This window comes from Caloenas nicobarica, chromosome 27 (genome assembly GCF_036013445.1).
Source record: "Caloenas nicobarica isolate bCalNic1 chromosome 27, bCalNic1.hap1, whole genome shotgun sequence".
In the NCBI taxonomy this organism is placed as follows: domain Eukaryota; kingdom Metazoa; phylum Chordata; class Aves; order Columbiformes; family Columbidae; genus Caloenas; species Caloenas nicobarica.
In genome coordinates this window covers 4,302,943-4,443,972 of record NC_088271.1, presented here as the reverse complement: position 1 = coordinate 4,443,972, position 141,030 = coordinate 4,302,943, and the positions used below count along the sequence as shown (strand labels likewise).

General features: G+C 50.7%; 2 protein-coding genes across 2 annotated transcripts; one reads left to right on the top strand and one right to left on the bottom strand.

The window, feature by feature from the left end:
- Positions 1-2,250: 2,250 nt before the first annotated feature.
- Positions 2,251-19,912, bottom strand: LOC135999290 (unconventional myosin-Vb-like). Its single transcript, XM_065652861.1, has 37 exons — positions 19,886-19,912; positions 17,115-17,225; positions 16,448-16,610; positions 16,211-16,355; positions 15,533-15,689; positions 15,201-15,341; positions 14,891-14,972; positions 14,584-14,691; positions 14,230-14,342; positions 13,851-14,116; positions 13,569-13,650; positions 13,121-13,261; positions 12,926-13,048; positions 12,041-12,124; positions 11,278-11,427; positions 11,044-11,141; positions 10,822-10,908; positions 10,632-10,743; positions 9,751-9,962; positions 8,951-9,107; positions 8,634-8,873; positions 7,699-7,908; positions 7,474-7,567; positions 7,212-7,357; positions 6,837-6,977; positions 6,260-6,487; positions 6,080-6,177; positions 5,336-5,522; positions 5,035-5,128; positions 4,668-4,823; positions 4,345-4,496; positions 3,977-4,066; positions 3,629-3,779; positions 2,958-3,228; positions 2,706-2,880; positions 2,489-2,569; positions 2,251-2,409 (listed from the first exon to the last, which is right to left on the bottom strand). The coding sequence occupies exons 1-37, from the start codon at positions 19,910-19,912 to the stop codon at positions 2,251-2,253; spliced, it is 5,232 nt and encodes a 1,743-aa protein (XP_065508933.1).
- A 32,610-nt stretch (positions 19,913-52,522) lies between these two features.
- LOC135999287 (fibrillin-2-like) lies at positions 52,523-140,113 on the top strand. The gene is made up of 64 exons (XM_065652858.1): positions 52,523-52,692; positions 65,277-65,359; positions 67,848-67,946; positions 72,236-72,331; positions 74,826-74,921; positions 88,492-88,689; positions 89,502-89,627; positions 96,713-96,838; positions 103,085-103,237; positions 103,894-104,091; positions 104,748-104,891; positions 105,525-105,644; positions 106,988-107,113; positions 107,592-107,714; positions 108,414-108,689; positions 109,165-109,218; positions 110,516-110,641; positions 111,204-111,329; positions 112,157-112,276; positions 113,267-113,404; positions 113,487-113,537; positions 114,533-114,658; positions 115,096-115,323; positions 115,437-115,562; positions 115,915-116,043; positions 118,928-119,053; positions 119,343-119,468; positions 119,799-119,921; positions 120,602-120,727; positions 120,859-120,984; positions 121,092-121,214; positions 121,615-121,737; positions 122,114-122,239; positions 122,636-122,758; positions 123,004-123,126; positions 123,708-123,869; positions 124,332-124,400; positions 124,663-124,788; positions 125,081-125,206; positions 125,655-125,804; positions 126,218-126,289; positions 127,077-127,202; positions 127,668-127,793; positions 128,635-128,760; positions 129,431-129,547; positions 130,085-130,213; positions 130,621-130,740; positions 131,110-131,235; positions 131,316-131,468; positions 132,440-132,505; positions 132,795-132,920; positions 133,149-133,268; positions 133,691-133,813; positions 134,601-134,732; positions 135,275-135,400; positions 135,620-135,826; positions 135,907-136,032; positions 136,140-136,262; positions 136,638-136,754; positions 137,019-137,147; positions 137,748-137,867; positions 138,083-138,314; positions 138,833-139,001; positions 139,739-140,113. The coding sequence occupies exons 1-64, from the start codon at positions 52,523-52,525 to the stop codon at positions 140,111-140,113; spliced, it is 8,622 nt and encodes a 2,873-aa protein (XP_065508930.1).
- Positions 140,114-141,030: the final 917 nt, after the last annotated feature.

Genomic DNA, 141,030 nt, shown 5'->3' with positions numbered 1-141,030 from the left:
CACCGCTGCGGGGGCACCTGGGGGCAGGAACAGTCCCCGGAGCAGCAACAACCACTATAACCTCTCTGCTGCCCTCCTCAACAAAGCCCCAGAGGACTCCACCGATTACGTTGACCTGTCTGAGGAGATGCTCGTGCAAGAGGCCCATCGGCTGTTTGGTGTCACTCCGGCTACAGTGCAGGTCACCGAGGACGGTCCCAGAAGGAGCCCCCCACCTGGGAACACTGGTGGCAGCAGTGCAGAGGGGAATGCGGTGGCCACAGGCCCCGCGTTGTTGCCAACAGCCATGCCCGGCCACCAGCAAAAGGGCGAGCTGTCCTCACAGCTCAATTCCTCTGGCACAGCCACCCCCGTGGCGAACCCCCTGGGCAGCAACGTCCCGTCCACCCCCTCCGCCGCCGAACAAGCCTCGGCAGACCTGGCAGTCGACCTGGCCATCCCAGAGGATGAGCTGCTCCAGGAGGCTCTGCAGCTACTCGGTTGCTCCCTGGGTGCGGTGGCGTCCAGCCAGGATGGTCCAGGCAGCAGCCCTGTGCCTGGGGACCTGGGTGACAGTGGCAGAGAGGGGAGTGCGGTGGCCCCGTCGCCTCTGGAGCTGCCAGTGGCCATCGATGGGCAGTGGGCACCGCTGAGCATCCCAAGCACTTCAACCACCATGGAGACACCTCCAGGCAGCACCAGCCCCCCCAGCCCCTCTGCCGCCCCCCAACACACAGCTCCTGGGGACCCAGTGGGACACCCTGCAGTGATTGAGGAGGTGCCACTGCAAGAGGCCCTGAAGATGTTCGGCTGCTCCTTGGATGTGGTGGGGGTGGCCCAGTACGCTCCTATCAGCAGCCCCAGGCCAGGGCACCCTGGTGGCACCAGCTCAGCCGTCCCCCAGCCTGACTTCTCATCCCTCGCGCTGCCCGAGGATCTTCTGAGCCCAGATTACAGCGTCCCCGAGCTCAGAGAGGCCGTGCTGAGCACGGCCGAGTTCCATGTGCTGGGCATGGAGCCCCCGCAGCTGTGGAGGGACGCGGGGATGGAGCTGCCACCGGCCCAGGCTGCCCTGGCAGAGCAGCGGGGGCAGAAGCGGGGGCAGAGCCCCTCGGCAGAGCCCCCCAGCAAGCGCAGGGCTCTGGCAGGGAGCAGGGGGGTGGGAGGGGGGGATTAGACCAGAGCAGGGGACACGGTGGGGGGGGTTGGGAGACAAGGGGTGCAGTATTTGGGGGTGGGGGGGTCTGGGGGTGTGTGGGAGGAGGGGGAGTGTGTTTGGGGGCCTGGGGGGTTGGAGGGTGTGGGAGGAGGGTGGTGGGTTTGGGGGTGGGTGGGTTAGGGGAGGTGTGGGAGGAGGGGGGTGCTTGGGGGGGTGTTAGTGGGTGCGGGAGGAGGGGGTGGTGGGTTTGGGGTGAGGGGCTTAGAGTAGCTTTGGGACCTTTTCTCTTGTTTTTCTATTAAATGCTGTTTCTCCAGAACTGCTCCGTGCCTGTGTGGGAAGGGGAGGGAGCGCAGGGGAACAGTCCCCAACCTGGTGTCTGCAAAGTTGAAATCCCCCATCAGGAGAAGAGCTTCTCACCCAGAGACTTCTCCTCTGTGCTTGTACAACAAGTTCTCTGTGCTTTGCCACAGCCCATGTGGGACTCTTGCTATTCTCTAAACTGCCTCCAGGCCCTCTATGGGCCCAGCTGCCCTTTGGGGAAACCTGAAAGAGCATTTTGATTGGATTTTAGATTCAGAGTGGACTTGAGATAAGTGTCCTACAATGAATGTGGTAGGACTCTGGAAGAGGTTGCCCACAGGACTTGTAGAAACCCAACCATGGAAGCATTTTAAGTCAGGTTGGATGGGACTTTGAACAATATTATCTAGTGAAAGATCTCCCACTTGCAAGGGGTTGGAACTAGGTGACCTTTAAAGGTCTTCTCCATCACAAACCATTCCATAGCTCAAAAAAAAAAAAAAACCCAACCACATCCCAGCAATGGTCTTCAAGCTCCCTCATTGTACCCTGCAAATAGCACAACCACCCCAGACACCAAAGTTATCTGCAAAGACATTTAATAACTTCAAAGGATTAAAAAACAGCCAAAAGCTCCAGTGCAGGACTGCCGTGGGCCCTGGCTGTGCCACAACATGCACCTGAACTCCAATAAATAAATAGCTTAACAGAAGAACGACACGCGTAGAAGTGCTGCCCCCAAAACCTTCATGGCCTCCCCACCCCTGGGGTCTGAACCCCTCTCAGTGTAGCCCAGGGCCGGGCTGGGCTCAGAGGCGGATGAGGAAGGGCAGGTTGAGGGCATCGGGGATGTGGAGCTCGTCCAGGTGCAGGGAGGATGCAGCGAAGGGCAGGTGCACAGGGAAGAGGTGGCTGGTGTCCACCAGGAGCTGGCCGGGTCCCCCTCCATACTGCTCCTGCAGCTGCTTCTGTGGGGACACAGAGCTCATGGTCAGGGCTGCCCCAGGGAGGGGGCCCACGTGGGACAGTCCCCTGGGTCCCACTTACCTCCACGCTGCTGATGAAGCTGGGGCTGATGCGCTCCTCTAGCCCCACCGTTGGGGTGTAAGCCCGGAGGATCTTTACAACCTGGAGAAGATGATGGGGACCATGAGCAGGGACGGGCTGGGTGCATCATTGTGTCCCACTCCAGTGCCAGAGCATCCTCGGGGCACCCAAGGAGCCCCAGGAGAGGATGAGGCAGCAAGTTCCAGCCTCCCCATACCTGCTGGGGTGACAGCACTGTGCACAGGCTGCAGAGCGCTCCAGCATCCTCCTTCGTCACCTTCTTCACCTGCAGCAGCTGCGCAGCCTGGACCAGGGGCTCCAGCACCTGGTGTGCCCCGCTCTGCTGCAGCCCCTGCGCCCGCAGCCACTGCTCCAGCTGGCTGATGTTGTACCTGCCGGGACAGCGGGTCAGGCGGGACGGGCCATATCCCCGCTCCCCCAGATACACCCATCCTGCCCGGGGACTGACCGGAGCTGGATGCCGCAGCTCCAGGAGCATGTGTCCTTCCTCAGCAGCAGGTAGTTGAGGGTGGTGCCACTGACGAGGAAGAGGAGCTGGCGCAGGACCTGGTGGCCCACAGCAGGGGCCAGCCCGTGGCGGTCCAGCGCCGCATGGAAGGAGCCCAACTGCTGCAGGAGTTCGGGCAGCGTGTGGGCAGGGGCTGCTGAGGAGCGGCGGCGGCCGGGAGGGCAGGAGGAGGACAAGCCCTGGATGGGCTCGCTCTCCAGCATTGCGGCAACTGAAGGGTAGAAGAGGCTCATCAGAACAAGGCAGAGACCCGGCTTTGTGTTTCAGGCAGTCAATACACTGGTCCTTAGCCCTTGCATCCCCAACTGGGATACAGAGCCAATGACACCTCCAGGACAGGTGGCCCAGAGGCTGGCCCTGCTTTGTGAGTTTCAAAGCAGGGCACAGGGGAATAGAGCTCCTCATGGCTGCAGCCTGAGGTCCCTGAGGTGCTGAGGCCACTTTAGCTCCCCAGCCAGGCTGCTCAAGGAACAGATGGAGGGACCTACAGTTCAGAGCCCACCTTCCCCCTTTGGTGCAGCCCCTGCAGCAGAACCAGCAGCTCACACCGCTGAGCACAGCACTCCCTCCCTGAACCAGCATCCCCCAGTGCCCCCCAGCCCCGGCCGTACCAATCATGGGTTTGAGCCGCTTCTCAGCGGTGCGGATGAGCTGCTGGTAGAGCTGGACAGCCAGGGCACCCAAGCTGCGGCAGGAGTTCTGCGGGTCCACGTTCTGCAGGCGATGCTCGTTCTGCCGCGCTGTGTTCCCCTGCCAGTAGCTCTGCGGGCACAGGCTGGGTCAGAGCCAGCGCTACCAGGAGACACAGCTGGGTCCCCAAGCAAGAAGGGGAACCGAGCGCATCCCTGACTACCTGGGATCGGGGCAAAGAACATGCAGCCCCAGGTGGGGACAAACCCTGTCCCCACTAAGCTCCCACCCTCCCAGGGAGGTGACAGAGCCCAGCAGCTCAGCCCTACCTCATCCTGGCTGTACTGGCGCAGGCAGTTCTGGAGCCGGCAGGTGTTGGCGAGCCAGAGTGCCACCACATCAAAGTCATCACTGTGCTTCTGCGGGAGGGAACAGCACGGGGGTCAGCGGGGCTCTGTGGTGACAGCAGCAAGACCTCATATCCCATGGTAGCTCCATGAGCCACGTGCAGAACTGTCAGACTTTTTCAGAGGAGCCTCGTGGCACCCAGGGACACCCCTCGCCCCGGGAGATGCTCAGGCTGGCCACTGTGGTCTGGCACACGCTGTGTCCTGGGGGCTGCTGCCCCAGTGCCACCCCCATCTTGGCCAGTGAAACTCCTGCTCCTCAGCCCAGCCCACACCCCCAAGCCCAGCACCTTCATGACCCTCTTGATGGCATCGACGGCTGCATCCAGCAGCGAGCGGGCCCGCGGCTCGTCACTGCAGTGGTCTGCATGACGAAAGCACAGGAAGAGGACATAGGCCGGCAGGTCTGGGAGCGCCCCGGGGCTGCTCTGGGGTTTGTAATCTGCAGGGGAAAGCAGGACAGTCGGGATCCAGGCAGATATGGAAAGTGGGCGCTAGGCCAGGCAGGATGCTGCACCAGCAACACCAAAGGGAGGAGCACACACAGTGAGTGGCAAGAAACCTGAGCAGTGATCAAGCTGGGGGATAGAGTCTCCCTCTCTCCAAACCCTACCTGTGATGATGGCCTTGATAATGCGCCCTTCATCCTCCATCCTCCACGCTAGCATGGCCTGGGACATCCCAGCCAGGGATGGGACCATGGGGGACTGGGACAGGACCACAGCAGACGCTGCCAACTCCTGCGCTGGCCCAGTAGCCTCTCTCTTCCCTGGGGGAGAGGAGAGCAGGTCACGTCCTGCTGTGTCCTGGGCTGTGGGACCCCAATCAGGTCCGCTCAGCTCAGTCCAAGCTGATGTTCCCCAGCATCTCTGTCTGGGGTGACTCCGCTCCCCATGTTGAGGTTGGGTGATGCTCCATCCCCAGACCAGGCTGGTGACCCTCCAGCCAGCCCCACACCTCCCTCCCATGCAAGCACTTGCCTGTGAGCTCCTGGATCTGCTTGGCATAGGCTTTCAGCTGCTTCTGGAGCTTCAGCGTGGTCCTTTCCTGCTTCTCCAGCTTCTGGGCCAGCTCCTGGGCAGGGACAGCCCCAGGAGGGCTCAGCCAGCCTCCCCCAGCTGGACACCCCACCGACACCCCACCAGCACCCCCCGATGGAACAGAGCTGGGGGGATGCAACAGGGTCCCCCACATTGCTCCCTGCAGCTCACCACAGGACACAGGGGTGGAATCCAGCCCCAAGCCTGGTCCTGCCTGTCCCAGTTCCCCCCGCCTCCTTACCCAGTTCTCCTCCTTGAGTCGCAGGACATGTGTCTGCAGCCCCTCCTGCCCCTGGTGCCGCTGCAGGTCCTGGATGAGGGCTGCCTGCTGCTGGTTCAGCTGCTTGAGGGAGCAGATGTCGAGGTGCAGCCCTTCCACCTCCTCCTCATGCTGCTGCTTCTCCTCCCGCAGCTGACTCGCCAGCAGCCTGTGCACGTAGACCCAGGGAAACTGAGGCACCAGCCTCCTCCAGCTGCTACACAAGGTGTTCTTCCCCCAAAGCCTCAGAGCTGGGAACTCTCCCCCTGCCCAGGCACCCTGGGGGCAGCACAGATCCCACTGTGTTAACGGAGCATCTCCCTTCCAGCTGCTCGGAGCCCAGAGCACACAGGGCACAGCCCAGGGACAGGCTGCACCAGCCCTGCCCTCTTAGGAGGCTCCTGCTGAGCCCAGGGCATCCCATCTGCTCATGCTGTGGCTGTGCCTGTGCTCAGAGCAAGGCGGGGATGCTCCAGCCCCCAGAAAACACAGCCAGGGCTACCCCACAGCCAGTGGGGCAATGAGGGGCTGCCCACCCTTGCTCAGCTGGGGCTAGAGTACCAACAGCCCCTGAGGAGGTGGCTGCTTCAAAGAGGATTTGCAGCTGGCCAGCAGCACAGCAGCTGCTAAAACATCAAGGAAAGCACCACAAGCAGTGTGGATCCAGCAGCTCCTTGTGAGGAAACCAGCCCCAGCTGGGGACCACCTCCCTGTGACCACACTCACCTGTTGGCAACCTGCACTGCATCGTACGCATGCTTCAAGTCATCATCCGCTGCCACCTTCTCCGGGCTCCTGCCCAGCCCCAGCAGCTCAGCAATGTTCTGCAGATGGAGCAGAGCAGGATGAGGCCAACACCAGCAGCACAGACCTGGCCCTGCTCACGGCAGTGGGGCAGAGGCTCACCCTGCGCTTGAGGAACTCCAGCGGTTTCCTCTCCTCCGGCTCCATGGGTGCCTTGGACCTGCGCAGCTCCTCCCGGGTCCGGGCCAGCTCCTCGTTGACAGCACTGAGCTGCCCTAGGAGGAGTCTGTACGCCTTCCCGATGGGATCCTGCCCCATGCTGCCGTTCAGCAGCACCTCACCGCTGGGCTCTGGTCCCTCCATCACCGGCTGCCAGCGCTCCTCCAGCCCCTGCGTGCAGTGACAGGGTTGGGCATGGCAGCCAGTGCTCGACACCATAGAATCACAGAATGGTCTGGGTTGGAAGGGACCTTAAAGCTCCCCCAGTGCCACCCCTGCCATGAGCAGGGACATCTGCACCAGTTGCTCAGAGCCCCATCCAGCCTGGCCTGGGATGTCTCACAACACACCAACCTGGGCCAGTGTTTTAACACCCTCAAGGTCAAAAAATTTCTTCCTCATGTCCAGCACCAGAACACCTGCAGGCACCCCTCACCGTTGGACCAGCTCCCAGTCAAGAGCCCCAGGGCACAGCTGTCCCCATAGCCAGGGGAAGGGACAGTCCACATGTCACCCCCACCCCACTGTCCCCACCAGTGTCACCACTAGCCTCAGCCTGCTGGTCAGAGCCATCTCGTGAGGGAGCTGTGGACAAGGACATGTAGCTGCTGTCGGAGCCCAAGAAGCTCTCCGATGAAGGGGATCGTCTCAGGGTGCTTTGCTGAGTGGGGAAGAGAAAACAAGGTTGTTCCCCCACACCCCAAGCACCTGCTGGGCCATCAGCTGGGGCAGAGCAGTGATGGCCTCAGGAGGAGGCTTGAGGACCCCCCAGCACACGAGCTGGGGACCCCACTTCTCCCACAGTGTGTGCCCTGGACCCACCAGCACTGCTGCTCCCCACAGGGAACCCAGCGGGGTTTGTCCTGGTCCTCCCGTGTCCCCGCCAGCCCCTCACCCTGTGGAAGGCCACCTCATCCCGCAGGTTCTCGTAGCCCTGCTCCAGACGGGTGTACTCCTGCACCAGGCTCTGGTAGCGCGCCCGCTCCTCCTCCAGCTCCTGCCGCAGCCCCCAGCTCTCCCGCGCCGCACGCTGGTGCTGCTCTGTGGGGACAGACACAGCGGGGTGGGGACAGGCCAAACCGGGACCCCTCTGCGAGGGGACATGCAGGAACACATGGAGCCTGCAGCACCAGCCCATACCCAGGGACCCCTTTTACCTTCCAGATCCTGCGACTGCTCCAACATGCGCTGGATCACGGCGTCCTTCTCCTCCCCCAGCTGCAGCTTCGTGGCTTCCACCTCTGCCAAACGCTGCGGGAAAGCAGAGGGATGGGTACAGCCAGAGGCCTTCTCCAGGGACCACCCCACGGCAGGAAACACAGCGTGTGGCCAGGTCCCTTGAGAGCCCCAGAACAACAAGAGCATCCCCCAGACAGACCGACCTGCCTGAGCTCCTCAACCTCCTGGCTGAGGCAGCTCTTCATGCTGAGCCTCTCCAGCTCGGCCAGACGCTCCTGCAGCTGCTGGACCTGGCTGTCCCGGGCCACCTCCTCCCGCAGCCGCTGCACCTCGGCCCGCAGGTGCTGCACCTCCTCGGCATGGGCAGCGTTCAGCCCCGAGAGCTGCTCCACCAGCCGCTGCTTCTCCTGGGCCTGGGGGCAACAGGCAGAGCACGTCAGGCAGGTGGCCATGAACACATCCCCACACAACTCCCATCAGTGATGGACCATGCATACTCAGGCTGCTCTTCCGCAATGAACCTGGACACTTCATTTCTCACCCATCTCTTTGGAGCTCTTGGCCTCTGGCATCACCTCAAAGGAGGTCAGGCCTGGGAGAGCAGCTCTCCATGATATCTCACCCCACATGGAGCCACGTGAGCTTTGCTATGGCTTTATAGCCCATTTCCCACCTCCCAGCCAGCCCCAACAGCAGGATTTTCCAGGCCTGCTTCTCCCAACACCCAGAGACAGGGTCACACCAGAGGAACCTTCCTTCCCTCCCAACAGACACCCCCAGAAATGGAGCGGTGACACCCAGATGGCAACAGCAGATGGTGCTGGCAGGACCATAGTGGGAGAACACACCATGCTGAGCTCTTCCCAGTATGACACTGCTGCACCCAACCCAGCACCCAGGAGGGTGCCCAGCCCCTCCCAGAACCACCAGCCCCACATCCATAGGGAGCATTAGAAATCCAGGAACAAGAACCAGACGCACAAATCCTGCCTGGGGACGCATCAGGCAGAGTCAGCTCCGACCTCAGGGCTGGGAGCAGGCTGGAGGTAAGGGTAGACATGGTTTTGGCTGCACAGGGACTGCTAAGAAGTTGTCAGGGAAGACCCACCAAATGCCTAATCCAGCACCCAGCACCCACCTGCTCGTCCAGCCTGCACTGCAGCTGGATCACCTTGATCTCCATGCCCTTGTGCAGCTGCTTGTAGTGCTCGACCGATCGTGCCTCGAGACGCAGCCGCCGCAGCTCCCGCCGTGCCCGCGCCCGCCGGTAGCAGCACTGCAGGTAGATGACAGCCCTGCGCAGACGGCCGTAGTGGCTCCGGGCCAGCCAGCCCCTCACAGCGGCTTGGATCACCACGGCTTTCTGGTGCCACACCATCTGTGGGGGGAGATATGGGGCAGTGGCACAGCCCCCCAGGTGGGATCGGGGCACCCCCCGCCCTGCCAGGCTCCTACCTGCTGGTAAAGACGTCGGGCAAACAAACCCCGGGCAAAGGCTTGGATGGTGAGGGCGGCCTGGCGCAGGCGGAGGTAGGAACGCCGGGCCAGAACCATCCGCAGGGTCTTCTGCAGCGTCACAGCAGCCCTGGTCCTTCGCAGCAGCCTGGCCAACCTGCAGAGAGGACGGGGAGACAATGACTGCAGGGAGTGCAAAGAGCTGGAGAGAGGGTGACAAAATATTCAGGTCTGCAAAGATGCTGTGGGGTCTGGAACATCTTATGATGAAAGGCTGAGAGAGCTGGGGCTGTTCAGCCTGGGGAAGGCTGAGAGGGACATAATAAATATCTCCAGGATGGGTGTCAGAAGATGGACCAGACTCTGTTCAGTGGTGCCCAACGCCAGGGTGAGGGGCAGCGGGCACAGACTGAAACACAGGAGGGTCCATGTGAACAGGAGGAGAAACTTCTTTGCTGGGAGGTGCCAGAGCCTGGCGCAGGCTGCCCAGAGCGGGTGTGGAGTCTCCTTCTCTGAGACATTCAAACCCGCCTGGCCCGACCTGTGTGATCTGCTCTGGTGACCCTGCGTGAGCAGCACTGGGCTGGGGGATCTACAGAGGTCCTGCAACCCAACCAGCCTGGGATTCTGTGAAAACCTGCAAGGAGGGCAGAGCTGGGCAAGGGGTAACAAAGCCAGGAGCCCAGCCCATAGCACAGGGACACCCAGCTCAAAGCCCAGCCCAGAGCCAGCTGATCCCAAGGCTGAGCTCTGTCTCAGCTCATTGCAGCTCCCTCCAAGCCATGTTGTCCCCCGCTCACCTCCTGGCCAGCATGCCCCGGGCATGGCGTTGCAGACAGACAACCGCAGCGCGTATCTGTGCAAAGTGCCGCCGCGCCAGCCAGCCGCGCAGGTGCCGCTGCAGCAGCGTGCAGGCTGCCCGCAGCTGCCGGTGCCGCAGCTCCTCCAGCTGAGCCACCTGGCCAGCCCGGAAAAACACCTTGTTCTTCCCACACCGGTACTTGCTGGGGTCCTGCGTGCAAAGGTGGAGTGAGTGCCAGAGACAAAGCATTCCCCAGCCAAAGTCCCTCAGGAATAATGCTGCTCATGGCACCAACCTCCCCATTCAACTTCCCTGGAGGCCAAGCTCCTCCTCCTCTCACCCATTCCCATACCCACTGGGCACCCACACATACAATCATAGAATTATTTTGGTTGGAAAAGATCCTCAAGATCATAGATTCCAACTGTTCCCCCCACCCCTGGCACTGCCCCACGTCCTGAGAACCTCATCTCCGTCTGTTCAACCCCTCCAGGGATGGTGACTCCAGCACTGCCCTGGGCAGCCTGTTCCAATGCCCCACAGCCCTTTGGGGAAGAAATTGTTCCCCAGATCCAACCTCAGCCTCCCCTGGTGCAACTTGAGGCCGTTTCCTCTGGTCCTGGCGCTTGTTCCTGGGGAGCAGAGCCCGACCCCCGCCAGCTCCAAGCTCCTTTCAGGGAGTTCAGAAGGTCTCCCCTCAGCTCCTGCTCTCCAGGCTGAACCCCGCAGCTCCCTCAGCTGTTCCCATCACACTTGTGCTCCAGCCCCTTCCCTCCTCTGAACCCGCTCCAGCACCTCAAGGGCTTTCTTAAGACAAGCAGAAGCATTTGCAAAGGATGCTCTGGTACCACAGCTGCAACCCCCAGGCAGGACCCTCACTTGGAGCAGTCTCTCCAGGGCAAGGCTGCAGATCTGCTTCTTGTTGGTGCTCCTCAGCTCCTCTCTGCTCACCAGAGCCCTGTACCTCTCCAGGAACTCCTGGTACGTGCACCTGTGGGGGACAGAGCGGGGTCAGACGTGCTGTGGCTGGAGTGGGGAGCACCCAGGGTGCTGCTGAAGCAGGGGGTACCTGGACGGGTATCCCGAGGCACTGATCCGGATGGTCTCCAGGACTCCGCAGGCTCGTAGCTGCTCCACTGCCCTCCTGGAGTCAAACCTGGGGCAGAGAGGGGCTGATCCAGAATGGATCCCAACCAGCCTGGCACACTCCAAGCTATGCAGGGCTAGGGCAGGAGGGACAGACTGGGGGACAGCAGTGCCCCACAGTGTCCCCAGTCCCCCAGGCACTCACACAAAGGGCTGCTTCCCATCGTTGGGTTTGATGCAGCGGATGTAGTGCTGCGTGGTGCCGTCCAGCATCTCCATCAGTCGCTTCAGGGAGGCTTTGAACTGCAGAGGACAAGGCAAGCAGGGTCAGGGCTGGTAGGAGCATCCTGGGGCTTGGGGGGTTCCCCAGGCCAGGACACATATGGGTCCCTCTTGAGGCTCCCCCAGCCCCAGCACACATTTCCCCCACACCCCATACCTGGCTGGAGATGGACTTCTTGCTCTTTTGGCTAGTGGGCAGCGATCTGCGGCTAGCACGACCAGTCATCCTGGGCCCGCTGGACCTCCGGGACTGCAGGGACATGGCACCGTCCCCTTCCTCCAGGAAGAGCTCAGCGAGCAGGGCAGACTGCGAGAGCAGGGCTGTGAGAGCCAGGCAGAGCTCCCAGCAAGCATCACCCAGCATCCAGAGAGCTACCACCACCAGGAGACAGCCCCAAACCACCACAGGCTCCACAGATGCCAGCCCAGTGCATGGTCCTCCGCCCTGCTACAGCCCAGATGTGCCAGAAAATCCAGCCCAGATGTGCCAGATCCAGCTGTGCTGCTGGTGCTGCTTCCCCCAGGAAAAATTAAGTGCAAGCCACAGGCACCTTCCCAGATGCACTCGAGAATGCTCTAAGATGTCCCTTACCTTCTGCCAGGACCACGCAGGATGGAGGGAGGAGTGACAGCATTACAGACCTGGCAGCAGCAGGACCCTCCCTCCCCCTCAGCAGGGACATGGCCAAGTGTCCCCCAAGTTGGGGAAGCCCAAGGCAGAGGAATGGGGTGGGGAGCACCCACATCTCAGGACACCCTGACCATGGCCAGCGCTGCACAGGGCTATGCCAGCAGACAGACAGGGATTTACCCTGCATGGTTTGTACCTTCTACGCCATCATCGTCCCAGCCTTGGGCTCCTGGGCTCACAGGCCATCCAGGCTCTGCCCTACACAGCCCCTACTCGTGGTGGCTCTCACCTTGCTGGCTCTCAGCAGCCCCACCAGCTCCTCTGGGACAGTGTCCCTGTTCTTCTCCACAAACCCACCACACTGGTACTCCACCTGGTGGGAGATAAGGCCAGCACCAGCATTAGCCTGCTGCTTCCCCACCTGGTTTGGTGCAGGGCTCTGCTTGGACACAGCTTTTGGGAAAAGTCCTTGCAGGCACTAGAGCTGGTGGCGGCCACACTGCCCAGTTCCTGCCCTGCTGCAGGGCTGCTGATGGGAACCATCGCAGCCACAGTTTCCATGTTTTTACCCCCAGTTAAAGAGCTGCAGCCCAGCACTTAGAATCACAGAACGGTTTGGGTTGGAAGGAATCTCTAAAGCTCATCTAGTCCAATCCCCTGCCATGAGCAGGGACATCAAATCATAGAATCATTTCAGTTAGAAGGGACCCTCAGGATCGAGTCCAACCATAACCAAACTCTAGTACTAAACCATGTCCCTAAGAACCTTTTAAACATCTGCACCAGCTCAGGTTGCTCAGAGCCCCATCCAGCCTGGCCTGAGATGTCTCTGGGGATGGTTCATCCACCACCTCTCTGGCCAACCCGGGCCAGGCTCTCACCACCATCAGGGCCAACAATTCCTTCCTCGTGTCCAGCCTGAATCTCCCTCCTTTAGTGTAAAATCATCATTCCTTGTCCTATCACAACACGCCCTGCTCAAAAGTCTGTCCCCATCTTTGTTATCCACCACTTTTAAGCACATTTACAGCAGCAGAGCCAGCAGGACTCAGTCCCAGCCTGGGAGGTGCAGGAGCTGCCCCCACCAGCTCTAGGTAGGACAGGCTGGGTGCCCACTGGTGCGGAGCCCCTGTCGAGCCCCTGCCCAAGGCTGGGCTGCCACAGCTTTCCCTACCTTGCCAGCAAAGTGGCAGACAATGAAAGCATCCGTGGGTCTCTTCGGCTTCTGGAAGTGGGAGCTGCTGAGGTGGGTCTGGTAAAGCTTCTGGGCCCAGCTGCCATCACTGCCTTGAGGCATCTGAAAGGCAAAGGGGTCAGAAGGGAGGCTCTGGGTGGCCACAGCAGCCTGGCCCCAGCACTGCTTGCCCACCTTGCACTCCTCATTCAGCAGGTCCAGGATGCCAAGCCGGCCCTCGATGAGCTCAATGCATGGCTGGTTGTCACAGAAGTCAATGAAGACCCAAGGGATCTCCTCAGTCACGTACTCCTCCTGCTCCAGCTTGAAGATGTGCTGGAGGGCAGGAAGAGCAGAGCAAGACTGAGCCAGGAGGGGACAAAGGTGACCAGTCACCCAGCACACTGCAGGTAGGGGTTTCCATAAGACACCTGAGCGGCCCTTCTCCTGGAAGAGGAGCATTTTGGGAGAAAGGAGGGGACCATGCCCAGCTCCAGCAACCTCCCAGAGTCCCACATTTGCAGGGACTGAAGCACCAGCCACATTCCAGGCAGAGAGCATCAAAAGCAACATTACGGCAGGGATGCGCAGGGCCCACCCTCAGCTACCAACCAGCAAGGAGGCACATTTGGGTGACACCCACCAGGTTGAAGAGCTGCTGCAGCTTCTCATTGGCATAGTTGATGCAGAACTGCTCAAAGCTGTTGAGCTCAAACATCTCAAACCTGCGGACAGTAGAGACCTGCCTGAGGGACCTGCCGGGCAGAGCCACCCCAGCTGGACACAGGCACTCAACCAGCCCCATTGCAGGGACTGGTACTGCCTCATGTCCCAGCCGGAGCAGTTGGTGGCTCCAAACCCACAGCTGACACAGGACCAGGACCACACTCTTTCATACATCCCAGGAGATGGGATCTGCTCTTACCCATAAATGTCCAGGATGCCAATGGAGGTATGATGGCCCTCCAGTGACCGCAGGGCACGGTTGACCCTGCTCACCATCCACTTGAAGACCTGCCCATACATATGCTTGGCCAGAGCATCCCGTGAGTCGAGCGCCTGCTGCCTGGCGAGAGGCTTCAGGTAGGTCTCACCAGCAGTCACCAGCTTGCGGTGGCAGAGCCAGCGTGTCACCTGTGACGCCTCAACACCCAGTAGTGAGCAGAACATCCCTAGGGCCTCATCATCAGGCTGCAAGGGGACAGACACCGTCACCGCGGCATTGCTGAGATGTGGCTCCTGCAGCCAGCACAGGTCAGGGGACAGACTGGGACATGGGGTGCGGGCAGCAGGTTCTCACCCACCTCCACAAAGCAGCCGTCCCCTCGGCGGTCCCTCCCTCTGACCACGATGTTCCCCAGGTGCAGGATGGCAGCCAGGACGCTGAACAGCTCCAGCTGGTCAGCCTCGGGGACACCTGCGGTCACAACCCAGGCATGAGGGACCTCCCAGGCTCCCCCTAACCCATGCAGGTCTGACCCCCTGCATCACACACACACCAGGGCAATGGGAACAGCTGGTGACAACAGGGTTCCCAGCACCAGGGTGTCTGGCACCAGCAATTCTTCACCAGCATCAGGGTGAGGGTGGTGCGACAACCAGCCCTAGGGAGCAGCCCTGCCCGCCCCCTCCCCACCTGTGCCCACCCAGAACAGTACCCAGGAGTGAGAAGGCATGCCGTGTGCCGTCCAGGTCAGCCGCATCGCTGGTGCTTTGGGCAGCGGTGTCCTGGCCCTGGCAGGTGTAGTGGAAGGACTCTGCCCCACCTGCGGGTGACACGTGTCAGGCTGTGAACCAGCACAACCTGCCCTAGGGTCTCCTGACCACCCACATCCCACCCCGGGGTGCCCATCGGCAGCAGAACCTCCTCCAGCACCCGGCTGGAGGGCAGCGGGGCCTGGCACCGCCCAGCATGGGACAGGCCAGCATCAAGCTGTGACACGAGGGGGACATGAGGGCACTCACGGAGACCCAGGCCCTGGAGCTCAGGCAGGGTGGCTGAGGTGCAGAGCTGGTAGAAGATGTGATAGTTCCTCTCTGCTTTTGCCTGCGGATCATCAAGAAAAAAAAAAAAAAAATCACTGAGAAACCAGGTCACCTTGGGCCGCTCTGCTCCCCTGCACTAGTGCTGCAGCCCCAAATTTAGGGACAAGGGACACCTTCCCTTGCCCAGCTCACCCCAGCAGCTCTGAGGGATAACCAGCAGGAACACCCTCCTGCTCAGGGGATTTGGGCTCTCGCTCAGTCCTGCCCCCACACCACCCCAGAGACCCACCTGGAAGGTGACACGGGACTTCTCCAGCAGGTAGGTTTTGATGGTGGCCCCTGTGACACGCGCTTGGCTGAAGCCGATCTCGATGTACTTCCCAAAGCGGCTGCTGTTGTCATTCCTGGCTGTCTTTGCATTTCCAAAGGCCTGGTAGGGAAAGAGGGCAGGAGATTTTAGTACACCCCAGATCTCCAGGTGCTCCGGAATAGGTCAGTCCCTGCCTAACATTTTACAGAGGGGACAGATATGGCATCACAGCAGGGTACAGCCCATGAGGAGCACAGGGAGAGCCTGCAGAGACACCCCAGTTGTCCCCATGGATATCCCTGGGGACTCACCTCCATGAGCGGGCTGGAGGCCAGCACCTTCTCCTCCATGCTGGAGTCACCCAGGCAGCCCCCGACGGTGGTGAAGTATCTCATAGCATACTTGGCCGACGCCGTCTTCCCTGCGCCTGACTCACCGCTGATGATGAGGGACTGGTTCTTCCCAAACCTGGCAGAGAGGAACATGAGCTGGGGACAGCCTGCTACAAAAATGCTGAGGGTCTGAAGCATCTTTCTGATGATGAAAGAGAGCTGGGGCTGTTCAACCTGAAGAAGAGAAGCTGAGAGGGACCTTATTTGTGCTGATCAATATCTCAGGGTGGGTGTCAGAGGACGGACCAGACTCTGTTCAGTGGTGCCCAACGCCAGGGTGAGGGGCAACAGGCACAGACTGAAACACAGGAGGGTCCATGTGAACAGGAGGAGAAACTTCTTTGCTGGGAGGTGCCAGAGCCTGGCCCAGGCTGCCCAGAGCGGCTGTGGAGTCTCCTTCTCTGAGACATTCAAACCCGCCTGGCCCGACCTGTGTGATCTGCTCTGGTGACCCTGCGTGAGCAGCGCTGGGCTGGGGGATCTACAGAGGTCCTGCAACCCAACCAGCCTGGGATGCCGTGACCCGGCAGGACCACTCCCCACAGACACACCATGGTTCAGAGATGGTTCCAACCCTTCCCCATGTGACGCTCTCACCTCACCATCTGCTTGTACGCCTCCTCTGCCAGCGCAAAGATGTGGGGATCCATGTCCCCCATCTCACGGCCGCTGTAGGCATAAATCACCTCCTCCTCATAAATGGGCAACGGCTTGTAGGGGTTGATGGCAACAAGGATGATACCTGGAGGAAGAGCAAAGGGCAGGAGGGGCCACTGTCCCCAGGAGCTGCGGGAAAGGGGCAGGAGATGGGGAGCAGGAGGGTTTGGGGCTCACCACAGTAGGTGTAGATGGCGTTGGCCTCCAGGAACCGCTGGCGCAGCGAGTGCAGCACGGCCGGCTCGTGCAGGTGGCTCAGGGCCACCAGGTCATCGGCGCCCGAGAGGCAATCGGGGTTGCAGAGGGGTGGCAGCTGGGACTCGATGGGGTAGGCCAGCGCCTGCGGGGACAGAGATGGAGCAGGACAAGAGCTGAGTGGGGTCAGCCAGCCCCGCAAAGGCAGTATGGGCCTGCAGGAGGGATGTTGTCTGCAGGCCACGCGTGGGCTGTTAGTCATAGCATGTCTCAAGTTGGAAGGGACTCAGGAGAATCATTGAGTCCAGCTGCTGTCCCTGCATAGTCACCAGGAGCCACAGCCCAACCACAGCGAGCTGAGCTGGAGGCCTTTTGGGAATCAGGCAGGGAGGACCAGTTCACCAGGCAGTCAGGGACAGAGGACAGTCGAGGGACACAGGGCACAGTGAGCTAGAACTGGCCACAACAGTTTGGATTCCTGCTCAGACACCAGACAGGACACATCCAGGCAGTGTTTGAGCCCCTCTGCACACTGCTGAGGAGCCAGGCTGGTCTGGGGGTGCAGAGGTGAACCATCTCCCATCTGGGGGTGTTCAACCATGGGGGGAACACAGCAGGGACCCGCGGGGCTGCACAGCTCCAGCCTTACCGAGCCATCTTCCAGGCGGAGATGGAGAACGGTATCTCCTTCCTTATAGCCTCTGGTTATTTCTGCCACCCTCCAGACATCGACAGAGTCAGGGATCCACACCCGGGCACCCTGCGGGGACACAGGAGGGAAGGGACCGCTGCAGAGAGCCACGGCCAAGAGACGAGGAAAGCATCTGGCCACCAGCCTCCGAACCCAGCACCACAGCCCTCCCCACAGCTCTCACTTCGGACAGTCTGCCCGGTGCTCGGCATCGCCATAGTGGGGTGAGCCATGGACACAGCACCCAGCTGCTCTCCAGATGTGCGTGAAGGTGCCTTTGCTGGACTCCCACTTCTCCCCAGGTAGGTCAAACCTCTGCTGTCCTTGGCATGGGGGTCTCTGCCCCACTCCAAGGACACGACCACACCTGCTACTGCACAGAAGTTTCTGGACATATAGAAGATGCCAAGCACAGGCATTTCTGAACACCCAGCATGCTGGGGATGTGGCCGAATGGTTTGGCTGGGCAGAGATATCAGGCTTGGAAGCAGGTAGAATCATAGAATCATTTTGGTTGGAAAAGAACCTCAAGACCATCGAGTCCAACCATAACCCACCCCTGGCACTGCTCCATGTCCCTGAGAACGTCATCTCCGTCTGTCCAACCCCTCCAGGGATGGTGACTCCAGCATTGCCCTGGGCAGCCTGTTCAAATGCCCCACAGCCCTTTGGGGAAGAAATTGTTCCCCAGATCCAACCTCAACCTCCCCTGGCGCAACTTGAGGCCGTTTCCTCTGGTCCTGGCGCTTGTTCCTGGGGAGCAGAGCCCGACCCCCCCTGGCTCCAAGCTCCTTTCAGGCAGGTCAGAGATCAGAAGGTCTCCCCCCCAGCCCCTCAACAGCTCCATTCTCTTCTCTCAACTCGCTCCAGCACCTCAAGCGCTTTTATGTTGTGAGGGGCCTAAAACTGAACACAACTTCTGAGCGGATCCAGACACCGTCACCGGCTCTGCAGACCCAGCAACAGGCCAGAGAACAGGGACAGCAATAAGGAAAATCACCCTGTCGTCTTTTCACCCCCAAAATTTTCAGCTCCCTGGGGCCAGCCACAGCAGGCAGCCTCGTGCACAGGACCCACTGGTACCCATGGGACTCGGTGCTGCCAGCCTCGGTTTCCCCTCTGCAAACATTGGGTGCTGATCAAGTGGGAGTTCTGCAGCACAGTGAGCCCTGACTTCCCTCTGCACTCACACCTGAGTATTAACTCCTCCCTCACGCCTGGAAAAAGCCTCTTTGGAGCCACCCCGCAGGGAGCAGGACCCCATGCTAACACGAGCAGAGCAGCACAACACCATGGGGGTAGGGAGGTAAAAACTGGGCTAAAAAAACCTCAACCCCCTGCTGCAGGTACCCCATCAATGAGCAAGAGGGTGAATACTCAGCCCCAAGCTGGCACAGTCTCCCAGGCCAGGGAACCACAACTTTCAGGCTGAGATGGGAGTATGAATCTGCTTTTGCAAACTCCAGGAGCTATTGCAGAGCAGGAATGGGGCTCTAACACATCACCCCCTGGCCAGTGTGCTGGAGCCAGCCTTCCGCCAGAACCCAGGGCCTGAGAAAACACCCTGGTTTCGCCCATTTTGCAAATCCAGGGAACTTGGCTTGCAGCAAACGTTTCCAGGTCTGCAGTGTGTTAATGCATCATTAAAGCTGATCAAACAAGCACTGAACAGGCTGGAAATCTGGGGAGGGGGAAGGAAGGGGTCGAACTTCAGGTTCACACCCAAGGAGGATGACTGAAGGTCTGACTTTGCAGTTGAAATCAAGGGTAGGCTGGGGCCACAAGGGCTGCTCCGCAAAGGTGCAGCAGCAGGAAACCATTATCTTTTATGAGCAGTAGCCACTGGGGGAAGTAAAAATTGCACCATGTGCAGCTTCTTGGCAAGCCACTAACAGATTTGAGTCTGAAATCACAGCTGGACATAAGAGCATCCCTGCCATGGCCCAGCTCACCCCTCAGCCACTGCCCAGCTCCCCTCCAGGGGCTGGCACAGGCTGGAGGTCCCATCGCGGCTCCACGGGGCACTTGGCTCAGTCCTGCAGTCACTTCAGCCCCAGCCTGGCCAGTGGTTTGTGACAAAGCAACACACGATGCCTCAAGCAGAGAAACCCTCCTTGCTTTGCCCTGGCTGGCACCTCAATCACACCACGATGGTGGATGCTGCACCTCTGCAGAATAACGTTGTGCCCCCAGGGAGAACAGACCATGGTCCAGGTCTGTCCTACAGCTATAGCGATCATTTGTGATACAAAATAGCAAGAGCGATAAGCAAGAACCTGTCCCGCTACCTGCTCACAGCAGCAGCAGCACCTTCACGGTGCTGAGCTGGACCAAGGCGCAGGCAGGAGGATGCGGGTCAAGAAGCAGCCAGGTCAGCTGGGCAAGGAGCAGGACAAGTGGGTGCCTGGGCAGCACCCAACGCTCCTCACCTGTGAGGAGCAGCCCTGCGAGGTGCTGTGGCTGCCAGACCCCCAAGAGGAGCCCAGCTGGGGGGCAGCACCCACACAGGGCGAGGACCCCACAGCTGATGCACCACCAGGCAGCCTGCACCCCACGAGGTGCCACCAAGGAGGTGACCCGAGGGGACACCCAGCCCACGGCACCTGCAGCCACCCGCGGGGTTAACCCCCGGGGGAGGCACAAGACCCCCAGGTCTGCAACAAGCACCCCAAGCCCGCGGGCAGGGTCCCCCACCAGCACCCCAGGGTGGGACCCCCCGGTCCCCTCACCTGCGCGTACGGGTCCCCCACGGCCATGGCGGCCCCTCCGCTGCTGCCAGCGCTCCCACCCTCGCTGTCCGCAGCCCCTTTATGGCCGCTAATTGCTGTTAATTGGAGGGGAGGGGGGTTACGGGTCCCGCCCCGTTCTGCCTCTGGTTCTGCCCCACAGCCCCTCCTGGCCAGAGAAGCTCCTGGGGGTGCAGGGGCTGGTTCCCCCCCACTGCGGCACCCCAAGGTCCCTCCCAGCTCAGGCGCCCCAAGAGCCCCCTGTGCAGGGCACCCCGAGACCCCCCACTTGGGACACCCCGAGAATCCCCATAAGGGGGACCCCAAGACCCCACTTGGGACATCCCGAGAAGCCTCATCTGGAATGTCCTTTCCCCCAGCCCAGGACACCCCAAACTGCCCCTCCTCCCCACTTGGGACACCCCAAAAGCCCATCGAGGGCACCCAAAGACCCCTCCTATCTAGAACACCCCAAAACTGCCCTCATCCAGGGCACCCTGGGCCTCCCTGGGCCCTGATCACCTGTATAAGGAACATTTAATGAAGAACTGTTGTTTTTACAAAACTAAGGAGCTGGTGCCTGACCCCAGCAAGGGAGAAGGACCGAGAGACATCGGACTATGAATCCTTAATGTAAAACACAGTGCCTTCCCGGAGTACATACCGATACTTGTATTTCCAGAATGCATACTGATACCTGTATTTACAAGTTAATTTAGGGGGAAGGGTAGCCAAAGAGCCAGGAACCTGTATTTTAAATAGATCAATAAGGGGAAGGGTATCGTTCGGATTAGATGAACGAAATATGTAAACTGAGGCAGGCGTTGGGTAGTCTGTAAACCCTGAAGTACGCAACCCATGGGGAACAGGGGAGGGAAATTGTGGCCGGGGTTTGGGGGATATAAGTGGGGGCTTTTTTCCCTATTATGTGTGCCTACCTTTACGTAGAACACCCGGTGGTGTTGCAATATCGTTATAAAAAAAATTGCTTTGCTGAGAGATCCTGCCTGAGCCTATTGTTTCCTACACCTGCACCCCAGGACCCCCATCCAGGGCACTCCGCGCCCCCCCGTGCCACCACAGCACAGCCCCCACTCCCCTCGTTACAGAGGAACGCCAGTAACAAGGAAAACCTGTGGCCACACTGGTGGTGTATGGACAGCTGGCTGCCCGTGGGTCCCCATGGCCCACGGGTGCCACTGCCGGTGGGTGCCACTGCCAATGGGTGACACTCTGTGTGTCCCCACTGCCCACGGGTGCTACTGCCCATGGGAGCTACTGTCTGTGTGTCCCCACTGCCCATGGGTGCCACCGTCTGTGGGTCCCTACAGTCTGTAGGTGCCACTCTCCATGGGTGCTACTCTCTGCAGATCCCTGTTGCCCATGGCTCCTGGCCACCCATGGGTGCTGCTGCCCGTGGGTCCCGGCTGTCCCTGCACGCCTGCGGTGGCCCGGCCAGCCCCGCAGAGCCAGGACAAGGTCTGGGTGACTGGCTACCATGTGGAGGTGGCTGCTGGTGGGTGCAGCTGGGGACAGGGTGACAAGAGGATGCCCAAGTAAGGCGAGAGGTGGGGGACAGTGAGCAGCACCGCCTCGCCAGCAGCAGGAGCACCCTCGGGGACAAGAAGGCTGGACCCACAACAAGGTCACCCGGTCTGAACAGGGACAAATCTGCCTGTCAGGAGGAGGTAGATGTCCCCATCAGTTCTGGCTCTTGTCCCAAGCTGTCACTTGCTTTTTTCCCAGCTGGCTTCTCCGATGCGCCACCATGGCACAGCTCCGGAGGTGCCAAAGCCTCCCTAGAGGGTGCCAGCTCCGGTAACCCGGCACACTCCAGCAGATTAGCACGACAAGGTGAGCAGGGCAATGAAAACATTGCCCTTCCTCCCCGCTCCTTCAAAACAAAGTAAGCACATGCTGCAACAGAGAGAACAGAAAGACATTTTTCTGGTGAAAAAATAATGAATGCCTAATTGCCTAAGGGCTGTCAGCCGCATGTGGCTCGTTAACAAATCACGTAGGCAAGTTTGTGCCATGTGCAGCCTGTAGACACGCATTGGAGCTCCATCAATAGCCAAGAAACCCTGCGCCCGGGCAGCCGGTTCCTGCTCCCCAAAGGGGTCAATGGCACTTTCCGAAATCCGCATCGAAATCCCCAGCGTGGCCCGGGAGAAGCTGCGGTGACGGGGACATGCAGGGGCCCCGGTGCAGGAAGACAAGACAAACCGTGCTGGCAAACTGAGCAACGGTCGGCTGGTGCTGGACAATGTACCCAGGGAAGCTGCAGGGCCCCAGGGTGCTCGAGGGGAACATTTTCCCCATAGAAACACAGAACAGTTTGGGTTCATTTTTGAATTGTCACTCTGGAGTTTTGGGATCTGATCCCCTTGAGTTTGAGGTGGTTGCGTGGTAATTAACTCCTCACCGGTATCCGAACCTGCATTGCGTAATGTTGTTGGAGCGCTGAATAATTTTGGATAAACCCTGTTTGTAGTTGATTTCTGTCAAACAGCTCTGTTTGGAGCTTGTTGCCTGCCTAAAGTGACCTCTGGGGTGTCCCTGTGCCCCTCCTGTGGCTGCCGTGTCCCTGCTGTCCCCTGCCCCGGGGTCTGACCATCCTGCTTGTTCCTACAGGTCCCTCGAACGGGGCAGCTCTGCTGAGTCTCCGTGACATGGAGTGGCTTTGGGTGGTGGCTTTTGTGGCACCCGCCTGCCCCATTCCCTACAACAGCACTGGTGGCGGGGACAATGGGGATGAGGACAATGGGGACAGAGGTATTGGGGCCCATAGGACCAGGGAGGGACTGGGGCAGCTGGGATGGAGGTTTATAGAATCACAGAATCACAGAATGTCAGGGATTGGAAGGGACCTCGAAAGCTCATCCAGTCCAACCCCCCGCCGGAGCAGGAACACCCGGATGAGGTTACACAGAAGGTGTCCAGGCAGGTTGGAATGTCTGCAGAGGAGACTCCACAACCTCCCTGGGCAGCCTGGGCCAGGCTCTGGCACCCTCACCAGGAAGAAGTTTCTTCTCAAATTTAAGTGGAACCTCTTGTGTTCCAGTTTGCACCCATTGCCCCTTGTCTTACTGTTGGTTGTCACCCAGAAGAGCCTGGCTCCATCCTCCTGACACTCCCCCTTTCCATATTGATCCCCATGAATGAGTCACCCCTCAGTCTCCTCTTCTCCAGCTCAGAGCCCCAGCTCCTCAGCCTTTCCTCACACAGGAGATGCTCCACTCCCTCCAGCATCTTCGTGGCTGCGCTGGACTCTCTCCAGCAGTTCCCTGTCCTGGAACTGAGGGGCCCAGAACTGGACACAATATTCCAGATGAGGTCTCCCCAGGGCAGAGCAGAGGGGCAGGAGAACCTCTCTGACCTACTGACCACCCCCCTCTAATCCCCCCAGGTCCCATTGCCCTTCCTGGCCACAAGGGCCCAGTGCTGGCTCATGGTCACCCTGCTGTCCCCAGGACCCCCAGCTCCCTTTCCCCTACACTGCTCTCCAACAGCTCGTTCCCCAACCTATACTGGAACCTGGGCTTGTTCCTGCCCAGATGCAAGACTCTACATTTTCCCTTGTTATATCTCATTAAATTTTTCCCCGCCCAACTCTCCAGCCTGTCCAGATCTCGCTGGATGGCAGCACAGCCTTCTGGCGTGTCAGCCACTCCTCCCAGCTTGGTGTCATCACCAAGGGGTGCACTGGGGGCACTGGGGGGACTTGGAGACAGGCGCTAAGCCCGGCCCAAGCGCCGGGGCTTTGCTGGGCCCGGTGTGGCGCCCCGTGGGTGTGAACGCGGCGGCACCGCCAGGCGGCGCTGTTCGCACATGTGCGAGGCCGGTTGGCGACAGTGCCGCGGTCGCGCATGCGCAGAACGGCCCGCCCGGCACGGCGCAGCCTGCCCGGCGCATGCGCACTGCGGCCGTGGCGCTCCCGCCCGCGGGTGACGCGGCGGGTCCGTGTCCGCTCCTCGGGGCGCCGGGAGCCGCCGTCCTGTGTCACCCGGGGCCCCGCGCACCGTCTCGGGAGCTGTGCGCCTTGGCGTAGCCCTCTTGGAACTCCAGTGGTTCACCCAGATCCCTCAGTTTTTAATATGAGCCTCGTTTTGTCACTCATGCCCCTTCATAGAGTCACAGGATGGTTTGGATGAAGGGACCTTAAACTCCCCCAGTGCCCCCCTGCCATGAGCAGGGACATCTGCACCAGCTCGGGTTGCTCAGAGCCCCGTCCAGCCTGGCCTGGGATGTCTCCAGGGATGGTTCAGCCACCACCTCTCTGGCCAACCTGGGCCAGGCTCTCACCACCCTCAGGGCCAACAATTCCTTCCTCGTGTCTAGAAAAGGTGTTTTCAGGACTTGCCTACGGCCATCACGAGGCCTGCTGAGATCTTCCTGGTGCCCCACAGCCTTTTTTATCCCTCTTGTCCGCTCAGAACACCTCCTGAGGACTTTTTTTGTGCCCCAGAGCAGCTTTCGTCCCCTGTGCTACCTCACCATCTGTCATTTGTCCGTCTCAACCACAACAACCATCCCTGGAGGGTTGAACAGACGGAGATGAGGTTCTCAGGGACATGGGGCAGTGCCAGGGGTGGGTTATGGTTGGACTCGATGATCTTGAGGGTCTTTTCCAACCAAAATGATTCTGTGATTCTCCAGAGTTCTCCGAGTCCTTTTCCAGGCATTGCCAGGGCCCAGGCAGGATGCCGCTGCCCTCCAGACCTCCTTGGCGCCTTCACCAGCCTTTGGAGGGGCCCGTGCAGTATCCTTCTGTCCTTCAGAGAGCCCCAGATCCTTCGATTGGCTTCGCCTGAGCCCAGGCAGCGCTCACTGTCCTGAAAGGTTATTTTGGATAGGGGCTCGTTCATGTAATGCGGTGAAGTTCCATCTTGCTCCAGCTGATGGCACGATTGGGAGCATGTAGAGCAGAGTTTGCTTGTTGGTTTTTTCCCCCCCACTCCCCAGGAAGATAGACGGCGTGTTGGACAAAGTCCCACTTCTCCCGCTCGAGTATTTGCTATTGCACAGCGCGGGTCTCAGCCTCGCGCCACGCCGGTATTCCCACCAATAACGGGTTCGGAGAAGAGCCTGTTTCTTATAAAATGAGAAAATAAATACCAGTCAGGCCGAGTCACTAGGTCAGAGATGAGACAAGAGTTATCGGGAGGACGAGCAACCAGCAGTTTGAGGCTGTAAAGGACTTTTCAGCCACAGGAACGGGCTCCCACCAGCAGGAGTTAATGGCACATCGGTCCACAGGAGAGCTTCCTTCCACAGCACATGTGTTTGCGGCAATAATCCCTCCAGGGTTTCAGCTCCTTCTGTGTCTGACTTACAGCTGCGTAACCTTCCAAACACACAGCAAAGGCGTTTTTCTCTGGGAAAGTGTCAGCTCCCTTTGGCCCCACGCTGACAATCGGCCATTGTGCGTCTGTTCGGTGATCCAAACTGCGCTAAAAGAGACTCCGAACTGGCTGGACTAAACACCTGGGCTTTCCTGGGGCAATTGTATAAGCCAAACAGATTTTGAGTTAATACTGTGGGGTATGGAGTGAAATCGAGTCTCTGGGATGGGAAGTCTGTGAGGCTTAGAGCAACTAGCAGTCGTGTGTAGGTTAGGAATGCATATTTACAAGGCAAAAATTCATTATACATATGGGGACAAAAGTCCGCCTCCACATTTGCTTTGCATTTTGTGGATTCTGCTGTTTGAGGCTTAAAAAAATATTTGTGTTACTTATTTCAGGGAGGCAAAGTTACTTAATACTTAAAAGCCAAGACCAATTATGTTCTTTTTTTTCCTGGCTCTGTCACTTGCATCAGAGTGTGACCTTGGGAAGGACATCAGCTCTGGTGCGAAATTTGTGTATCTTTAGAAAGAAGGTAATAACTAAGACCTCACAGGGGCTGGAGTGGAACTGGTTTCATGTTCAAAAAGATCTTTAAGCTTTTTGTTGATACAGATCATCATAAAGCCACTGCTTGCAACACAACTCAGTTTAAAACAGCATAAATTTCACATTCTTTCGAAAATGTGATGGGAAATTCATGAGACCTTTTACAGGATGGTTCCTGACATTCGAACATCGTCTGTAGTTTTTGTTTGTTTTATCTTCGTACCTTTTTAAGAAGAAATCTTTGAATTTGGATTCTGGTTTAAAAACGTCCTTGGCAGGGCAGTTTTTTATTGTTGCCTGGCAGGTCTCAAAACTTTCACAGATGTTTCTCCATCATTTACATTCAGATTCTATTTCTGCAGTTTCCTCTGTAACCAAACTACGCCACTTTCTTAATTTCTTTGTGGAAGCTGAGTTTTTGGAATACAAAGCAACTGAGGCAGTTGGTGTGTCTGTAGCTGGAACGTGAGAACAGATGCCACTACAAGACCAGCCCTCTTAGGTCATAGAAACACAGAATCATTTGGGTTGGAAAAGACCCTCAAGACCATCGAGTCCAACCACAACCCACCCCTGGCACTGCCCCATGTCTTGAGAACCTCATCTCTGTCTGTCCAACCCCTCCAGGGATGGTGACTCCAGCACTGCCCTGGGCAGCCTGTTCCAATGCCCCACAGCCCTTTGGGGAAGAAATTGTTCCCCAGATCCAACCTCAACCTCCCCTGGCGCAACTTGAGGCCGTTTCCTCTGGTCCTGGCGCTTGTTCCTGGGGAGCAGAGCCCGACCCCCCCTGGCTCCAAGCTCGATCAGAAGGTCTCCCCTCAGCTCCTGTTCTCCAGGCTGAACAACAATGAAACCTTGGACCAAAGCTTCATGAGATCATTCTCCAACAGGTAGAGATTGTCCCGGAGTGTGTTGTGGAAGGGAATCTCTGTGACAGTGCATTTGCTTTTTTGTCGCTATGTAAAAACGTGATTTAGCTGGGATTTCCATGCCAGCAGCACAGCTGGTGGCAGACAGGGAGTGACTAAAACTGGGATTTGGTAAGAGAGGAGCCTGCATACCCTGACTTTCCTGGGTGGAGAGCTTGGCAAGTCCTCAGATTGTTCCTTTCCAGCTTGGGTTTTTCTTTCTCTCTGGCCTCAGGAGAAAGGGCCCACTGGAGAGCTGCCCTTCCCAAACCTTGTCTCTATCTTCCTGCACCTCCACAAAGCTCCTGTGTTTAGTCTGGACCTTGCTGTAGCTTAGCAGCATTAGGTAACTTCACGATTACCATAACCTGCAAGAAACTTTGACTGAAATCCCCTGTGTGCCAGGCAAAGGGGCTCCCCTGGGGAGGTGAGGGGATTCATGATGTCCTACCCTCCTTCTTTTCCTTTTACAGCACTTCGCAGTCTAATAAAAGCTGCCGATTCCTGTTTAATGGATAACGTTGGTTACTAACAAGCTCACCTCCCTCTTAAAAAGCTGACGTCGGTCTCAGGGGATCTAATTTAGGAAGCACATGGAAAGCAAGGGTGTTCTGGGGTGGGAGCCGCACCATGCAGCGCTCAGGCTGCCGGAGCAAAGGGTGTTTTTATCCACCAGCCAACCTGCCAGAGGCTCTCCCAAGGGCTCTGCTCCAAGGAACAAGTGATAAGATGAGAGGAAACGGCCTCAAGTTGCGCCAGGGGAGGTTGAGGTTGGATCTGGGGAACAATTTCTTCCCCAAAGGGCTGTGGGGCATTGGAACAGGCTGCCCAGGGTAGTGATGGAGTCACCATCCCTGGAGGGGTTGGACAGACGGACATGAGGTTCTCAGGACATGGGGCAGTGCCGGGGCTGGGGGAACAGTTGGACTCGATGATCTGAAGGGGCTTTTCCAACCAAAATGATTCTGCGATCTGTGGCCTGTTGTTTGCACGAGTGACAAGTCTGTGTCAGGACATCACGAAACTGTGACGTCCTCACCCACAAATGCTGTTGGGATGTGAGTGACGCGAAGCTAAAGGGGTCTTGGGTGTCCGGTGACATGAAAGCAGACAGCTTCACCCTGTTCAATATGGTCTTCTTTAAACTGTGTTTTTACTTCAGATTTGGGCTGCCAATACCTCATTCAAACAATGATCTAATGCCTCTGTGAATGTTTGTAAAACCTCACTGCTCTGGCAGGTTGAGCTCTTGCCAAAAAGCAATCACATGTAATTAGGTAGAAGCAATTTGAATATACTAGTTTTTCAGTGCAGCATATTTTCCAGTTGTGTTTGTACCATTTTAACTATCTTATTAACTGGGGTTGTGCTCTGTGTTGGGGTTTGTGTGACTTGCTTCTGACTTCAAAGGAATCAGTAGACAGCGCTGCCAAAAATCTGTCTAAAAACTGCCTGGGAAGTGGATATGAGGTACCTGTGCTGGGCTGTTCCCACATTTGTGCTCAATGGCATCACTGGCTTGACTTTTGAGGAAAGAAGTATATGAAAAACTCCTTATATACTTCCCTGGGGCCGCCACAGTTGTCAGATAAAGATAACAGGTAGCGGGAGCCTCTGAGAAAAAAGGCTGAGGTGTCCTTTGCCCACATGGGGTTAAAACTCCTTGTGCTCTCCCCTTGCACCTGAGGCCCCAGAGGGATTTGTGGTCATCTCAGACATACCGGTGTCTGAAACGCTGGGGCTCAGATGTGTCACAAGGGCTGCCCAGTGAAGGGGTGCAGCAAAAACCCTCTCCAGAATTGTCCGGTGCTCCGAGAGCGAACGCTGACCTGTTTGGAGCATCTCTAGTGCGATGGGGTAACCTTGGCCAGCCCCAGGTGCCCACCGAGATGCAGCAGGACGGGGGGAAGAAAATGAGGTGAAAAACTTGTGGGTCGAGATAAAGGCAGTTTAATAAAGAAAGGCAAATCAGACAGAAACCTCCTGTGTTACCTGCCCAGGCTGTGCAGAACCTCTGCAGGTATTTAGAATTGACAAGGAAGGGTCCGTTCTTGCTTGATCTCTTGGGTCCCACTGCCTGTCGTCTCTTCTCACCAGTAATTCTACAGGCAAACTCCAAAACACCTGGAGAATTTGTACAAAATCATGTTGGGTAACTCAGGAGCCAGGGACACGCACAGGGCAAGTCCAAAACCTGTTACTTATGGGAGGAATTTTTTTCCTGAATGTGAGAGATGAGAGGTAGATTCTGCTCCAGTGACCACTGGGGTTTGAAAGTCTTATTTCCAGCCAACAGTCATCACATAAACTTGTGCTGAAGAACCTGACCTAGTTTGAATAATTAGATGTAATTGTCAGCTCTTTCCAAATGACAAAACCCTTAATCACCAGCAGATGCTTAGTCAGGCTCACAAAACAAGCTGGAAACCTGTAACGGGATGGGCGATATTGTCCCAGAGGCACCAGATTTCAGGAATAGGCAGGAGTCATCCTGAGGGGTTTTTCCAATACATGGTCAGATGCTCGGGCTGTGGCACCAGTTCAAGCTCATGGACTGGGCATCTCTCCAGAAAATCTGTAAATGTGCCCAGAGCACATAGATGACACTGAAGTATCAGGGAGCAATTCAAGATGAAGCAACCTTGAAAGGGCGAGCTGAAAATTTGGGTTGCTCCGTGGGTTCCTGTTCCATATCCTTGAAGATTTCAGTGGAAACCCCAGAAGATCTCTGGAGATTTGTGTTCTGTCAGCTGAATGTGGGAACCTTGGACTTGAAAGGCTGGTGGTTTCCAGTCCATTTGGTTGGAAGGGGCTGGACTCCCAGGTCCTGGTGGCAGCAAGGGAGAGCTGGGGGAAGGCAAAACGCGACTGCGGGAGACTGGGAGCTAATCCCAGTCCTATCTGCGCACCTCACATCTCTGTGAACCAACCGTTTTGCGAACCGTGCCACCCTCTTCCCTGCACACAGTTGAGTTGGTGTCTCTAAAGGAAAATACTCCTGAGCCCCACGGTCCTGCCTTGGTGGGTCCCCAGACCATCTCTCTCCCCCAAGAAGTCTCCTTGACTCCTGCTGCTTCTTCGCTGTGACACACAACGGGTCACAGGCTGTGTGTTTCCATCCTTGTCACCCGGGGATCTCAGAGCGATGTTGCGCTCTGTGGCTTTCTTAACCTCTTTAAGCCCTCGCTTATTTTTCCAGGGCGTAGTTTCTGTGGAACTTCGACATAGTAGTGGTACTACTTCCATCTTTTAGAGCGTGAGATAATTGAGATTATTGTGAGCGTGTGACGGCTACACTCACATAAAGCTACACCAAGTTGCCTCAGGTGACACCATAACTGCCCCTGGAGTGGGAGTTATTAATATTTGCAAATAGGCAAAGCCCTGAAGAAAGGAGACGGTATCTGATGGGGGTAAGAGAACTGATGGGAAGAGCCGGAGACGTGGCACTACTCGAGATATCCCAGTGTTAGGTGGGCACCTGGGCGTGTATCAACGCTCTGTGTCAGTAAAATGGCCCTGAACCCACCAGAGAATTAATCTGGATTGCTAGTTCCTTCACGTTGACTGCAGGTGGTGGCCAGATAAGATTTGACGTATGCAAAATTTAGGAAAAACAACACTCTGAGATGATGTGAAGGGGATGGGTGGAGGGGAAATGAAGAGTTTCCTGATATGATGCTACCAGGTGGTGCTAAAGCAGAATAGCTTTAGCTATAATAGAGAGCGAGCAAGCCGGAGCGTCTGCAATACTCCAGGAACCAGGGCTCCCAGGGGTGTTTTGTTTTCTGTGCAATTAGCTGGTGGAGAGTATAGCAATGATTGTAAACCCCTGGAAGCGGTCAGAGCAAGGAATTGTCCCTCTGCCTTCTAGTGACAGATGTGCTTTCCAGAGAGAGTGCTGGAATGAAGCGTTACGATTGCTCTGAAGTGATTCTCGGCACATTTGGTGCGTTTTACAGCACACTAATATTCATCTATTCCTGTGTAACCTCCTGCAGCGGGAGGGATGGAGGATCCTGACTCTAAACCAGTGACTCCCTTGGGGATGTGACTGGGACAAGACTCATTCTGGGGGCTTTGAAGCGGCGTTAATGTGGAAACAGTGACACCGGGGCAGTACCCATGAACCAGGGGGTCTCCCGTGTGGGCACGGGTGTGGTGCTTTTCAGCCAAAAAAGGGCGAAAAATGAATCATAACACCTTGGGCGAGAGGTCAGTCTTCCCATGATGTGTTTGTTTCGGGCTCGGCTGTTGCCGCTGCCACCGCGGGAAGAAAAATCCCAGAGCAGCGGCACAGTGTGTGGTGATCAGAGCTCGTAAATGGGGATGGAGAGGATGAAGAAATCTCCTCTAGTCACACAAAGAATGACAGCAGAGCAGCACTTCCAGCGTTCTGCAAGGACATTCGCAGACTGGGGAGATCGCAGCTCTCCTAAATCCTTTTGTACATATTGTCTCCCCCAGGTCTTGCTGATGGTTTGGCAACACAGCAGAGCCTGTTGTGACAGGACAAGGGGTGATGGTTTTAAACTAAAGGAGGGAGATTCAGGCCGGACATGAGGAAGGAATTGTTGCCCCTGAGGGTGGTGAGAGCCTGGCCCAGGTTGGCCAGAGAGGTGGTGGATGAACCATCCCTGGAGACATCCCAGGCCAGGCTGGACGGGGCTCTGAGCAACCTGAGCTGGTGCAGATGTCCCTGCTCATGGCAGGGGGGGCACTGGGGGAGCTTCAAGGTGCCTTCCAAACCATTCTGTGATTCTGTGAACGTCCTGCTCTTTCCCACCTTGGGCGTAACTCGGGCAGGGCTGAGCTGAAATGGAGCTCCTGGCCCAGGGACAGGGTGGGAGTGATGTCCTGGCCGAGGCCGGTTGGGGACAATCACGACCTTTTAGCACACTGGAGACCCCGACAGAAACGCATCAGTCACACGAACTGGTTGTGGCCTCAAGCAAAGGCCGTTTCTCCGCCGCTGGCTCCTGCCAGATCTTCCCAGCCCAGACTCAGGGCCTCGCATACCCTTTCAGATCTGCTTTTCGTGTGTCTCTCCCCAAAGAAGGGCTGGGACGACGCCAGACTCCAGTAAACCATTCTGACCAGTCACCCAGCACTGGCAGGTTACTTTTGCTGGAACAAACTCCATCCATTGCCTCTCCACGATGCTTCTAGTCCAGACATCCTCCTCCACTTTTTACTGCCAGCATTGTAATGAAAAATGGCTCTTCTATTATGTCTGCTTCCATCTGAATCCCTCTAGGAAAGATCTCGTGTTCTCCAGCCTTTTGCTGCTGAAATTAGCACTGGCATCCTGCAGCATTTCAGGGCTTGACTCTCCCATCTAGCGCTGGGAAGAGTTACTGAGGCTGCAGGGACAAGAGGTATTTGAGAGCCAAAAGTGTCCGAAAGTATATATTTAATAATAACACAGCGAAAAGGAGGTGCTCCAGGAAGGCAGCAAAACGATCCTGCGAAGGATGAAAAAAAGTATATATATGTTCTTGGGGGCTTGTGCAATCCAGAAAGGGTTAAGCTGTGGCACAGCATTTGGGACAGCTGCAGAATGCTGGAGTGGGCACTGGGGTTGGAACCAGAATGACAGTTTTAGGTCACTCACAAAGCTTTCTAATTACGCTTTTTTGGAAAAAAAAAAAATGGTGTGTTTTATTCTGTAAGTGCTGAACATTCCACAATTGCTGTGTTTAATAAATACAGCGGGGGCTCCTAGGAGACTGAATGGGGCTGAATGAATGAAGTATGTGAGACATCTGAAACCTATTAGTTGGAGCAAACTGTTAGAGAGGCAGGAATTCTTCTCTTTTTGAAAATATTTATATATTTTGCTTTAATGTCAGGCCAACATCTTATTTGGGGTTATGTTCCAGTGGAAGGAAAGGTGTGTCGGGGGGAAACGCAGGGGGAGGGGAGGTACATTTTTGGTTCAGTCCCAAAAGGAGCAGAAGGGCTGTGTGGCTTTAGCAGCATTCTTTCCTTTCAGAATTGAACCCGGCGGATGGAGACATAAGGCGACATTGCCCCAGCCTCAATGGGGGATGAATTTCTTGGGACCCCATGAGTTTTGGGTAGTAAAATGGGCTCATCAGACCCAGAGCCCCTTGCCTGGGGCACCGGGAAGACTCTGCAGTCCTCCCAAGATTAGGTTTATGGATGACTTAGCTTGTTTAATCTGGTTTTGATATTTAGAGAGGGATTAGAGCGCACAGCCAGAGTCTTCTCCGACACCCGGACAGCTCTATGAAGTCAGACTGGTGTCCAGACCAGCAAGAATGACGCCACATCCCTTCCTGCTCTGTTCTCTCCGATGTGAGGTTTCCACCCAGGCTTTTCCTTCTAGTGCAGGAATTAGCTCATCTACTTATTAAAAGGCAAACAAATAGGGAAGATGGATGAGAAGAACCAGAGAATAAGCAGAGCTAACGGCTCTTTAGGACCCATTTCACGGGTGTCTCTGGAAAGGGGTTGAGCACAGAAGGAGCTGACAACACCCAGCTTCAGGCTGGACTTTGAGCTGAACTTGCCCTTGTCTAGTGGCAGCCTCAAGAGCAGTATGCAACAGGGAGGGGGTGCAGCGTTGTTTTATCTGTTGGACAGATTTTTCCACCCTGGATGTGTGTTAATGGGAGTGCCAGTGAGAAACACTTTGGAAAAAAGTGTCCTAAGTGTGAGCCAAGAGTTTCCTTCATCAGCCTTCTGCTAAGGTGTACGATTTATCACGACCTTCGCCTTGCTCATACATATTTCTGAAGGTTTGTCTCATCCAAGCCCCTTGGGAGCACCATTTCTTCGTCTCGTAGGATTGTCTGGACACGTTGCCCTGCAACCTCCCACCCTGCAGCTGGACTTTGAGGAGGGCGAACGCTCTCTTAGCTGGGAACAGGTCGTTAGGAGGTGAAGTGACCCATGTAACGTGATGAAGATGAGCTGGAGCCTCGATATTGAACAAAGCAGCTCTGTCAGGTGCTGAGCAAATGCTGAATTAAACACAACTCTGTTTAATTGGAAGCAAGTGAGAGCAGTGCTCGAGGTCAAGGATGGCAGAACTGCAGGCTTGGGATGATGGCAGGGAATTTAAGTGATGTCTCAAACCTTAGACACAGTGGCTGCTGGAGGACATTTAATGAAGTCGTTAGAATTGATGCAAAGGAAGGTCTGCAATGGTCATTAAGGGTTCAAAAGAGTGGGCAACACTCCAATCTGTTTTATGCGATAGGTAACTCCAGTATAGTAAGGAAAAGGTGTGTGACACCAAAACCATTAGTGACTCAAAGTCTGCAGCAGATGGATCGTGGTGTGGCTGGCAGTGCCAGACAGAAGACAACGTTTGCAAATAGGCAGGAACTCCAGTGGTTTGTGTGGCTTCGGGATGTGCAGGTGTTCGCGGTGTGGATCCCAGGCAGGAGAGGTTGGGAGGAGTCACTTTTCATAAGAAAAATGTCACTTCAGCTGGAGAGCAAACCCAACAGTTGTTAACCCTACATTGGGAGGCAGTTGATACCAAAGCTACTGACATTAGAAGTAGATTAACCGAGTGAAATCCAGCCTTACAGAGGTGATCTTTTCTCCATCCCCCAAGTCACACCACTTTAAAAATTTGTCCTGTTAAGAGATTAGAAGTGCAACTGGACAGACTCAGTGCTTTGGGAATTCCAGGGTAGGTGAACAACCAAACAGTGCTCATGGCTGGTTATCACATAGAAAAAAATCCATCCTTGATGCTGGGTAAGCAGCATTCAGCAATAACGAAAACATCGGTGTGTTATCAACACTGTTTTAGTCACAAATCCAAAACTTAAGTGAGCTACTCTGAAGAAAATTAACTTTATTTCAGCCAGAACCAATATAAGTAATTAATCAACAGGTGACCTCGAACTGAGGAGGAATCAAGGCAGCATTTCAGGTACAAGAGACGTGTTGCTCTTGTTACTGGATCTTCCAGATCTGACAGCTTTGTGCAGTGGCAAGATGTGGCCTTTTGGTGATTTTTGGCACTCCTGGCCACATGGCTAGTAGATACTTTCAGGTTTATTTTCACAGGGATATTCCTGCTCAGTGGGCACGAATTACCCAGATTTCCTGCACTCCAACTTCTATTATTTCTCTGGGAGTTCTCAGCTGTACATAATGCAGTGGAGTTTTGTGGTTTTCTTGCCTCCGTGGGTCAGCCTGAGTTTGATTCCAGCCCTTCCTTGTAGGGAATAACTGAGCCTGTCAGCACGGTAGCTGGAATAGATAATTTGCCTCAGAAGAAATAGTCCAAAAGCTTTGACCAGAAATGCAGCGCTCGTGGGCTGTGCACATCTTGTGCTCGCTCGCTATGCAAACAGCAAATTCAGGCTCCCTTGCTGCTTAGTTTTGTCTGAACACAGAGGCTAAATACCACGAGAATGGTTTGTTTTATTTCCACCTTGCCAGAAATGAGGTTCCTGGGAGATGTCCAAGCCCGTTGCTAAACCCAACTGGGTTTTGGTTGCTCTGTTGCATGTGAACCTGAAACTCTGGAGATCCCTGATGCCTCCAGCACTGCGATTGTCCCCACTCCCTCTCCTGGCATCACACTGACCCGTTCACAATTGCTCTGTGTTCACGCTTTTAATTTCTTTTCTATCCATCTTACAGCAGCTGGATATTTCTCTGGTTTCTCTCCGAGGCCATGAACCATATCAAACACTCTAATAAAGCAGAGAGATATGACTCCCAGTGCATTTTGTCTCTTCGAAGCTTTACTCTGTGAACAAAGGCAATTAAACTGCTTTCTCAGAGTGGTTTTCATGGGCCCCTATTCCCCCATGTTCTCCTAAAGCCTCCATTGCTTTGTTAAGTGTAGCTACAGTTGTCAGATTTTCTAATATGCTCTGTGCCTGCCCATGGCAGCGGTTATCACTGGCTGGTAAATATTCTTGTTGCATTATAAGCAGATGTGCCCAAAGTTAATGCTGGAAATTTCCCATTGGGTGATTTCAGGGAAAAAAAAAAAAGGAGACAGTGCAGTGGCTGAGTGTAAACTGCTCAAAAGGGAGCTGAAATCTGATGCAGATGATGTGGAAGTGGCAAAGGAAGTGAGAGGCTGACTCTATATATTTTTTTAGCAGCTTGTAACACGTTGGATAGATGCAACAAGTCCTTCCATACCCCAAACTGGCACAGAACGAATTTCCTACCTGCCCATTTTCTACCGCTCAACGGCATCTACATCGATAGAGCAACTGAAATGCAGAACACGCATCGATGGGTAATTTATATTTGTTGTATTTCTCCCGTTCCCAATATATGCAACAGGATGCATTCTGCTTGTGTGAATTATTAAAGACGGCGTTATTTTAAATTGAAGTCACGACTGTGTGTGTGCACCGCTGCAGATAGTTGCGAGGAGGCGATAATTGTGCTGCGACTCCTGGACCACAACAGGCTGTTCCTTGGCCGAGCTTGAAGGGACTTGCTGGGCATCGCTTGGGAGCTGGTTTGCCGTGTCGCAGTGGCACGTTGGGGAGAAAAAAAAAAAAAACCCAGCAGGACTTCTGTGTTATGTCCCTAGCACTAGAAATGCTCAGGCTGAGCCCAGCAGATCCAAACGCGCGGCGTGGGGAAGCGGCCAAGAGCTTGGCCGCCGTCCTGGGCTCCGAGCGGAGCGCGGCCCCGAGCTCAGCGCCGTGGCAGCCGTCCACATGGAACGTGACGGCGTTGGAGAGCTGCACCTCTGCGATCCGCAGTTCCAGGAATGTTCTAGGAAGTGGGCAGAATCCTACTGGTTTTGGTGAAAGTTGGAAAAAGCCTTGAGATTTCCCCTCGGGGTCTCTCCGAGCGCCCATGTGGCACAGCAGCCCATGGCGTTCGGATGATGTTTGGGGGTCCGAGACCCACTGCCCCCCATTTAACCTGCTTTCCTCTCTTTATTCCCTTTTGTTCAACTAAACCTCTTTCACTGCAGCCAGCAGAAAATGGGCTTTTCTACTTAATACCAAAATAAACACATTACTGTCCAACGGGAGAGGGAAGAGGGAAGGGGGAGAGTGTGGGGCTCAGTTGTAAAAGGAGCAGAGTAGCAGAGAGTTGTACATCCCAGCCTGGGGAGTTCTGGAGGTGATAAAGTAAAATCCCAATGGGGTCAGCAGAGCTGGGATGGGACCTGAGTCCTTTTCCAGCTCCTACAGCCTTAGGAGGGTTAATTGAGGGATTTTTTTACTTGGGCAGAGACTACGAAACCAGTGCTGAGCATCTGGGGTTTGTTCCAGGGCACTTCTTTTTAGAGATGGGGAAAACATAAGTAATTGCAGCAGATTCATTTCCCTGCTTACGAACAAGACGATGTAACAGGAATAAAGAGAGAAGTGGAAAAAGAGGCTGGTGGGAGTGAAGGGTCTTGCAGAAGATGCGTGCAGTGGAATGGCAGAGTGCAGAAACCTCCAGGAATATTCTGGGCATCTGAATATTCTCTCTGTCTCAGTCCAGTTTTCATCCACCCGCTGGGAGAGATTAAAATCACGCTCTTATCTGTTGGGAAATTGCTTGTGAGCACCAAGAAAGCATGAAGGACTTTGAAGAATCCAACTGTAGAGGCTGAAGTCGTTTAAGAGGGAAGATTAGATAAAATATTTCGGAGCATATGGGGCTCCTTGACCACTCTGTTGTTGCCCATCCCCGGCTGTCAGACCCTGAGCGAGCCCAGGAGGAGTTAATAGAGACCTGGGCAGGAGCCAAGACCTCTTGCCGGCAGCTTATCTTCCCCACCAAAATATCTGATGTCTGCGGCTACGGACATGCTATTGTCCTCATAAAACACAACAATAACAACAAAACAAGCACTGCTATTCACTGCTCAGTATAAAAAAAAAAAAGGGGGGGGGCAGTGGAAATGTAAGAATATTTATTAAAATGGAACCATGTGTTTCACATAGTCCCATCTTCATAAGCTTATGCACATCGCATGGATGTTTATGTTCTGCTCTGGTGTGTGAGGGGTTTTTTCCATGCCTGTTAGTGATTATCTGGAGGGAGCCGGGATGAACTCATGTCTCCCGTGAGCAGGACCAGGAAACCTGGGTGATACGCAGCTGTGGGAGGGACACAAGCGTCCTGCAGAACTGACTCGCTCGTGTCCCTGCGGAAACAGCCAGGGAAATGCAGGAGACTGGGCTGAAAGGAAATGGGAAAGAGAAGATTCCAATGGAAAAAAAAAAAAAAAAAAAAGAGGAAACAGTTGTCCCGTGGCTCGTTGCAGTAAGCGTGAATTCAAGCTGTGGATTCAGAATCTTCCCTGGAGATGTTCCCTAAAGCTGACGTGGATCTGGAGCGATCCTGTCCAGTTTGGGTTCACACCAGCCAGCATGGAGATGGCTGGGGCCACTGGCCATGGGTGTTCATGGCTTCACAGAATCCCAGAATGTCAGGGGTTGGAAGGGACCTCGAAAGCTCATCCAGTGCAACCCCCCCGCCGGAGCAGGAACACCCAGCTGAGGTTACACAGGAAGGTGTCCAGGCGGGTTGGAATGTCTGCAGAGAAGGAGACTCCACAACCTCCCTGGGCAGCCTGGGCCAGGCTCTGGCACCCTCACCGGGAAGAAGTTTCTTCTCGTATTTAAGTGGAACCTCCTGTGTTCCAGTTTGCACCCATTGCCCCTTGTCCTGTCACTGGTTGTCACCGAGAAGAGCCTGGCTCCATCCTCCTGACACTCCCCCTTTCCATATTGATCCCCATGAATGAGTCACCCCTCAGTCTCCTCCAGGCTAAAGAGAACCAGCACATCCCCATCCCCTTCTGCCAGGAGACTCAGCAGGTCTCAGGGGTCTCCACCACCCATTAGGTGTCCAGAGGAGGGCAACAAAACTGGAACCACGTCCTCTGAGGAGCAGCGGAGCTCTCTGGGTTTGTCTCCTTTGGAGAAAAGGAGGTCGAGGGGCTACCTCATGGCTCTGCAGCTTCCAAGGAGGGGACATGGTGAACTCACCTCCTTGGGATCTAGAGACAGGACGCCTGGGAACGTCTCAAAGCTGCATCAAGAAGGTTCAGACTTCAGCTTTTTGTTAAGGCTGGGTGTCATGGACCGTGGAGGTGGCAGCTTTGGACCTCTGTGCTGAAATGAGGTAGCAGAGATGAGGTTCTCAGGGACATGGGTTAGTGCCAGGGTTGGATTAATGGTTGGACTTGATGATCTTGAGGGTCTTTTCCAACCAAAACGATTCTGTGATTAAAAACACAGATATATCGAGAAAGTTTGGAGTATAGATTTGGACAGGAATGCCCAGGGAAATAGGTTGGGTATTTGGGTATTTTTAGTTGAAATTGTCAGTGCCATGGTTGTTATTTTTGTGTGGATGAACAGCCTGGGGAAGGACGGGGAAGTCGTCACACGTACAGGTGCAGTGACATTTGCGTGGTGATACAGCTTCACAGATCCGGACGCCAGAAGGGGTATTAGATCATCTGAAGTGACCTCATACGCATCAGAGATGACCAAATTTCACCCATTTATCCTGGTACGGAGCCTAATCCCTCAGTCTGACTGGTGCATTTCTGCATTTCCTCCTGCGGGACACCCAGACGTGTTCCAGAGGCATCAGGACCGGGGGATCCGCGACCTCCTTGGCAGCTTGTTGCAATGGCAAATCACCCTTACTATTAAAAATGCTTCCCTTATTTCTAATTTGTAACCATCCAGCTGTTTATGTGTTGTTTTTTTTTTTTTCCCCAATGGTAAAGAACTCTTCTATCCCACATTCTCCTCCTCCCCCAGTGATATTCATGCACGGCAACCAGTTTATCCCTCAGACTTCCCTTTGTTTCGATAAACCAGGTAGCTCAGCCTTCCCAGCCCTGTGGCCAGGGACTTTCTTCAGGCCTTTGATCATTTTTGAGCTCTGCTTTACAGCCGCTGTGGCTCAGCTCGCTCCCTTTGATGGCCCTGTCCTTAGCCATATTGAAAATTTGTCCAATTCAGGGTCTGCAAATACTCCTAGCAGTACTTTTACGTTTATTTCTGTGCGTCTGATGAAAGCGCGAAAGGTCAGAAAGCCATAAATGTTGTATGCTCATGATCCATACCAGTAACTGTCTTTAACAACTCTTAACCTGTTGAGTACATACCTTCTCGATGTAATTCGTGTAGTATCTGCTCTGCCAGCGTTTTCTGTTACATCCACACTGTTGTTGAACCAAACTTATTTATGAAACATTACTGGTCCAGCAAGCTTCAGCTGTATGGACTGATATTAGTTGAACCATTAGCCTTTAACTTATTAAATTACTCCCACAGATTTTTATCATAAACAATATAGGGAGCAACACAGGCCATACACGTAAGCCTGTGTTATTCAGGAAGTCAAATTTGGTTGTCATTTTGTTCCTTCAGGCTTTTAATTCCCTCTCTCGCTGAAAGTCTGGAAAACGCACCAAAAATCCAGACCCATGGGAGCGGTGTTGGTGGAGACCAGCACCTTTCCTGGCAGCACCCCCGTCCCTCGGAGGCCACGTCCACCGCTGCGCCGTGTCACACGTCAGCCAGAGCTGCCTTTTTCAAGGGAATAACTCACGGAGGTGTTGGCACCGGGGGAAAATTTGCTTCTGCTGTTAGTTCACAGCTGGCACCAGGCAGGGAGAGCTGAGAAGAAAGAAGGTGTTTTGCATCTCCCAGGGAAGGCAGAGAAGTAAGAGCAGAACTATTAGCTCGAGTCTATATATATTAAAAGGAAACAGATTTGCTGCTGGCTCTTGGTTTATTCTCTTTACACTGAACTGGAAAAGAGACCCTGCAGGCGACGGACTAAAGACATTCGGGTTATTGTGGCCAAACAATGACATCAGCTGATAGACTAACTCATAACAGAGAGTGACGGTGACTCGCACACGACCCTGACAAGTGGAGCCTGTTAATGAGCCAAAGGAATAAAAAGGAAAATCTATTTCCCCAGACCTTGAAATATTAATAATATTTGCAAGAGGACAAAATAATGATGCAATTCCCGAGAGGCACAAATTGATCTTCTGCCAGACAGCCCAAGACACAGAGACGTCTGCTCTGTGTTTCTGGTGAGGATGCTGAAGGCTGCGCAGATCTCATGATTTAAGACAGGAATTCTGCATCCTCGTGCTGCTAGCCATTTGTAAATGTCCCTTGTAACTGAGCGATTGGTGGACACAAATTTGTTCTCATCTTTGTGTGGTTTTCAGTAATTCATTTCAAATGTATCCTAAAGATCTTGGATTATTCTTAGACAACAGGGTGAGACCAGTAGCCAAATAGACCCTTGCATGGGGTTGGTCCTTGGTCTGTGGTAGTCCGGGTGGATAAACCACCAGTACCCAGGTTTGGAGCAAATCAAGGAAAACTCTTCCAGCCAGTTACCATTTACTGTTCAGGGGATAAGTGGGGTCATGGTCCAGTTTAGATGTCGCTGGCTGGCTTAGGGGTCTGGACGTGATCCATGACACGATGGTTGTTTTCAGGGCAGGAGAACATCCTTGTTACGCTCATTTGAATGGAGCTACTTCCCTCATCTTTTGGTACAACATGACTTGTGGGTGGCAGAATGGGGATTTGCTCCAGCATTTGAAGTGTTGCAGTTTCCTGCAGAGAGGATTCAGGGCTGAATCTGCTGCCGGGGATGGTTTGTTGTCTGTGGCACCGGGCTGCAGTTACGCGATGGTAAGAGTGTTCCAGCACACGCTGTACTGTTCCAGCTCCCAGGTTGCCTGTGTGGTCTGGCAATGTTCGCAACGCAGATGCAGTTTTGTGCAGCACCTTCTGCGGAGGCAAATCTCGGGACAAGAAGTGAAGAAAATGTCCAGGCAGTATGAAACCTGAGAGAAGTTTGCATTTACCAACTGATTCTGCACAGGCAAGCAAATCAAAATCTGTGGAGCTCCTCTCAACAGAACAAACCAACCGTGTGTTACAGATGATGTGTCGCTGGAGAAGAATTAAAGAGGATCCATGAAGGCCAATGCAGCTGCATGAAGAAATGCAGCAGTGATGAAGGAATTGGCTGGGATATCAGAATCACAGAAGGGTTTGGGTTGAAGGGCCCTTCCCAGCTCCCCCAGTGCCCCCCCTGCCATGAGCAGGGACATCGGCACCAGCTCAGGTTGCTCAGAGCCCCGTCCAGCCTGGCCTGGGATGTCTCCAGGGATGGTTCATCTACCACCGCTCTGGGCAGCCTGAGCCAGACAGAACATGGGCACACGGGGACTCCTCCACGTGTGAACATGTAGGAAGCGCTGTGTAAATCCTTCACAGGACGTAGCTGAGGTCCTTAGGAACATGGGTCAGTGACAGGGTTGGGTTAAAGGTTGGACTTCATGATCTCGAGGGTCTTTTCCAACCAAAATGATTTTATGATTCCATGACATCCTCATCTCTACCCATCTAGTGTGCATCTCTGTGCACGCCTAGAGCTCAAAAAATGGTTTATTTGAAACTCTCTGCTTTGAGTAGAGCTTGTACAAGAGTTTGAGAAGGCATCATTTGAAAGAAAACTACTGAAAGGCATGCTGCCTTTGCTTGATAGGGAGTAGAGGTCCCAAGAAAGAGTCATGGTTACAGGGCGGGATCTATTCAAGGAAGAACAATGCAGCTTTAACACAGTGTTCTGCATAACTGCAAAAATTAATAAAGATATGATGCTTCATATTTGCTTTTAAAGCCTTTTACAGACCTTGGCTTGCAGGCAGCTGAAAGCTGTAGTGCCTGGTACATTCTTTTCAGTGACTTCTCTAGAATTTACTGGGTTGACATGGGTTGAAAATGTCTGTGTTTGAAACACCAATTGTGTGTCCAAAGGATGGTGGGAACATCCCTTGTCATTCCCATTGCACATTCATACTCTGCTCCTGCTTTTGGGAGTGCTGAGGAATCACTTGTTTGAAGCACCAAACATAAATAGGTTTTGAGGAACAAAACTTCAGAGCTCAGTGGTCTCAAGCAACCTGAATTGTTTTGTCTACTGAGAAAGGAAAACAAAATATAATATAACATCATGCATTGGCAGAGAATACACCAGATGACCTCACAGGTCTTTTCCATCTGAAAAAAAAAATCATACACAGGACAGCTTTTATTCTCCAAATAAATAGCTAATTAGCCCAGCTGCTTTCACCTTTACGTAATGGGATGGTTGTTATTTGCCTCTCTGTGATCTGTGAAGAGGTGACTTCAGTCTGGAAGTGGGACTGGACAACGTGTGAGGAGGCACCTCGTTTGGAAAACACTCGTTAGGCGCACAAAGCGATGGTGCCTTGGAAGCCGGCGGGGAGAGGAGCACCTGGCTCAGGACACGCACGTTCAAATCTTAAAACCGTAGGTTGGAAGGGACCTCCAGAGATGTCAAGTCAACCACCTGTCCGAAGAAAGTCCAGTTTGAGCACATTGTCTGTCCGTGTTGAGTGGGAGTTATCTCCAAGAACGAGACTCCGCCGTCCCTCTGTGCCTCTTCACAGCATTTGACCCGCCTTTGTACAAAAATGCCAGGCTGGACGGGGCTCTGAGCAACCTGAGCTGGTGCAGATGTCCCTGCCCATGGCAGGGGGGGCACTGGGGGAGCTGGGAAGGGCCCTTCAACCCAAACCCTTCTATGACTCTAAGGTTTTATACCGAAGCAGAATTTCCCTTGCTCTAACTTGTATCCATTGCATTTTGGCCTTTCATTGTGCATCTCTGAGAAAAAGTGTCTTTGTTTTCTCTGTCCCCTCCCCTGTGGTGGCCACAGATGGTAACAAGACACTCCTCTCTTTGCCTTCTCGCTGAACAAACTCATTTCCACAGCCTCATACATCATGTTCTCCAACCCCCGACCATCTCGGTGGCCTCCGCTGGACATACTCCAGTACATCAGTGTCTTCCTCATACTGGGGAGCCAGAAACTGGAGACAGTGTCCAGATGTGGTCTCCCCAGTGCTGAATATTGGGGAATAATTGCTGCCCATGACCTGCTGGCCACACTCGTGCTGATGCAGCCCAGGATGTGGTTGGTCTTTCAAAGATGATGGAGAGCAGCCTCGCAGTGACTTCGGCCAGCGCCATCAGCACCTTCAGATGCGTCCCAGCTGGTCCCCTGCGTATTTTTGGTTTTGAGGAAAAAAAAAAAAAGCTTAAGAAATAACAAAACTTGAAGTTGCCGCTTTCCAAAAAATATACGTCCTTTGTTTTGACTGCAAGAATTTGCGGATGGTTCCAGAACTTCAAACATTTTTTTTCAGAAAATTTACTTTCCACAGGAAAACTCTTATCCATCACCACTTCAGGTTTGTTTGTAAACTTCATGATGTTGTGCTTATTGTAGTTTTAGCTAATTGGTCCTTTTTTTGCATGTCGTAAAAAGACCAGTAACCAGTAACCTCTCCAGTCCCTGTGGGTTTGTTTCTTTGCTCCGTCTCCTTGCGCCAACTGACTGCTCTGGGCTTGGATTGTGCACAACGATCATGAGCATGAACGTGTTTTTTAGTAATTTATTTGCACTGAAAGAAAAAAGCACATTCTTTTCCATGAGGAATTACTCCAACCTGTGTTTTGCTCACAGCCGGGCTCCGAAGTGTGTGGATGGGCTTGATCTTCACCTTCATCTTCAAAATGAGCTAATTGTGGATTTCACCACACCGATGCTTCTACAAAGTGAGTTGTAGGGAGGGATATTACCACTTTCTCTAAAATTGCCCTCTTATTTTCACTTGAAATTAGTTCACATGGAATTTGCAGATTTTGGACCTTCCACTGGGGAACTACGCTCGTGTGTTGACTTGTGGATTACCGATGTCCTGAAGAAAATTCCAGCTTCTCTATCTGAAAATTGTTTTTAGGCTTCGCTTTGGCAGATCCAAGCAGTAAGCGGCTTGAAATCCTGCGCACGGCGTTGAGCAGAAGTTCCTGGGATCTGGGGAGCTGCTCCAGTGTTCTCCATCTGTTCCAGCGCTGTTGCCAAGTTAAACTTCTGTGCTACAGATTGCACAAAGGGGAGAAAAAGAGCTACAAATGAAAAAATTTTTTTTAAAAAAAAGGTTTGAAAAGGAGAGACTTTGAATTCAATCGAGGGAAAAGAGAATAACGTGGGCCTCTTTGGGGCTGGAGCAGACAGCTGTGGTGGGGAGACTTCACATCTGGCTGGAGATGAGCACATCTGGCTGGAGATGTCCACCCCACAGCCCCCTCGAGCCAGGGCTGGACGCAGCCCCCGGCCCACCGGAGGGCAACAAGAAAGGTGTTTGCAGCCCTGATTTGAATTGCACAGGAAACCAGGGGATCGCCTTACTCCTGGCAGGAGAAAGAGGCAATTTTCATTCTAAACAAGGCAGCTCCCATGTCAGAAGTTCCACAGTGAAATCCCACTGCACTCACTGCATGGCTTTTTATGAATAAAATCTTAATAAATGTCCAGTGCTTGATTTTTCGCAGCAGACTTGCCTGGCTTTGATCTACACTTGCCTGGGCTCAGCGCGGCTGCTGCTGCCTGCCAAGCTAAAGAGTAAAAAAAAAGTTACTTTCCTTAGGTTTAAATAAAAGTGTGGTTTTTTAAACGTCTTGGCTGTCGAGTTGTGTGTTATACATCATGCCTCGGCCCCATCCCTTCTCTCTCAATCCAGAGCGCACACTGAAACAATTTCCCTGTGGTTTCCCTCCTTGGTGGAGCTGAATTCCTAGAAAACAAAAGGAATGTTGCAACCGTGGTCACAAGCTCTAAGGCTGGAAATCGTACGCACGGACGGGAGCCTTGGCTGGAGCAGGACGCTGATAGCAGCTTATCACAAGTGCGGACCTTGGGGTCCGTCAATGCCCTTGGCTCCAGCAAAGGAGACGGGTCTGTCCGGTCCAGTACGTGTCCCAGTTCCCACAGGAACATAATGACATGTGTGCAAAATTAGGGAATATTTCTACAGCCCCGGGACACGCAGAAAGCAGCGAGCATCCAGTTGTCTCTGTTGGCCCTTTTCACGCATCCCTGAGGTCAGTTTGGATCTTCCCGTGGCTTCCAGAGGCAAATCTGTCAGGATCTGGATCCAACCTGGACCTGTCTAAATACCCGAGACTGGAACACAAGTCTCAGGGTGGACACAGACTCATCCGAGTTAATCCACATTGAAGACTTTCAGGCTGGACATGAGGAAGGAATTGTTGGCCCTGAGGGTGGTGAGAGCCTGGCCCAGGTTGGCCAGAGAGGTGGTGGATGAACCATCCCTGGAGACATCCCAGGCCAGGCTGGATGGGGCTCTGAGCAACCTGAGCTGGTGCAGATGTCCCTGCTCATGGCAGGGGGGCACTGGGGAAGCTGGGAAGGGCCCTTCAACACAAACCATTTGTGACTCTATGACTCTGTGAAGTCAAGCAAAGCTGATAGATCCAGGAATGCATATCGCTGGTGCTCACAGTGGTGACCCAGTTTTCCTCCACGTGCCCCAGAAGGCTGATCCAGGGGTGCTGGTGGAGAGCTGGGCTGGTCATGAGAACCTCATCCCCACCAAAGAGGTTTTGCTGCTCTTGGGGCTTGTGCAAAGCCATGTGTCAGCGTGGCCACTGCCCTCTGAGTGTCACAGGGAAGCCTTGGGAAAGATTGGCCTCAAGTTGCACCGGGGGAGGTTTAGATTGGATATTAGGAAAAAATTCTTCCCCAAAGGGCTGTCAGACATTGGAACAGGCTGCCCAGGGCAGTGCTGGAGTCACCATCCTGGAGGGGTTTAAAAGGCATTTAGATGTGGTTCTTAGGGACATGGTTTAGTGCTAGAGTTAGGTTAGGTTATGGGTGGACTTGATGATCCTGGGGGTCTCTTCCAACTGAAATGATTCTATGATTCTACATGTTTGGAAAACATCATCATCCAGAGCACAGGGCTGTATCCTCACCAGCACATGCTCCACAGGTGGGATCCTGTCCTGGTGCAGAGGGAAACGTGGACTCATTGCTCTGAAATGACTTCAGTTATTGGTTGGACTCAATGATCCTGAGAGTCTCTTCCAACCAAAATGATTCAGTGATTCTATGACTCCAGCAGGACCTGAGTGATGCCAACCCCACTGCAAGGGCATCCAAAATCGTGGTGGTTCCTCTGCCAGCTTGGAACTGAGTCCTGCCAGCATGAGCAGAGCCCAGAGGGTTGCTGTGCTCCGGATGGCCAGAAGACAGCCGCCCTTGGCTGCCCAACCTCCATCTCTTCTGTCCTTCACGAATGAGCATAAAGTCTGTGCAATGAGATGCAAAGGGCAAAACCAATAAGTGCCATCCGCTGCTCTATGTTTGGCATTTCAGCAACTTTATTTAAGCCATCCCACTGCTCCTCACACTTCTGAGCTTCTCCTTTGCAGAGTTTTCTGGACCATGAAACAATCCAGCTGAGAAACATCAACTGTTCCACCACTTCTTGTTTCTTGGAGGGCTAATGTACATCCCAGTGTTGCCTGAAAGAAATCAGATTTTAGCTCCAGCTCCCTCTCCCATCCCCAGCTTGAGCTCTGCTATGAAGGTACATTGGGTGTGAACAGCAGAGGTAGGTTACACACTTTGGATATTCAGTTTACTCCTCCAGTTTCCCTGGGACCCAGGTAGACCCAGGAATGATTGGGGTGATTATATTATTGTGGATAAAAGCGACGTCAAAACACGCAGCAACCCAGGGGGAAAACAGATGGGGAGCCAGACAAACAAAATATGAGTGTTTGTAACTCCCTGTGGCCAGCAAGAAGGGTTTGATGGCAGGGAAATAAAGAACTGGTTGGAGGCTTGAATGAGACTTTGAAGGAGATCTTGCTGGGATGCCTGGATCCTGGGGCTTGCTGTGCCCTAATTGCATACAGCTGTGCTGAAAAGCCCTGCTCTAGAAAATCAGGGAGCTAAAAGCATTGTGTTTGTAGAGGTTTGTATATATTGGGGGGATTAAAATGCTTCTTAGCCCCCCGAAGTGGAATGCAGGGGGGAAAAAGTGAATATTTCCCTCTTGTGCCAGTTATTTGTAGGGCTGTATCCCACTGCAGCCCTCAGGAAATGTTAATTAAATGTGTTCTCTGGGATCAGTTACGTTTGAATTAATAGAGGGAGCGGATTGAGCAGGATTGTGCCAGAGGTGAGACACAGGGTAGCATCTATTCTAAGCACAAAGAACAGTCTTCACTACCCAGATACCCTAGACCCAAATAAAATCTAACTGGCATTACAAATGCTTTCCAGAAGTAAAGATCTGTGGTTGATGGAGCACCTGGAAAAGAAGCAAGAAAACTTCTCCATTTATGTAATATCACCTGTTTTGGACACTGGAAAGTCTTTTTAAAAATTTTTTTAGATATGTGGTGTTGCAGTTAGATTTCTGGGAGCTTCTGCAAATACAACAAAGCCCCTGTGTGCATTTCTAGGTGCCTGAATACCTTTAACTATTCACATAAACGATGTGGTGATCACAATATAGGAATTAGCAAGGATTAAACTAGACTCAAAAGGGAATCTTTTGCCTCAACAGTTGTCACCAACTTTCTGTGCCCTCGAAGACGTAGGAAAATGCAGTTTGTTGCGCTTTCATTGCTATTCTGCTCTATACAATGTCCCGGTTCTGCCATTCACAACCAGGTAAAGTCCAGGTTTATTTTAAACTGAAATAGGTGTTGCAGGATCAGGCCCAGGAAATAGTTTTTGTATCTTGTGGAGCTCTGCGGACGTGTTGACAGAGCTGCATTCCTTGCGATGCTCCATTATTGGCTGCCTGGGAAAACCAGCTCTGCCTTTTCCCTGTTAGTCCCCACAAGTTTGCTCTTAATTAGGCTGAGCATCATCCTGACTTCTATAAAGCTGGCGGGGGGTTGATTAGGAAGAGCAAAAAGAACAAAGGAGGCAGTGAGGACATTTCAAAGGGAGGCAGGAGGAGAAGGGATGATGGTCTCCCCGTCAGCTTGGGGCTCACCCTGGAATTTCTGCACCTCCGGGAGCTGCATTTGAACCTCCTCGGCCGGGTGGAAGGAGGTAACGGAGCTCCGAACCAGATGGTGGGATCACGAGGGGGGATCCGCCAAACGTGCGCAGCCGTTTGGGTTCCGTTTGGTGCAAGAAACTTCTCTGGAGCTCTTTGAGCTGAAAAGCGGCTGGATTGGGGCTTTTTTGGGAGGCTTCTGGCACCCATCTGTCCGCGCTGGGGAATTCCAGCCCTGGGAAAAGCTGCGGGTGTGTGGTGGCAGAGGGAGCTCAGACAGGAGGGCCATGCGCATTTTATTATATATTATTTAAAGAAAAGCCATCAGTAATGATTCCTAAAGCAAAGAGGCAGAGGAAAGATTTTTTTGCATGGAGTGGCATTAGACTCAGAGCTGACATTCAAAGTTCTTAGAAGAAAGACTTCATACTTTCTTTTAAGTATTTAAGTAAGTAAACTTACTTTTTTAAAAAAATATATATTTATTTTGAGAAAATGCTTCTAACTTCAAAGATCTCCTGTGGAGCCGAGGTAACTTTTGAGCGTGAAGGTCCTGGGCTGGGTCACCTATCCTTTGAGCCATCTGTCTTTCCTTAATTGTTTCACGTTAGTTGCACTAAGTACAGGAAAATGATCAGCAAGAAAAGTGCATTTACGTGAAATATTTTTTTTTCTGCTGTTAACACAACATCACTAAAAAAAAAAAACCAACAGCAACAAAACAACAACTGAAGAATGAATCGCGAATGGAGAACTAATTTTCCCCAACTCTTTTGATGTGAAGCCGCTGTTACTAATGCCCTCCTGCCTCCTGCAGCTCCAACCCTAAATTTGGGATGAGCGCCCACCACATCCAGCCGAAACGAAAAGCATTCCCTAATTAACCGCACCAAACGAGCCCTCGGCCAGGAAGGTGATAATCATGTCTGCGTTCGGAAGGCTCTTGCTAAATAAACCCAACCTCTCCCCCAGCCCCTCCTTGAAGTTAAAAACTTTTGGCTGAAGAATGCGGTTGGGTTGTCCTCTTGCTACTCCCACTCCTCCTGCACCCCTTGGCCCTCCCCCTGTCCAATTTGGATCAGGCTGTACCTTTTCTTCTCTCCTTCAAGAGTGAGGGTTTTATTCCCTTCTTTTCTGCCCACATCTCCACTAAACAAAGGAGCTCTGGGCACATCACCAGTTCCAGGACGTAAAGGTATTTAAACAGTTTCAGACTAAATCCAGAGCTGCGTAGCTACGAGCTGATTTATTTCTCTTTATCTGCCTAGTTACTTGTCTGCCTAATTGTGTTTTATTGTGTTCTGCACATTTTTTTTTAATTGATCTAATTTGCACACTCACAGGCATGGTTTTGAAATGTCTTTCCTGATTCCCTCCAAACTTGAAAAATCAATTTAAAATCAGATCTAGTGATTGATTCTCTCTGTGCTTTGTCAGTGTGTTTCTTACAAGTGGTGTTTGATGCGATTTGTCAGAGTTGAAAGTCATTTTTAAGCCTTTTTTTTTTAACTGTCTTTTGATGGTGCGAATGACTTTTCCATACTCTCGGTAAGGCTTGTGTGAACGCTCTCAGAGTACGTGCCTGGTTATCGATCATTTGTCACGCTTCTCATTCCTCCGTGAGGAAATGGACGCATCTGGACTTTCTTCACTTTAAATTTCTGCACCGAAGGTTGGAAATTTCTTCAAGCGCAAAATCTTTTTTTTTTTTTTTTTTTCTTTCTTTTTTTACGGCTTCATTTTCCATCTGGGCTCCACCTCGGGAGCTCAGGGAGCGGAGGAAACTTTTCCTTTTGTCTTGCTGGAGAAAATAGTGTCCCAGCCTTCACCGGCCGGGCGTGCAGAGCGAAGCGCGGAGCTCGGGGGCTGCAGGAAGGGCCGTTTCTTTGTCTCTGCTCCCAGCCCTGCCTTTTTTTTTTTTCCCTTCCCACTCCGTCTTTCTCATTCACTTGCATTTGAAATATTAGAGCCTGGAAAACGCGTGCCCTCGAGAGCACAGGGATTCCCAGCTGGGAGCAGGGAGGTTTTGAGCTTTTTGGGTTTTTTTTTTGTTTTGTTTTGTTGGTTCAGACACATTTTCTGCCTTGTCTGGGCTGATTTTTTTTGTTGTTGGTTTTTTTTTTTTGCCTGCTTTGGGGCTGGGCTGGAACGGGAAAAAGTGCTGCTGGGGGAAAGCAAGGGGGACAGTCAGGGGAGGCTCAGGGGCCCTGTCCCTCCCCACGGCAGCCGGTGCCTCTCGCCAAATATTTCCAACTCTGGGAGACCCGTGAGGATTCATTCCTTCCCTGAAGGAAACAAACTTTTGGGGGCTCGAGGTGAGAGATGCTTTCCGACCCTCCTGGCAGGAAGGGGAAGGAAGGGGCTCCCTGGCCCCATTTGCACAGGCAGGGCTGGGAGATTTGGGGAATGGCGGAATGGAGGGGCCGGCGGGGCCGGGGGGGAGAGGGAGGCGGGGGTACAGGCTGTGGAGCGTGTTCCTCCGCCGTCTGTTTTACAGAGCCTCTTCCTTGGGCTTTTTTGGTGTCTCCCACCCTCAGCCTGGCCTCCCGGCCCTGCCCGCCCCCGGCGCCCACGTTTACACCCTCAGCTCGGGGCCATTTGCCTCCTCACAGGCGGCTACCGATGGCACCGGGACTCCTGGGGGTTTGTGCCGGGATCTGAACCCCCCACCCAGGGCTGTTTTCCTTTGCCACTCAGTGCCTGGAGATTCTCAGGCCCGGGACGGCTGTAAGGACTAAAATAAAGCTGCTTCAGGCAGGGACCACAGGGCCCCTCCGCCATGTCGCCCACCCCCGGGGGACACAGGGATTGTGCCTTTATTTCCCCCTGGAAGAGACCTTGTTCATCAGGATGGCCTTCCTGAGGGCAGAAGGTCGCTGGGGGGGTGAGAACCTGCCCTGGGGTGATTTGGGGCCAAAACCTGGCTCTGTCCCAGCCCAGCTGTGGGCATCTCACAGGCCCAGTTACTGACAGAACTGGTCACGCTGGGCTCGCCCCAAAGGATGTCCACAACCAGGGGTGTGAGGGGTCTCCTTGCTGCCTCCATTGACCCACTCCCCGCCCTCCACAGAAGCTTTGGACCCCATGTCAGCCCCCTCCCCATGACCTCTCAGGCTCAGCAGCCTGTCCCAGCTTAGGGGCTCTTCTTCTGCCTCCCTCCACCTTCTCTGTCCCTTCACCCCCCATGGAAACCAGGCTCAGCTTAATGGACTGTGTCTTCACACTGAAGCCCCACCTCACAGTCTTCCATCTCACTCCAAACCGCTCCCCTCAGCCAGCTGGAATTACCAAGTATCTGGGAGGCTGTTTTCCAACAACTGATTGACCTCCATGCCACGGCCCGTCTGGAGGACGATGTAGTAAAACAGAGCTGTGGGACCTGGGGAAGTGGTTCATAAATATGGATCCACTCGTTCTTGAAGATGTGGTCTCTCCTTGCTTTGTAGCCCTGCATCTCCTGTTGCACTGTGCCAAGGTCAGCGTCATAACCCACCACTGTGGGCAGGCCCAGGACAGATGTGCTTTTGTCACTCTTCGTTTATCCATCGGGAGGGCAGGGAAACAGATGTAAGGGTAGAACTGTGACTCTTGGCAATCTTCTCTTGGTTTCCAGCTCTTGGGAAGGTTTGTCAATGCTGTGGTAGGGGATGACAGCGTGAGCATGTTGGCTGCAAGTACGAGGAGCCAAACTCAGTGTGTCTATTTGACCCCATTGAATTAACTCCAGGGAGGGGCTGTCTGGGGTGATTTTAAAAATGCGAAAGCCCTTAAGAACACTTACATCTCTCTCCTTCTCTTTTCTCTGTTTACTTCTAGAAAGGGAACGGCAGGACGGCACCTTGGCACTTAGGGGCTGCTGCCAAAAACCATCCTCCACCAAGGCAGCAGGGACCCTCCAGCTGGAAGAAGCTTTCGGGGCAGCCAGGGCAATCGAGGAATCCGTGCCATCATGGGGGTATTGTGGCTGGCCAGGTTCATGCTGGGATGTACAGCAGTTATGTATGTGGAACGAGCCCAGGGTCAATATGAAGGGGACTTGCATACTGACAGATTTGCAGGCTACGAGGAAAGACCGCCAGCAAACAGAGTGAGAAGAAGAGGCCAAGACAGTTTACGAGGGTAAGTTTAATGTTCTTTTCTATGTTACAAAGCAGAACTTGGTTTATTATCATAGCACACAGAGACATGCTTACAGAAACGTATTTTCTCTCCTTCCCTCGAGCTCAGGAAGGAGTCTGCTTTGCAGTAGGAGGAAAGCTCATGCCACAGGGGGACAACCAAGCAGACGGAGAGCTGCGCACTGAGCTCTGCTGCTTTGTACAGGGGATCGCAGCACCTTAGGGCTCACCCGCCAGGACTGGGAAGAGCCATCCCCCCTCTGCCTGCTTGTGGGAGGGATGCTGGGCATTTCCCTGCAGCAATGGCTGTGGCTGGGCTTTCCGCCATCGCTAGCAGGGATGCTGTCAACTCAGGTTTTGGCTACGGGGTCACCTTTGTCTCTCTGCTGCCAGTCAGTGCTCTGGGCTCTATTGAGAGGTTATTGCCTCTGGTGGCTGCTTTTACATGATGATTGTTGCTAAAGGAAAGGTGTCACACTAAATCCTTTATTGTGAAGCATAGTTGTGGCCTCATCTATAGACAAATGAGCGCGAGAGCTGGACCTGTGAGCATTTTCCACCTGAGGAGGGAGACAGGGCTCAGCTAGAAAATCCTGCAGCTCGTGCTGGAGCTCAGCTGTATTTGCATGCTTTCAAGATGGTTCCTGGCCCCGGCGTTGATCCTGGGTTATTTTAAGTCTGCCTGGCTATAGTTCTTGGAAAGTGTTCCTGTGTTCAGTGGGCAGAATCGGAGCAGAACGTGATACACGCGCGAAGCCTGGGCTGTGCCAGAGTCCTCCGGCGCTTGCTGGGGAACGCTTCTTGAATGGGCTGGAGCGCCGCGCAGTCCGCCCAGACGGTCAGATGTGTTTGGGCTGGAGCTGGAGCGCAGAGCTGGGCCGAGGAGCTGCCAGGGGCAGGGCCCTGGGGCTGGCGGCGGCCACGCTTGGGATTCCAACTTGCACGGCCGCTCCCTTCTGCTGCGGCGGATTCGGAAAAGATGGACAGCAAGTGTCCCGGGGGTTTGGTCTTCTCAAAATGACCTGCCAAAAGCAGCCATTAGCTCTCTCACATGATAAGGACACCCTGTGTCTCCCCCAATATGATCCATAAATGCTTTTGCTATGTTCCTCTCTTTGAGTCCATCATCCCTCAGATAAAACATCCCAAATCTGTATGACTAATAAGGCCGTTCCTTGGAAAGGATGGGGTGACAGTCTACCGGATCCAGAGCCTCTTGTTCAGCCTGGCTGCCCAGGGCTGCAGGTGATTGATTACTGTGCTTGTAATGGGGATAGAAAGGATTGGAAGGAGTTGACATGTGCACCGATAATCACAGAATCACAGAATATTAGGGACTGGAAGGGACCTCAAAAGATCATCTAGTCCAATCCTGTCCCATGCAGCCCTGTGAAGAAAAAGGAAGGGTAGAGCAAGCAAAGGACGAGTGTTTCCATTCCCCACGGGACCTGAGAGAAGGTCACTGGTGTCCAGTGGTCTTATGGCACTCAGTGACTTAAGTGACCGTGTCCTGTTTTCAAAAATGATTTACAGCTTAAATCCTTTTGACTCTCAGTTAGTCTGAAGGATCCAAATCCCAAGTGCAGTTTAAAAATGAAGCCCAGATTCTGAAGTTAGAAATCACTTCTGAAAACCCTTCTCTACTTTAAAGCCTCAGACATGGCCCAACATGTAAGTAAAGCAATGCCAAATTATCAGTTGTGTAAGTTCTCAGCGGCCACACAGTAAGTTTGAGGCAGGATCAGGATCAGACCTGAAGTATCTGGCTCCCCGTCCCCTGCAGAGAGCTGAGGACCACACTGCTCCCTCCTTTTTCTCTTCTGCCTTCTGAAGCAATTGCTGTAGGAAAAGAAAAAAAAATCCCCACTGGAATAAGTGCAAGGTCTGTTTAAGGAAGTCTCTGCAACTGTAATTTAAGTTGACTGAAGAGTCATTGTTTCTTGGCCCTTGGGAGTCTTGTTTCAAGGGTGGGAATCGTGGTGGGCAGCATAGGAGACGATGGCAAAACTCAGCGTGGCTGGAGCTCCTGCCCCCGGCGCTTCCCATGCTCCGTGTCAAGTGACCTTCACAGTCTCCAAGGTTTTGTGTCCAAACCTTCAGGATTTCCAGCCCTTCAGCAATCTCTCTCTCTTTTAAAATCTCTATTTTACAAGCAGAGAAAACCACTTGAGATGAGGAGCCTACTGAAGAGTGACGTTTTAAATAATGTTCTACTGGGCTTAGAAAGCAGCTACAGATGTCACCAGCTGCAGCGCTGGAGATGGGTCTGGCAGCCGGTGAAATCCATCTCCTGCAGAGCCACAGACCCAGGAATTTTTGCTGTAGATTCCCCCGAACAGTCCCAGTCCCTCATCCTCATGCTCTGGCTTTAAGCAATTCTGTCGAGTTGCAGCTGTGGATCAACATCTTCCCTGACCCGAGTTTTGCTGCCTTAAGGTATTGGGATTCTTTGCTGCTATGAATTTTAACTGAGTTTGATACATTTATTTGGGAAAATCAGATAAGTCCTAATTTAAGGTTTGGTTTACTCACAGACAAGCACTGCGGTAGCAAAAGAAATGAATAAACAGCGAGTTTTCTTGGTGGAACTTTAAATGTAAAGGAAGGTTGTATTTTTAAATTTGGTGTTATTTTACAATGTAGGCGTGCAGGTGGCTTATCTTGACTACTGCAATTTGTGGAATCATCTGTTCTGTAATGCCACACCTCTAAACACACATCCAAAGCTCTAAACATGTTTACTGTGGTGTATATTTTAATAGCTTGTGGCAGCATTTCAAATATTTGCTTTGGCACTTGCTTTCAAAGACCCACAACTTTCTTTTTTTCAGAGCGATACACTGATTTCAGTTCAACTTTCATCTGGAATAGCTTTGGTTCTGAGATTTTCTTTGGTTCTGAGGCTTGCCTGGAAGGAATTTAAATAGAACTGGAATTAAAATAGAGCAAAGCTTATCTGCATCACATGGGCCTGAACTGGCAGCTTCCCTGGTGCCAGCATCCCCAACCACTGCCCTGAACACTCTGGATTCTGTGAGAATGTCCGAGAGTTTTTATGTTGTTCTGAAAGGAAGGAAACAGCAAACAGACTTTGAGGATTTGCTGGATAGATCTAACAGTGGTGCAGAGTCCTCTTCTTTGTGGAAACCTTCTGCTCCGGGCTTCTGGCTTCTCAGTAGCTCTGTCTGCTTGAAATAATTTGTTTTCCCAGCACAAGTTTTGAAGAGTTTTCCTCTCATACACAATGTTGATGCCTTCTGTCCTGCCATTTGCAGATTGTTTTGCCCATGGCAGAAATACTTTTGCTCCCAGATAGATTAGAGGACTCAAAGGACAGCCATCTATCTCGACAAGCTACATCTGGCTTTTGCTCTACCTTTTATTCTTAAATGTGCCTCCTTCTCTCTTGGGTGGATGGAACCATGGATTCCCATCGTCTCTAAATTGTGTTATATATCATAGTTTGGACAAGAAATTAGAATCACAGCAGAACTGCACAGGGAGGTGTCACCCAGATGTCTTTATAGGGAAATTTTTACCAACTCTGGAAGAATCAAATACCCAAGTATATTTGGTGCTCCTTCCTTAATTTTCTCTTAAGTATCTCCTACTCCTAGTACTAGTAACTTCTGTGGATTTCTCAGGAAAGTCTCGAGTAAGCCCAAACAGCACAGAATATCTGCTCTCTTTTGGTGACAAGTTACTTGCTATGAAGTCTTAGTCAATTAGTACTAATAGAAATGCGCTCGATAACTTAATATCATAGAGACTGTAGTGAGAAACCGCTCTCTAGTAACTCCAACGTGACCAACACGAGCTCTTCTTGCTGATGTCTGGAGCAAACGGGCTGAGTGTGAGGACAGTTTTAGGTGTCTTCTTGGTAATGCAGGAGGAAAGGTTGTATATTTTTCTGCTGGAAACATACTTATTTGGAGCTCTGTTCCCACCCCAGTCTCCTTTAATGAAGGGAAAAGTATGAAATAAATGCGAAGCATGAAATAAGTGCAAAATAAACAAGCCCGTTATTCACCAGTGCTTTTACAAATAACAATAAAGTAATGTGGAGTGATAAATCACAGCCAAAGCCAAGATTTAATCTATCCTTAAACTCATTAAAGTAGAGACAATTTAAAATGACCGTCTCCTGAAAGGAACAGCACTGACAAATCCATTTATGAGGCAGGATTTGAATGGGATTATTAGTTTAATGAACTACTGAACAGTTTCCAAGAGCAAGAATGTGTTTAACAAAGGGGAAAGAAAAGATGATTAGTCTGCAGCCAGCTGAGCTCTTTGCTGGCAGGAAGATTTCCCGTAAGTTCATGGCTGCCTGTTTTTTCAACTAAGAATAAAGGCTCAGCTATAGCCTGACTTTAAACACAACTAATTATGTCAAGCCCATTAATTATGAAATGGCCACTGCAATTGAGAAGATGGATGAAGAGAGGAGGTTTGGGGAGGCGTTTGCCGTACCTCTTCCATTGCTCTGACTTAGGCAAAAAGACAGAGGTGTCTAAATTAATTGTGGGGAATATGAGGAGTTTCCAAGTTGCTCTCCTGTAGATTTTTGACACCTTACTAGTTTCCAACTCGACACTGGGGAACGGAGAGGAAAAGCACGTTGCGACTGCAAAAAACCAGCACGGGAGGAGCTGCTGGGCTGTGGATGAACTCTCCATCCACCATCTTAAGCTTTGGAGCTGATTCTGCACCACGTGGCACCAGTTTAAACTGGAGCTGATGCTGGGATGATGTTTAATGTCAAGGGGAGATTGGACATAGCAGAGACGAGCTTCACCACTTCTAGGGTTCGCTCCGAGACATGCACTGAGAGCACATCAGCGTTTTGATCTGACTCCATCCCTGATGTTGCAGGCCCACAAACATCTTAGTACAGGAATTACAAAAGGTTTTTTTGGACCAGTTGTCATTTTCTTCCCTCTCACTTCAGGTTTATCAGAAACACGTGCTTTTGAAAAGAGCCGATGCCCAAAACGCAACCAGTGCTGTTGGTTGCTTCGTGGTTCAGGCCCCGATTCTGCACCTGCCAGGTTCAAGCGTAACGTTTGAGTTGACTTCGTTGGAAGGAATTAGCCCTAAGTGGGGGTCAGCAAATCTTTTCTGCAGTGTTTCCATCTCTGCTACTCCTGTAAATTCAGTGAGAGATATTGATTTCCTCAAAATCTCAGAAGTCCTTTAAATGCAGAAGCTCAGTTTTCATTCCTTATAAAAAAATGTTTTCTTGACCTCAGAGTTGTAGAAAACTTCCTTGAAAATTGAATCCTCTTTAGAGTAAGAACCAAGGTGCTACTCAGAGGCAGTGGAAGTGAAAATGTCTCATCTCTTAACTTAATCCTGTAGCTGAGGTAGCCATACCTTGTCCTACTGATTGTGTGGGTGTTTGTGAAAAAGATCCTGTAACTTATGGTGATTTAAATACTTTAAAAAAGCAAATTTGTGGGGTGTGTCACTAACTACATCAACTGAAACTACACACACGTGTAGCCAAAGAGTAACAACAGGACTCCAGTATTTACTGGAAATCACTGTCTGAAACGGACTGTGCTGCCCACATGTTGGACTTAGACGATCATTGTAGGTTCCTTCCAATGGAAATATTCTATTTTATTCTAAATAACCTTTTTTTTTTTGCTTTTACAAGGTGGTGAAATGCATGTTCAGGGGTGCATAGAGAGCTCTCCATCTTCAAGGAGGTGGCATCTCCACTTAGAAATGATGAGTAAGAACGTGGCAGGGAAGAGCATGGTCAAACTCTAGCAAAGCTTTCTTGATTTTTCCCTCCACATTCCTGCCCTGGGCTTACTAAAGCCAGGCTTAGAGTCAGCATATATCACCTCAGTAAAGGTACAACCGGAGCTGCTGTCACCATGGCCCAGTCACTTCGTATCTTGGCTGCTTTCAGGTCCACACACTCCACACATGGAAACCTTGATATTTATTCACAGAACCAGAGATAAAATACTACAAACAACAGAAGGAACAAAATGAAAGCAGTAGTTGGAAACTTCTGACTTAAGACTCATGTTCCTAAATTTTCCTCGTGTCTTGATTTATATCGTGAAATGGTTGATCTTGGACTTCTGGCCTAGGCTGGTTTCTCTTGTTATTGGCAGAAAAAAAAAAAAATGAAGGCAAATATTGGCATGGCAAAAGACTATCTGGCATAGAAGTTAATAGGTTATAGGGGTTTTGTTTGGAAGTTTTAAGAACTGGATTTGAAGTTTTGTTTTATTACAGAATTTAAGGGGAGGAAAAAAAAAAAGATGGAAGAGTTGCTAATGCTGCTTTCCAAATGAAAGTGTTAAGCAGTTCTTGGAAATCAGTTGCATTTTTAGTCTTTTGCAAATGAAAGCCTTCTCTATGGTTCCTTGCTGGGTTTGCCTGGGTAGGAACAGCTGGTTTCTCTACTTTCTCATTTGCGAATTACTTATCAAACTGTATCCATTGCATGAACATATATAGGTCTGGGGACGTAAGCAGTGAATGTACAGATAGCGTAATCCTGGACTCGTAAAACTGATAAATCACCAAAATAAATACTTGCAGTACTTCTGAGGGATCTTTGAAGTCAAGAACGAGGAGGGTGCAAATATGCTCCCCTTTAGGCCAAGGATCCAGAAGTCAGCATTGTTTCCAATCTGTTCTCACGCCATGACACAATCCCAAATCCCTCTGGGCGTGGAGGCGCGTTACGAAAACCACTATCACATTTGGCAGTAATTATTGTCGCCTGGTGATCTCCACTGAGGCCAAGGACGGCCGATTTCTGCAGTCATGTTCCCCAGTTATTGCGAGAGATGATCCACGGGGCCCAGCAAAGAATCAGGCTGAGATCAAAACCAAAAATAATCGTGAACGATAGGAAAAATTTCCAGCTTGGATGGAGAGGTAGGATCATCGTTCCTGGAAAAGCCATGTGCCTAAGTCATATAAGACCAGAGAAGGTAGTGATGATATTCATATACATTCTTTTTATTTGACTCTTTGCACAGGCATGAATTTCATGATAAGGAGAGGGCTGCAGGGGGGAGCAAATAATCTGAAAATAAACCTCTGTCTTTTCACTAAAATATGTCTTCTGTGGATAGCAGGCAGCCCTCCTTTTAAGGCCTCCTTATCAAATCAGAAATCCTCACTAGCCTGCTGTTAGCTAGATTGCCATTGAGTTGGTGAATTTACAGCAGAGGGTAACTCTGAATGGTTTGGGGAAATCTAGAGCAGGATTTGGGACAATGGCCATTCCTAAAGCTGGACAAGCAGAAGTGCTTTGAGAATTGGACAAATCTGCTGCTGGATGGTTTGATTTCCTCATAAATATTTCTAAGTTGAAACTTGAAGACAGGAAAAACCTGAAAATAAGGGCCAGGGAGGGTAGTGACTAGAAGTTTCCGTTCATCCCATGTAAATTGTCAGAACTGCTGCACCCCAAACTGGATGTGTTTGTAGAGCAGAACAGAGATTTTCACATCGCTGAAGGTACCCAGAGGACAGAAAGAGAGAACTGAGACTGGTCAAGCTTAAGAGAATCCTAAAATTAGGAGATGATGCTCAAGCAGAAGCGGGTGAGCTGCTGGCTGTGCTTCTCCTCATCTAGCCCAGGATGTGGTTTGCTTCTGTTGTGGATTTCTCCTCCTCAGATGAATATGTCCCACCTATTTTGAGAACCAGTATCATGGATGAAGTCTCTTACCTCTCAATCCTTAGGTTTGTCACTGGGTAGTTAAGCTGTGGTGCTTCTCATCCTTAAATGACTGGGTGTTGATCCCATGTGTTGGTGGGAAAGTTGCTTCTCAGCCTTTTATTGTAAAACACTGGGCTCCAGCCCTACTACGAGCCTGCACAGTTGTACTTTGGCAGGGCAGGAGGGTGATTTTTACTGAGCGTTTTGTTTGAAACACTTGGAGAAAAAGGAATTTGTGCTTGGTCACTTGCCCAACTTACATCTGGGGCCTGGTAAGAGTGCACGCCGTACTTTTGTTAACAAAGTCTTAGTTTACAGAATGAAGCAGGATGAATTTCTGAGAGCACCTACTCTGTGACCTCGACTTGTTCTCATCATCCTAAAGAGCGCAGAGAAGACCTGCAAGAGATGTAAAGTGCTGGCATCTCTGCCCTTACCAAAAGACTCAAACTGGTCCAGAAAATCATTGCTCAGTGCAGCCAGAGCCTCTTAGCTCGGACTCCTTTTCCCGTTGAACAGGGAATATCTTGGAAGGTAGAGCTCAGGAGACAGTCACAGCACTGAGGAAGAAGTTTTAGCTTGTATCAAGGAGGGAAATAAAGAATGACTGTGATAAATAAAGAAAAGGCCCCCAATGCTCAGGCATTTCCAGGCAGACACAAAGAAAAGGATGAGCTGGGAGAAGCATTTGAGCTGCGGAACATGCACCCAAACGGGCTAATACAGAGTTACAGGCTCAGGGCATCTCAGTCACTGGGCAAAGGGCTCCACTTGGTGAGAAGAGTAGGAAACAGGCCCAAAGTAATGTACTATAATGAATTCTTCCTGAATTAATATGTTGAATCCCCTTGGATGAGGCCGGCGAGAAGAACACGAGGAGCCAGGGAGCGATCCCTGTGCAGAGCATCTCTGAGAACTCCCCCAGCCCTGGCAAGCCATCAGTTTTCATTCACTTCTGTCTTCCTTTAATTTAAGGAATGGAAATACCGCTTCTGCAGACCAGTGGCAACCAAGGTACACTGATTGCTCGTGACACGGGAGACAAATCCTGGGCTGCTCCTGCTGTCTGGAAAGCACACACTACGTGTAGCCAAGGGTTCGTTAGCTGGGGGTTTTGCTGCACGGCAGAAGTTCTCCTTACAGGACACTGCAGTTGTCACACGAATCATGGAATCATTTCGGTTGGAAGAGACCCTCAGGATCGTCGAGTCCAACCATAACCCAACTCTGACGCTAAACCATATCCCTGAGAACCTCATCTAAATGCCTTTTAAACCCCTCCAGGGATGGTGACTCCACCACTGCCCTGGGCAGCCTGTACCAACACGTGACAACCCTTTCCGTGAATAATTTTTTCCTAATATCCAGTCTATACCTCCCATGGTGCAACTCGAGGAGATTTCCTGACTCCCATCACACCTGTGCTCCAGCCCCTCACCAGCTCCGTTCCCTCCTCTTCACTCTCTCTAGTCCCTCAATGTCCTTCTTATGATGAGGGGCCCAAAACTGAACACGGCATTCGAGGTGCGGCCTCCCCAGTGCTGAAATCAGCCCTCAGTGACTGTGCAGGGCTTTCTGAAGAAGGTTTGAAGGGTTCATTCTAGCTGGAGATTCTTTCTCCATGGCCGGAGGAGCAGACAAAGACCTGCGTGCATGCACGTGTATTGAGGATGTTGCTGTGGGTGAGCAGGAAGCTCAGGGCAACTTGACTTTTAGTTTTTGGCTGATGCCTGAGTCCACAAAGCATCCTCAGCCGGGACTTCACATGCTACTCTCTCCTACCTTTAACCACGAATGCGATTCTGCTGAGGTCACGTTAGGCATCTGACATTAATTGGCAGGACCGAGTTCTCTTTGGCCACTCGCTCAGGTCGTAGGCAACAGTTCGCTGCTCTGGGCTGGCTTTCCCAGGCTGCTGCAGCCCCAGCCAGGTGCTGGTTGTGTCACGTCCCCACAGTTTGGTGGGATGGACTGTGTCCCAGTCCTTGCTCGTTCCTCTGGCTCCGTTGTGGATTTGGGAGCAAGGCTGCTCGTGCGTTTTCACATTGCACAGCCACGGCTCTGCTCTGCTCCGGTGGGTTTTTGTTTCTTGGCATCTCCCTGTTCTCTGATGGAGCCACTGCCAGCAGGCAGTGTTTGGTGCCATCAATTGAAATTCCGGCTTACTTTGTCCCCGCTTATCTCTATAATCCTGTTGTTTATTTAAAGCGCACAAAGAAGATGCTGTGGCCAGCATTGCTTTTCCATCTGCCCTTCCTTAGTGTCACTCTTTTGGCCGTGTTTACTTTTATTTAAAATAATTCTCTTTAGCTGTCGAGCTCTTTTCCTACGCTGCACAGAAGGTGATGAGGGAAGATCCGCCTCATCCCGGCAGGTCTATTTTTGTGTCGGCTGAACCGTGGAGGTGGATCAGCAGCACAGTCCCTTGCCAGAAACCATTGCTAGAAAGGACTGGCACAAATATGTCAGATTATCTCTGTGGCTCTGACGCCCCAAGGAGAAGTCGTGAGGATGTTGGCACCATCTCAGCAGCACAACTGTGTCTCTCCAGGACTGCAAACAAACCAACACCTCTTGATTTTTAATTTAGGACTGATTGTTACGAAGTTTCTCGATAGTTCTGAAATATCTGTGGACTTTGATAATCAGAATGTTGTGGGCAAGTTTACTGAATATAAATTATTTTTTATCTAACCTTGACTTTCACATTCCTCATCATCAAAAGCTGTGATTGCCATTTTCTGTTTAACAACTAGATGACATGTCTCTTATCTCCACCTTCTTGCTGATGAGAACGGGTTTCCAGCTTGTATTTCCCAGCATCAACATAACTGCTATTAATTCAAAAAGCCATTTTGTCACAACTTTGCTAAGGATGTTATTTTTTTCTTGCAAACCAGCATTGTCCTTGTTGAGCTCTTGCTTGGAATCTAATTTCATTCTCCCTCTAGGTCAGTTCTGTGACACCATTAATTTCAACCCATTCAAAATAGATTCTCCCCCATGTTTTGTTTTGCAACTCTGCTAATTTTTAGCATATGTTTTTGAAGGTTTGGTTTGGGAGGAACAATTGTGATCTTGTGGTTTAGCCTCCTGTGGAATAGGGTGCCCAGGACCTCTCCCAGGATCCCTGATCCATCCAGAACTTGATGGTCGGTCTTTTAGACAGAGGTGGTACTTGGTACCATAGTTTAAAATACCCACTTCATTATCAGTTTAATTCAAGTTCCACTTCTGTTCTAGTCTATGGGACTGATGCCAGTTACCTCTTCTTCCACTGATTTTTGACAAAAGAAACCCCTCTTAGTCTTTTGTCTGATAAAATGGCTCTATAATATCCTTTAACCTTCAACAAGGTTTGAAGCAGCCTGAGGCCAGGCGTGAAGATAATTAGTGTACCGAAGTTAATGACTTCTTGCCCTGTACAGCTGTTCACATCCAGGTGTTGAAAAGGGATTCAGGTGGAAGTCAAACTGCAATATTTGGTGCCTGGTTGTGAGTCCTCTGGGTGCCCTGTGCATTGTATGGAGAGTCCTGTATCAAAAAAAGATCCATCCATCCATCCACCCATCCATCCATCCATCGTGCTGGAAAGCCTGGCTGAAATTAAGCTTTATAGGACCCCCATCTGCTCAGAGTGAACTTATCTTCCAAATTAATGCCAACCACAGGCATATGTCTGCTTCTCACTGGAGATTTACACTTGAATTTCAGTGGCAGTACTAGCTAGCTTTGTATTGTATCCAGCCTAACACAACCAGGAGCTGCAACCCAAGATGTTCCCCCATCTACAAGGAACTTTAATCCATCCCAGCAGAAACAGTTCAGCATTCAAGGTCTCATTTAACTTCTAAGCACAGAAGAAGCAAGAGATGCCCAGACTTTTGGGAAATGTAGGCTCTTTTGAAATCAAAATAGAGATTTACTCTCCACCTCCAGCCATAGAACCAAATTATTTTAGCAGAACGCCTGATTCCATGTTTGCAGGGCTGGTGAAGGAGGCTCCACTTAGCACTGGGCCAAAGCAGGTCATACGGAAAAACGGATGCCACAGTTTCTACAGGGGTCATTGTGCGCTCTGGGAAAATTAGAACTGGGAAAACCTCGTGGTTAAAGCAGTTTCAGCATCACCGTGGGCAATGGATGGGATGCTGTTGTGAAGGAACGGAGGGAAGCTGAGACAGTACCCGTGTTATGCACGTTCCTTTCTGGTGGCAGAGTTACAGGGAAATAAAAAGGGAGTGCTCCTTGGAAAATTAACTTAATTTGCTGGCCAGGGCCCAGGCGAGGTCTAAACTCTGTCTACACTTCACCTCTCTGCCACCTTCCCCCATCTGTCTGATCCTGCCTTAGAGCCCCAGCATCTCTGCAAGGGGCCGCATTCTCATGATTCTATGCTTGACAACATCACAAGAGTATGAACATTACAAAGGTTTGTGGTTTTCATGTTTTCTTTTGGGAATTTTTCTCGGGAAGTCTGTTAGTTCGTGTATGGATGCGTAGTGTGGTACGACGTGGTGTTAAGTGCCCTGCTGAGGTTTTTGCTCAGGCTGGGTTTCCTGCTGTATTTGCTACGTGACATTAGTTAAACCACCCAACAAACATCAGGGTGGACCTGGCTGTGCCCCAGTTCCTCATCCCTCCGTATGGTCCCCAGAAGGTCACCGTAAGATGCACAGGGAGCTCAGAAGTTGGTTATTAAAATACTTTATGGTGGCTCCTTTTGGTGAGAATGAAACCTGTCTTGTTCGAATGGAAAGGAGTTTGGCAGAGAAACGTCCCACAAGAGGCCATTGAGCTGCTCTCCTACCATGGTGATACATGCTGAATTTATCCAATGGCGCTGCACAGAGACATAAGGAAACACTCTTTTTGGTTTTCAGCCCCAATGTCTGTGGTTCGAGGTTCCACTCCTACTGCTGCCCCGGTTGGAAAACGCTGCCCGGAGGGAACCAGTGCATTGTCCGTGAGTATCTGTTCTCCTGTTAAAGGCACCAAGGGCCATGTGGGAAGCAAAACACATCTCACACTTCAGCAGATGACAGAACATCTCATAATCCACCAGGACAGGAGCAGCAATGGCTGGGAACCCTCATTCCTGCTACCCTTGATTAAAGCAGGGTGGTTGCCATTGCTCCTGTTTATCTTCTTATCCCTTTTATCTTCTGCCAAATTGCCACCGTGTTCCTCGTTGGTTGACGGTTTGTGCGCCTGCTTTTTGGCAGATTAGCCTCAAAGGAAAGGCTGCTGGTGACTTCTGAGAAAGTTCTTTCAGAGCTGCTTGTTTAGATGAAATAATTTAGTTGCTAGAACAACAGCTGGATGCTGACATTGCAAACATGATGTCATGAGACAGTGGCCACAAGCAGGAATCTGCATTTTTCTTTGAGTGGCTGTCCAAAGCAGGATGCTGATTTAGATAAATCACACCTCTGTTTTGGCAGGTAGCTTTCCTATTTGGAGCAGAGCATTATTGGACTCTCAAGTGCTGATATACACCTATAAAATCCATCAAGGTGGCGATGTTTTGTATTTCTGTAGGTTAAAAGCATGAGCTATAGGGCGATGAAGGAGCCTACCCTTCGGAGATGCTCCCAGGGGGAGTGAAAGTCAGCTCCCGCTTAAATAAATGAGATTCTAATTGGAGATAATAGGGGTAGTTGTACCTGCGTTAGTCACATTTCATTCTGAAGCACAGTAAATACACGGTGTCCTGGGGATATTAAGCATAACCTGGACATACAGAATAGCAGACAGTACTATGGGATGTTTGTATCTCCCAGTATTTTAGCTTTCTGAATAAATCTTCTGAATTAAAGCACAATTGGAGTTGTATGTGAATGCACTTTTCCAAATCTTCCTAAAAATAATTGACACATTGAGGAAAACAATAGGGTCCTCTAGCAGGATCTCCCCCATAATACACATCATATATTTCAGAAGTTATTCCATCTTCAGAGTCTAAAACTCAGCCATCTTAGAGAGAAGTGCCTCATGTTTCCTAATATAGAGCTGTCTGGGACCTCAAATATACAAAACTGAGCCCAGAGCTGCAAATATTCTCCTCTCAAAGGAAATGGTGTCTATTGTGTTCTGAGCGATGCGGCCAGTTGATGTGTCCTTACACACAATGAGTAACTGGCACCAGAATATGGCATTCTACTGGCTAAAAAGGCAATAAAGAGGTGTGATAACTCAAACTTAAATGCATCTGACTTCAGCCGAGGTGATGGAAAGACAAGGAGTTCTGTGCCCTTTTTTTTTTTTTCCCCCCACGAGAACAGGCAAACTCACAAAATCCTCCTCACCATCCCGTGAAGAGCAGATGCCCCACCAAGACCTGAGTTCAATACAGGCTGCAGCGAAGGGTTAAGGAAATCGCAGCCAAATCGCCGCTCTGTGGCATGCGGGGTTAGCGACATTTCGGGGTTGTCTGCTGACTTTTCTCATAACTGTAAAACATGCCATCTGGGCTGGAGGTCCTCAGGGGACTGTGGGTTGTAATTGTATTTATAAAACACACTGAGACGAGATATTTTCGTGGGGCTCTAATAAAATCTGTGCTTACACAGGTGGAACAGGACTGCCAGCTATGCTCTTGGCTCCCATGGCACAGGAAGGGGAAGAGATTAGCAGGGGTTCCAGGCAAGAAAGGATGGGGAGGGATGTGAAGGCATCCTGCTGGTGCATCTCTGGCTGACTCGGGCTCAACCCCTCATTCAACAGTAACAGCCGGTTTCCCCCATGCCAGAGCATGGACTGCAAAATTCTTTGTGAAAACACCAAGATTTTAAGGAAAAGAACAACCTGGCGTGGTGTCAATGTCGCTTGTCTCTGATGAGAATCTTTTCTAGCAGGCAAAAGTAGGGAAATGTGCCTTCCCCATCCTCTGCTGCTGAAAAGCAAAGTGGTAGCAGGACCAGACACAGTCTGTGATAAAAGGAATGTGTCTCCAGGAATTCTGTGTGAACCATGGAATCATAGAACAGTTTGGGTTGAAAGGACCTTCCCAGCTCCCCCAGTGCCCCCCCTGCCATGAGCAGGGACATCTGCACCAGCTCAGGTTGCTCAGAGCCCCGTCCAGCCTGGCCTGGGATGTCTCCAGGGATGGTTCATCCACCACCTCTCTGGCCAACCTGGGCCAGGCTCTCACCACCCTCAGGGCCAACAATTTCTTCCTTATGTCCAGCCTGAATCTCCCTCCTTTAGTTTAAAACCATCACCCCTTGTCCTATCGCAACAGGCCCTGCTCAAAAGTCTGTCCCCAAACAGTGGCTCCTTCCCATTGTGGTGCTGCCCACGCCAGGGTCCTCAATAAGTGTCCCAGCTTCCTTCCCAGGTTATTATTCTTAAAAGAGACAAATTCACACCCTTTCGGCAGCCAAAACCACATCTGTGAGCAAATTCACAGACTAGCACATTGTGCTAATCACTGTGTCCTTTTCTTCCTCCAGCAATTTGCAGGAATTCTTGTGGCGATGGGTTTTGTTCACGGCCAAACATGTGTACGTGCGCCAATGGACAACTGTCTCCCAACTGCGGCTCAGCTGGAGGTAAGAGAACGTTGCTGGTGATTCTCCTCTCCCTGGAGTGGTTACGTGCTTGCTTAAAAAATGCCCAGTCGCAACAAAAAGAAATGCCTCTCTTTGCATCTCTGAAATATTTTGTGTTTTGGCAACCAGGTTCTAATCTGAATTGTGCAGTAGTCATAAAATCTTTCATTTCTTGGGGTGCTTTTACTAAGAGTCTTCACTGCTCCTGATACCTGGAGAAAACTGACAACCTCCTTGCAATTTCTGCTACTTTGGTGTGAGAAATCCTCCAGGATCCAGCTCCAAAAAGCACATCTCACAGCAGCAAATAGCAAAACTGTTGCCAGAGAGTCCATCCACCCCGGGTGTTCTTTGAAGCAGAATTAAATCTTTCACTGTTTTTGTTAACCAAATAAGTACTTTTTCCAATGGAAATAAAAAAGATTACATTGTTCTTAGGCTGTGATTTGGGTGCCAGGGAGAATTTCCCAGCGTTTTTAGCAAACTGCAGTGACATGATGAAGTTGTGCCCTGGCAGAGATGCCAAGCAAAGGAACAGAGCTGTGGCACGGTGTCGTTTTAAGAAGGCTGATTTTGCTCATACCCTATGTAAAATGCAAAAATTGATGGAATTTTGTGGAACCTTTCAAGGTCTCCAATGGCCATTGCTAGACACAACCCACAAATTTTCCATTGTTGCCCATCTGTAGGCAAGCTATTGTTAATAAAGTGACTTGCAGGCATCTGATTGAAGGCCAGAGAATCAGCCCCCCTCCTCCCCTCCAAACCTCAAAACCACATTCGGGGTGTGACTCCGAGAAGGAAATTCCCAGAATCTGTTTCCAAAGTGCCACGTTGTGCTCCGGCCCCACTGATGTCCCCAGCGAGTGCTGCTCCGCAAACCTTCCCCGTGCTTCGCTTTGCTGGGAGGAAGGTGCTGGAGACACAAAAGTTTCTGGAGCGAGGGTCCATATGTTTGCAATCACGGAGGAATGTAAGGAATGCTGTAAGCTGTATATACATTTGGGCGCAGACCTGGCGTTCCCCTGAGCCTGGGGTGGATTTCAGCGTGTGCTCCAAGACAGGGGGGGGTACGTTCCTCTGCAGGGGCTTCCTCAAATCTGGCATTCATTGTGGGGATGTTTGGATCTGCATTTATCATGAACGCTTCAGGGGAGGTAAAGCAGACAAATTGTGCATTCCAGAGGCAATAAAAGCCACTCTGCCTCTCTCTGTCATAACAAAAAGCTTGGTTTCCTACTTTGGGGAGTAAAGATATTTTAGGAGTAATTTGCAAGTGACTGTTTAGATAGTAGCAGTCAGTAAGCAGACAGAAAACCTGACTGCAAACTCCACGACTGATGGCAGAACAGCTGCAGCCACTGATCCTTTAAAATAAATTGTAGAACTAATCCAATCCAGCCCAATCACGGGAAAAGTTAACCAGGGCGAGCTGTCGTTCTCTTTTTCCTGGAACTTTGGTCTCTGCTACCCTGGAAAAACCTGACAAAGCGTAACAGGCCTTTAAATTCTCGGTCAAAAGATGTTCTTCTGTGCTCCAAATCTGCAGGGGGTTCTGACAGTGTGAGATAAGTCAGACAGTGATGGGACCTCAGGGCTTTTGGGATCGTAGCAGAAGAAATGGGACCTACTCTCTGCAGGTCCAGGAATACTCTTTGCTAATTAGTTGGAAAGTTTCTGGATGAGCATCAGGGCTCTTCTTACGTCCAGACCCTGAAAACTCTCAAATTTTCTCAGCTTTGCTAAACATTACCCCTTGGTGAATGCATCGAACGCGAGGCTCGGGATGCTGCGGTGGGAAGAGCTCTGACAGACGGATAGCTCTGACAGACAGACGTTTCCTCGCTACCTCTGCCTCTGGGCAGCCCTCCCGGGTTTGCTGTGTGTAATTGCTTTCCCAGAGCTGATTAATTGTAGCGAGGGGTGAGCGTGTGCTGGAAACGGCGCCTTTTCCCAGAGAGGCTGCTCTCCTGTCTGACAATCCGGGCAATGCTTTGAAGCCTCAGGCTTAGTTTCCTTAATGATTAAGCTTTCATCTAAATTTGGCCTGATCTCTGGCTGTAGAGCCATAGGAAGGCTAGTAGACATCACGACTAATTCAAACCACACCATGGATTAAACGTACAGCACATGTGCCGAGCGTTCTGAACGCGAAGCTCTGCGACTTCCCACTCCGCTCCCACTTCCTTTCGGGCTTCCTAAGAACAAGGCGTCAACCAAATAATTGTCCCTATTGGACACTTGTGAGTCCTGCTGCCTTTTGGACAGACATTTCGCTCTTCCCTGCTTGGAACTGTGCGGAGGAGACACAAGGCACAGCGGAGCATCCGCTCCCATCCAGCTCCATCTTCTTCCAGCCACCAAGTCATGGCTCCTCCTATCCCTGGCAGACACAAACTGTGGTGTACATGCCGAAAAAAACAGTTTTCACAGAACTCGCTGTAACCTCAGGCACTTGCAGTTGGAGTTGTCACATCTTACAAAGGAAAAATGCGTCGTTCCAGGCCCTTCGGTCAAGAATTAAAGCTGTTTGACCTGTATTTGTCACCCAGTGTTTAGCAGTAAACGTCCAATTCTGGGCTTTTCTGCTTTAATATCACGTTCTTTAAACATTGAATAGTGATGCAACAGTTAAAACATTAACTGGCTTTGTGTCTACATCGGTATAAAATGTCCCTACTCTTATTTATTGCTATTGTTTTCCTACAGTGCATTAGTCACATTCAGTGTGTCACAATCTAGTGTGAAAAGCTGAACTCTAATGTAGGAAGAATAGATGATACGTGCTCTTCTGTTCAAATTCCTTAAAAAGCCTCTCTTGTATTAAACAAATCTTGCAATTAAGGCCACATAATAATTGCAAAAGGAAAATAAATGTCTTAAAAGTTGATGATTTTCCTCCACCAAAGAAATTGTATCCCCCGCAAACATCTCATAGAGCTTTCTACACAAAGGCGTTTTAAAGATTAGGAAGCGCAGAATGTGAAAAGTGGGTTTTGAAAATGGAGCAGTAATTTAGAAGAATGCTAAAAAGGGCATGAACATATTTGATAAGTGTAGTATCCTAAAAGAAAGAGTTGTTTAAGCATCAGAGTTATAAAAGAAGGGGAGATATCAGGACATATGCCCTTACCCTCGGTCACACGAGCTGTGGTAGGATGTCCCATAGAAAGGCCAAAGCTGCAGATGTTTATTGGGGTAGATCCCTTAAAAAAGTAAAATGCTGCATGCCTTTGGCTTCTGTGGAATTAGGTCTATTTCTATTACTCTAAAAACTGTTTGCCACAACAGAACCATGATATTTCGAACACGCATTACGTGGGAGGTGTTCATCTCCTGTCGCAGCCAACTCATTGCATCCTCGTGTAATATTTCCCTGCTCTTCTTGAGAAGAATTCTTCTTTTCAGCAAATTTGCTGATGACACCAAACTGGGAGGAGTGGCTGACACGCCAGAGGCTGTGCTGCCATCCAGAGACCTGGACAGGCTGGAGAGTTGGACGGGGAAAAATTTAATGAAATAGAAGGAGGGCAAGTGTAGAGTCTTGCATCTGGGCAGGAACAACCCCAGGTTCCGGTATAGGTTGGGGAATGAGCTGTTGGAGAGCAGTGTAGGGGAAAGGGAGCTGGGGGTCCTGGGGACAGCAGGGTGACCATGAGCCAGCACTGGGCCCTTGTGGCCAGGAAGGGCAATGGGACCTGGGGGGATTAGAGGGGGGTGGTCAGTAGGTCAGAGAGGTTCTCCTGCCCCTCTACTCTGCCCTGGTGAGACATCATCTGGAATATTGTGTCCAGTTCTGGGCCCCTCAGTTCCAGCAGGACAGGGAACTGCTGGAGAGAGTCCAGCGCAGCCACGAAGATGCTGCAGGGAGTGGAGCATCTCCCGTGTGAGGAAAGGCTGAGGAGCTGGGGCTCTGGAGCTGGAGAAGAGGAGACTGAGGGGTGACTCATTCATGGGGATCAATATGGAAAGGGGGAGTGTCAGGAGGATGGAGCCAGGCTCTTCTGGGTGACAACCAATGACAGGACAAGGCGCAATGGGTGCAAACTGGAACACAGGAGGTTCCACTTAAATACGAGAAGAAACTTCTTCCCGGTGAGGGTGCCAGAGCCTGGCCCAGGCTGCCCAGGGAGGTTGTGGAGTCTCCTCTGCAGACATTCCAACCCGCCTGGACACCTTCCTGTGTAACCTCATCTGGGTGTTCCTGCTCCGGCGGGGGGGTTGCACTGGATGAGCTTTCGAGGTCCCTTCCAATCCCTGACAGTCTGTGATTCTGTGAATCTCCACAGTCCAAACCTGCAACGTGAGGTGCATGAACGGTGGGAGCTGCAACGAGGAGTCGTGTCTCTGCCAGAAGGGCTACACTGGAACGTACTGTGGGCAGCGTAAGTACCTGCAAAACCTGCTCTGGCCAAAGCTGGGTCCAGGTTCTCAGGACTAGAGAGGTCACCTGGCACACACCGATGTGCTCCTTGTCATCACCATGTTCTCCTCTCCACTGGAATCTCAGCCCACCCACTCTCGTTAGAGGAGATATATAGAGATCTATTAGATATAATTTCTCTGTTAAAAAAATATATATATACAAATAGATATATGAGGGGTCTCTGCAAATAGTTTTAGATAAGCATTGTATTATCTGGGAATGGTTTTGCATGGAAAACCTTCATTTTAGCTCAAGTGAAGTCTTTCGATTAGAAGAAGAAAAACTAAATAAAAAAACCCCTAAATTAAAAAAAAAACCTAAATAAAAAACCAACCCCTTCCCAATCCCCTATTTTTTTTTCTTACAAATTATACCAAGTTATTTGGGGGAGCTCATTTTTTAGATGTTTATTTGACAATGCTGACTTTCTATAGGGAAACCTCAATATAGTCATTGAAAGTAATTTTACAATGTTTTATGACTTGGTTTTCTGTTTTGTCAAAGCACCTATAAATTTCATAGGGAGAAATTTAATTTCTCTCTCCTAGTTTCCCATGAAAGGTATTTGGCAATTTAAAATCATTGCTCATGCACATTGCAGAATTAACCAGACAGCTTAGGCGTCATCTTTAATAAGTGTCTAGTAAGCAATAGTTTTGAAAAAATCTCTGATCAAATGGAACTTTCCAGGCACGTTTCAAATCCCTGTATCAGTGTCAGAATCACTAAAGTTCTCCATGAAGTCTACGAGAATTTTTTTAAAGATGGGCAAAACACCATATTTCCCCTAAACTTATCCTCAGCTCTGACTGATTCATTTTTGCTGAAACTTTCCAAAAAGTTCAACTAAAGGCAGACGCACCATATGGAAAATTTCATTCTGAACAGCTAAAGCTTGGGAAAATTATAAGTAAAAGCAAACCAGGGCTTATAATGGAATGTGCTAGGCAACCTTAATTATGTGCTGCTACCAGCTCCACCTATAATATCCTCAGTAGAGTTTTCAGAATGGTTCAGATATTGGCAGGACAGCACTGACAGGGTGGGGAACAATGGAGAGTCCCACTGGCAGCATCCCAGCGGAGCCGATCGCGGCTTTTAGATGGATGTAGCCTTTGAAGACTGAGAAATGCAGCAGCACCTGCCTGTGCTGCAGCTCGGAGCTGGTGAGGGCTGAGGTGTCGGACAAGATTGCTGTGGACCTCACCTTTAACAAGATTATATTCTTCTTGTCCTTATTAAGTCTGATGGGTCAGGCTGAGGGAGCTGGGGGTTCAGCCTGGAGAACAGGAGCTGAGGGGAGACCTTCTGATCTCTGACCTGCCTGAAAGGAGCTTGGAGCCGGGGGGGTCGGGCTCTGCTCCCCAGGAACAAGCGCCAGGACCAGAGGAAACGGCCTCAAGTTGCGCCAGGGGAGGCTGAGGTTGGATCTGGGGAACAATTTCTTCCCCAAAGGGCTGTGGGGCATTGGAACAGGCTGCCCAGGGCAGTGGTGGAGTCACCATCCCTGGAGGGGTTGGACAGACGGACATGAGGTTCTCAGGGACATGGGGCAGTGCCAGGGGTGGGTTATGGTTGGACTCAATGATCTTGAGGTTCTTTTCCAACCCAAATGATTCTGTGATTCAGTGCATCAGTGTTGGCAACTGAGGAGCTCAGAGAGTGAAGCTCTGCATAGGAACTTTAGTAGTGTCATAACAGGACTCCTCTCATTAGTCATTACAACTGCTGAGATTTACAGAATCACAGAATCACAGAATCACAGAATGTGATTGGAAGGGACCTCAAAAGATCATCCAGTCCAATCCCCATTTAAATAGCTCAATGGCATCTGTGACAACCCACAATCACTCATGTCCCATGCAGAAGTTTTCCTGCATCCCGTTCAATTAGCTCAGCCTCAGCACAGAACCTAATCAGCAACCTACTCCTTTGACTTCAGTCCTAGACTGTTGACTGCAAGTTTTCAGCTAGGGCTCTAACAGGTTGAATTTTAAATCAATGAATACTGGTGTGTTGACCAAACTGCTCTTCTTTGCTTTGGGTACGTGGGATTATATGGCTGAGTAGTCTCCTCTCCTCACATTTCACTGTTGTCATTCGTTAAACATTTGCCTTTATGCAGTTTCTCATTTGTATTAGTTCATCTTGACCTTGACATTTAAATCCCAAAGCTGACCCGAATGAACTGAGATTCCAGAGCGCAGGAAATCCTCTCAAGTGAAATAAGAGTTTATGGCCTTTTTATAAATGGGTTCATTCATAAACAGGAAGTAATTTTCCAGGAAAAAAAAATTCCGACTTTTCTCTGTATGTTCGCTGTGTGGAGGAGACTCCTGATGGGTGAGCAACACAAGGTAGATGATATTCCAAGTCCCGCCAGCATCACACATCTCACCTTGTGGTTTCACTACGAGCAGAAATCACTGATTTCTCTTTCTATTCCAACCCAGCTGTCTGTGAGAACGGCTGTCAGAACGGAGGTCGATGCATTGGGCCAAACCGTTGTGCTTGTGTCTATGGATTCACCGGTCCGCAGTGCGAGCGAGGTAAGGAACACGTTTTCATGATACTATCACTGACAGAGCATAGGAGCAGGAGCTGTGTATTTAAGGCTGTGTATTAAAAATCAAATTCCTGCAGCAACTCAATTTATTGCCTGAATTTGACCTGTCCTGTGTGCTTCGGGAGACAGTTACATTTGGGTGAAGGAGATCAATACCATGTTCCATCAAAAAGTGAAACTAATGATGTCACCAATGCTAACAGCCAATAATTTGAAAATGAATGTGGACCTGAAACCCCAAAAGTCAATATTCTGACCTTTGCAAAACAATTTGTATGGTTTAGTACTATATATACTTGAAAATTATGACCAGAACTTAAGGTTTTCCATGAAAGAACCTTATTTTAGTAAAAGTGTTTTGAAGGGAAACATAAGCCAGCTCTGGTTTATTGTAAACCTCACGCAGTTCGATGGCAGCTGCTCATCCTGTATGAATCGGAACAGCTCCAGTAAGAACCACAGTTTTCACCAGCTCAGAATACGGCTCTTAGGGACATGTGTCTTCGCTGTATTTCGTCCAGCCAGTGTGTGCTGAGTGGGTAGATCAGGTTTACATTTGGGCACTGAGGTTTTGGCTGAGACACGAAATCTCTCCCTTTCCTGTTGGCTTAAATAGACATCTCACAACGCTGCTCCGATATGAGTTTTGGCAAGAGTCAGAGTGGCACAGAGCAGAAATGAAACCGAAACGCGAAGCCAACATGCAAACTCTCAGGATTAAGATCAAAGCACCCTGGAAATATTCTGCTTTTCTAGCCTCTCGCTTTCCCGAGATCGGACTAATTCTGTTTAACTCCATGTCCAAGAATTGGACTGTTCTTGCCTTTAATTTTTTTGGTTTTTTTCCACAAGTTTGGGATTCTTGGCAACATGATTTAGAGGGTGAGATAGAAAAAACAGTTGGTTTCCGGTAGCCCAGGCATCAGTCAGCCCTGTTGAACAGCGGCCAGCAGAAATACGCACAACTCCACAGACTCGTGCAACGTTCCCTGGGTTGCAAAAGTATCTACTGAACTTAATGGTGCAGGTGCCCCGTAAAAGGCCTCTGCTGTGGTTTGAGCTTTGCATTTATTGGATGCAGAGAAGGGAAAGCTCTTTAAAAGCCTCCACACGCATTTACTGAAATAACCTTTTGTTGTTGCAGTCTCCTTCTTTGTGCTCTCCTGCAAACACAGATATCGGTGGAGCGTTGTGGTTATATATTCTTCCATCCTTCTCCCTGTCTTTTTCTAACACATGAACATACGTGGGCACACACATGTGCACACGCAGGTATTAATTGCTGTAGTTTTGGAAAGATGTGATGATAACAGCCTTTCTCTTTGGAAATCTCTACCTTGCAAGATTCCTTCCCCTAAACCCAAACTCCAGAACTGTGTCTGTAGAGCTGCTTTTGTTCTTTTTTTCTAGCTCATGGGTATGTGAAGGATTGAGATTCATAAATCGATACAGGCATTGGCTGTGTTTGAAAAGAAAGCTGGAAAATTTTTAAAGAAACTTCTGGATACAGAAGGGACTGAAAAATCCAACTGTCCTGACTCTGTAGAGGAGGGGGTGGGAGAGCCAGAGGTCTGAGCAGGGGCAGACTTTGGAGACATCTTGTAATGTATAAAATTCTTTAAATAAAGAGAGCATTTTTACAAAGCCTTTAGAGATTTGGTTCAGTCCAGACTTGTACTAAGAGACAAAACAAGCTCTCCAGCTGTGTATACACAGGTCTTCCCTGCCAAGACAAACAGAGCGCTTTGCTTTGCTGAGAGATGTTAAAAGTTACACTTTTCAAAGAGGCTCCTGACTGGGCAGTCTGTGAGTTTGCAGCCAGGTGAGGTGGTTGTGACTGACCTACCGAGAATAATTAGCGTGACAGCAAAGAACTTAACCCTTCCAAGGAGAAAATGAATTCCTGCTCCATCACTAGGCCTGTTAAGAGGAAGTCTCTAAACACCAGACTTACTGGAGACATGACTGCTGCTGAATTTCTGTTCCATTTCTCCATTTAAAGCAGCCATGGTATTTGACATGTTTACAAGCATCCTTGGAAGTCTCCAGTAACAGGAGACTTGAGTAGCAGCCTTGGAAGCAACACGGATCATCTGTAGCTCTTGGTGTAGTTCTGAGTCTCGTTCCTGAACATATATATATATATATATTTTTTTTAAGAAAGATTCACTCAAAGCAGAGCCTGAAAAACCCACTGGCTTCACCTGTAGGAGGTGGAGGTTTCAGCCCAAGGCTCCGTGGTGATGCTCTCAGCACGGCTGGGTACCGGTTGAGCAAAAGCACCACGCAAAGGTACTGACGTGTTTCAAAGAACAGATTTATTTAGGGTTTTAATTTGACTTTGTTTTGCTGCAACCAGAAAAGCAGATAATTTTACTTTTAAACTATAATAAACTAAATTCCTGAACGCTAAAGCAACAGCTTCTGCTGCCGTAGCCTCAACAAGCTGCGTGTTCAGCAGTATAGGGCTCCAGTAAGAGACTGCTTTGTGATGGAGCAATCTAACTGCCTTCACACTTCATTCAGGAAATACTCCACTTCAGAGGTAAATACCTTAATAGCTTGGTACTCAGCGAATCTTAGCATCATTTCCTCCCTCTACTTGACATCTTCAGGGATGAAGAAGCAGTGAATATATTGTATAACCCCAGTAGCCTTTGGTAACATGAACTCGCATTACATCAGTGTCGGAGGAAAAGCTGCAGTACAGAAAAAATGAATCTGTGGGGAGAGAGGCCAATTTTTTTTTAATAGTTTTACAGCAAAATGAAACATTTTGATGTCATGTCTCTTAGTTCGCCCTCCTTCAAGTAGGAAAAAATTTGTTGTAAAAGGTTACAACATTTGACTCAGGTGAAGGTGTGGAAGCTCCTCCTGTGTTCCAAGGATGAGGTTTAAATAGCTTTTTTTCCATCCAAAATGTTGAAGTCTTCACGGATGCCAGTTGCTATCTCTCATGAAAGAAAGGCTGCTTTGACTTTGGAAAAAAAAGATTTTTAGAGTAACTTTCTCGATCTTTGTGGAGATTTTCTGTGGTTCCTATGACTTGGCTGGGTCAGAAGGCCCTTGCTCTGTCTGCTTGGTCTCTCCTCTTGATGGTGCCAGGTTTCCAAAAGTTCAACCAACAAACCAGAGTGGGCAAGAGCAGGTGCCAGGTGTAAACAAGACATAGTACATGAGAAAAAGGACAGATAGCATCGTAATTGCTGGTCAGTACCTTTTACTTTAAAGCTGTTGCTAATCTACATCTGTTTTCTTCCCGTATCTCCATTATTCTGCTTATACCAAGATCCAGATTTTTATATTTTAGCATGTAGATAACATGAAGATCTCCTTTGATGTGCACTCAGGAGGATTTCTGAGTCTCCATAACATGTCTGTGCCAATGTTTCAAAAGGATTTTGGTATCTTGTGATTCCAGGGGTCCTTATAACTCATACGATTCCGGTCCTGGAAGAAATCTCTGTTAGCAGTGAGTCAGACTAATACAAGTCCCCAGATTGGCATATTTTTATAGGCTATATCGATTTCTCAAAGATCCTTACTGTATGGGACAACAGTTTGTCTCATCCTCCTAGTTTCATTTACTTTCTATCAATCTAACTGCCACTCAGCCATTGTCCTGATGTATTGAAGCACTAGAAGAATTGTGTAAGGAGGATGTGGATTTTCATATCTGTAGGTGTTTAGGAGCAAATTATACAAATATTGGTTCGGTCTAACTCTGGTACTCAGTCTTGCCGAAGGGAAAGAGAAATCCAAAATGATCTCTGGCGTTCCCTCCAGCTGTAGCTTTTCTCGTGACAGACACGCCAGCCATATATAAACAGAATACATGATCAAAATCACCATCTCGTACCATACAGATGGATGCTAGTGCATGTCTCAGCATAAACTGCACTTTAATCCACTCTGATTCCCAGATGGTGGGAATATTACTCTTGCTTTTAAGGCCTTTCCACCCCCAATCCTGAGAAGAGTTATTATGAGTGGCTTTGTCTCAGCTTTTCTGTTTCCTCTTCATAATGATTTTATTCTTTTCCCAAATTTTCAGTCTAATTTGGAGGCTTAGGAGAAACGAAGCAGCCACATGGGATGTGCCTGATCCCTGTGCGTGTGTGAAAAAGCCGTAGGACACAGCCAATGGCAACGTGGTCTGTTCACTCCTGTCTAACCCAGGTCATAGCCCTGAACCTTCAAAATGCTGCTCCTAGTGAAGTCATCAGTGGGGATATATGTATTTGATTTCATAACTAATGATTTCATACCTACAGCTGGAAACTCACCCAGAGCCAAGGCACACAAGAACATACATCATGTTAGTGAGAAAGGGGCCACAAACAGTTAATGGAAATTCAATGATATCTGAGATAACTCGGGTCTTTAACCTGAGCTTTTGCGTTTCAGAGGAAGAGACATCAAATTCATTAATTTGAGCTGCCCCGTAGAATTTTTGTTCTGGGAATAAATGTCAGGTTGGCAGAAATATCTCCTCCGTATAACCTCTGGCTGTGCCTGAGGTCCGTGCACACTGTGAAACTGAGGAATGCTATTGGCAGGGGTTAAGATTCTTCCCTCCCAGATGAGATTTTTAACAAAAGACTGTGTTTACAAAGAGATTTCTCATCCTCGTTAGAAAGCAGGCATTCAGCTGATTTTTCCTAGTGCTCTGCTGATCCAGATGTTAAGACATAAAGCAGAACTTGTAGCTGAGGTACGTGATGGAGTTCCTTCTCAACCCACCGCTGGAGGTGAGGCATAAGCTCCCATTTCTCTAGGTTTGGTAGGAAAAGCATTTTGATAATCAACTGTAGTCCGAAGAGCTCTGACATCTACTGCTACAACTTGTCTGTGTTTATGCAGAAAGGTCGGCAGAAATGTCACCATGGGCGGAGTTCAACTCCGTACTCAACTGTAGGTTGCCATTTTCCTCCTGCAGACAGGCTTCCTTGATAAAATAATTATAGTTCTGCGAAACCACATTTCCCTCTGCAGAAAGCCAGTCACAGTCTGCTGGGAGCACTGATGGGATGTAGATGCATCCTGCATGTATAATTTTCCTGCATGCCCGTGGGCTTTATGGTACATTCTGTAATGAGATAATCACAGACTACTTTTCCCCCTGCCAGCGGGTGGTCAGGACTCCCAAAACACAGCTACTTAATATCTTCGTTTTCTGCCTGATGTTCAGCATGTAGCTCAGAGGTTCACTGTGCACAATGGGAACCAGCCTCTGGAATCGGAATTAATTTCCTCCGGACACCTTCATGGAAGTAGCATTCCCAAGATTTATCTTAACCTGACAGGAGTTGTTTTGACTGGAATTTTCCAAAGCTGCTTAGCCTGGGTACAAACTCATCGCAGCCTTGGTAGGTAAAATTTGGTAAAGGTACAAGTAATTGCAAAGTGGGTCTTTGCAAAGAGATGCACGAGTTGACCTTGTCCTTAGACAAACCATGTGTGTTGCCACCAAGAAAGACAGGAGAACTTGAGTCAGCTGTAGCCGAGTGAGCTGAGGAGGCCAGACCATCACAGGTTGGGACCTTCTTGTCGCTGCAGCTGTCACCTCATTGCCCGCCCTGGGTTGGGCAGGAGGCGACTGTCTTATCTTCTGACCTTCATCTCTCTTGGATGCAATGACGTGTGGCTTTCTGTCCCTCATCCTCACTGTGGAGAGGGGTGTCCATGAGCAAAGACATCCTGATGTTGTTGATCTTGCTGATCCTTGTGGGAGAAAAGTGGCGTGAAGATCAATGCATGGTCTCACATTTCACCCGAATCTGGAGATTCTCTCTGCAAGGGCTGTGAGCAGCATGATGGAATGTCACATCACGGTCACAGGCTCAGTGCTGTACGTTTGGAGGTCAATGCATGAACGCCAGCCGTGTGTGCGCTTTGTGCTTCAGATACTGCTGGAGTGGAGAGCCCTCGGAGGAGAAATGTGCATGGACCTCTATCTCAGGTTTCATCAGGCTAAGACTTTGACAGGAAACTGTAAAAACAGGACAGGAAAACTTTAAAAAGTTCTCCCTTTACTGTTTCCTTTGAATATGTTTTTTCAGCACTTGGAATGTCTGGCCTTATAAACTGCTCCAGCCAGCTTTTTCTTTTCTGCAAAAGTCCAAACAGTTAAACATCAGGAATGTGGCTGTGTTTGTATGAGGTAAGGAAATGACTAGGTGGAGAAAGTATTCCATGAGAAAGGAGCCCTTGACGGAGACCCTCACGCTGTTCTCTCCGCGTCCACCGTCCCCCCTCCCACCAAAGCCGTCACGTACCGACACAGCCCGAGAGGCTCCACAGAGAGTTAGAGCTTCATTGTGTGCCGAGACCTGCGATCAGTGTCGTAAAACCTCTGCGTTCACATTCGGCGCAACAGAAATAATCACAGGAGTTTTTTGGTTGGATCCTCTCCGTTGGTTGTTTGCCCGGTGGCTTTTGGGTGCTGTTCCTGTGGTGTTTCAAAAAGACGGACTCAGTTTGAAATCATCTCTGAAATTTGGTCCATCTTTTTGAAACACGCTCTACTTTCCCTTATGCTCGTGGCCTTTGAGCAGGGCATGAATTGCTCTATTAAGCATTTAATTTGCAAGTTATTGGCTCTCCCGGCAGGTCCCAGAGGGCACAGCCAGCCATGGGCTCTCTAGGGAACACTCCCATCACAGGCAGACAGAATTTGGGAATCTTTTTGGGTAGACGTTTGCAGAGGGATCTGCCAGGTTAGCGCCTTGCCCTGTTGCATCGGCTCTCGCTGCCTGTTTCCCTCCAAAAACCCCAGAAGGTCCCAGACAGACAGAATTGCAAGGCCGTGCTCCCGTGGCCTGGGCAGGGGGCGAACCTCCTGCTGATGGAAATCATTCATTGGAAAGAGAAAAATAGATATCGGGCTTGATATCCACTCTCCTCGCTTTCCTAGACGGGGTTGCTGGAGCTTTTGGAAAGCGACGTGGAAGGCGGCCAAGGCCTGGGGCCTGTGTCATGGTGACCTCATCCCAGCGAGGTCCGCGGCTCCCCAGGGGTGACTTACGAGCAACGTTTGTCCTCACTGTTTTAAGAAAAAGCCTTCAGTGAAAGCATTGTTTATTATGAGAAGGAATTCTGATTTTTAGCAAAGAAAAAAAATCTCTTCTTCCTTGCTGCTCTTATTTATTTGGTGAAGAAGGAATTCACCCAGCCCATGGCCTGGCTCACGGCGGATTCCAGCCAAATGGTACCGGAGAAGGGACGGGCTGAAAGATGTATTCGTGTTTCTAGGATTGTGGTTTTAAATAGCAAGGGAAGTAGTGGAATTGTTCCTGCTTTTTTGCGTCTTTACTCAGGGATCCGAATTCCCACTGCAAGCATTAATTTGCTTGGTGACATTCCGACGGGTAGATGGATGTTAGACAAGCGGGGAAGGCTATCCTTTTTCTTGTGAAAATTTTCAAACAAAGTGCTTCTCTTGGAAAGCGCTTTGTCAAAAACTAGTGGTTTTCCCAAAGGGACAGTGAGAACCAGTTAAAAGGGAGTAAAATCTTAATTTTAAATGTATTTTTTTTCCTGCGGCAGAGCAATAATTTAAATTGGAAATGAAGTTGTAAATATTTCAGGTTCAGATACTGTTGCAATTCAGGTGTTACAAAACATTCGAAAAACGTCCTTGTTTATGGAAGTGGTTGGTTTGAGATGTCTTTCAAAGAAATCAGTCTGAGTTGCTGAAATTACCATTTCCAGGCAAAATAATAGCAATGAGTTATGCTGTATATCCCAGAGACACTTTCCCTACAAAAGGTTTCTGTTGTTTTCATTTAGCATTGGAGAAACTGAGCAGCAGAGCTGTTGCCTTCCAACTGCTGTGCATAAATGTTTGATAGCCTCAGAGTGGTAATTTTAAATAGTCTGCAACTGATTATTCTTTTTTAACAAGACCAAGCTGCATTTCTGGCATAAATTAGAGCCGTGGTTGGCAAAGAGTCGTGCATCATTCTTTATTACCTCTTGTAGGAGCTGAGACAGGTTCTGGCAAGGTGAGCTTGGGTTAAGTAGGGTAGGTGAAGCCAAGGCAGCATCCCTGGTCAGCTCAGCACCCCAAGTGCTGGAATTGGGGAAAATCACACAAAAATATGGTTTTTGTGCTGGCTCGGCTGACCCAGAAGTACTTGAACCCACTTAATGCACTTTATTGTCCCTCCCCTTCAAGCAGGACGCCACACAGCCCATTGGTGAAGGCAGATGTCCACAGCAACCGTGAATCGTTCCTCCACTTCCATCCCAGACACACTAATTAGGAAAGTTAAAAATGCCTACAGGGATGTTTTCAGGAAGCTGTTTGCAAGTGCAATAGCAAGGCTCAGCGTGAGAGCATGTGTAATGGCAGAGATCCCACCCAGTAACTCCCCAAGGCTTTGCGGCTTGGACGTGTCAGGAATGACCGCTCGTTAGCCATGGGGATTCCTAACTATCTCTGTGACAACCGGCCAAACATGGAAACTGGGAATGAGGTCTATTGCTGTGACGCTTCCTCTTCTGAGCACATCTGGGGCCTGTGTTGGCCGCAGGGTTGGGTAGATAAGACTCGCTGGAGCCTCAACCTGACGCTGCAGCATCTGCTCAAGTCCCTAGTCCAGGGTGGTGCTTCAAAGCCTCGGTGGGGAGGGGGTGGCGAGGGCTGGAAAACAAAGAACACAGCAAGGAGTCAGATTTCTGGTGATTAATGCGAACACCTCGACGCTTCTAAGCTGGTTCCTCGGTGACTTTTGCAATTTGAGCGCTTGCCCTCCTCTCTGGCTGCTCAAGACAAGTGGGAACAAATAGTAACCAAATTTAACGCTGTGGTGATAAGAAATCTGCAGATTGGGTGTGCCAGGCACAGTGTACTTTCAGATTAATAGGGAAAGAAAGAGAGAAAGAGAGAAAGAAAGAGAAAGAAAGAAAGAAAGAAAGAAAGAAAGAAAGAAAGAAAGAAAGAAAGAAAGAAAGAAAGAAAGAAAGAAAGAAAGAAAGAAAGAAAGAAAGAAAGAAGGAAAGAAAGGAAGAAAGGAAGGAAGGAAGGAAGGAAGGAAGAAAGAAGGAAAGAAGGAAAGAAAGAAGGAAAGAAGGAAAGAAGGAAAGAAAGAAAGAAAGGAAGAAAGAAAGAAAGAAAGGAAGGAAGGAAGGGAAAAAGAGAGAAAGAGAGAGAGAAAGAAAGAGAGAGAGAAAGAGGGAAAGAGAGAGAGAAAGAGAGAGAGAAAGAAAGAGAGGAAGAGACAAAGAAAGAGAGGAAGGAAGGAAGGAAGGAAGGAAGGAAAAGAAAGGAAGGAAAGAAGGAAAAGAAAGGAAGGAAAAGGAAGAAAGGAAGAGAGAGAAAGAGAGAGAGAAAGAAAGAAAGAGAGAGAGAAAGAGAGAGAAGGAGAGAAACAGAGAGAGAGAAAGAGAGAGAGAAAGAAAGAGAAAGAAAGAAAGGAGAGGAGATCAGTGCCTGGATGAGGTTGGCGATAGATGCTGCGAGAGAAGCTCATGTCTGTCCTATGCGGAGTTTTTTCTGTTTGCAAAACTGTTTTTGGAGAGGTTATGCCAGGCAGTGAGCTGCCATTTTTTGCAGCTCGAAGTGATTGGTAAAGGAATAGATACATATGGCCCTGCTGTGTTAGAAAATCTCTTCTGTAGAGGTGGAAAGATTCTGATGGATTCCCAAAATAAAGCCTGATCCAGTATTTCTTGCAGTCTCTTTTAACGAGAACTTTACCTGCAGATGGAAAGGTGGAACTGATCCAGATCCTACCACTGGACACTGTTATTGTAAGTCTGAGTAAGCTCGGAAGAGGGAACAGGATAAAATCTCAGCTTTTGGTGAGGAAGACACTTTTTCTCCGTTTTTCCAAGAAAAGTACCAGCAAAGACCAAACTTCTGAAGGACAACTACCTGTGATAGGGTTCCTGGAAGATGGGATCCCATACATAGACTGTAAAAGGGCTTTAGACATCTCCTAAGTGTGCATATTTCCTTAATAAATTTTGCTTGGTGCCTCATTAAAAATTTAATAATTTGACCATTAAAATTAGCAACAGATGGGAGCTGGAATGCAGCCAGACTTTCTGGACTCCAGACTGCAATTTCCTTGGCTTCATTCCCTCCAAAGAAGTAATCTACATACGAAAATCTATTTTTGTCAATTATTTGTTTAAAAGAGGGTGTTCTCCTTATAATCGCACTTTCATTATCAATCTCAAGGAATTCTCGCTGCAGTGTATCCAGCCATGCCTCAGTGGGATGATGTGGGAGGTACAAGTTTACCCCTTTCCTCTCTGTCCAGCGCTGCCGTGCCTCAATTTTGGGTTATACATTTATATTATATTTATGACCTTCTAAGTCAACCAGAGCCCTTCGTACATACACACCACAGTGTCATCAGACATGCGTTCTTCTCCACGCTCCTTTTGACTAGGAAAGGGGGAACCAAACCCTCTTTATTAGGTGTTTCTGCATTGTCCTGGAGGTAACAAAGCTTCAGAATAACTCATAAAATGGATGATATTTCACTGTAAGCTGCTGCGTCCCGACCGACCTGCAGGCCACCAAACCACAGTTATGGAACGCAAAGGCTCCAGCTGAAACGATGCTGCAGCACAATGCTGAACCAAAACCAACTCGAACATTTAGAATAACTGTCCGGATGGCTCACAAAGTGGGAAGAGTGGATTCACAGCTCTTGCCTGCCTTTGGCAGCATCCATAAGTGTCTAGGGAACAGTATAGGAACAGGACAATCCTATATGATCCTCCTCTATAAGAAAGTCCTGGGCTCCAAGACACTGTGGCTTGATTTTTGACAATTCACAACATCCTCTGTTAGAAGAATTCCCCTTAACTTATATGTTGCCTAAAAAAAAACCCAAACCAAACCACTTTCCTCAATTTATCTTGAGCCAGCATCACTTCTTATCTGCCTGTGACACCTCCTGGTTCTGGCTCTGCAAGTCTGTTCCTTCTTAAGCCACTCCGAATTTTGCACCCTGCTATCAGGTCTTCCTCCAGCTGTTTCTTTTTCCCATACCTTTTATTATCACTTTTTATTAATATCAGCCTTGTTGCCCTTTTCTGCTCCATTCCCAATTCTGCTTTTGGAGTTTTGGAGTTTTGGAAGGATGGAAGCAAACCGTGAGTTTAGTGGTGATGTTCTCGTTTGCTCTTTATTCCTCTCCTAAGACTCTAGTACAGTCTGTTAGTGTTTTTGTCATCGTGGAGTTGATTTCTCCACCAACATACAATCACAAAACAATTTATTTTGTAGCTCTTTGGGCTTGATTGTTGAGAAGATTTAAATTGTTTCTGTGGTGACGAAGAGCTCTCCTCGGTTGTTTCCTCAAGGTTGAAAATTTGAGCAAGAACCTCTCAGTTTAAAAAAACAAACAAAAAAACATCAAAAAAAGTGAGCAAACAACTCAAATTTGTTGGTTTCTTTTTTAGACATGAACTAGAACAAACTAAAGCTTTACACTTGGCATGGCAGGAGACATTAATGAGGACCATGTGCTTTGGTATCTTGTTAAAATTTGGGTCAAAACCCAAAAGGTGATTAGTTGGTAACTCACCATTGCAAACATAGCACATATTTCTGTTCTGGTTTCCGAACAAAGGCATTTTTATGAGATCATGTCACCTTTATACCAATGTAAATTCAATATAATTGCGCTTTTAATTTTTTTTTTCTCTCAAATCCCTCTTGATCTTTACCTCTCAGTGATATCCACAGACCAAATCACTTTTGACACTTTTATCAGCATTAATTTTTGAATATGACTGTGCTCCCAACTGCTCAAGAAATACAAATCAGAAGGAGCATTAAGCTGGAAATAAACCATTATTGTACTAATTGATTCTTTCCCAGACATAGAAAAGGATTTCTTGTGTGGTTTCCATGTAGCTTATGCTTACCCTGGTGCCAGGTGGGACAATTATAACATGGATGAACCTCACACAGCTTTTATTCAGCACTTGGTGAGGAAAGTTTTCTGTCTCAATCCACTTATTTAATGGTTTTCCTTGCTTTTTATTCTTTGCATTTGTGTGTCAGGGTTTGGATAGAAGGGAGCTGATTGCAAAGATCATGGGTCGGAATATTCGTATCTGAGAACTTGCAGGGCAAGAAGTGGAACTTTGCTTTGTTGAGTGTCTATATATCAGTAATAAAAAATAATAATATAAAATGATATTATTATGTTATTGTTATCAATGCCATTGATAATAATATTAATACTATTAATAATATTAAGACATTTCTGGAAATAAAGCTATTATTAGATGTGGGTGCCAGTGCTGCCTGTGGCTCACGTTTTAGGTATAACCACCCTCCACACAAGATTTTTGTTGCTTTGCGTGTCAAATTCAAATGTTTCACTGCAAAGACAGCTGTGGGCTAATCTAGGTATTCGGGTTCACAGGCAATTACTAATTACTGGGCACTCCAGCATCAAAATTCTCTAAGCAATTTCGCAAATCTCAGCCAGACTATCTGAAATAACAGCTATTTGACCAACACCTAACTGCCTTAGACAGTTGACGTGGAATTTTCTGGTCTGACAATAACATGGTTAAAGGTCCTTTTTCCAGCCACAGATCAAACACTTGTACGCACTCATCTATTCCCAGCAGAAGGAAAAAAAACCTCTTGTTTAAGAATTTTGTTTCCTGATGGATGCCTGCTGTGCTAATATCCCAAATCAAGGGTCACAAGAGCCCAGACAGTGGCAAAACCACATTCCTTAGTGCAAACAAGCCCTTCAAAATCTCTTTGGTTTTCAGGGTTAGGAGGATCCTTGATGGGAGTGAGAAACAGGCTGGCTGTTTCTGCAGTATCTGGGTTTTAAAAATCCAGGAAAAATTGCCAGACCTTTAGGAGTTAAACCAAAGCAATTAATCCCAATGACGGGTATTTCTGCAGGAAATCCCTTTGTGAGATTTACAGTAGACATCCTGGAGAAAGGTTTGGAATTTCTCTCCCAGAATGTTTTGTGGGCAAGACCTAGGGCTCTTCCTCTGCCAGCCAAGCAGGAGTGATGAGCTGGAAGGTATTTCCATCATCCTATATCTATACATGACATGGACTGTTAGGCCCTAAGGCTGTCCGTGAGATGCGTGTATCATGTCAGCTCCATATATACCTTTGCCCCCAGCTAAAATGAAGTTTGACGGCTTTGCTGACCCCAGCGCTTCCACAGAACAGGTGAACTTGCAGCCTTGCCATTGCCCCTTGCCTTGATGTTTCACATTTTGAGTTTGTTCTAGGGCCAGTCTTTAAAGAGAGCAACTCAAGGCATATTACTACAATAGGTATAGTTCATGGGATGAGCCTGAGGGACACCATGAAGAGCTGGTTTGGAGAACCTCTAGATGACCACATGAAGCACACAACAGAAAGGAGGTCACCACCTCCAGCTTGATGTTCATTTTTTGTTCTTTTCATGATTGCAGATTTTTTTTTTTTTTTCCCAGAACTTGTTGGCTTTGAAGGAGGGAAATAGACACTCTGTGTGTTAGACAGAAAACCTTGTGTTTTTGTCTTGATCTAACCTGTGGATGTTCTTGTTCTCCCTTAGACTACCGTACCGGTCCCTGCTTTAGCCAAGTCAATAACCAGATGTGCCAGGGCCAACTCAGCGGGATCGTCTGTACCAAGACCATGTGTTGTGCCACCATTGGACGGGCCTGGGGTCACCCGTGCGAGATGTGCCCTGCCCAACCTCACCCCTGCCGCCGAGGTTTCATCCCCAACATCCGTACTGGAGCCTGCCAAGGTAAATGCCGTGAGCATCTCAAGGACGTTCCCTTGTCCATCCTAATGTGCACTGAAAGGGTGGGCGATGAAGGACTGCCAGGAGCCCCAGTACAGAGAACAGTTCTCTGTGTAAACTTCGCTAAATCCATCATTGTATGTTCCAGAGCATCACCATGGGTCTCTTATGGGCTCACCTATGATCTCTTAAAGATTCTGGCCATGCTGTGGCCAGGTGACATTCCTCCATCCCACAAGATGTAGCGAATCAGGCTGGTGTTTCTCCAGGTTTAAAACTAAGTTACAGCCTTCCATATACCCTCATTCTGTGCTGCTGTTGTTGTTGGAGCTTCTGTCCCAGCACTGGAACATGTTCAGCACTTGTATCAGGTGACTAGTGCTCTGTAAATGGTATTGTTAGTTCAAAACAGAAGTTGTAGCTCCTTCGATATCGCACAAGCAATTAAAATGCGTGTCAGTCACATGCTTAGAGCAATGTCTAGGACACCCAAGCAAAAATAGCAGAATGGTCCACTGAGTTCCATCAGCAGATCCCATTCACAGCCTTTCTGGAGTTGCTGTTGCTTCTCCCCACCGACGGGTTTCAGGGGTCTCCATGTAGAGTTGCCTGAATTCCTTTCTGCGTCTAATTTCAGCCTTTAAATGCCACAACCAAAAGCCAAAATTGCAGCCCAAATCCCACATTAGCCAGTGTCTATAAGATAAAATTGGGAAAGCTGAAGAGGAGAACTCTCTTGCTGTCTATTGTAACCTGCATTTATGGTCTTGTCGTAGTGGTTGCACTTTCTAACATCTTTGTTCTTCTTCCTATAGATGTGGATGAATGTCAAGCCATTCCTGGCCTCTGCCAAGGTGGCAACTGCATCAACACGGTGGGTTCTTACGAGTGCAAATGCCCCGCGGGACACAAGCAGAGCGAGACCAGCCACAGATGTGAAGGTAAGAGCGCAGACTTCTGCGCGGCTTCTCCAGACTGCTCAGCACGGCATGCCCAGATACGCTCTGAGAGTACAACGGCATCTAAACCTTGAGAATCTCCCATTCCCAGATATACTCTGAGAGCACAAGGGCATTTAAGAACTTGAGAATTATTCTGCTCACAGGGCATCTTCAAGGCTGGCAAAGTTGAGGTGGGAAGTTGCTCCAATGCCAGCCTTGATCCCAGCTTCCAGGTAGAAAGGAGTACTGCAAGCGTCAAGACATTTTGGAAAATGGACTCAGGATAAGTTGATCTGCTGTTTTCCATAGTTAAATTCAGGACTCACCCAGGCAGTGAGAGGCAATGTCTGGTCTGTCCTGTAAGGCACACATTTCTGCAACACAGGCAGGATGAGGTGCAGTCAGTATGTTAAAACTGCACAGTGCCACCAGTCTGAGCCCTCTTCATGAGTCTGTCTCCAGTTCCTTAATATCCAGTCTCAATATCTCCTTTATCACCGCTTGGCGTGTCTCCAAGGGGTGTGCAGACCTCTCTAGGGAGGACACGCTCTCCCCAAGCGTTTTGTAGCGGTTCTCATGGGCCAGACACACACCTTGCCAGGCAGGCTGCACCTCTCAGAAGTAGGGGAATAAACATTTGTTGTATATTCCAAACATCTGGCAAATGAAAAGGAAAACAGCATTAAACTTTTCCTGCCTTGGTTGTTAAAGCTCTTTCCCACATACCCTAATGAAACCCAGCTGGCCTGTGTTTGCCATTTTAGGGATAAAACGTGTTCGTTGCGCTGGTGTGACTGCATCCCACCTTACTGAGCTTCAGAAACTCCACTTCTTTCTCATTCTGCTCCAAGGCTCTGTTGTAACCAAGACAAGAGATGATGAATGCACTAGAATCCAGACATTTAACCTGGAATTTGTTTCCAGGTGGCAAAGTTACGCAGATAAAGCACTTAAAGGAGTCAGCATCACAACAACCAACCCCATGGCACCGGGGTTTTGACAGCACATGTTGTCCCGTGGGGTTTCTCCCAACAGTTCTTGGGGAAAGGAGCATCACTGCTCCTCCACTCCTGTGCAATCTGGACTTTTCCCTTGCTGGGATAATTCCAGTAGTCTCTGTGTCAGTGCATGCCGTGTGACCTGTGTTCGGCCCTTCAGAAAAACTTTTCCAAAGTGAGACGCCAGCTACAGAGGTTAATTCTTCTAGTGGAGGATGGACATTCTTTTATGTTGAGAAGATATCTGTGCCTGTGGATCTTCCTCGGCGGGATGCCAGGACACTTTCTAAAATTTTAACAGAAGGGTTTCTTGTAGTGCTCTGCCATCCAAGGACTTGGAACCAGTAGAATCCAAAACAGCCTTTTTATGTGCATTTTGGGTGAAGAACTGGTTCCCCGTACCCAGTGATGTCCCGTGCAATTTGGCCAGCCATCGGGATAAGGCTGGACTGCACTAGAACCATGGGCCTAACCTCAGGACACAAAAAATTATTCTTGCCTTGCTCTGCCTCACCCGTGCTGGCTGGGGACCAGGCAAAGCACATATGAAATCAGTTTAGCTGGAATCTCCTATATACCAAGATTAAAAACAATCCATTGTCTGAATCTGTCATCCAGATGCGAGGGGCCTCTGTGTGGGTCCCCGCTTCCCAGAACGCCTGCAAAAGCAGCGTGATGTGGCCATAAACAGTTTCCTTTCACTCTCCTTCTTGGATGGCCATAAAAAGAGACATCTCCAGCATCCTCAGTGTCTGTTCCATCACTTATCTTACCTCAGTTGCTAAGGAGACCACCAAAAGAGGATGCTTTCCTTTGCTGTGATTTACTGACCTATGGGTCCTTCTGTGGGAATGACATAAACATGAGGGTTGCTCTCAACTGGTTGTTTTCGACATCTTGTTTCCCAGACGTGAATCACCAGCGTGTCGGGAGGTGAAGGGGACACCTGATGCTGATAGAGCACCAAATTCCTGATTTGCTGAAATTATCTGTACTGCCAAAGTTGTGGTAATCAGTCCACGTAACCTCCTCACTGAGCCAAGGGTTTTAATCAAAATAACGACCACAAGCAGAAGACGATATTTTCTTTACGCAGGTGTGCTCCAAGCCCAAAATCTCAAAGCTGCAGGAGTTCTCTTGTTGAGTGTGTTTGCGATAGCTTTATAGCTGGTGAAAGGAGTGATTTCTCAGCTTGCGCTGAGACCATCTTAATGTAGGAAAAGGAGACAGTTTCCTCTTGTTTTCAGATGCCTTATCCAAGCCTAGCATCCAGGAAATATTAAAACTAGATTAAATGTCGATGTTAAATTCTTCCCTAGTTCCCAGGAGCTTGTATTTTTTGCTCAGAAGATTCTTCCTGGGGAATGAAGTCAGCAGATGGGATTGCATTTGAGCCAAAGGTCAGAGCTCGTGTCACTGTGTCTGCTGATTAATGACGTCTCCCTCATTAACACAGCAGCGTGTACCACTAATCTTCTCTGGGCTGTTTATTGGTGGGAATAGGCAGGAGTAGAGATAATGTTGTTTGTTTCCCATAGTGATAGTTATCTCTTAACACAAATGGCACCTGGCATTAAGGCTCCATTTTCAGTCCCTGAATCCCTAAAGAATAAAGATGCTTTTCTTATGCAAGATCTTCTGTGCTGATAATGGAGGGGGCTGCAGCTGCATACACTGGATGGATTTTGGTCAACGCCAGAAGGAGAACGACATCCTTTTTCCATCCGCAAAACACAAAAACGTGCACACGACGTCACGTTTGGATTTGAACCTAACTATCCTCCAAGTTCAGGGTTGCTGCGTTCCAGAGTTATTTCTGCAGCTCATCTCTAATGAATGTGACACTTTCAAATAGCGGCTTATTTTATGCCCTTGTTCATTGTATTCTGAGGGGAGCTTGAGGGATCAAGAGTTCGTGAGCTTGGAGCTGTGCAACATAAAATGAGAAATTCCTGGCACAGAGAGTTGCCTGCTCACTTTCTGAAAGATCCACGAAACACAGCGGTGGGGAGGGATGGATCAAGGGTAGGGAAGAGGAAGGCTGCAAACTTAACCAGCTTTGCAAATGCAAAGGATTTTTGCATTTATATTGTGTTTGTATGAAAAGACGAGCAAGGAGGGCAGATGTTGCTGGCTTAGGGCTAAATTGACAGATAATATGCTTGTTTTACGGGGGGACTGGAAAACCGCAGGATCCGTTGGGGTTTGCAGGGGGATGAGAAGTATGTGAGCAGCGAGAGAAGGGCGGGTTTGTACCCAGCTGACTTCTTGACACTGCTGGAAGAAATGAATCGTTGAGGAGGACACAAGAAAGCACTCCTGGCAATAGTAGTGCGAAATGAAGAAAGGAAACATCAAAGCTGAAATCAGACGCATTTTCCTGCTACAAAGACCTTTATCAATAAATCTTAGAGGACCGGCGGTTGTTACACAGAGTGGCATTTGAAAATTATCCTGGAAGCAACCATAAGAATTATGCTTAAGGGAACAATTCCACAGTGTGTTCTTAAGGGTGGAATCACCGGCTGGATAAAGCTTTTCATTCCATAATTTTTGTGGTTCTCTGCCAATAGTTTAACTTATTTTCTTAATAGCCCTTTCTCTACTGCATAAGAAAACGCTAAGCCAGCTCTGTTATCAGTGAAGTACGTAATGCCAGTATCTCACCCAGGATGCTTTCCAGTGCCACAAAAGGAATAAGTGTCTCACATCCAAAATTGTTTCAGGATGATAACATACAAAATACAAAAAAAAAAAAAAAAGTACATGGAAAACACCAGGCAAGGGAGTGAAAGGCAGCGCAGACTTTGTGCAACAAGCTCTGCTCAAATCTGTCTGGGGTAGATCCTTGTTGACAGTCTTTGGCATCTCCAAGAGACAGATTCTGCCAAGAGAGAAAAAATCCTTTAATTACAAACCTCAACTCTTTTTATTCATCTCTTTCTATTTAGCATTTACAGGGTGACATATTAGATACTACTTATGTCCCTACAGGCTGGTCTTTTGTCACCACTGCACAAAATTCCAAATTTTCTACAGAAGACAAGGTTCTTTTTTACTCTGTTGAATCTCCTTCATGTTTCTGAATTGGAGGAGCTTTCCTGCATTTTCCATGAGCGGAGCGGGTAGTCTGGCCCACTTTCCTCACAAATGGAACACGATAGCCGTTTTATTAGCGTGTTTTCAGTTTGCTTACAAAACGTCCACAGAAGAGCCCATTGTTTGGATCCATTAAAAGCTCATTTCCATGGATTTGGTGTGGTTTGGAAGGTTCCGTTCCCCTCCTCTGTGGTTTCTTTGTGCTTGCTGGAAGGGCAGGCCCGCGCGGCCCGTGTGCTGCACAAGGGGCAGCCGATGAGGCCTGACCTCTGCTACGTGACACACAGAGATTTTCTCCATCGAGTCCTGTGTTTTTTTTAATAGATGGAAAGGTTGGGGTTTCAACATGTCTGTGGGCACCCGTGTCGGGTGGGCTTCGCAGGCTGCAACTCTCTTTTTCTGAAGCTCCTGTAGCCTTTGGCTTCCAGCGTTTTCAGCCTTAATGATCAGGCCAACTCCAACCCAGCGAGCTGGAGACCAGATCCAAAATCAACGTTTGCATTGAATTCTGCCATTGTCTGAAGAGCAGAGAGCACAGAATATTGCTTTAATTTTTAACAGAGAACTGGAAAAGTTGTGAAGTAGCCAGGTTGGAGTTGGAAGAATTCCCTACCCGGAGCTGGCAGCGGGGTGTTAATGAGAGGTGCACAAATCCGTCCCACTGTGTCAAGCTCTCCGTGGGCTTCAGCTCTGAATGAATCAAAACTACGAGACGCTTTACAAAGAGAAAATAAAGGCAGCAAATGCGGTGGGGAGGAACTGAAACAACAACAAAACCCAGAGCTCAGTTTCTCAAAGTACAGGATGTGCGAGTAGTCTTGAGAAATTCTGGCGCTTTTTTTCTGCTTCTTGGGTTGTGAACGCTGCTCTTGTCTGAGCTAGGATTTTCAAGGGGGAAAAAAAAATGTTGAAGTTTGATTTAACCGTTTGAATTAACTCTGTTTTTCCTTAAGAATGGAATGCGATTGCTGCCCCCACAAACACGTCTGCTTTTTCTTGGATGACTGAGGCTACGTCCTAAGTATTGAAGATGCCTGCCTGTCAGCTGGCCTCCAGATCTCTGACACAACAAACTTCAGGAGAGCTGCGCAGAAGTTTTAAGCTCTTCTATCTAATAGCACAACCAGCTTTTGCTTCATAAAGCTCTTTCCCTTCCAGTGCTCTGCAAATTGTAACCAAACACAGGCCTGTAATTAAAGGACAAGGCAGGCTGTAGTGATAAAATCTCTTTTGGCTGCAGGGGCCCAGGTGGGGGAAGTGTTTTCTGGAGATTTGCATTGCTGCCTGTGGAGGTTTCCCGTCCTGTCTGTCTGCTTTGGGGGCTCTGAGCATCAAAGAGCTAAAGGAGCTTTGCAAGGACAGAGGCGATAGCTCTGCTGCTTGCAAAAGGTGGCTGAAATCTTTGGCTAGCTAAAAGCTGAATTTCAGCGTTCCTAAGAAGCTAAACAGGAATGTGTCTTCCCATCTTGATAGATGAGCATATAACCTGCCCTGTGCACTTGGGCTTAATTTTGTGCACGTTGAAATCGAGGTTTCACTCGATTCTTCAGAAATCGTTTGTAACAGGTTGTGTGAGCGAGGAGGAGAGACTGAAGATTATTTCTTTGAGCACATGAAGCACCCATGGCGGGGTCTCGGTCTGTACCATAAGCCTCACTTCAAAAGGCAGCTCAGCTCATCTCACTTCAACACATACATTGTCAGGGTCTGTCGCTGAGCTTTCTGGGCAACCTGGGCCAGGGTCTCACCATCCTCAGTGTCAAAAATTCCTTCTTTATGTCTAGTCTGAATCTCTCCATCCCAAGCCTTGGAGAACTAGCCATATCTCTGGGTAGGTAGGCCAAAGATTATTTACCATCGGTGTAAGTCTGTCCGCTTCATTCCGTCCTGCATTTATAATGTCTCAGCTTCAGTTTTCACCTTCTCTTTTTGGGACTGCAGAGCACTGTGCTCTCAACATCATCCTGTGTGTTTCTTTTCCATGTTTCTCCCATCCATCTGCAGGGCTGCACTAGCATCGCCAGCCACTGCATGGCACTGTGAGATTGCACTCACGCGTTTCCTTCCTAGCTCCAGTTTTTCTCAGTTTCACACTGGGCAGACACAGCCCACACTTGTTTGTTACAGAAATGTCTCCGACCTGTCCTTGCAGCTCATTTCCATCACCACAGCCAGGTCTGCTGGCTCCCAGCACAGATTTCTCCTGGTCCTGATGGGTGGGTTCAGGTTCCTCTTTCCCACGGCTGCGTGCTGCCTTCATCACTGCAGTCTGCAGGATGAGCTCTTCCCAAGTCATCCTCCATCCCTGCTCCCAGATGAGAGGCCTTTGCTGTTCTGCCTTTTTTTTTTTTCAGATTAGTTTTTGCCGTGCAGCAACTCTAACCCCCACACATGCTAATGCCATCAGGCTGTGCTGTTCACATCGGAAAAATCCCCTCGAAGGAGCAGAGTTTGACCAGTTCCTTTTCATTACTTTCCTGCCAGCCCCAGGCAACTGCAGTATAAAAATGTCCTTATCCATTCACAACAGCACGATAGATTTAAAATACAATAAATAAAGGTATTTAGCAAAAATAATTTATTTTACCGATTGCCAAGACGTGTTTTTTCGCCATTGTAAAAACTATCTGGCAAATATTCCTTCTGCCTTTTACCAGCACCTGGACCATGACCACCAACCAACTGCTTTGGGTGGGTTAATTAGAGGTTGGATTTTAATTCCATCTCAGCTTCTGAAACAGATTTCAGTCGGCAATAGAAAAAAATCTATAACCCTGCTCCCAGACGAGTCCTGAGAGTCAAGTGCCCACACACAGTACACTTGATTCATTGCTTGGAGCTGACTTACGGTCTCTAGTGTCTCATGACAACCTGTAACACCAGCTACTGTCCCCTGAGATCCCAAATCTGGTGCCAGACCCACACTGCAGGAAGGAGAGGAGATGGTTTGCATGGAGACATAACCACTGTTGGGTTTTTTTTTCGTAGATGTGGATGAGTGTGGTGCGATCCCCGGTGTGTGTGACGGCGGCGAGTGCACCAACACCGCAGGCAGCTACGTGTGCACGTGTCCACGTGGATTCATGACCAGCCCCGATGGATCACGCTGCATTGGTGAGACCCTAAATAGATCTCAGGACCACAGATACAGGGAGAGATCATACCCTGAAACCCAGACTTGGTGATTCTGCAAGTCACTACCTGGCAATTGCCAGATTTGCAAATCAAAGGGCACGTTGTTACTGAGGGGTGACCTCATTAATGGTGATCAATATGGAAAGGGTGAGTGTCAGGAGGATGGAGCCAGGCTCTTCTGGGTGACAACAAGTGATAGGACAAGGGGTAATGGGGACCAACTGGAACACAGGAGGTTCCACTTAAATATGAGAAGAAACTTCTTCCCGGTGAGGGTGCCAGAGCCTGGCCCAGGCTGCCCAGGGAGGTTGTGGAGTCTCCTTCTCTGCAGACATTCCAACCCGCCTGGACACCTTCCTGTGTAACCTCAGCTGGGTGTTCCTGCTCCGGTGGGGGGATTGCACTGGATGAGCTTTCGAGGTCCCTTCCAATCCTTGACGTTTTGTGATTCTGTGATTGTTCCTGCAATAGCTGGAAAATGCTTTTTTCTGTGTACTGTCCTCGCACATGCAGTGGCTGCTGCCGTCTGTCCCAGTCACAGGTTTTGATGCTGTTGCAGTTCAGAGCTTCCTCCATCTCTGTAACTTGGACTGCAGGTGCCTCAGTGCTTGAAATGTTGGGCAAGGGACATGAGGACACAAGGAAGAGGACTGGGGTGGAAGGTGTCTGGCTGGGGTAGCGGTGTGTTTGAGGAAGGATCAGAGAATCACAGAAGGGTTTGGGTTGAAGGGCCCTTCCCAGCTCCCCCAGTGCCCCCCTGCCATGAGCAGGGACATCTGCACCAGCTCAGGTTGCTCAGAGCCCCGTCCAGCCTGGCCTGGGATGTCTCCAGGGATGGGGAATCCACCACCTCTCTGGCCAACGTTTCAGTGTAAATTCCCCGTCCCGCAGACTGTGAAGGGCTCGATGGGGCTGGTGGGTGCTGCTCCACTGGCTCCGTCCCTGTTCACCCCGCACTCAGGGTATTTCCAAAACTTCCCTGAACTGGCGTCACTCCAGACAAGCTTCCCCCAGGCTGCCGAGCTCTCCCGTTCCAGACTACAGAGCCTGGAGTGAATCTTGCATGTTTAACACATCAAAATTCCTTTTCAAGCCTTGTAAATATTTGATGGTCCATTTCTCTTTGTTACAGACAACAGTTTCTGTGATAAATAGATCAGCTTTCTGTTTACTTGCTCTCAGCGGGGGCACTTAACTTTTGTCAAAATGAATCCCAGGGTTTGTCTGGCTGTTCAGAAAGTTCATTCACTTTTAGAAAGGCAAAGATGCAAGGATTTGTAAAGAGAAACTGCAACAGAAAAGGCAAAGATCATTGTTAGTGCAATGGAAAATGTCAGGTACAGCTTTCTGTTGGAAGTCCTGGAAATTAAGACAGAAAAAACCGGCAAACATTTCCAAATTCTTTTATATCCATAGAACCTGGACTGAAAATTAATCATGTTCTAGTTCCGGAAAGAAAAATGTTGTAAAGTATAACGTACAAGTCACCGTGTTTGGGAATCTGATAGAGTTTAATGAGAATGAAATTCTTTTCCTCCCTGTTTCCCAGACCCGGAGGGGTGTGACGGCTGTCGGATGAGTCATATGGACATTTCCCCACTTTCCTTGAAACCAAGTGCTTCGAGAAATGAACACCAAATAAAATTAGAAAGCCTACATTTAAAAATAGTCCAAAGCTTAGTTAGCTGCAGTGGGCAATGACTGCATCTGAACTCAATACATCATGCTCTAGCCATTTCCCTGAGCTCATATATTCTGCTCGTGTGCTGTCACATTTTGGGACAGACAATATTTTTTCTGGCAAAATGCACAGTTACCATCGGGGTGTTGCTGCCCCGGGATCCGTATTTTGCAACCTCTGCTTCTATCGTTTGAGGGGGTTTTAGCGCATCTTTTGAGAGCGTGTGTTAGTTTATGCCCGCGATTTACATCCTATGAAATAAATCAAATAAATAGTTTGTAAAATTGAAAATTAATAAATAATGTGGCCACCCTTAAAGCACAAACAGCATCAGGAGAGAGCAGAAGAGATTGTCACTGCCACCTCTCAGATGTTTAGACTGGAAATGACCACGGTGTCTCATATATCATGAGGCACCAGCACTGCATATGTGGTGACTTTATGGTGGCAGCCGTGATATATTCCCATCCCTTTTCCCTCCATTTTTACTAAAGTAAACACCTTTTTATTGCATTTGAATAATCTCCTGTAGTTTTTGCAGCTGAAACAGCAAGACACTGAGCTTGAGTTGATCCCAAATCTCATTAGCTGCTTTCACTGCCGCCTTCCTCAGTAAAATGCAAACAGCAGCATAGCTGGAGAAAGTCCGTCATAGCTTGAAATGAACATTTATTCATTTATTAAATGATTCAACCACCTGTGCTTGACACAAAGAATCCAGTTCCACACATTTTCATATAACAGTTTCATTCATTTTTGCTTGTAAAAGACAGGCTCATGGTTTTGCAGGCAGCACAAGGATCTGCTCCAGCAGGCTGCAAGCTTTTTTAAATTTTTTTTTCCAGTGTGATGGGTTGGTTTTCAAGAACAGCTTAGAAGAATAATTTTCAAATGAGAAAAATGGCCTTTCAGATGCATTTCCAGACATGCACATGCTGTTCCTGTGTTCATTGCAAGTCAGCGCTCCTGCACTTTGCTTTCTTTGCTCTTTTTCCTGATAGTGCAGCAAAGCTCTGAGAGATTTGGGTTTTGTCTCTTCTTGGGCAAAATCAACAGATTTACTGCCTAAAGATCCAGGTTGGGCCAGATCTTGCTTATCATTGCAGAGTCCTGGGCTCAGAGAAGGTTGTGAGGGTGTTACTGAGGACATCACCTGCTTGGAGAAACCTTTTGTCCAGGAAGGGAAAGAGCAAGGGGAAAAAGGAAATGTGAGGAAACAATATTTCTGAGGGCAAGAAATGACAGAAGGGATGTGGTGTGAGGGTCAGAGGCTCAAAAGAGATCGATAAGGAGCTGGGGAGGGATGTTGAGCTCTGCCTGGACATCTCCAGGAGCCAGAAGGTGTAGAAAGGCTGCGTAGTGTGAACCTGTGTAGGAACATAGACTGCGAACTGGGCCATTCAGTCCAGATTTGTAAAGCGTTTGCTGCTGGAGACAACCAGATTTTATCAGATCATTTCAGGGATGCATCTATACCTTGACCTTACAACAGTTGAACTGGGAGGTGGATTTGGAGAAGAGTGAACAGCCAGGGAGTGGATTTATTTAGAGCACTTGCCAGCAATGAAACTGTCCACTGAAACACCCAGAGCTGCCCTGTTTTCACTGCGGTGGGACAGCAGGAGAGTTGGTGGCCGAGGTGTGCGGTGGACATCACACTTTGGTGGGACCTGTGCCTAGAAGGATGCTTTGTGCCTTTGGTCTGGTGCGGCTCTTCACCGAGACAGATGCTACCATCTAATCTTACCCAGGCAAGAACGAAATAGGTCAGTTTTCCAGAACCAGAGAACACATGATGGCATCATTGGTCCAGACTAAGTGTCCCCACTGCAGTATGAGGTTCCTTTTGCACCCTTTTTCCTTGCAAGCTAAGCACCATGGGTCATCTTGGGTGGGAGAAAGACCTTTGGCTATGTGCTTCTGTGTTGCAGATCCATCCTGAGCTGTTAATAACAGCCCTCAGGTCCTTTGTAGTCAGGCCCAGATGCCTTTTGCAAACAGTAATTTGTTTGGGTTTGGTCACTCGAGCTTCTCAGTTCCCATATGTGACAAGACACAAAGTGAGAGGAATCCTCACCCTTCAAAGTTCTCCCCTGGGAAGCGGTACCAGCACTTTCTATCCCTCCATCTCTCCCTGCCCCACCACCAAATAAACAAACCAGGTTTTCATCAGGATGAAAACTGCAAAATCACTCCCAGGTGCACGGCAGGTCTTGGGCACCTTGCACACATCCGAGAGAGGAAGTCATAGAATCATTCTGGTTAGAAAAGACCCTCAAGATCATCGAGTCCAACCATTAACCTGACACAGAGATGAGCCGTGCTGGATTGTCACTCTGAGAGTGCAGGTCCTGGTGTGGGGCCGCTCCTGCCATCAGGACACACACCCCAGGACATCCTGGCCCAGCCGGGCGGGTGCAGATTCTGCCAGAGCACAGCAAGAGAGTCCAGCTTAGAGTCGCTCCTGTCCCGCTATCACAAACAGACCAAACTCCATCTCTTGCTCTCCCTCTCCTGGCTGGACCTCATAAAGCACCTACAGCCTCCCTGAATCAGAGATTCCGACAGACCTGTGCCTCTATCCCCCACCTCTGCGCGCTGTCTAATCTCATGAGGAATTTTACCTCCTTCCTCGCCTGCAGCGTTATCTGATTTACTGAGGTTATTGTGCAAACCTATTCCCTTAACAGCTGCAGAGGAAGGTGAAACAAAACCACGGTGGCTTTGTGCTCATACCTCCAGCGTGTGGGTGGTCCTGCAGGAGGTCACAGAGGGACCGCAGGGACCCGCCGTTCTTTCCATCCACCCCTCTCTCTGCCCAAGGCAGCTCCAGATGAGTTTTCAATTAGTTGTGACCTTCATTTCTGAGAGAGATTATTACAAACTGCAGCAAAGACAGCTGAATTCAATAAACATTTGTCCAGATGAATACGGGCTGGACCGTTCCCTCCCTTACACAAACTGCTGTGACCTCCCTGCCTTGTCAAACTTGTCAGCACTTGTCTGCAGGGAAGGAGGCTGGGTTCTCCAAATCGCTCTTTGTCCCTGTATCACAGCTTTTGGGACAGCGAGCATCCCACAGGAGAAGAGAAGGAGCTGGGTGGGATCCGTCCTCTCTAATGGCCGAAGGGTTTATTCCAAACTACCACCCTCAGATCTAGAAGTTCACTTAGGCTCGGCCCTAAGCCCTCCCTTAGCTAAACTCCCATCAAGGGTTTGAGGTGCAGCTTTTCCAAATAGCCCCCGCTCTCCTGCCCTGGCTTGTTCACAGAGCAGGTCTTGGAATGACCTGAACACCCATGTGGCTTGGACTTCATTAGAATTAGGAGCTAATCCAGTGTTGCATTCAATCTCCTCATTCAAGTTTCCCTTCTCCTGGTCTGCCTTTCTTTCTGCAAGTCCCTTTGGTAGAGAAAGTTTCCTAAAAGGGACTAGTTCTTGCCGAACTCGGTGCTGTGGAATGGCGGAAAGGGCGTATCTGGGAAAAGACCTGCTGGTTTAGTCACCCTGGCTTTAAATGGGGTCACTGTCCTCTGCAGGTCGCTGAGCTGTGATTAGAGAAGAAATGTAACCACAGCCCACAGATCAAACAGCTCCATGCAATTAATTTCAATTATATTTCAGGAAAGTGTCAGCCTGCTGGCTAGTGTCAGTCTAGAGGCACAGATGACAAATCAGACTAGACTTTCCCCCTCATTAATTTACTTGAGAAAAAAGGACGGGAGATGAATGAGTGGAAGATTCCAGGTTTTCCTAGAGGACTTGGTGCCAGATGGAGCTTGCTAGACATGAGAAAGACCCTCAGTCTCCTGGGCCTTGTCCAGAAGCCACACACACCGAACACCGGTTCCAGGTTTGGTGTCTGTGGCTTTGGCCAGGCTCACAGGCTTTGACCACCATCCAGGGCTCATTCTCCAGTCCAGGGTGTGGGAACTAACTCAGGACCTGAAAAAGCATCCACTGGGAATGGGAGCAATCCAGCTGGGGATGCGGAATTGGGAACAGCTCCGTTTGTTTGGTGGGAGGTGCTGGGACCACTGGGACCTGGCGGGGAATGCTTCCTCATGGGAAGGCGGGGACATGGGACATTTGCCATTAAATCAGTTCTGGGAAGGAGAGTCAGGTCCTTGCCGGGCTTGAGATGTGTGGGACTGCACTGGACAGTGGTGACTGTGGAAAGGTCATAGAATATTTTGGGTTGGAGGGACCTTCCAAGCTCATCCCATCCAACCCCTGCCATGAGCAGGGACATCTGCACCAGCTCAGGTTGCTCAGAGCCCCGTCCAGCCTGGCCTGGGATGTCTCCAGGGATGGTTCATCCACCAGCTCTCTGGCCAACCTGGGCCAGTATTTTATCCTGAATCTCCTCTCCTTTAGTTGTATGATTCTATGATTCTAACCTCATGATCTGGGAGGATGAGGCAGAACAGGAGGTCAGAGTGGGACACTGGAAGGAGAAACCATTAGGAACAGCCAGCGAGGACCTGAGGAAGAGTACGGTGATAAGACGTTGTGAATGCATCTCCTTCTCTCCCTCTCCACAGACCAGCGGATCGGGACGTGTTTCTCAGCTCTGATCGGCGGGCGCTGCGCCGGGGACCTCCCCGGCCAGTACACCAAGATGCAGTGCTGCTGCGACTCCGGGCGCTGCTGGGCCATCGCTCAGACTCCGGAGATGTGTCCTGTCCGCGGCTCTGGTAAGTGTGACACAAAGGACCTCTCCTCTACACGCTGCTTGGTGGCTTCTGTGGCCCTGGGGGTACCCCAGGCTTGCACAGACGTGGAGAATCATCAACATTAACACCCAGAGAAAGGTCACACGGGGATGCTGGCTCTCCTACCTGGGTCTCATCTGAAGTTGAGCCAGCTGAGTTCAGCCAAGGCAAGAATTTATCCCTTTCCTCCTACCTCTTCAGCTCGCTTTGGCTCCTGCTGTAGCTGAACCTCAGGGCCAAACGAGGGTGAGCCCAGGAGGCCTTGAGGAGGCCCAGCATTGTAGATCGATCTCTCTGCCTGTCTTCTTCCATCGCCAGCTCTGAGCAGGGCAGAGCTTTAGTGTCTGGCACCCTCCTGTGTCCTGTCCTTCCCTGCATGAAGGGAGCCCCCAGTGCCAGCTGACCCACACACCCCGAGAAGCTGCTGCCAAACACCCTGGCAAGCTCTATCTCATCATCTGCTCCAGCCCAGAGGGTGTTAAAACCCTCCTCACCCATCTGTCCTGTTCCCATCAGCACCCACCCTCTTTTCTCCCCATCAATCCGTCTCCATCTCTCTGTTCTCTGCATTCTGGCAGAAGCAGGAGAGGGATCCAGGCACTCTTGGAAAAAGCGCTAAGGCAGCTGTTTTGTTTCAGATGAGTACCGCAGGCTTTGCATCGAAGGACTCCCAGTCGTGCCAGGGTTCCCTGGGAGCTTTCCAGGAATTCCTGGATTCGGGCCCAATGGTGTTGGGCCGGGACTCAACGGGCCTGGAGGCATCGGACCAAATGGGGCAAATGGACAAGGCGGGATCCCAGGTCTCCCTGGAATGGGCCCAGGAAGTTCAAGCATTGGTAATTAAAATGACTTTCTTACTGTGCTGACCCGATTTGGCTGCCTGTCTCAGAACACAGGCAGCGCGTCTGCCTGCGTGCTGGCCCGCTTCTCTGAGCCCTGCACACATGAGCAGAGCGCCTGTGCTCTTCGCCAGCTACAAGGTTTATTTTGACACGGGGGGAGCGGTGGGATGTGACATTAACGCTGTGCAGGATGCTGAGCCCAGAAGCAGATCAAACGGCGTCTGCTGGCAGAGCATGGGAGCCGAGGCTGGCTCCGGTGCAGAATATCTATCTAATTACCAAATAGGAACGAAGCTTTCATGTCACCACCTTGCTCTCTGCCTCTCCTAGACAAAACTGGTCTTCTCACCACCTTGCACGCCCCTCTCATGTGCATCCCCGGGTAGCCCTGCTAAGGGCTGAAGCCTGTGATCATGCACTGGGTGTTGATAAATATTGATTTCATCTTGCTTCTGAGAGGCTGTACCATCGTGTGCACATCAGTGGGGTAGGGCCAGGTACCACAGCGACTTCAGAGGCAGCTGAGTTTGCGTCAGCAGCCCCATGTGTGCAGGGCCCAGGAGCATCACTGGTCTGTCACCAACCCTGCTCCCTGGGGACAATCGGGGGAGCTGCAGTTCACTCCCTGATGTTGTCTCCATACTTTCCAGGAACCGCCACTTTGAATCAGACCATCGACATCTGCAAGCACTTCACTAACCTCTGCTTGAACGGACGCTGCATCCCCACCCCGTCCAGCTACCGCTGCGAGTGCAACATGGGCTACAAGCAGGATGTGCGCGGAGAGTGCATTGGTGCGTAGAGTATTAGTAATTGGAGTATAAGTAACTGGAGTAATTAGTAATTGGCGATTGCTTACTGATAGGTACTGCAGCGCCCAATTGCCATTCAGCCAGTTTCTCTAGACAAGTTTGCTGCCTACCAGCTCACATTTGCGACATCACTAAGAAACTGGTGAACCCTCTAGATTATCATCCACTCCTGCTAGTCCCTGTAGAGTCTAATGATACTGCAACAACGCAGCTTAGAACCACCAAAAGAGACTATGTGACACTGGGAGCAATGTTAAAAAGAACCTGGAGCACAGGTGGTGGTCTCCTCTGCCCTCCCAGTCAGAGGAAAGGGTTCCAGTTTAACATGTGAATGGCTGGCTGCACACCTGGTGTCTCACCACCTTCAGCATCGACCATTTCTTCCTCACATCCAGCCTGAATCTCCCTCCTTTAGTTTAAAACCATCACCCCCTGTCCTATCACAACAGGCCCTGCTCAAAAGTCTGTCCCCATCTTTCTTATTGGCCTCTTTTAAGTACAGAAAGGCTGCAATAAGGTCTCCCCAGAACCTTCTTTTCTCCAGCCCTTGTTGCCTGTCCTGGCAGTTTGCTGTGTGTAATGGTGACTCACAGGTTTGGGTTTTTCTCCTCGCAGATGTGGATGAATGCTCCAGCAGCCCCTGTGTGCATGGTGACTGCGTGAACACCCCCGGCTCCTACCACTGCAAGTGCCACGAAGGCTTCCAGAGCACCCCCACGAAGCAGGCGTGCATCGGTGAGTGTTCTCCGCCTGATTTCGGGAGGACGCAGGGTGCTGCGAGAGGGTCAGCAGGTTTATCAGAGACTCAGGTACCAAAGGAAAATGGCTGTAAAGGGAAAACAGAGTGAGGAGTCCCCAGCACAGGTGGGATTTCAGAACAACATAGTTGAATTGCCAAGTGTCCTGAAATCTGTCTAGGCGAAGGAGGTTTCCTTCACCTTTATCTACCTTAAAATTGGCTAGCAGCAATGAAGGAAGTTAGAGAGTCCTTTTCAAGAGCAGAGCACTATTTAAAGATGACAACACTTTGTTTCGAAAAAAGATAGGATTTTGAGGAATTTTTGTATCAATGTAAGGATTGTGATTTCTAGCAACGTTGTTCTGTCACTGTCTTGCAGCAAGATGGTGCTCTAGGTGAGGGACTGCTTAAAAAGAGTGATGGGAAGGTGATGTTCCATGTGAACAAGAAGCAAAGGCAAATTTCCCTCTCAGTGCCTGATCTTTGATTTTTTAAAATTTTTTTACTTATTTTGCTGTCTAGTGGCTTCTGCTGAAGGGGTTTCCAAAGCCCCACCCCACTTGCCTGACAATGTGAAAGGCTTTTCCTGATTTCCAAACTAAATCTTTTAAGATGAATTATTTCTGGCCATGAAAAATTACTTCATCGCTATCTCCTTTACGACATTTTTTTACATCTTGGGAAACTGCAACTTGTAACCCCGCTGTCACATCTCCCTTCTAGACTAAACAAATGCCATTCTCTCAATCTCTCATTGATAAGGTTTCCAAGCTTCTCATTGTCCTTGTTTTTATCTTCTCAGCTTTGTCCATTTTCTCTTTATCTTTTCTTGCCAAAATTGGATGTAGTTCTTCAGCTGTGACCTCTCTAGCTGTCAGGACAAGAAACTGGCCCATGTGGGTCGCACAGCTCTTCTGTTGAGGTTTCCTTCTGTGCAGGACCACCCTGTTGCATCTGTGATTCAGATCCTTTTCCGGCTGCCCTCAAGCTGATTTTTCCATGTTAGGAGAAGTCTCCATGGACTTGAACAGCCCTGGGATAGTTTGAACTGCAAAGGTGGCCCTGGGGCAGGAGGTTCACAAAGATGTCATGGAGGGGCTGAGATCCCAGAGCTCTAACCTCACAAATGTAATTCGTGCTGCCTCCAGAGCAGACAGAAAGCTTTCTCCACAGCTTTTCCATTTCCCAAAGTTTGCACAGAGATGGAGAGTGTGATTCTAGAGCAGGGCACACTCTGAGTGTCTCAGAGCACTTGCTTGGTTTTCTCATGCACCAGATTAAGCTGAAACGACTTCTCACTCCACCTGCCAATACTTTCTTCCATTTATTTCCCTGCCAGATATTGATGAGTGCATCATGAACGGAGTGATGTGCAGGAACGGCCGCTGTGTTAACACCGATGGCAGCTTCCAGTGTATCTGCAACGCTGGCTTTGAAATCACCCCCGATGGCAAGAACTGCGTTGGTAAGCTGTTTCCTGATCTGCCATCATCTGTGGCCTTGGAGAGGTTGAGACTGAGCTGCGACTATGTCCTCCTGGGTGATTAATCTGTGCTGTACTCCCTTCATCTCGGGCAGACACTGCTAGGGCAGACTACATCTTAAAATTAGAGGAGAGGATACAGTCACACTGAAATAGGAAGGCATTTTTGTAAGGGTGTTGGTGCTCCTGGAGTTTTTGGGGTCCAGGAGCATGAGCAGGACATTCTCCATCACTGTGAGAGTTGTTGCCTCCAGCATCAAGTGTGTAAGTCCTGTTGCGAGCTGCACCGACCAACCAGTGTACTGAGAGCAGTGGGGATGCAGCGGGACAGCTGAGGATTAGCACCCGCTGCCATAAGGAACAATTTGACCATGAGATGGGGGACAGGGAGTTTTTGAGCAGAGAAGACTCTTGCTGCAGCTCTCAGGCTCAGCTCATGTTCTCTGTTTGTCCTCCCTAGATCATGACGAATGTGCCACCACCAACATGTGCCTCAATGGGATGTGCATCAATGAGGACGGCAGCTTCAAATGTATCTGCAAGCCCGGCTTTGTGCTGGCTCCCAATGGGCGGTACTGTGTCGGTGCGTAGCTCCTCCAGCCTGGGCTCTGTCCTCTTCCCAGCCTGCTGTCCATGTTCCTGGAGACTTGTGATGTGTCTGAGGCCAAGGAGAGCTCAGAAAAACCAAAGCTGTTGCCAGACATCTGCTCTGCCACCAGAAATCAGCCCCTCTCAGCAGAATGGGCACAAAGGAAAATGTTCCTGCACCTCCATGGCTTTGGAGCAAATTAGAGCTTAAATCCTCTTCCTGAAGGAGGTTAAGTGGGGTTTTTAAGCTCTGTATGGCCAAAGTGAGCTGGCAGCAGTGATCTCCATGGCTTTCGCAGCCTCTACAGCATGTTCCACTACAGTTTGTGTGCCACCTCCCAAAGCCAGGGAGGTCAGGATGGGAAGGCAGAGTGAAGAAAGGGGATCACAGCATTTCTTTGATATGCTGCTGTGACACAGAATGAATTCTCTGGGCACTGCCCAATTAATAACAGAGCAGAGACAAAGCTACTCTGAGAAGGGGCTGGGTCTCAGGAGACTGAAGAAATCCAGATCCCTCTTCCTTCCCTTGAACCACAAGGGACAGCAGAGCACACAGGGGATGTGATGCTCTGAACTGCTCCTCTAGCTCCCTCTTGGTCTCCAGGTCTCCCTGAAAAATAGCCCAAAGCCCCTGTCTGTGTGTCCTGCTGCCCGTGGGTAGGTAACACCCGGTTTGTGCTTCTTCTTTCAGACATTGATGAGTGCGAGACGCCGGGAATCTGCATGAACGGCTGGTGCATTAACACCGAGGGCTCCTTCCGCTGCGAGTGCCTGGGGGGCCTGGCAATCGGGGTGGATGGACGGGTCTGCGTGGACACCCACATGCGCAGCACCTGTTACGGAGGCATTAAAAAGGGCACATGCGCTCGTCCCTTCCCAGGAGCCGTCACCAAGTCGGAGTGCTGCTGCGCTAACCCAGACCATGGCTTCGGAGAGCCCTGCCAGCCCTGTCCGGCCAAAAACTCTGGTGAACTTCTCTTCTATCCGAGCTTGCAAAAAGCCAGGAAAGTGTTCAGAGATATCTTGGGACCCTGGCATGTTCTTCTGAGATGGCCCAGGCAGCTTGGCAGTGACATGATGAGGTTCTCAGGGACATGTTTTAGTGTCAGTGTTGGGTTAATGGTTGGGCTTGATGATCTTGAGGGTCTCTTCCAACCAAAGTGATTCTATAGGAAAGCCATAGGTCAGGGAGAGGGATGCCATACATCAACAAATTTAGGTTGGATCCATGAATCTGATGCTGATCTCACTGCAGGGATTCTCACAGTGCTGGGCTACTAACTGCCAGTATCAGCTCTAAAACAGATACTGCATAAATATAAACAGACACTGCTTGGAAGCTCAGAGCTGACATTTTAACAAACAATAATCCAACACTACCCAGAATTAATGTCCCTGTGCGTGAACTGGCTAGAAAACCTAATGTTGTGCTTTCTCCACAGCTGAATTCCAGGCTCTCTGCAGCAGTGGCATTGGAATAACAGCTGATGGCAGAGGTATGTGCATCCCGTGTCCTATATCCCAGACGGGCACATCTGATGTCGGTCTCAGCTCTTTAACTGAGTGTGCGTGTGTCCGTGTGACTGTGGGAGCGTGTGCTGTGAGAGACTTGGCACTGAGGAGGTTGTGCGAGAAAATCAGCACATTACGCCTGTGTACGTGAGAGCTGGTTGTGAGTAAGCGCAGGGCAGCTCGCATAGCCTGGGTGGGTGGGAGTGCGTGTTCATGAGTTCTGTGGGTGGGATGTGAGCTCGGGCGCAGGGGGAGGGGGGATCTGGGTGTCTTTTCTCCTCCCTAAAGCACCATGAGTTAACGTTGAGCAACCATCTCCGAGGGCTGTGCCTTGAATCAAGCAGTTGATTCCTGGCACCCTGCAGGAGCTACATTTCTGGGGATGCACACGTGGGGTTTGGCTTCCCTCCCTGCTTTGATGGGAATGAAGAGCGTGACCAATTGCATCCTCTTGCTTGTTTGCCCTCCAGCTCCCTTGGTTTCAGGAGAAGAGGGTTCACGGTCTCCCAGGGAGGTGATAAGCGCGTGTTGGGATGTGTTGCCAAGGGGCTACTTTGAATTCGACGGCTGCACAAGAGGTCAGGCTGGCGGCTGCGCTGCCAGCCCTGGGCAGTGCTTGGATCAGCAGGGAGAGCACAAAGCAGCCAGACAGCTCCGGCCTTGCAAAGCTTTCTAAATGGGAACGAGCCAGAGGCAAAAACCCTCGTGGCTTCTTGGGCTTCTTTCCAGGGCACCGTGTCTTGGCTGAAGTCAGTCTCAGGCTAACGCTAAGATGCTTTCTAGCAAGAAGCGAACGTCAGACATGCTCTGGTCGGTCCATTGCTGCCCACAGCCAGGGCTGTGTGCACTCAGCGCTCTCCAGAGTTGTGTTTGCCTGGGGGTGTAACTGAACTCCAGCTACATGGAGACAAAGGCCAGTAGTGTCCGGGAAGCCCTGGCCTGGGTGGGAAGTTTAGATTGCATATTAGGAAAAATCTCTTCTCAGAAAGGGTTGTCGGGCATTGGAACAGGCTGCCCAGGGCAGTGGTGGAGTCACCATCCCTGGAGGGGTTGGACAGACGGAGATGAGGTTCTCAGGGACATGGGGCAGTGCCAGGGGTGGGTTATGGTTGGACTCCATGATCTTGAGGGGCTTTTCCAACCAAAACCACTCTATGATTTCTGCTGAGAGGTGCCCCAGCTGGCTCTTGCCACCAAGGAGCAATGAAGAATTAGGAGGTAGAAGTTTTCTGTATTTGTATTTGCTGTGGCCCATCTCATTTGACTTCTTTCTCTGTGCAGACATCAACGAATGTGCCCTCAATCCAGACATCTGCCCCAATGGCATGTGCGAGAACCTGCGTGGGAGCTACCGCTGTATCTGCAACCTGGGCTACGAGTCAGATCCCACGGGCAAGAACTGCGTGGGTGAGTTCAGGGGAGAGGGTGGCACGCACAGCATGAAGCGTGAACCCAGTGTGTGAGGCTGGGAGCCAGATGCAGACCTGGAAAGGGCTGTGGGGCATTGGAACAGGCTGCCCAGGGCAGTGCTGGAGTCACCATCCCTGGAGGGGTTGAACAGACGGAGATGAGGTTCTCAGGGACATGGGGTAGTGCCAGGGCTGGGGGAACGGTTGGACTTGATGATCTGGAGGGTCTTTTCCAACCAAAATGATTCTGTGATCCCTGAGGTCCCCCGTCCTGGCTCCGCTCTCAGTATGTTCTGTTTGTGGACTCTTTTGGGGACAGGACCTGCTGCCCAGCATTGCCATTGAGGGTCTTTTCCTTCCAAAATGATTCTATGATTCTATGAAGAGCACAAGGTGCTATCCAAGAAACTACTCTTACGATTTAACATCCATTCTGCGTTGTATTGCTTTGAGGCTGATGCTGCATCTCTGCCTCTCAGGCTGCCAGAGCTCTGTAGGGCTGGCAGAGTAGAAGGGCGGACGCTGCTGGTATAGCTCAAACCCCATCTCTCTGCCCGCAGACGTTGATGAATGCACCGTCAACCGTTTGCTGTGTGACAATGGACTGTGCCGCAACACACCCGGCAGCTACACCTGCACCTGCCCCAAGGGCTTTGTCTTCAGGACGGAGACAGATACCTGTGAAGGTAACGTGACTCTGAATGCAAGGGACAACATCTTCACTAGATGTTAAGCATGAGACATTGCTTAAAGTCCCGCCTGAAAGGGAGCTCAAGGTCTAACATGTCTTTTGTTCCCTTTTGACCGCAGTGGTTTAAACTGGAGCAGGTCCAGGCTTTGGGTTTGTGGGTTTTGGGTTTTTCTTTTTCCTAGGCAGAAATTTCACAGTTCATTCAAAATGGTGGTCATCCTAACCCAGAACATCTGGGCTTTTCAATGCCTGAAAACCAGGACAATTTCCTCTAGGCCCCCAAAATTTTAGCTAAAACCTGACCAAAATTGCAAGTTTTGGGGATTTGATTGCAAGCTTAGAGTTTGGAGTGGGGGAAATTGTTTCCCGACCACAAAATCCTCGAACATTTGATAACTGGTACTTTGCACATAAATGTCTGTTTGGAGAAAAAAATTGATTTTCTGTAAAGAAGGTGAAAAATGGCACACATCTGGTTCAGACAGGTACATGAAGGCCAAATCCAACGCTGTGGCTGCTCCTGTCTTAGCCAGGAGCAACCCTGAGCGAGTCCTTCATTCCTCAGTAGTCCCACCAACCAGTCTCAATCCCTCTGTTCCCTCAATCCTGAAGAAGGTCAGTGATTTCGTGGTCTCTGCTGTCAGTGCCCACTCCCTTGAGGTGGTGCACGCTTGAGTTGTACGTGCAGGACACTTATGGCCTGGCCTGATGATCCTCTGAACAGCTGAAAAACTCTTTTCTTCATGTTCTTTGCTTCTCATCTCCCCCCGAAAACTGGGTCCCATGACACTCAGGACAGTGACGTTCGCTTTCTTCCTGCAGATATCAATGAGTGCACCTCTAACCCTTGTGTGAATGGCGTCTGCAGGAACAATGCTGGCTCCTTTGCTTGCGAGTGCTCCCCAGGCAGCAAGCTGGACCCCAGTGGCACCATCTGCGTGGGTGAGGATGTGACCTTCTAGAGGCTGTTCTGATACCACCAGTGCTCGTCATCACCCCTTGTTGTTCATCTGAAGTGTGTCCTGTGCTCCTGGTTTGGGGATGGTGATCCTTTGCAGCCTTTCTTTCTCACCTAGTGTTTCTGTAACAATTAACACCTCTCTTAATGATCTAGGAAGCCCAAAAAGCTGCACCTGTGCTCTGAGCAGCATGTGTCAGACACAGAAATCCCCAACTATGCTGCAGGAAGACGAAGCACAGACATGGGCTCCCAGGGGATGCTGGTGGGTTCTCATCCACCAGATGGGTTTGTGGTGTGCTGACATTAAGGCACGTCAGTATGAAGTAGATCCCTCTCAACAAGATGATAAGAAAGTCCCTGCTCCCCACTCCTAGATGGTCAGGGCCTTGCAAATCATCACAGGGACAGCTGCAAAGAAAGGAGGTTGTAGCGTGGAGGGTGTTGGTCTCTTCTCCCAAATAACAAGGGATAGGATGAGAGGAAATGGCCCCAGGTTGTGCCAGGGGAGGTTGAGTTTGGATCTTGGGAACAATTTCTTCCCCAAAGGGCTGTCGGGCACTGGAACAGGCTGCCCAGGGCAGTGGTGGAGTCACCATCCCTGGAGGGGTTGGACAGACGGAGATGAGGTTCTCAGGGACATGGGGCAGTGCCAGGGGTGGGTTATGGTTGGTCTCGATGATCTTGAGGGGCTTTTCCAACCAAAATGATTCTGTGATTCAGTTGTATCACAGAAATACTGCTGCACAGCTCAGCAGTGGGACAGGGCTCCAGGGAGCAGCACAGTTGTGTCCGCGTTGCAAAGCACTTGGCCCCACAGCCTAAAAGACAAAGTGACACCAGAGAGCAACAGTCACATCGCAGCTCAGGAACAGTTTCTCTGAGCTGCTTCTTGTGGCAGCCTGGCTCCCAAAGAGCTGGGGACCTCCGTCAAGGAGCAGCTCTTCGCTCACATCTTCACTTTGCCCCTACAGACAGCATGAAAGGGACGTGCTGGCTGAACATCCAGGATGGACGTTGCGAGGTGAACATCAACGGGGCCACACTGAAATCCGAGTGCTGTGCCACACTGGGGGCTGCGTGGGGCAGCCCCTGCGAGCGCTGCGAGATCGGTGAGTCTCTGCTCGGCGCAGGGATCGGGAAGGCAGGAGGCAGCCCATTTCTTTGCTGACATTCCTCTGTTTTTAATTCCAGATACTGCCTGTCCCCGAGGATATGCTAGGATGAAGGGGGTGACGTGTGAAGGTAAAGTGCTGCAGGACACAGAAGGCTTTTTTTTTTTTTAATTGGGAACATGGTCATTGTTTATTTGTTGCCATCCTGCATCTTTGAGTCTGGGGGGGGATCTACACTTCCTGGCACTTTGTTGGACTCTCTCCAGTATGTCCCTCTCTCATACTGGGGAGCCCAGAACTGGACATGGCACTCCAGGTGTTGCCCCACCAGCGCAGAGCAGAGGGGAAGGATCCCATCCCTTGGCTTACTGGCCGCACTCCTCCTAACGCAGCCCAGGATCCCATCAGCCTTTTTTGCAGCAAAGGCAGATTGCTGACTCACGTTCAACTTGGTGTCTACCGGGACGCTCAGGTCCTTTTTCTGCCAAGCTGCTGGGTGACCCCCAGTATCTCTTGGTGCGTGGGGTTGATCATCCCCAGGGGCAGCCAGTTTTCAGTCCACCTCACTCTTTGCTCATCCAGTCTGTACATCAGCAGCTTGTCTATGAAGATCTTATGGGACATAGTGTCCAAGACCTTACTGAAGGCTTGGTAGACAATGTCCACCACTCTTCCATCACCTACCAGGCCAGTCGTTTAATCGCAGAGGTTTATCAAGCTCATCAATCATGACTTCTTCTTGGTCAGTTCATGCTGACTACTACTGATGATTTTCTTGCCATTCATGTGCCTGGCAATGGGTTTCCAGGTTTAGCTGCTCCATCAGCAGCACTCACGTTTGTGAGTCCTGGTGCTGCTCTGCCAATGCTGTGCCAACTATGGATGTGGCAACAGGACCACCCTGTCTGTCTGTCTCTGACGAGGTTTTGTAATGCAACCTCCTTGCAAAAGCGTCTGGGCATGGCTCTATGCATGGAGCATGTGTTTTTCATTGTGACAGGTTGCCAGTTTTAGGTTGGTGGGCAGCTCTGGGCTCCTTCTGTCTCCTCCAGGAGCCCCTCAAGGCCCCACTGGGTTGGCGATATTCCACTCCCATGTCTGTATCTCTTGCTTTTGTGTCGGCAGATGTGAACGAGTGCGAGGTCTTCCCTGGCGTCTGCCCTAATGGACGCTGTGTGAACACGGCCGGCTCCTTCCGCTGCGAGTGTCCGCAAGGACTGACCCTTGATGGCACTGCCAGGACATGTGTGGGTAAGGACACATCTCACCCAGCCCCTGGCCCCTGCTCAGCCCCCTCCACAGAGATCCAACCACCCCCTACCCAGTTTGAAATTACTATATCTCTGGAACTGCCCATGAATGAAACTCTTACAGTCTGTAAAGCAAGTGAAGAGAACATAGAGCATTTATAAAAAGGTTGCTGAAACTTTTTAACTCATGAAACTGTTTGTAAATTTTTGTGTAATTGTAACACGTTGGGTCCATCTTTTTGAAGCGCCCTGTATTACGTCTCTCATAGCATCCCAAATAAGGTGGCCTCATCCAAATGGCCCATACCTGGGCATTGTTTGGAGGATGCTGCAGCCAGAGCTCTTGCAGGAACTTTGCTAACCATGTCATAGAAAATGGTATCCCTGGTTTTACCAGAGGTTGAGCGCTGCGGGGGCTGAGCTCTGCTCTCTCACCAGACGTGCGCATGGAGCAGTGCTACATGAAGTGGGATGAAGACGAGTGCACGGAGCCTCTGCCGGGCAAGTACCGGATCGACATGTGCTGCTGCTCCGTGGGCTCCGCCTGGGGCATCGATTGTGAAGAATGTCCCAAGGTTGGCTCCAGTGAGTACAAAGCCATCTGCCCGAGGGGACCCGGCTTTGCCAACCGAGGAGATGTGCTATCAGGAAGACCCTTCTACAAAGGTGAGAAGAAAGAGGAGAGCTACAGCCCAAAGAACCTGCTGCCTGCCCTGAGAGCCCAGGTTCATTGCAGACATCCCCTCCCTGTAACACTGCTATTGTGCCTTCACCCACAGATGTGAACGAATGTAAAGTCTTCCCTGGCCTGTGCACTCATGGGACTTGTCGAAACACCATTGGCAGCTTCAGGTGTCTCTGTGGCAATGGCTTTGCTTTGGATGCGGAGGAAAGGAACTGCACAGGTAAGGGAAGAGTAACCCCCCTCCAGACCACTCTTGCTGCCTTGCCTGCTTCGTGGGACGTTTAGCATGATGGTGGAACCTGGAGGAGTCGTGGCAGTTATCTCGGGGACGTGCTGAGAAGCCAAAGGCAGGACCATGAGCTCCTCCTTCTCTTGGGATGAAGGATCAGTCCTGCACCAATGCAAAAGCTTAACTGCTGTCTCTCTCTTCAGGAAAAAGAGTTCCTTGGTGTGCTGGATCAGACTTGCCAGTCCTTGTAATTGAGTTTGATGTGCAGAACAGGCAGCCCAGTGCCGGCTGCGATGGTGCTTGTAGCCTGCGCTGCCTCCTCCAGCTGGTCTTGTCCCCACAGACATCGACGAGTGCCGCATCTCGCCGGACCTCTGTGGCCACGGCACCTGTGTCAACACACCGGGCAGCTTCGAGTGCGAGTGCTTCGAAGGCTACGAGAGCGGCTTCATGATGATGAAGAACTGCATGGGTAAGGACTTGTCCCTGGGCAGGGCAGCACTATCACTCTTTTACAACAGGGGAGAAACTACCTGGTGCCAGATCTGTCAAAGGGGCCAAAACTGGGAACCGTCCCTCAGAGATGGTTTGTGAGGTCCTCCTGGAACAGAGGCCGGAGCCTGTGCCAAGCACCGGGGCTGGTGGTGCCCCATGGGCTGGGGAAGGAGACCAGCAGTCCAGGCCAGCTTTCTGAGGACTCTGGGTGTAGCGCCAGGCCCAGGGGGGCATCCTGGGCTCTTCTTGCCATGGTGCTCATGGGACATCGTTGATTCTGCCCTGCCACCTCCTGGCCACCGTTCCTTCAGCTGTGAGAGCCCCCAGGGCCACCAGCCAGCTTTTCTCAAGTTCTTTCCTATCCCTTTCCTGCTTGCTATACCCAAAGAGTATAGCAAGGTTTATCCCTGCTATGTTGCCTTCCTTTTTTTTATGTAAATCTAGGGCCTTATATCTCTTTTTCCATCTCATACAATGTTCATTCTTCATTTTGTGCTCTTCCTTCACTTGCACCTTCCTTCTTGTTTCAGCCACCAGCAGCTGGAGTTTGAGCCTGGCATTGCCACACAGGATCCCTGCCTGGTATTTTCATTCCTGCTCTGTAGGGAGATGGCAACCTTTATTCTGGGGATTGGCGAGTCCACAGTGGAGCTCTGCCAGCCCAGCAGCTTGAACTCGGTGACTCTGAGCTCCCGTTCTCCTCCACACTTGGCTGTTTCCCTTGTGTGACGTCTCATCTCCCTCTGCTTCTTTTCAGCCTTGTGTTTACCCATCTATTATTTATTCTGCCACTGATTATTTACATATCCACACTCTAAACCTACAACCATTTCCAGACATTATTAATATCATATGTTCAACACTTGCATGAAACCATTTATTTTAAAACACCATTGCAGAATGTTTCTCAACTCGTAGATCTTTTTCTCTGGTACCCCATCCATGCCACCATGGTTATCTTCTTAACTTGGTTCATCTACGTGCCCTAAATGATGTCCCACATACCACATTGATCATTTTAATCCAGTTACATGTAGCTTGGTCCTGTTTCTAGATAATTTATGTTCTTTGCAAGTAGCTGTCAGTTATATCATCACATCACTACTGAGATTAGTAGACCTATTATTGCCATTCCTTTACAAGGATGGAGATATAAATATGTTAAGCTTTGGTCTCTATAGCACTCTGTGGCTTCCTGTTGTCATTGCCCATCCTACAGCCATGTGCAATTAAATCAAATACCTCCACTGGCGTGAGAACTTGGAGATAAACCTTGCTCAGCAAGAGGTTCACTATTTGATAGCTTGTGTCTCTTCCGACTCTGAATCTTGCTGATTTATCCAATTTTTCTTGGGTTGCTTTCCACTGAGTCTTTTCCAAAATTACTTGCAACCTGGTATCATATATGATATGTAATCAAATGCTGCTGTTTCCGCATCTTTCTTTAGGATCTGCAGCAATTTCATACCAGCCTCAACCATTAATCAGGCCTCTGTCCAGTTCCCCAAATGTTTACACAGTCAAGTCCTTCATAAGAGATTCTGATAGACCATCTGCATTCCTCTCTATTCCCACTTAGATTTGTAAGGACTTCCTTTCGCCTGCCCCTTTAATCGTCCTTTATCCTCAGATAATTCTTTACAGCTCCTCCCATCTGGCCAATGCTTGTTTTTATTCTGTCAGATCCTCATCTGTTTTCAATTTAATAATTCTTGTTTGTAGCTTAAAAAAATAAAATCCCATCAATGACCTCAGTGCCTCAGTTTGTCTCCAACAAGTCAGCCAGACTCTTGCTGTCCTCTAATTCCTGGCATACCGTGTTCCTATTCCCTGTCTAGCCAGATTCACTTGTCTGACTGACCTAGTCTTAATATTCTGCTCTTTCTACTTTGGCTTGGACTTTCAAACCACATCAATCTGTGGCACGATTCAATGCCATTTATTTATTTTTCATATTTGATTCTCTGAGTTCTTTAAAATATATCACCGCTCTACCACTGGCATGGTTTTCTGCCTTTTCTGTAGAATGTGTATGTGGGTTATCACAGTTCACACCGATCATCTTCCTCCTTCTCCTCCTCCATTTCTGAGATACTGAGAATGTCACAGTCCCCACTGATGGCCTGCTCATTTTTTTTTTTTAATTCTTGCATTTATTAACTTTTCTATCACTTCTTAAAAATTATTTTTAATGCCAGTAGCCTGGTTTCCTCTTTGCTTGGCTGGATCGTATCTCTCTCACAGAAGTTGCATTTACTTCAGGAATTTCTCCAGTTCCTAGTAAATTCAATCCCCTTGTCCATATGTGATTTTTTTCAGAAATGTACAGACTATTTCCTAGCCCTGTGTGTGTGATACTGGAACTACTCTTAAGGCTGTTACCAAGACAGCCGGTTTTTTAGTCTTCTGTCAAAGAAACTACACATTTTCCAAGGAACTCTCCCTCTGCTGATAGGACTTGTGAAAATGTACTAAGATGGGTGGGATGTGAGCTGGGAACTGTCCTTCTAGTCCTTGCTGGCTCGTCTGCACAAAGCCAATAACTTCTTTCCTCCTGACGTTCCACTTTATGTTCTAGTGAGCTCAAGGCAAGAGTTGCAACTTCCCAAAATGCAAAGTTCAACCATAAATCCATGGGACTCCCCCAAGCCCTGCGTTTGCTGTTCCATTAATTTTGTGATATCCCTCTGTTTTGGGATATATAGAATCATTGCGGTTGGAAAAGATCTCTAAGATCATTGAGTCCAACCGTTAAATCTCTCTCGTGATGGGACTGTGGTACGTGGCACCAGCACCACCCCATTAGCTGGAAAACCCAGCTGAAGGGGACAATCCACCACATTTTGTGTTGTTCTCTGCAGATATCAACGAGTGTGAGCGGGACCCGCTGCTGTGCCGAGGTGGGATCTGCATGAACACAGATGGCAGCTTTGAATGCATCTGCCCCCCTGGCCACGAGCTGACGTCTGAAGGGAACACTTGCGTAGGTGAGATGATGGAAAGTGCAGTTGTGACCAGAGCCTGTTCAAGGAGGATGGTCCAGGGAGACTTGGATCTCATACTGGACACATGAAGTGGGTAGAACACACTCGTCCAGGGAGGACTGAGGTCACTCCCAGGGTTCTGTTGATTTGTGATGTCTCTTTTATCTGCTCTTCACTGAAGACCGACACATGGGGCAATGCCAAATTGAGTGTGCTACCAAGGATGGGTACCAAATGATGCTCAATGTGGCATCGGCATGGCTGGCTGCTCAAACTGCTTTTCCCACCATAGATATCAACGAGTGCTCCCTTAGTGACAACCTCTGTCGCAACGGCCGCTGCGTCAACGTCATCGGTACCTACCAGTGTGCCTGTGATTCGGGCTTCCAGGCCACACTGGACCGGCAAGGCTGTGTCGGTGAGTGCTGCCCTTTGGCAAATGGCCGTGCCAAGACCCTGGTACGGATCCAGAACTCCACTGGCCTCACACCTCTTGTAATGCTCGGTGGGTGTCTGAGGGTAGGACATGGGGGGAACCTCCTGGCTGAGCTACGGCCAGGTTGGTGCTACTGGTGGGAGGCTGTCATCAGCTGTGACACTTCTGTGAACTGCAAAGGGTTGGCAGAGAAGGCAAGAGGTGCTTTGTTCTGGCTGGAGGAGCTTTGTTTCCTCTTCAGCACCTCTCCCACCCTGTCTCTGTGTACTGCGTTGTGTCTGAGCAGCTGCCTGACCTTTCCCTTCTCCTCAGACATCGACGAGTGCACCATAACCAACGGCGGCTGTGACACGCATTGCTCCAACTCGGAGGGCAGCTACGAATGCAGCTGCAGCGAAGGTTACGCATTGATGCCGGACAAGAGATCGTGTGCAGGTGAGCGGTCAGCTTGGCTCTTATAGATGCTGCCCAGGGACCTCTGCATCCATGGCTGGTCAGCCACAGTGTTGGCTTCAGAGTGAGGTGGTCTCTGGTTTAAGTCACTTCCAGAGAGGTGATTTCCCTTCACAGATGTTTTTGCTTTGCACTGCAATGTCCAACTCCTCATCACAGGCTCCAGAGTTCTGTAATTACATAGAATCATCCCTCTAGCAGCTGTACGTGAAGATCGTTAATGGTTAGACTCAATCTTAAAGGTCTTTTTCAACCAAAATGATTCTACGATCATCGAAGGATGATGCCTGATCTCAGCAGAAAATGGTGGCTTTTGTCTGGAAAACTTTTAATAACATTCCACATAAATTTAAATTCAATGCTAGCACGTCCACTAGTATGAAATTTTAGAGCCACTATATGCAAAATATTTGAAATGCTTTTATCTTCATGATGTTGAGAACATTTAGAAGCAAGTATATTGATTAATATGAGCCTCAGCATAGGCGAAACTACCACATTTGCCCACGTTCAAGTTGGAATTAAAGAAATCAGTAAAAGAAAGGAGACAAATAGGGAAGTGATTTGGAGCAAAGCCCCTCCTGTGACTCCCTCCTGCTCCCACAAAACCTTTTCATTGCCCCTAATGTCTTTACTCTGGCAACAATCTCCTCTCTCTCTAGATATTGATGAATGTGAGGATAATCCAGACATCTGTGATGGCGGGCAGTGCACCAACATCCCCGGGGAGTACCGCTGCCTCTGCTTCGATGGTTTCATGGCATCCCTGGACATGAAGACCTGTATCGGTGAGGACAAGGGAGGACGTGCCAGCGCTGTGTCACAAGGCTCCTCGGAGGGAGGAAGGAATGCAGTACATTGCCCCAGAGTCATGCTGTGGTTCTTGTGGTGTTCCAAGCAAGTGCTTTTTATCTTCCAGATGTGAATGAATGCGATCTCAACCCAAACATCTGCCTGCACGGCGAGTGTGAAAACACAAAGGGTTCCTTCATCTGTCACTGCCAGCTGGGCTACTTCGTCAAGAAGGGAACCACGGGCTGCACAGGTGGGAACTGGCTAGACCTGCACCTTGGAGTGCTGGTGGGAGCCCTCACAAACACCTCCTGCCCTGGAGAGCTGTGTCCGTTCTGATGTCCTCCTTCCTTCCTGCAGATATCGACGAATGTGAGATTGGGGCTCACAACTGTGACATGCACGCCTCCTGCATCAATGTGCCCGGGAGCTTCAAATGCAAGTGTCGGACAGGCTGGCTTGGGGACGGGCTGAAGTGCAACGGTGAGTTCTCATCCCAGGAGAGGATGCTTGTGTGTCCAGGTGCTCTGTGGGCACCTCTGACGTCTGGGCTGAGCTGACACCTGCACTTCCAAGGCTCTTGAGCCCCAGAAGCCCTGCATGAGGATTTATAGAAGTGTGGAGAGATGTGGGTGTGACGGAGGGGGACTGTAGGCGTGAGCATATGGATGTTTTGCTGTCAGGCTGTACAGCTGTGTCTATGAAGCCATGAAAGGGGCTGATAAGAAAGACGGGGATAGACTTTTTAGCAGGAGATGTGTAGGGATATGACTGCAATCTCCTGGGCCATTTGTGTCCCCTCCTGGGCCCTACACAAGCTGCCCAAGCATAGAGGAAAGGCCAGAGGCAAAACCCTGACGAGGATGTTCTTCTCCCTGCCCAGATCTGGACGAATGTGCAACTGAAGAGCATAAGTGCAACCTCAATGCCAACTGCGTCAACACACCAGGCTCCTACCGCTGTGCCTGCCGAGAGGGCTTCAACGGGGACGGCTTCTCCTGCTCAGGTGAGGCCCATAGACTCCATTGGCAGCAGGAACATGGTCTGGGTGTCCTGCTGGGACATGGAGTCACCCCCTCTTAGCCACCAGCCTGGTTCAGCGCCTGGCTGCCTGTGTCTGGGGTTCCCTAAAGTAGGTGTCCCCCAAAAGCCACTGCAGCCTGTCCTGCACCACAGCTTGCTCAGATACCTTCAACTGAGATCCACCCTCTTCTCAGTGGGTGTTTGGGGAGTATCAAGGCAATGAGAAGTATTGTAACCTCCTCTTCACAGCCTCTCAGGAGAGGGGTGGGAAAAAGCTTGTGGGAATTTTCTGGGCAAGCTGAGGGACCCTCCCATCTTCATGTGGACACCATGTCAGTCTCATGCTTGACTCTCTCTAGATGTGGATGAGTGTGCGGACAACGTGAACCTGTGTGAGAATGGACAATGTCTCAATGCGCCTGGGGGTTACCGCTGTGAGTGTGAGATGGGCTTCAACCCCACAGAGGACAGCAAGGCCTGCCAGGGTAAGTGCCCAGAGCGCTGCTCCAAGAGGTCCAGTGTCCACCTCCTTTCTGGCCGTGGTCTCTCCATGGCACTGTCACCACCTGATCCATTACTAAGGAAGAGCCACCATCACCTGGTGGTGTAAAACTCCTGAGGTGTCAGCTCCTCCACCTACAGGAGTTGGGCCCCAGCCTGCAGAGAGGTTGGACTAAGTCAACGATCAATGCAAGATGTGGACAATGAGCAAAACAGGGGTGAGGGGAAGGGACATACACACAGGAGATGGTATCCCATGGCACCAGAACCATCCTGAAATGGGTTACCCTGGGCTGTGGCTCTGCTTTGAGGTGGGAGCAGGAGAGACCTGTCCTCATACCTGGCCAGATCCTGAGTCCCCAGCTCTCCTTGTTTTGCAGACATTGATGAATGCACCTTCCAGAACATCTGTGTCTTTGGGACCTGCCAGAACCTGCCTGGGATGTTCCGCTGTGCCTGCGATGATGGTTATGAACTGGACAGGAGCGGAGGCAACTGCACAGGTACAGAACTTTGACGGGGCTGTTGGATGAGGATCAGTGCTCTGTGAGCTGCTGGTGTGAGCTTGTCCCAACCATGACAGGGAGTGGGACCAGCAGCCTAAAGCCAACTAAGTGTCCCTGGGTGATGTGGTGATGTCTTTGCTCTTGGCAAGGCCTTGATGCTGCTCTGGATAGGGCTGGGACTGTAGTTTCTGTGGCAGTCTTCATCTGGTTTTTTTTCAGTCTTCCTCTTTCCATCCTTTCAGACATCAACGAATGCGCAGACCCCGTGAACTGTATCAATGGCCTGTGTGTCAACACCCCAGGCAGCTACCTGTGCAACTGTCCTCAGGACTTTGAGCTGAACCCCACCGGTGTGGGCTGTGTGGGTGAGTGGGGACCTGTGTGGAGACCATACCTTCCGTCCAAGACCTTGACTGTTCTTCTTGTTGATCCCACGTAGCTGGAACTGGCCACTACCAGAAATTGGGGGGGCTGACCACTGTCTGCCCTGCCAAATCCCTGGATGTCCACGATGGGTTTAACCCTGCAGCAGCAGAGTATCCACCCGTTAAACCTGGCCCACCTTCTGTCACTAGTGTGGGTGCTCTCCTGGTTGAAGCAATTTTATTCCTGGGCAGCTCTGGAGCTGTTCTTTAGTGTTTTATTCTCAAAAGGCCCCGGGTTACTGACAGCATTATTTGGTTCGTGTTCCCTGGCCACACTGAGGACAGGCCACCATACTATGACCTGTGTATGACATAGTGTGGCTTTTACCAAATGAGCTGGGCAAGTGTTATTCTTGAACGGTTCTCAAAGTTGCAGGGACAGTCTGGACATGGTTTATTAGAACACAGGTACCTGATAGCTTCCTCTCCCTGCTTCCAGAGGCAACAGAGCCATTCATTCCTCCTGTGCACACAAGTATTTACGGGAGAGGCTTTGCTCACCCACCACTGTCTTTGTGCAGATACCCGCGTTGGGAACTGCTTCTTGGACACCCAGGATCGAGGAGACGGGGGGATCTCCTGCAGCGCAGAAATTGGAGTTGGGGTCACTCGGGCATCCTGCTGCTGCTCACTGGGTCGTGCATGGGGCAACCCCTGCGAGCTTTGTCCTCCTGCCAACACGAGTGAGTTGGGAAAATGTCTGGGATGAACTTGGCATGGGCAGTCTGGGCAGCGTAGAGCAGAGGAGAGATGGGTCCACTTCCCTACAAGTTCTAAACTCAGGCTGGGGGTCCTGGGTCCAGGATGTCACCACGATGGAGCAAGGGAAGCTGAAGGGAGAGGTGAAGTGGGATGGGAAGACCAGGCTGGTTGTGCCTGGAGGATTCAGGTTGAGATCCTTCGTTCCTCGTCCAGTGGGCTGGGGGAGGGCAGTGTATGTGGAATAACCCCATTCGAGGGTGGGCAGGCAGAGACAGGGCAGCCAAGTTGGCTTGGCATGTGCTGGGAGTCAGGCTGCTCTATCCGGGCCACTGTCACCATCCTCATGGCCCATTTCTCCTGGGTTTCTCCTGGTTCGTTCTTGCCCCTCCTGTTTCATGGGAGCCCGCTCAGCTAAGGATCCCCCTGACTGACTTTTTCCGCAGCCGAGTACAAGACCTTGTGCCCCGGAGGAGAAGGTTTCCGGCCCAACCCCATCACTGTCATCCTGGAAGGTAAGATGACCCAGGGGGTTGGGCGCTGGTGGAGCCCAGCCCTGTATGGACACACAGCCCATGGCACTGGTCTGGCTGGGTGCCTGCTGAGCCCCCTGACCACAGAATGATAAACAGCAAGTGTGTGCTCTCCTCGGACGTGCTCTGGGTTCCAGCGAGGGCTGGAGGTGGTGGGATGAACCCAACATGGATCCCGAGGTGAAGGCACTGCCTGGGCTGGGCTGGCAGGCGGTCACACCTCCCAAATTCTCTCCCTCTTCAGATATCGATGAGTGCCAGGAGCTGCCGGGACTCTGCCAGGGTGGCAACTGCGTCAACACTTTTGGCAGCTTCCAGTGCGAGTGTCCCCTTGGCTACTACCTCAACGAGGACACGCGCATCTGTGAAGGTACCTGCACCCCGGTGCCTGTGCTCGGCTGTGTGCCTGGTGTGCATGGCAGACCTGTGCATGGGTGCAACAGAGCTGTACGTGTATCTGGGCTGCCCTAGGAGCAGTTGGCGGAATTCCTGCCCCTTTCTCTTCCAGATATCCCACCCTCATCACACACCCCGTCCCCTTTTCCCAGTACCAGGCCAGCCTGGTCCCCATGCCAGCCCTGTCCATGGTTCGTGCAACCCCATGTCAGGCTGTTCTCTACCTGTGCCCAGTGCTTTGACCTCCCATCTCCTTTATTTGACAGATATCGATGAGTGCTCTGCTCACATTGGGATCTGTGGCCCTGGGACCTGCTACAACACCCTCGGCAACTACACCTGCGTGTGCCCCCCCGAGTACATGCAAGTCAATGGAGGAAACAACTGCATGGGTACGGTGTGGTCCAAATCTGTGGGAAACTAGACTCAAGAAAGAATTTTTTTCATGCTGAGGGTGGCGAAACACTGGTTCAGGTTGTCCGGAGAGGTGGTGGATGCCCCATCCCTGGAAACATCCCAGGCCAGGCTAGACGGGGCTCTGAGCAACCTGAGCTGGTGCAGATGTCCCTGCTCATGGCAGGGGTGGCACTGGGGGAGCTGGGAAGGTCCCTTCAACCCAAACTATTTTATAATTCTCTGAGGAGGTCTGGCAGTGCTGTGCCTGGGCTGTGCAGTGGGCAGCACGGTGTGGGCAGCTTCAGCCCAGCACTGCAACCGCTTTGCTGGGCTCTCCTTGAAGGGCCTGTGTGTCACCTACAGTCCCTGAGTGCCAGGACAGGACAGGGTGGCATAATGAGCACCCCGGGGCTGGCAGAGACAATGTCTGGGCTGCTTTTGCAGACATGAGGAAGAGTGTGTGCTATCGCAACTACAATGACACATGTGAGAACGAGCTGTCCTTCAACATGACCAAGAAGATGTGCTGCTGCTCCTACAACATTGGCAAGGCCTGGAACAAGCCCTGTGAGCCCTGTCCCACGCCAGCGAGCCGTAAGTCTGGAAAACCATCTTGATATTGTGGCTGCCCTCTTGCTTTTCCAGCGATCCCATGCACTTCGAGTCACAGGCACTAACCAAATAGAGGGGGAGAAGGTCTAGGAGGCAGGACTTGTGGTGCCCAGAGCGGTGGTGGATGCCCCATCCCTGGAGACATCCCAGGCCAGGCCGGACTGGGCTCTGAGCAACCTGAGCTGGGTGAAGATGTCCCTGCTCATGGCAGGGGGGCACTGGGGGATCTGGGAAGGTCCCTTTGCTTGGTGCCATATGTGTTCTTGGGGTTCCCCATGTGCTGATCCCCTCCTGCTGTCACACCCCCTCCCCGCTCACTCCAGCCACAGCTACCTTTGTCCCTCTCATCCTTCGCTGCACCCGCTCTGGCCATGACCTTGGTGTTCCCCTTCCAGCCGAGTACCAGATCCTGTGCGGGAACCAGGCCCCCGGCTTCATCATCGACATCCACACAGGGAAGCCCATCGGTGAGTAGAGCCCCTGCGCCCTGCAGAACCTGGGCTGCTCTCTGCCCCTCTGCTCTCCTCCGGCACTGCCCGTGAGCTCCTTCCTTTCCCCTCCCTTAGAAAATTAAGCCCTGAGCAGATGAGAGACAAGGAGAAGAGGTGGCAAGCATGGCTGCAAGCAGCTGCCCAGCCATCAAGCTGATGTCCTGAGAGGCTGTACTGCTCAGACTTCCCCACATTTGCAATTGTCCCGTTGTTTCTGTCCCATCTGAAGAGACAGGTGGCCAGTGACCACAGATGGTGGCCAGTGGCCAGGTAGATCCAGACGTGTGGTAGCTCTGGTGCTCACACTGCCAGGGCACTGCTGAGAGCTAAGGGATCTGGTGGTGTGTTGGTAGATGGGAAGCCAGAGGAGCTGTTGAAAGTCCTGGGATTTGTGGGGTGTCTACAAATATTTTGCAGTTTTGAAAGATGGACTTGCTGGTAGTTTGTGAGACAAACGGACCAGGTAATTCTTGCTTCATCTAGCATTGGCAGTGCCAGCTGGGGGCAGAAGAGGAGATGAGTTCATCTCCTGCCTCCAGGAAGAAAGCGCAGCAGAGGGTGTTTCTGCAGAGCAGCCCCAGCCTGGCATGATCTGCAGGATCCAGCATCAATCTTCCAAAAGCTGCTCCACTCTTTGTCTGGTGGCCCTTTTCCTGCCAGTCTTCTTTCTAGAAGGAACAAGGGCAGCCATGTCCCAACTCTGGGGGATGTTCTCCTCCCTGCCGCCTTCGCGGGATGCTGAGAGACGTTTGTCTGTGCGCAGATATTGATGAGTGCAGCGAGATCCCCGCCATCTGCACCAACGGTGTCTGCATCAACCAAATCGGCAGCTTCAGGTGTGAGTGTCCCATTGGATTCAGCTACAACAACATCCTGCTCATCTGTGAAGGTAACGGGGCAGCGGGGCAGCACCCACGAGGGTGCTGGGGGCTCCCAGTGTGTCATTGGCACCTCCCCAGCTCATGGGGCATCATGGGCAGGGCTGTCAGCAGACAAGGATGGAGTCTACATGTTCTCGGCCTTCTCGAAATCTTCTACATTTTCCGCATCAACAGTTGGACAAAAATTGCTGGTTTTCATTCATGTCCTTGTCTGGTTTTCCCTTCCTCTGTTTTTGGGGTTTTTGGTTAGAAAAAGGTTGCAAATGCGAGTGCTTCAAAGTTTTTGAGATGTAACTAAAATTCCAATTATTTCATAGCGAAGCCATAGAAAAAGGTTGAAAATTGACCCTGATCAGACCAAACCAAGGGTTAAAATTGAATTGACTCCACTGAGCCACTCCAGCCCTACCAGGATGACGGTGCCTCATGAGCACTTGGCACACTCAAGGTTTGCATTTGCTCTTGTCCCGCAGACATCGACGAGTGCAGCAATGGGGAGAACCTATGTCAGCGCAACGCCGACTGCATCAACATCCCGGGCAGTTACAGGTGCGAATGCTCCACTGGATACAAGCTGTCGCCCAGCGGAGCCTGCGTGGGTAAGATGGGAGCTCTTTACTACCTATTCCAGAGACACATGTGCGAGGCACTGACACCCCTGCCTAGGCGCTCCAGATGGTTTTGGAGACCACCCTGAGTGGACCCAAGGAAGGACAGCATGCAGGATGTGAAAGGAGGTTGTAGCATGGAGGGGGTTGGTCTCTTCTCCCAAAGAACAAGTGACAGGACGAGAGGAAACAGCCTCAAGTTGTGCCAGGGGAGGTTGAGGTTGGATCTGGGGAACAATTTCTTCCCCAAAGGGCTGTCGGGCATTGGAACAGGCTGCCCAGGGCAGTGCTGGAGTCACCATCCCTGGAGGGGTTGGACAGACGGAGATGAGGTTCTCAGGGACATGGGGCAGTGCCAGGGGTGGGTTATGGTTGGACTCGATGATCTCGAGGGGCTTTTCCAACCAAAATGATTCTATGATGCTCCTATAAAGGACATGCTAGTCCCATGCATGTGTTCTTGGTCTTTTGTCAAGCCTGGAGACTCTGACCTGGCTGTGCTGTGATTATGAAATACCTGTATGTTTGGAACAATCCCCAGGGATTGTGGGCTGCTGAGGGATGAGAAAAAGGTCACTGTGAAGTGCAGCTTTAGTCTGGCATCTCAGGCCATTTTCTCCAATTAAACTGACTTTTTTTAGAGATGACAGTGCATCAGTCTTGTTCTCAGTGAAGCCACCTCTCAGAAAACAGAAGCTCCATTCTGCTGTGCTGCTACTCACAGACACAGCGTCCCAGCAGCAGACAGGGCTCTGCAGAAGGCCAGTGCCTCGGTTCTTCCCATTTGCTCCATCCCTTCTGCTCACTAATGCCCATTTTTGCTTTGTTTTAGGTCGCAATGAATGCCAGGAGATCCCCAACGTCTGCAGCCACGGCGACTGCGTTGACACCGAGGGCAGCTATGTATGCATCTGCCACAATGGCTTCAAGGCCACGGGGGAGCAGACCATGTGCATGGGTCAGTGTGGCTGCACAGCCCTGCTGGGAATCGGATATTGTTGTCCCAAAACCAGGGTCCACCCCATGCGCAATAAGCTACATTTCCACACAGAAACGTGATATTGTTTATTACAGAGCTGCACAAGTCTGGATGCTGGAATAAAGCCAGCACACAAGAAAGAAAAGTGACAGGCATTGTATACAAAATCTGATCAATACATTCACACCTTCAGGGCGGTCCTAAAGAGCCAATTGGTTACACATTTGCATATTGATTACACAATCATTTTAGCGTATAATGAGCAACGTTCGGCTAAAGGACACTTGATCCAACAGTCTCGAGATATGTGTTAAAACAAGACTCAACTAATTGTGCAGGGTCCAGAATGTCTAAAGCTGCAAGGTCAGTAGTCTCTAGTTTCTGATTTGGTGTTTTGCGAGTCCCTCTTATCTTTGTTGGAGGAGCAGACTGACCTGAAACAGAGAGGATTTACATATCTTAAGGTTAGCAGTTGCCAACAGGATTCATTCTTTTAAGTGGTAGTGGCTACAATATCAGGATAGACAGGAGCGCTCTCCAGCACCCACTAGGTAGTGCCAAGGGCCACTGTGTCCCCTCCATCCCAGGCTGTCCCTGCAAGCTCTCAGCTCCCTCAGCCCCTGCATCAGCTGTGACCTTCTCTCTGCAGATATCGATGAGTGTGACCGACAGCCCTGCGGGAATGGGACCTGCAAGAACACGGTCGGCTCCTACAACTGCCTCTGCTTCCCAGGCTTTGAGCTCACACACAACAACGACTGCATGGGTGAGTTGTGGGAAATCCTGACTGTGTGGATTACTGCCTGGGGTCAACGTGACAACAGCTGTGGGGCACGAGGTGTCACCCAGTGGCATACGGGGGGTCAGCTCTGGGTGTCACCTGGCAGTGGCTGTAGGAGTGGCTGTATGTGTCAGACAAGGTGGCACACTGGCACATTCTGTCCATATTATTGCTCCCTACAACTGCCTGAAAGGAGGTTGGAGCCAGGGGGGGTCAGGCTCTGCTCCCCAGGAACAAGCAACAGGACGAGAGGAAATGGCCTCAGGTTTTGCCAGTTGGATTTTGGGAACAATTTCTTCCCCAAAGGGCTGTGGGGCATTGGAACAGGCTGCCCAGGGCAGTGGTGGAGTCACCATCCCTGGAGGGGTTGGACAGACGGAGATGAGGTTCTCAGGGACATGGGGCAGTGCCAGGGGTGGGTTATGGTTGGACTCAATGATCTCGAGGGTCTCTTCCAACCAAAATCATTCTATGATTCTATGATTATCTCTTCCCGCTGTGCTTATCATTTCCCTCCCACAGACATTGATGAATGTTCATCCCTGGTGGGGCAGGTGTGTCGGAACGGCCAGTGCATCAACAGCATCGGCTCCTTCCAGTGCCTGTGCCAAGAGGGGTATGACCGGACCCCTGATGGGAAGAATTGTATAGGTGAGTGTCTGGGCAGCAGGCTGGACTTGCCCTGTGAACTGAGCTGGAGGTTGGTGTGGCTGGCACTGGGCAGCACTGTGAGACCTGGTCCCCAGGCTGGTCCCATCACAGGCAACTGAGCAGTGGACTCTCCAGAACCATTCACAACTTAAAAGGGGCCAATAAAAAAGATGGGGACAGACTTTTGAGCAGGGCCTGTTGCGACAGGACAAGGGGTGATGGTTTTAAACTAGAGGGGAGATTCAGGTCGGACATGAGGAAGAAATTGTTGGCCCTGAGGGTGGTGAGAGCCTGGCCCAGGTTGGCCAGAGAGGTGGTGGATGAACCATCCCTGGAGACATCCCAGGCCAGGCTGGACGGGGCTCTGAGCACAGACACTATCACTGGTTATTTCTTCTCCTCTGCAGACATCAATGAGTGTGTAAGCCTGCCTGGGACCTGCTCCCCGGGCACCTGCCAGAACCTGGAGGGTTCCTTCCGCTGTATCTGCCCTCCTGGGTACGAGGTGCAGAATGACAACTGCATCGGTAATGTTGGCTCTTGGCCTCCTCCGTTGCCAGCACAGCATGTGGGCACCTCAGACTATTCCCTGAACAACCTATTCCTCCTCCATGGTCTGGGGCATGAATCACCACCCCCAAATACCTTCTTGAAAGCAGTGGGACACTGAGCAAAGCAAGGCATGTTCCCGTGGCAGGGGAGGATGGGTGGTTTTGCTGTGCCCTGGCCTCTTCATTTTCCTGTTTCCCCTGAGGGTGGGTTAAGGGTGAGGACTAAAGTGAGGTCCTGCAGGCATCAGAGCTCCCCAAACATCACAACTTCAGCTGATTTTGATGCAACGAGGAAATGAGTGACCTTTAGCTACTCTGTAAGTAAAATATCCCTGGTGCTCTCAGATATCAACGAATGTGAAGAGGAGCCAAACATCTGCCTCTTCGGGACATGCACCAATACCCCCGGCAGCTTCCAGTGCGTCTGCCCTCCAGGCTTTGTGCTGTCTGATAATGGCCGACGGTGCTTCGGTGAGTGAAGCTCATCACAGTGGGGAGAGGAGGGGTGCACAACCACCCTGGGTGTCTGCAATGTCCCTGTCCTCCTACAGATACTCGCCAGAGCTTCTGCTTCACTCGCTTCGACAACGGGAAGTGCTCTGTCCCCAAGGCCTTCAACACCACCAAGGCTCGGTGTTGCTGCAGCAAGATGCCAGGAGAAGGCTGGGGAGATCCCTGTGAGCTGTGCCCACAGGAGGGGAATGGTAAGTGTGCTGGGACCTGGATCCGTGGGAGAGGTGGTGCATGTGTCCCCGACACGTACAGAGTGTGGGGAAGGTGTGCAGGTCCGGTGAGACAACCAGCAGTGCAAATGTCTGGCTGCGTTCAGCTCTGGGGTCCTCAGGACACGACAGACATGGACCTGCTGGAGAGGGGCCAGAAGAGCCCCAGAAATGATCCGAGGCTGGAACAGCTCTGCTGGGAGGACAGGCTGAGAGAGTTGGGCTGTTCAGCCTGGAGAAGGCAAGGCTCTGTGGAGACCTGATTGTGGACTTTCCAGACCTAAAAGGGGCCGATAAGAAAGATGGGGACAGACTTTCGAGCAGGGCCTGTTGTGACAGGACAAGGGGTGATGGTTTTAAACTAAAGGAGGGAGATTCTGGCTGGACACGAGGAAGGAATTGTTGGCCTTGAGGGTGGTGAGAGCCTGGCCCGGGTTGGCCAGAGAGGTGGTGGATGAACCATCCCTGGAGACATCCCAGGCCAGGCTGGATGGGGCTCTGAGCAACCTGAGCTGGTGCAGATGTCCCTGCTCATGGCAGGGGGGGCACTGGGGGAGCTGGGAAGGGCCCTTCAATCCAAACCCTTCTGTGATTCTGTGAAAGTGGGCTTCGCCCTCTGGAGACTGCTGCCTTGAAACCCAGTAGCCCTTACTGGGCTGCAAAATCCCTTGGATCTCCCAGCAACCACAGTCAGGCTCTTGAGAAATGGATTGCTTTTTCTGCTTTGGATCTGCTCACAGTTCTCTATGGGGCTTTAGATAAGGCAGAAGCATCTCAGTGCATCCAGATCCGTGGCAAGCACAGGTGTTTCCCAGCCAGCCAGGGTTTTGTGGCTTCCCACGGACAGTGAGCTGTCAAGCTCTCAGTCATGTGCTAGAAGCCTCTAAAGCATGTTTCTGCTTCGGGGAGTGGAAACACTTGTAATCACATCTCATTTTCCTGCTTTCTTCCAGTTGCTTTCCAGGAGCTGTGTCCATATGGCCACGGAGCCATCCCAGGCCCAGGTGACACCCGAGAAGGTACAGCCTGATCCAAGGAGAAGAATAAATTCGGGGGTTTTGGGGGGCGTTCCATAGAAGCAACCAGACTTAGGCTATTTGGAGAGTAGAGTTGAATCCCAGTGGCGGGAAACGAGAGACGTAGGGCTGGGTACCCTCCCAAGGTCAAGGTCGCTGACTGCTCACCAGTGGTTCAGCATCCAGCTCTGGAGAGGGAGTATCTGGGATTGCAGGGCCAGCCCTGTGAGGACAGGGGTGATTCTGGCTTCATGCCCACATGAGGTTTCATTGCCTTGTTTTCCTTTTCCAGATGTTAATGAATGCTCAGAGAACCTGGGTGTCTGCATAAACGGAGCCTGCATTAACACCGATGGGTCCTTCCGCTGCGAGTGCCCCTTCGGCTACAACCTGGACTACACCGGCGTCAACTGCGTGGGTGAGGGTCTGCGTGGGGAGCGCCTGCTCCCTCCTGCTTTCATCCTCCTTGTGTCAGAGGCCATGAGCGTGTTTGTACCTTTGTGTGTGTGTGGAGAGAAGGAACTTGCTCCTCCCCTGCCCCTTTGTGTTTTCCTCCTGGCTTTGCTGGTCTCTGGCTGCAAGAAGAGCCCAGCCTGCACATTTCGGGTCTAACTCATGTATCTAACGTGGTCCTGGCTTCCTCCAGATACCGACGAGTGCTCCATCGGCAACCCGTGTGGGAACGGCACCTGCACCAATGTGGTGGGAGGCTTTGAGTGCGCCTGCGACGAGGGCTTTGAGCCAGGGCCCATGATGACATGTGAAGGTAACGCTGCTGTGGGGCAACCCATTTCATACTGGGCCATGTGTGTGACCCCACTGGGTCACCACCTCCAATGGACAGGGCAGAAAAACTGGCTGGGGCTCATCTCCACATGAGTGTGCACATCAGCGCTGGTCCCCTTTGGCCTCCACTGAGGCCTGACCCCAGGACTGGAGACCTGCCTAAAAGCAGGAGCTGCCTCTCCAAGGAGCCAAGACCCTGTCCCTGTCAAAGCTGCAGAGACACCAGGTGTCTCTCTGTCCCTCTGCAACTGAAAACCATTACGGGAAGCCTTGGGGGAACAAAGTTCTCATGAGATGAATGCTTGGGGTAGGGGGAGTCTGTCCTGGGAAGAACCCCCCCTATTAGAACCCAGCTGACTCTGAGTGCACAGAGTCGAGCTCTCACCTCTCTCCTGCCTCCAGATATCAACGAGTGTGCACTGAATCCCCTGCTCTGTGCCTTCCGCTGCATCAACACCTTTGGCTCCTACGAGTGCACCTGCCCCTCTGGATATGCCCTCCGAGAAGACAGAAGAATGTGCAGAGGTAAAATCCCCTTCTGAGCTCCCACGCCCTCCCTGGGCCCCCGTGCTTGGCCGATCTCTGGTGCTGTTTGGAGAGGAGGCAGGAGCTGATCTGGTGAGACCCCCTGCAGTGCTGGGCCAGCTCTGGATCCTCAGCACAGGACAGACATGGACCTGCTGGAGAGGGGCCAGAGGAGCCCCAGAAATGATCCGAGGCTGGAACAGCTCTGCTGGGAGGACGGGCTGAGAGAGTTGGGGTGTTCAGCTGGAGAAGACAAGGCTCTGCGGAGACCTTATTGTGACCTTTCCGGACTTAAAAAGATGGGGACAGACTTTTGAGCAGGGCCTGTTGTGATAGGACAAGGGGTGATGGTTTTAAACTAAAGGAGGGAGGTTCAGGCTGGACATGAGGAAGGAATTGTTGCCCCTGGGGGTGGTGAGAGCCTGGCCCAGGTTGGCCAGAGAGGTGGTGGATGAACCATCCCTGGAGACATCCCAGGCCAGGCTGGACGGGGCTCTGAGCAACCTGAGCTGGTGCAGATGTCCCTGCTCATGGCAGGGGGGGCACTGGGGGAGCTAGGAAGGGCCCTTCAGCCCAAACCATTCTATGATTCTGTGATTGAGCTGGTGTCTCTGGGCTTGTGCTCACTCTCACCTACCTCGCTGTCTGTGCTGTCTGCCACCAGCCAGCACGGACCAGGGAAGAAGGGACTGGCAGAGCGGTGAAGATGTGACCACTCAGTTGTCCCCACAGTGATGCACAGCTGGCAGGTTGAACATGGCCTCATGAGGTTCTTTCTCGGTCGCAGATCTGGATGAGTGTGCAGAAGGACTGCACGACTGCGAGTCTCGAGGGATGCTGTGCAAGAACCTCATCGGCACCTTCATGTGTATCTGCCCCCCAGGAATGCAGCGCAGGCCTGATGGAGAGGGCTGCACAGGTAGCAAGGACCGGGCTGGAGGGGTTCCCTGTGGGGCCAGAGGCCATCCTCTTCTAGACATTGTCTCTGTAGCTTTATTTTGTGTCCCTCTGTCCAACAGCTCCTCCTTGGGGCTTCCCATGTGTCAGAACTTCCTCTGTGTCCTACCAGATGCCTGCACGCACAGACATCTGTGCAGACATCTCTGGTCTTCACAGTTCCAGCACACGATGACACAGCATTGTGCCATGTGCCCTTTCTCTTGAGTTTTTCCACATCTGTGTCAAGCTTCTTTGCACTGAGCTGCTTTTGGAAGGGCCAACTCCGCTCCTAGACCAGCAGCTTGGCCACTTGCAGATGGAGAATGTGCAAAGCAGAGAAGCCACCCTGCTCTGGGGGAGGTCCAGGGCAAATGGACGTGGTTCTCAACTGGCTGAGGATGTAGAAATGGTCCTCAAGGACTATGTGAGGGCATTTCAAACAGTGCTAGCATGAGGACTCATGGAAAGCTGAAATTTGTTCTATGCCTCACCACAGCTCTTTGGTGGCTCCTTCTTTTCTAGATGAGAACGAGTGTCGCACCAAGCCTGGAATCTGCCCCAACGGCCGCTGCATCAACACGATGGGAAGTTACCGCTGTGACTGCAACGAAGGTTTTGAAGTCAGTCCCTCTGGCACAGAGTGTATTGGTAATTACCACGTCCTGGTGGGTCTTGAGTAGCCTCTTTTTAGTAGCACATGATGCTTTTCAAGTGTTTCAGGTTTCTGAGGAGAAAGTTGTTGGGGCATCACCTTTATCTTTAGCATTATTATATCCAAACCACACTACCATGTGCTGAACAGGCTGCTGGGTTATCCGTGGTGCTGACACTCAGATCCTGACCTTGTTTCCCACTGTCTCCATCCAGACACGCGCCAGGGATTCTGCTTCACCGAAGTGCTGCAAACCATGTGCCAGATGTCCTCCACCAACCGCAACCTGGTCACCAAATCCGAGTGCTGCTGCAACAGCGGGCGCAGCTGGGGCCCTCAGTGTGAGCTGTGTCCCCTCCCTGGAACTGCCCAGTACAAGAAAATGTGTCCTCATGGGCCAGGGTACTCCACAGATGGGAGAGGTGAGCTGGGTGAGAGCAGAGATGTGGGTACAGGCAGAATTCCCCTGGGAACTGGTCCCCACTGGTCCTTCCTCCCACAGACATCGACGAGTGCAAGGTGCTGCCCAACCTCTGCAAGAACGGCCAGTGCATCAACAGCATCGGCTCCTTCCGCTGCCACTGCCGGCTGGGCTACACTGCGGACATCACGGGCACGGCCTGCGTGGGTGAGTCGGGACAGGGAAACCCTTGGCGTGTTCCACCCCTTCTTTTCAGCAGACCCATCCAACAGCACAACCTGTGAATGCTGATGTATCCTGTCTCCTGAGTCTAGATTTGGATGAGTGTAACCAGTCCCCTAAGCCTTGTAACTTCATCTGCAAGAACACAGAAGGCAGCTACCAATGCTCCTGCCCCCGAGGGTACATTCTGCAAGAAGATGGGAAGATCTGCAAAGGTATTCGCCGAGGAGAAGGCAGCAGAGAGCCTGCCTCATCTCTGGCAGGACAGGGGGGATGGCAAGAGCTGATTAACCTGGTCCAGAATAGTCCAGTCTGCGAGGGTCTGGGATTTGTGCATCGCAGGAGAGGCAGAGAAAAATCTGTGCATCTTTTCAATGCACCTGTGTATGATCAGCAGCTGAGGTGGGGAGAGGACTCGCGCAGGAGTTTTGTGTGTGTTGTTCCTGAGGCTGGTCCGTGTCAGGTCCTGCTCTGCCCAGGGTTGCTGTGTCACCACCTACATGCAGGTGTCACAGACTTGGACTGCAAAGATGAGATAGATATCTCAGTAAGATAAATTCAGACACATGTTCTTGTGCTTGTTACTTTAGATTTGGATGAATGTTCCACCAAGCAGCACAACTGCCAGTTCCTCTGTGTGAACATTATTGGAGGATTCAACTGCAAATGCCCTCCAGGCTTCACTCAGCACCACTCGTCCTGCATCGGTGAGTAGAGACATTCACTTCTCTGCTCTACAGCACCAGCGAGGTCCCTGTGGGTTATTTTTAAGCCCAGGAGAGTCTTTCCAGCCCCCTTGCTCTAGATCTAGAGCTCTGCCCCTCTCCAGTTGGCCTGGGGTTGTGCATCTGGCTTGTGTATCTGCTGCTCAGACAGGACTGAGCTCCATGATGCGATGTAGCTGTCTGCAAAGCTCACACGCAGCCACGTCCTTGGGGACGGCCTTACACACGGCCGCCGGTGTTTTGCAGACAATAACGAGTGCACAGCTCAGCCGTCTCTGTGTGGAGCCAAAGGACAGTGTCTGAACACGCCGGGCAGCTACAACTGCGAGTGTCAGAAAGGATTCTCCCTGGACAGCTCTGGTGTCAACTGTGAAGGTGGGTCTGTGTCTCTGGGGCTTTGACGGAAACACGGTCCACATGGAAGAGTTCCTGGTGCACTCATGGTCTCTTAGGCAGCTCTGTCCAGCCAAGAAGGGACTAATCCTTACAGTGGGGCATCAGAAACCCACGCAGGAAGCCCTGGTGCCCAACCTGCCTGGAGAAACACTGGCTCTTGGACAAGGAGATGAAGGTCTTGGTGCTGCAACCAGAGCAGCCAAGGGTGGGAAGGGAATGCTCCTGTGTCTCAGTAGAGGAGACCTCATGCTGGCCAAAACCCACCATGTGCTATGCTAAAGAAAAGCCTGTGTTCAACACAGGCAGCCTGAAGCAGAACAGATCTGGTAATGGTCCAGGCCAGACCCTAAAGCAAAAATATCCAAGCAGGGGATGTGTGCGGGCCTTGGGGCTGAGGGTGTTGCTCGGGTCCAAGCTGCAGAGACATAATTAGGCAGAAGAACCTCCTACCCACATGAGCACCCTGAAGGATGCTGAGTGCTGGGCAGGTACCATGTGCACGTGGTCCTTGGGCACCCAGCGCTGCCCGCAGCTCAGGGAGAAGTTTCTCTCACCACTACCTGTGTTACGTTGCTGCAGATGTGGACGAGTGCGATGGAAACCATCGGTGCCAGCACGGCTGCCAGAACGTGCTCGGGGGCTACCGCTGCGGCTGTCCGCAGGGCTACGTGCAGCATTACCAGTGGAACCAGTGTGTGGGTGAGTGTGGGAGGGGGGCTCTGGTGTCCTGTGGCTGTGGGGTGGCAGATCATAGGATCACGGAATGGTTTGGGTTGGAAGGGACCTTCAAAGGTCATCTAGTCCAACCCCTTGCAATGAGCAGGATCATCTTCAGTTTCCCTTGGCTGTGCAGGGTGGGGAGCACCAGCAGCAGCTTCCACCACAGTTCTGACTCATTCTGGTTTTGGGTGCAGATGAAAACGAGTGCTCCAGCCCCACGGCCTGCGGCTCTGCCTCCTGCTACAACACTCTGGGGAGTTTCAAGTGTGTCTGTCCATCTGGCTTTGATTTTGACCAAGCCTTTGGTGGGTGTCAGGATGTGGACGAATGCTCAGCTGGTGGCAGCCCCTGCAGTTACGGCTGCTCCAACACAGACGGCGGTTATCTCTGCGGCTGCCCTGGGGGCTACTTCCGAGCAGGACAAGGGTAAGTGCAGCCAGAAGGTTGTCCACACGGGCACCTGGACGTTCCTGGGGCAGATTGCAGGCTGCCAAGTGTGTGGTGCCCACAGACGTGCTCCATCACCACATTTCTGACACAATTTGAATAAGCCCCAGCAGCAAATAAGTTCCCATTCCCACACAAGTCCTCAGCTTCTCCATGCCAGACTGTTCCTCACCCATCACAAGATCCTCATGTTGATGCCCATCTCCTCTTCCAGTTCACAAATCCCACGGTTAGTGCAGCTGCCAGCACTGTAGCAGATGCTCTGCAGGTCCATGTAGTCCAGGGTGCAGAGAGATTAAACCCGATGGACACATCTAAACAAGAAGTGGCCTGATATTCCTCAGACATGTCCTGTGTCCAAGCCATCCCTGTCCTGTATCCAGACGTGATCTTCCACGTGTTTGTGGGTGCCACATGGAGAACCTCTGAGGGAAATGGTAAGATTTCCATCCTGAAGCATGAATCTGAGATGGGTCTCTCTGCTTTTCTGCCACCAGACACTGTATTTCTGGCTTGGGTTTTGGGAAAGGCTCCTACCTTCCTGCCCCGCAAGAAGAGGATGAAGACAACCTGCTCTCCCCTGAAACCTGCTACGAGTGCAAGATAAACGGCTATCCCAAGAGAGGTCGGCAGCGACGCAGCATCAACGGCACTGAGAAGCACCAGGTAAGAAATCGGTGGCATCCTGGCTGGGGTGGAGCAAAAGGAGAGCTGGGGCACTCAGGGGATGTCTGTCTGGGGTGGATCCCACGCGATATGTCCATTCCCGTGGGGCTGTTTTGGTCCAGAGACAGCAACTCGCTGTGTACCTGCCCATGCTGGGTGCTTGGGTATTTGTTGATGTCATTGAGTCCAGAAGTCCTGCAGAAATGGAGGGTCTCGCACAATACCTTAGAGAAGGTCAGGACAATCTTACGTGACATACGCTTGTGTGTTTTGGCCACAAATGACTGCAGACAGATGGAAACAAGAAATAAAGCACACGTTTCCTTGCAAGGAGAGCTGGTGGGGAAACAGCTCCCATGGGGCCATAAAGGACTGTCAGCCCTTGCTGTCTGACTCCAGACTGGACCTGTTGCCATAAATACAGGTTCTTCCTTGGAGCGATGTTCTGGCTTCTGTTCAAAGCTCCCCCAAGAAGTTCAAAGGCCTGGGCAGGACAGACTGGACTGGGAGGAAAATGTCTCTGAATTTATTGGTTCTTCCCCTGAAGACGAGGGCTGCGTACTGGCTGGTTCAGTCTCAGAGACACAAACGAAAAAACACTTAAAGGAAAGCAAGGGCCTTCTCAGAGCTGCTTTGGGGTGACCTATGGGGCAGAACTCCTCTAAATCAAGTCCTCCTTCACCTGGCCATGAGCTTTTCCTGGTTTCTGTAAGTAACATGCTTGGTTCCTTCCAAAGGATCACACCGTGAACTTGGCCAGCATGGATGTGGATGCTCCTCTGTCCATGACGCTGAACCTCTCTGACCTGGCTCACAAGGAGCACATCCTGGAGCTCCTGCCGGCTGTGGAGCCCCTGGAGAACCGCGTGCGGTACCTCATCTCCCAGGGGAATGACGATGGCTATTTCCGCATCCACCAAAAAGAGGGGCTCAGCTACCTGCACCTCGGCCGCAAGAAAATCCTGCCTGGCACCTACCTGCTGGAAATTGTCAGCGTGCCCCTGTACCGCAAGAGGGAACTGCAGAAACTCGAGGCCAAGAACCACCTCAACTACTTAGCAGGGGAGCTGGGCCAAGCACTGAGGATGAAGCTCCAGCTCCAGCTCTACTAACATCCGTGAGATCCACCCACCCAAGCGACAGCCCGGTCCTTTGCCTTGCCACCCCCACCTGGAAACAAGTGCCTCTTCTCTCGCTGCCCCACCTGCCACCGCCTCCCCACCCTGCGCTGCACAACTGATGGGCCGTGTCCCTCCGGGCTCAGCACCCACCTTGGCCACGCAGGGATCCTCCACTTCTCGGGGTGCTGGAGTCCAAAACCCAGCCACACTGCCAAAGAGCTGATGAAAGCTTGGCCAAAGGTTCCAACCCTGTTAGCAGGGACTCCCTCCCTCTGCTCAGCTCTTGCCGGGCGCCTTTAACCAAGATACTGTTAGTCCGAGCTGGTAAGGGCAGGACCAGGGGGAAGCTGCGTGTCCTTCACCATCACAGGCCATATATCACCTGTGGGGGGGGCGGTTTGGAAGCAGCATACTGTGGGATCAGTGCATTTCCCAGCAGCTCTTGTTCCTCCTTTGCTTCTGCCTTGTGATGGTGCTGCAGAAACCATCCCTTCCCTATGCTGGCTGGGCTCTGTCTTTCTCTGCCCTCTCCATGTCCTCTGGTCCTTTTGGGCTCCTCTGTCAACCAGAACAGTCAACTCTGAGTGCCAGGACAGTTCAGGTTGCTGAAGCAGCCAGGCCATGGGACCACAGGCTCTTGTAGGGAACTGAGGGTTTTCATAGAGTAATAGAATAGTTTGTGTTGAAGGGACCTTCCAGCTCCCCCAGTGCCCCCCCTGCCATGAGCAGGGACATCTGCACCAGCTCAGGTTGCTCAGAGCCCCGTCCAGCCTGGCCTGGGATGTCTCCAGGGGTGGTTCATCCACCACCTCTCTGGCCAACCTGGGCCAGTATTTTACCACCCTGAGTGGTAAAACTGCAGTTTTCATCTGAAAGGGTTTTTCCAGAGCTCCAGCAAATCCCGGGGT

Bases quoted from the DNA above. Each gene is read 5' to 3' on its own strand.
- LOC135999287 (XM_065652858.1), top strand. From the start codon at position 52,523: ATGGGGGTATTGTGGCTGGCCAGGTTCATGCTGGGATGTACAGCAGTT. The intron at 112,277-113,266 runs GTGAGGATGTGA...TTGCCCCTACAG, and splicing joins CAGTGGCACCATCTGCGTGG to ACAGCATGAAAGGGACGTGC. The intron at 123,127-123,707 runs GTGAGTGGGGAC...GTCTTTGTGCAG, and splicing joins CACCGGTGTGGGCTGTGTGG to ATACCCGCGTTGGGAACTGC.
- LOC135999290 (XM_065652861.1), bottom strand. From the start codon at position 19,912: ATGGCCGTGGGGGACCCGTACGCGCAG. The intron at 7,909-8,633 runs GTGGGTGCTGGG...TGTTGCCCCCAG, and splicing joins AGTGCAGGCTGGACGAGCAG to GCCCAGGAGAAGCAGCGGCT. The intron at 4,824-5,034 runs GCAAGTGCTTGC...CCTCTCCCCCAG, and splicing joins GCAGATCCAGGAGCTCACAG to GGAAGAGAGAGGCTACTGGG.